General features: G+C 37.7%; 4 protein-coding genes and 1 non-coding gene across 7 annotated transcripts; 2 read left to right on the top strand and 3 right to left on the bottom strand.

Moving 5' to 3' along the window:
• Positions 1–14,579: 14,579 nt before the first annotated feature.
• Positions 14,580–47,750, bottom strand: Plaa (phospholipase A2 activating protein). The gene is made up of 14 exons (XM_027400416.2): positions 47,465–47,750; positions 36,336–36,529; positions 32,959–33,059; positions 32,752–32,872; positions 31,625–31,792; positions 31,160–31,295; positions 28,798–28,967; positions 28,226–28,383; positions 27,079–27,298; positions 24,149–24,217; positions 20,236–20,304; positions 19,282–19,383; positions 16,860–17,024; positions 14,580–15,324 (listed from the first exon to the last, which is right to left on the bottom strand). The coding sequence occupies exons 1-14, from the start codon at positions 47,611–47,613 to the stop codon at positions 14,759–14,761; spliced, it is 2,388 nt and encodes a 795-aa protein (XP_027256217.1). The 5' UTR covers positions 47,614–47,750; the 3' UTR covers positions 14,580–14,758.
• Positions 47,751–57,744: 9,994 nt separating this feature from the next.
• Ift74 (intraflagellar transport 74) lies at positions 57,745–123,513 on the top strand. Of its 3 annotated transcripts, none has more exons than XM_027400418.2 (20): positions 57,745–57,898; positions 61,051–61,185; positions 65,663–65,798; positions 69,748–69,796; positions 72,276–72,374; positions 72,551–72,611; positions 73,034–73,093; positions 74,876–74,937; positions 91,869–92,007; positions 94,594–94,656; positions 96,154–96,297; positions 96,923–96,963; positions 98,130–98,209; positions 110,060–110,113; positions 111,008–111,105; positions 111,771–111,897; positions 115,155–115,318; positions 116,129–116,254; positions 121,954–122,014; positions 123,234–123,513. In XM_027400418.2, exons 2-20 carry the CDS (start codon positions 61,066–61,068, stop codon positions 123,350–123,352), a joined length of 1,803 nt encoding a protein of 600 aa, XP_027256219.1. In that variant the 5' UTR covers positions 57,745–57,898; positions 61,051–61,065; the 3' UTR covers positions 123,353–123,513. The 3 variants fall into 3 exon arrangements, with proteins under 3 accessions (XP_027256219.1, XP_035295692.1, XP_035295693.1); XM_035439801.1 differs by lacking the exon at positions 123,234–123,513 and adding an exon at positions 122,506–123,102 and having other exon boundaries at positions 121,954–122,055; XM_035439802.1 differs by lacking the exons at positions 57,745–57,898; positions 61,051–61,185; positions 69,748–69,796.
• LOC100765721 (40S ribosomal protein S29-like) lies at positions 61,773–61,949 on the bottom strand. Its single transcript, XM_035439803.1, has one exon. It carries the CDS (start codon positions 61,947–61,949, stop codon positions 61,773–61,775), a length of 177 nt encoding a protein of 58 aa, XP_035295694.1.
• Positions 79,126–84,103, bottom strand: Lrrc19 (leucine rich repeat containing 19). Its single transcript, XM_035439804.1, has 4 exons — positions 84,023–84,103; positions 81,447–81,960; positions 80,121–80,309; positions 79,126–79,454 (listed from the first exon to the last, which is right to left on the bottom strand). The coding sequence occupies exons 1-4, from the start codon at positions 84,101–84,103 to the stop codon at positions 79,126–79,128; spliced, it is 1,113 nt and encodes a 370-aa protein (XP_035295695.1).
• Mir872 (microRNA mir-872) lies at positions 100,314–100,392 on the top strand. Its single transcript, NR_105268.1, has one exon. It is a non-coding gene; the product is annotated as a microRNA mir-872 (primary transcript).
• Positions 123,514–133,669: the final 10,156 nt, after the last annotated feature.

Below are 133,669 nucleotides of genomic sequence, written 5' to 3'. Positions count from 1 at the left end.
ACAGTCTCAGAGAGAGAGAGAGAGAGAGAGAGAGAGAGAGAGAGAGATAGAGAGAGAATATCTTTATTAGATTAACATTAATAACACATGATAGAGTCATACTAGGTTGTTTTGAGATTTCTAATGCTCACAGAATTAATCTAAAACTCTTCAATTTAGTCTCAGGTAAACTTTTCAGACAAGGGCAAAAGGCAGCCACATTCTTTGTCAAAATATCACAAGACTGGTTGTTAGGCCACTAACATTCTTCTCCTCTGAAACCTCTTGAGTCATGCCCTCCCACAGTTCACATGACCCTCAGTACCACTGTCTTCCCTGTTCCTATTTGCATGGCCCATTAAGCATTCCTCTGTTTTACTACCCCAAAGTGCCAAAGTTCAAATTCCTCCAAACAAAAACATGGTCAGGCCTATCATTGTCCCAACTATTACCAACTTCTGCCTTAGGGTTTCTATTGCTGTGAAGGGACACCATGATCACAGTAATTCTTATAAAGGAAAACACTTAATTGGAATGGTTTACAGTTTCAGAGGTTCAGTCCATTATCATCATGGTGGGTGGCCTGCAGACAGACAGGGTGCTGAAGAAGGAGCTGAGAGTTCTACATCTTGATCCACAGGTACAAGGAAGTGAACTGTGTACTACACAGAACATAGTTTGAGTGAGGGAGGCCTCAAAACCCACACTAACAGTGACACACTTTCTCCAAAAGGCCAAACCTATTCCAAAAAAGCCACACCTCCTAATAAGGCCACTCCCTTGGGGGGCCATTTTCTTTCAAGCCACTCCAGGTGTATATTACATAATGCATGTTCTTTGTAAATATTTTATGTAGCTAGAATGTGCACAAAAGTGGTATTCTCAGTCTAACCACTAACATTTGTAAAATGTTCCTAAATCCATAAAGAACTGACTGCCTCTTGATTCTAAATACATGAAAACAGTTAATGACAGAGGTTCAGGCAGAAAAACACAAGTTTTTAGACATGATATGTAGGAAAATCTGTCAGGCAGTATCTACAGGTGTCTCTTTATAAGTTACATAAAAGGAAGGAACAGAGGAAAAATTAGTGATGAGCATCACAAACCATTATCAGTTGTAGGTGGATGGTGACATCCAACATATCTCAGCTTATTTAGGCATGCAGATTCCTAGGATGGTGACACTTGACTAATCATAGTTTTGCCTTTCATAGTGGGGTTTTCAAAAAGACAAACAATGAGTCCTTAAGAAGACAAGCAGAAGGGCTCAACATTTAAGAGCATCCACTCACTGTCTGCTCTTCCAGAGGACCTGGGTTCAATTCCCAACACCCACAGGGAGGCTCACAACTGTCTGTACCTCCAGTCCCAGGGGATCAAGAAGAAAACTAGAATACAGGAGTGAAAAGCATAAAAGCCATTTTGTTTGGACTGGGTTTTAAATCAGAGGTAGAGTTCCTATTTAATAAGGCCCTGAGTTTGAACCCAGCATCAACAAAGCTAGAAGTAATTTTGCTCATAAGAAAAACAATAAAATGGGATGAAAGGTGTGTGCCACCACTGCTTGGCCTGTGTGGCTTACTAGTGTGTCTAGCTTTGCACTCTGATGTTCAGGCAAGCTTTACTTGTTAGATCATAAACAAAATATCACCACATGTAGATAAAAAAAGAAAAATTATAATTAGAGGCAAAATACTCTGGCATTGTAGAAAAAATGATTTTGAACATTTTTACCATAACAAAATGATAAATTTTTGAAGAAATAAATGTTTTACTGCACCTAAATATTGCACAATGTATGCATGTGTGAAAGTATCACATGCTGCCCTGTTAGTATATACAATATTTTGATGTCTAGGTATATAATTCAGTGGTAGAGCACTTGCTGAGCATCTCTAAAGCCCCAGGATTGAACCTCAGCACTGTAATAAATAAATAATTTTCTACATAGCAATATTTCTATGTAACAATATTTTTTTTTCTTTTTTAGTTGAGGAGCAAACGAGACAGCTCAACAGGAAAAGGTTGCACAACCTGTTAACAGTTCAGTCCAGAACCCACTTAAAGGTGAATGCAGAGAACTGATCCACCAAGTTGTCCTCGAACTTCCACACATGTCTTATGGCATGTAAACAATACCTCCCACACAAATTAGCATAAATAAATAAATAAATAAATAAATAAAACAAAAATGTTGTTAGCTGGAAAAACATGGAGTTAGCAATCAATTTGAATGAGACTTTCTGATGAGGATGCAGGTCAGCATTTTTCAAATAGTCAGTGTCTAGCAGCACAAGGATTGGTTAACAATACCTCAGAAGGTCCCTTCCAGGAAGGTGGAGGGAGTCCTTTACTTTATTTAGCTTCCAGTGAACACAACCCCTAGGTTGAAAGCTGTGATCTAGAATAACATCTTTGACCCCGGGACCTTACTCTTAAAACATGCTTTAAAACTTGGTGGGTTTTTTTTTTTTTGTAAAAAGTTTAACCTTAACAGAAATGGAAAATATCTCCTTTGAGGAAAGCTGGCTCATATGTTTCCTTCTACTAGGCAGATGGGCCTTCCTGCTATTATTTCAAAGGGGAAAACCTTGATGTTTTACAGATGGGATTGTAACAAAGGTTGAACACAATCAACAGAATAGCCTTTGGACAGGGAGAGTTAAAAATCTCTGTCAACAACTGGGATTTTATTATTCCATTGTGTCTTCCACCAATCCATAAAACTCAGGATAGTAAGTACAATGGAAGTCTAAGAAAAGAGCCTTAAGTAAAGATAAAAGGCCTACATCTGAGGCAAGCCTACTGACAGTAATGTTGATGGTTTGATAGTAGGAGTTACAGGATGAGGTTTATAAATAGAACAGGCATGATCCTTCAAGTGTCTAGAAGTTGCTCTCTGGCTGTTGGAGCTCTCATACAGGGAAGCAACTTTTGACTACTGGATCTTCTTGTTGACAGTAATATCTGTTCACTCTGCTTTTTAGTAAGATCTTCCAAAGTGTTTTATTTTCATGCAAAACAAGAAATACCGTTCCTGCTCTAATCTCCCCCCATAACACAAATTCTAATAGGTTTTAATAATAAAAACCTCGAGTCAGATATTCAGATATTGGGGGTGGGGCTGAAAGGTCAGAGAAGCAAAGTATCCAGCTATTAGCTCTTACCTCTACCTCAGACTGAAGTGACTGATCCTGTCTCCACCAATCCTCAGACCAAATGCTCTCTCCACAAAACCTCAAACTGTATCCTCAGACCACTGCCTCAGAGTGCCATGAGCTTCTGTCTCCTCCAGCCTTATATTTCTCTCTTCCACCCAGCCATATGCCTTCCTGTCTCCACCTGCTTAGTGTGGGATTAAAGGTGTGTGATCCCAAGTGCTGGGGTCTCTTTTATGTGAGCTCTGTTTTTCTTTTAGACAGATTCAATCTGGTGTAGCCCAGAGTGGCCTTGAATTTACAGAGATCCATCTGCCTCTGTCTCCAGAATACTGGGATTAAGGCCCTGTGCTACTGCCTGGTCTCTATGGCTAACTAGTGTGGCTAGCTTTGAACTCTGATCTTCAGGCAAGCTTTTTTTGTTAGATCATAAAAGAAGTATCATCACACCCCCTGTTGATATTTTGGATTTTTTTTTACTGTCCCCTTTTAGGTACCCTGGCCTTTTAAAATAGCAGCAAGCTCTTTTTTTTACTATGTTCAGATCATAAGGGTGTTTTTTCTTGTTAAAGGATCTTGTCTGGTCTGAAGGCTTGATCTTACTTAGGGTTTCTATTGCTGTGATAAAACACCATACCAAAAGCAACTTGAGGAAAGGGTTTATTTCAGTTTACAGTTTTATATCACAGTCCATCACTGAGAAAAATCATAGTAGGAATTCAAATAGCATAGGAACCTGGATGCTGATGCAGAGGCCACAGAGGAGTGCTATTTACTGGCTTTCTCCTTCTGGCTTGCTCTGACTACTTTCTTATGTCATACAGGACCTCCCACCCAAGAACTGCCCCTTCCCCATCAAGAACATGCCTCACATGGTGCCCACAGGCAATCTGGTGGGGACATTTTGTTATTCTACCCAAATGACTCTAGCCTGTGTCAACTTGACATTAAAAACTAGCTAACACAGATGTTAAAAATGAAAGTTTATTTTTTAAAAGGACTTGTCATGATTTTTTTCTGTAAAGTCCTTGAGAGTTAGGTAGAAATTGTTCAATGAGTAGGAGTAGTCACCCAATTAGATTGACATCTTTCAACTTCTTTTCCTAGTTCCTTCTCCTCTTCTGTGTGTGTGTGTGTGTGTGTGTGTGTGTGTGTGTGTGTGTGTGTGTGTGTGTGAGAGAGAGAGAGAGAGAGAGAGAGAGAGAGAGAGAGAGAGAGAGAGAGAGAGGTCTGTGTGATATGTGCATATATGTGTGTGATGTGTGTGTGGGTGTGTGTGTGTTATGTGTATGGGTGTGGAGATGTGTATGTGAGATGTGTGCACCTGTGATGTGTGTGTATGATGTGTGTGGTATATGTGTGTACAAGTGCAGTTGCCCAGACACGCATGTGTGGAGGCCAGAGGTTGATGTTGGGTGTCTTCCTCCACCATTCACCACATTATCTTAAGTGTCTTTTAATGAATCAGAACCTCACTGTTTCTAGCCAGTGATCTCTTAGGATATGCCTGTCTCCACCCCCAATGCCCAAGAAGGGGAGGTTAGCAAAGTCACTGCTTTGGTTTTGATGATATACAGATTTTTATGTATACAGATTTTTGTGTATATAGATTTTTCTTCTGGATCCTAATCTTCCCAGATAATGACATGGAGACTTATTACTAATTATGAAAGTTCAGCTGACAGCTTAGACTTGTTTGTAACTAGCTCTTTTTAAATTAGCCCATTTCTATTAATTTACTTTCTGCCTTGTGGCTTTATTACCTTTACTCTGTGCTGTTCATGCTGCTTTCTTGCTTCCTCGGTGTCTGGCTGGAGACTTTTCCTTCTTCATCTTCCCAGAGTCCTCTCTGCCCTGAAAATCCTGCCTAGCTGTTGGCCATTGAGCTTTTTTATCAAACCAGTCACAGTGGTGTATCTTCATATAGTGTAAAGGATTATTCCACAACATTTCCCCATTTTTTCTTTAAGTTAAAAGGAAAGGCTTTAAATCTAACATAATAATAATATAGTATAATATAATAATATAAACAATAAGAACAATTATCAGGTAAGAAATACAATTACAATGTCCAGTCCAGCCACCAGATCCAAACACAGCAGCAGGATCCAACACACCCAGACACTGCCAAGGCCCTGAGGGCAGTTCTGCCTTCATCCACTGGCCCAGGTAGTCCAGGAGCTGCTTTCAGTTCCGGTTAAGTGTCCCTGCTCCCATTAGCAGAATGGATAAGAAGACAGAATCCATCCTTCTGCTGCATACAAGAAACACACCTCAACTTCAAAGACAGAGGGTACCTAAGAATTAAAGGTTGAAAAAAGATTTTACAATCAAATGGACCCAAGAAACAAGCAGAAGTAGCAGCATCCTAATATCCAACAAATTGGACTTTAAACTAAAATCAATCAAAAGAGATGAAGGAGGTCACTTTCTACTCATCACAGGAGAAATCCATCAGGATGAAGTCTGAATTCTGAACATTTATGCCACAAATACAAAGGCATCCATGTTTGCAAAAGAAACATTACTAAAACTCAAATCACACATAAAACCGCACACACTTATAGTGGGAGACTTCAACACCCCACTCTCACCACTGGACAGGAACAAACTTAACAAAGAAACAAAGGAAATAGGGCTGGAGAGATAGCTCAGAGGTTAAGAGCACTGACTGCCGCTCTTCCAGAGGTCCTGAGTTCAATTCCCAGCAACCACATGGTGGCTCACAACCATCCGTTATGAGATCTGGTGCCCTCTTCTGGTGTGCAGATATATATGGAAGCAGAATGTTGTATACATAATAAATAAATAAAATCTTTAAAAAGAAAGAAAGAAAGAAAGAAACTAATAGAAGTTATGGCCCAATTGGACTTAACAGATATCTATAGAACATTCCATCAAAATAAAAAACAATTTATCTTCTTCTCAGCGCCACATGGAACCTTCTCTAAAATCGACCACATAGTTGGCAACATAGCAAACCTCAACAAAAAAAATTGAAATAACCCCCTGTATCTTATCAGACCACCATGCTTTAAAGTTAGAATTCAACAACAACACGAATTACAGAAACCTACAAACTCATGGAAATTAACTAACACGAAATTGCACAATTCCTGAGTCAAGGAAGAAATAAAAAAAGAAATTAAAGTTTTTCTAGAAATCAATGAGAATGTGGACACAACATACCCAAACTTATGGGACACTTTGAAAGCAGTGCTAAGAGGAAAGTTCTTAGCGCTAAGTGCCCCCATGAAGAAACAGGAGAATAATCACACTAGAGAATTAACAGCACAACTGAAAGCTTTAGAAAAAAAAGAAGCCAATACACCCCAGAGGAGCAGAAATAATCAAATTGAGGGCTAAAATCAATAAAATGGAAACTAGAAGAACAATACAAAGAATCAATATAATGAAGAGTTAGTTTCTTGAGAAAAATCAACAAGAGAGACAAACATTTATCCAAACTTACCAAACAGCAGAGAGTGAATATGCAAATTAATAAAATCAGAAATGAAAAGGGGGTCATAACAATAGACATAGAGGAAATCCAGAGAATCATCAGGTCATACTTTGAAAACCTATATTCCTCAAAATTCAAAAATCTAAAGGAAATGAACAATACTCTGATGTGTATCCTCTTCTCTTGGGTGGAGGTGTCACTGTTACCAGGGGCCGGGCAGTGCTTGGGTGTGTTGGATCCCGCTGGCTGGGCCATCGGATGGACGCAGAACTGCCACTGGGCCTCAGTGTGTCAGAGCCCGCCACCAAACTCAGATCCGGCGCACCGAGCACTGGTGTCAGTTCCCCAAGGTTCTTTCGTAACACTAGGGCATCCATCTTTGGCCTACAGGCCTAGAATATCTGATAGACTTTTCTATGAAGCAGGAATTTTGAAGGACTGTCCCATCTTGTCTTGGTAAAGTTTGTCAATCTTTTTCCTTTGTGTCCTGCTTGTCCAGTTTGCACAGCATACTGTCAGCAGTTAAGACAAGAACAGCTTCTTTACTCAGTGGCTGACCTTGCCACAATGAAAGCAAACTACATATGGAATTTCTTTTATGCCCATCAACTTCTCTGAAATAAATTGGTGGTGCCAGGAGCAGATGGGTCTCATGGTCATGAAAGGCCTCGTTATTAAATATCTTAAATGCTATATTCTGTAGATCTTTGAAGTGTTTAAAGACCATCTCTCTAAATATATCTGTTTAACCCTGAAGCCATACCTAACATAACCACAAGTTTGATTTTTATAGATAACACATGTGTCAGACACATATCTTATTGTGTTGGGAATCTTGACACAGGTGCCAACTGAATCCTCTCCTTGTTTCAACAGAATACAATCAAGGTATCAGCAAAGGCTAGAGTCTCTATTTAAGGACTATGGAGGTATCAGTTTTCAAGTTCATTTGTTTGGTATTGCATTCTTTAGGGGTCTTTGGATCGATCAACTCAAATCCTAATTAGTTGTTTGCCAGAGAAACAGGTTGGATAACTTAAGGCTGTGAGTACTAGGGGAAAATTATATATGGCCATACTGGAATCATCATATGACATCTTCATTTCCTATAAACTGATTGGTTACAGTGAGATTAAACTATTGGCTATGCTTTGTGCATGTGTATCTGCTATTTTAACTTGATTCTATGATATTTGAGACATTCTTTGGGAGTAAAATAGTCTTCAGAATTTTAACCCTGTTTTAAACTAAGTTTAAAGCTTAGTGCAAGCTTTAAAAGACATCCTAATAAATAGATAACTCATTTATTTATCCTGGGACCTAAATGAGGTGCTGAGGCTTTGTGTGTGTGTGTGTGTGTGTGTGTGTGTGTGTGTGTGTGTGTGTGTGTGTGTGTTGTTTGTTTTAAAATATTTTACTTTCTTTGTTTTTTAAAACTTTTATTTTATGAGCATTGGTGTTTTACCTGCATCTATGTCCTTGTGAGGGTGTCAGGTCTTCTGAAACTGAACTGAACTGTGCTTAACTACTGAGCCATCTCTCCAAACCTGGTGCTGAAGCTTTTAATTAGTCTGTGAACTACAGCAATTACTTCTGATGCCACAGCACTTCCTAACTGACTCTACCTGTTGTTGCAATTTAAGAAAAGCAGTGCTTGTAAGAGAAAGATGCCATGAGACAGGGTTCAAGCAGAGGGTTTTTTGTTTTGTTTTGTTTTTAACTAGGGAAAGGGATCATAAAAAGGGGAAAGAGGGAAGACTGGCCTCCTGAGACAGGAGCAGCAGGAGAGAGGAGAATGGAGAGGAGAGAGGAAAGAGGGTTAGAAAGAGGAGAGGGGGAGAGGAAGAGAAAAAAACCAAAGAAAGAGAAGGATGGGAGGTGGGCAGGGCCCTTTTAAAAGGGAACATAGTGAGTATGCACAGGTGGTGCTCTTAGTGCCTGCAGGCGAGGGCATATCCTGTCAGAACTCCAAGAACAGGCCAGTACAGATGCCTGAATACTAACACCTGTTAGCTGGGTAGTGGTGGCGCACGCTTTTAATCCCAGCACTTGGGAGGCAGAGGCAGGCGGATCTACAAGAGCTAGTTCCAGAACAGCCTCCAAAGCCACAGAGAAACCCTGTCTCGAAAAACAAAACAAAACAAAAAACACTTAAACAAAAAATACTAACACCTGTTCTATGGAAATTTAGTTTAGAAATAATGGCCAGGGGTGGAGAGATGGCTCAGGGTTTAAGATCACTGACTGCTCTTCCAGGGGTCCTAGGTTCAATTCCCAGCACACATGACAGTTAAATTGTAATTCCAGTTCCAAGGGGACCTGACATTCAAGACAAAATACCAATGCACATAAAATAAAAAATAAATAAAAAGTAAGGCTATGAAAGAAAGACGGAAAGATGGAAAGAAAGAAAGAATATCCTTCATAAAAGTAAAATATTTAAGGCCCTTGGCTCAGCTGGAAGTTACATAGATAGTCTGGTTACCTTGAACATCACATTTACAAGGTAACTGGGATCCTGAAACATAAACAAACACATTTTTACCTCCATTATTCTCCTTTATTTCCTTTCTTCTCCATTTTTTTTAATTTGAATTAGAAACAAGATTGTTTTACATGTCAATCCCAGTTCCTTCTGCCTTCACTGTCCCCCCACTCAACTAACACCCTACCTATCCCATACCCTTTCCATCGATCTCCTTATACTCTTTATTTTGAGCATTGTTTCTAAGTCAACTGTAGGCTTTTGACTGTGTTTATAATACCTGGAACGAATTCCTTCCTGGAAGTGTGGGCCTCAAATTCAATCAGAGTGGCCAGTTACCTCCATAACAGTCATACCACTATTGTACCAGTGGGCACATTTTGCCTAGCAAGTCTATATTGTAGCATACAAAGCACTGCTGATAAAATAGTTGATAATTGCACTGTTTTAAACCATTAAGTTGTATTTTTTTATTGTTGCCATTTATTAAATAATATATAATACAGAGGGCTACAGGAAATGTTTTTTGCATGTGGGGTATTTCACATTCTATTGTAGCCTCCAAAGACAGTATTTATTTTTTTTAAAGATTTTATTTATTATGTATAAAACATTCTGCTTCCATGTATATCTGCACACCAGAAGAGGGCACCAGATCTCATAACAGATGGTTGTGAGCCACCATGTGGTTGCTGGGAATTGAACTCAGGACCTCTGGAAGAGCAGACAGTGCTCTTAACCTCTGAGCCATCTCTCCAGCCACAAAGACAGTATTTTTAAAAGATGGATTATTTTAGAGTAAGAAATCAGATTTCATACACACACAAATATCTATTACAACTCATAAATTCTGATTAGATACATCTAAAGCAAAAACTATACTATGTATTTATAGGGCAAATAAGGTCATTTCAAATACAGACTAGATATCAAACATGAGGTTATTTACTAATTTTGACATTAGTTTTCTCAAATGTACAAATGTTTGTTCAGAGAAAATATATATTGAAATGCTTAGTTGATGTGAAATCTGCAATTTATTTTTATGCAGTCTCACAAGTATAGAGAAAGTAAATATGGTGAAATTGTAGAATCTACTTTTGACAGCTGTGGTTTGACCTATGATGGCTTTATGAGCGTAATACCATTCAGTAGAAAACTTTAGATTTTGATTTTTTCTCACCTAGCGATATATAGTAAGCAGTGGCAATTCTCTTATACAAAGCAGTGGCAATACGGGACAGCTAGGGCAGGCAACCTGACAGTAAACAACCTGTACTCCAAGTGTCTCAAGTTGCTATGATGTTTAGTAGATTCAGTTTATTAACATGTCTCCAAATTGAGGGTAGTTTCTACTAGTGGTAGATCTGGGGGGAAGACTTTAACTCCAAGGCATACATATATAGCTTGTAACTTCCTTGTAGGGTCACTGTAGTTTCCAATTTTTATAAACATCAAAGGTAACTCATAGGAAAATGTTTTATTATTTATTATATATATTAGTATATATATTTTAAGATTTATTATGTATACAGTGTTCTGCCTACATGTATGCCTGCAGGCCAGAAGAGGGTACCAGATCTCATTACAGATGGTTGTGAGCCACCTTGTGGTTAATGAGAACTGAACTCAGGACCTCTGGAAGAGCAGCCAGTGCCCTTAACCTCCATCACTCCAGCCCAGTTATATTTTATTTATCATCACGTTTATGATGAATACAATTTGTTACAGAAATTGCATTAGAAATTAAAATTAAATTTTTTATTAAATTATGTATAGGTATGTAGGTTTGCATGTGGGTATGCACCTGAGTGCTGAGCCTACAGAGGCCAGAAGTATCTAATTTCTCTGGATCTGGAGTTAGCAGGCAGTTGGGAATCACCTGTGTCCTGTGATCTGTGACTTTAACTCAGGTCCTCTAGAAAAGCAGAACCACACTTAACCATTAAGCCATTTCTTCAGTCTCTAGGAAGTATTTTCTTTTTTTTTTTTTTTAGATTTATTTATTTATTTATTATGTATACAGTATTTGCTTGCATATATCTCTGCAGGCCAGAGGAGGGCACCAGATTTCAGTATAGATGGCTGTGAGCCACCATGTGGTTGCTGGGAACTGAACTCAGAACCTCTGGAAGAGCAGGCAGTGCTCTTAACCTCTGAGCCATCTCTCCAGCCCTAGAAAGTATTTTCTAATACAACAAAGTAACATTTTAGAATTTACTTATTTTATGTAGATTTTGCCTGCATTTATGTATGTGCACCATGCTTGCCTGGTGCACATAGAGGTCAGAAGAGTTCAGATCCTCTGGAACTTGAGTTATGAATTGTTGTGAACCACCATGTAGGTAGAGGGAACTGAGCAAGTGCTCATAACTGTTAAGCCTTCTCTCCAACCCTTTGGGTAACATTCTTAAAAAAAAAAAAAAAAATTATTTAACTTTGTGTGCATTGGAGTGAATGAAGGTGCCAGATTCCCTTGAACTAGAGTTACAGATAGTTGTGAGTTGCCATGTGGGTGCTAGAAACTGAACCTAGGTCCTCTGGAAGAACAGTCCGTGCTCTCAACCACTGATCCATTTCTCCAGCCCCTTGAGTAACAATTTTAATCTTGAGGAGTTCAGTTCCTTCTCAAGACATGTAGGAGGGGACCCTTCTTAAGAGGACTTGTAGGAAAGAGGACACGCCACTAATGCATCTTTATTCATTTGATCACTTCTTCATAAAATGTACTGTGGTACCACTCAGGAACCTACTTCCCTCTTATCCCCACAATTATCTTTGAAAACAATCTATCTTTAGCTATGTCTCTCTTATCATTTGTGAAACTGAAATGGATAAAAAAAAATTGCTGCTTTTAATCCTAGCACTTGGGAGGCAGAGGCAGGTAGATTGAGGTCTGCCTGGTCTACAAAGTGAGTTCAAGGACAGCCAGCGGTGTTACACAGAGAAGCCCTGTCTTGAAAAACCAAAACCGGGAAAAAAACAAACAAACAAAAAAACCCCTGAAATAAATGAAAATTAGTTGCATTATGTAATGGACATAAAGTATGTCTTTTGTAGACAGTGGGCTTTAAAATGCAATATGAAATCCACTAATCTGGAATTGTCCCTATGGAGTTGATTTAGACACAGGTTATCAGTTTAAAATTGCCTATTAATTTGATCCATCAATTTCTTGCATAAAATATATTTCTAAGGAAATGAAAGACTGTTGTGTGATCTTTAATAGCATTGCTTGATAATCAAAAACAGGAATGTTTCAGATAATAAAAAATGGTATAATAATATAATGGAATATTAAATAGTTTCTGAACACTGCATATAATACATCCCTTTTTGAAAAATAAAATGCATGTTTACATACATGTCAATATAGTATAAGACACTAAGAATGGTTCTCTAGTAGGATTACAGTCAATGAGATGTGTGTATGTTTTACTAAATGAATGTTTATTTCTTTTATAATCAAGAAAACATTAAGAGATCTGTAAAAAAGTTTAAAGGAAAACAAAATTTCAAACCACTATTTAACAGGTTCTTCAAGTGAGATTATCTTTTTTGATGAACTATACAAATAATAGAAGCTGATATAAAAAAGGACAGTGCTATGAAATAAAGTATTTACAATATGCCACCTCTTACATTTGGAAGAGTGAACTCATGTTCTAAAATAAGAATACATCCAACCGTTTTTCAAAGGTACCCACCCAGCTTTTCAAAATATAAGATAAATTGTAACTAAAATTGCATGCTAGATTGGATGTATTAACAAGCAGTGTATTGCAATAGAACCAGGATGATGTTTTACCACTTAATTTTGATGTAACAATTTAAATCCCAATTCAACAAAAGTAAAGCACGAGTACATAAATGAACCAGCAACATAAAAGTTTAAAGTTCTCAGGTACACACAGGAAATCCCAATTTAATACTTAGTAAGGTATATATCCCTATTTACATTTCCTCACTCCCTTATGATATTTTACAAGTTCTTCCTGGATTAATCTAAACATTCAGAATCTTCTTCCACTTACTGGAAAAAAATTTGTCCTTCTTAGACTGCTGTATGACATTAAGTCAGGAAACCTCATGGTTATCCATACTGTCAGTGTTGAAAACATTGCTCGAAATTTTAAAGCAAAGTCCTTGTAAAAATAACATTTTTCCCATAATTAAAATGGAAGTACTGTTGCTGGGAATGTAATCCAGTGGGTAGAGTTTCCCCAGTATGCACCTGGGTTTGATAGCTAGCACCACAAAACAAAGAAAACCAAAAGGCACACACATGTACACCAACATAAATACACTTCTAAAGGAAAAAGATTGAGCTGAGCGTGTGGCTTTAATCCTAGCAGTCAGGAGGCAGCAGGCAGGTTTCTGGTTCAAGCCCAGCTTGGTCTACAGAGAGCTCCAGGACAGCCAGGACTACAGAGAAACTCTGTCTTAAGAAACCAAATAAGAAAAAGAAACATCACTGTCACAGACATAATGAATTGTGCAATTAATTGGTATTTCTTCCTTTATTTTAGTTGTTAAGATACTCAGAAACAAGTCTGTGACTTCCTGTCTAGGAAGCTGCATCACAGCAAGTGCTTTGTGCAGAGAGCATGGAGTACTCTTGCCTTTACCTTGTTTTGTCCCTCCCATTATAATTTATTCTATTATCTTTCCTTTTGAAAACAGAAGCATAATAACCACCTTTTAAAGAAAGCTGATTTGAGAATTAAATGACAATAGATATAATGTCTGGACCATTCTAGGGGCTAAAAACACTAATTTCACACGACAGATTCTTGACTTTAAAGTCTGATATATTTTGCTTGCAAAACTGCGTAGTAAAAATCAATAAATTCCAAATTCTCTTGAAGTAATGAAGACAATCAACAAGTATACAATCATATCAAAACAGAAATGAAAAATGAGAAAGGGCATTTTGGTAAAGGGTAAAAGGGATCTAACTTGTAAAGAAGAGTGACCAAATATTCAGATATCAAAACTAGAATGAAAAATGGAATTACCTCATATAGTGAAAGAAAATTAGTGATCCTAACCCACAATCATTGAAGGCCTCAGTTGTCTGAATTGATATGTAATAACAGCTTACCAATTTGTTTTCTTCATCTAAAAATGAACCATGAAAGGTGATATTTTCTATTTACAAATGGCTCAAGAAATTATTGTATCTTGTTTTCAATTTATAACTTATAACAAACTTAAAATTATTTTTCAAGTAAATCCTAAAAGACCTTGAAATGTGCTACTGAAAGAATTCAACAGTGAAAATAAGTAGAGAAACTGATGTACAAGAGAATAGTCACTGAACAAGATGTCATATACAAATAGCAGATTATATAAATAAAAGCTTCTGTGTTCTCCTGAGTAATTAAGGTAAGGAAGGAAATGACATTGTAATTGTGCTGCTATTGATTGTGGTTTTAATGTTTCTATACCCTTGAAAATCTACCCCATTACACAGGAAAACCTCACAACCATCAGTGCAAAAACTTTATTTATAATTTGTTTCTACTCAACACAACTTTACAAGATCTGAACTTAATCCACAGTTGTTTTCTTTTCTTTTCTTTTTAAAACATCTTCAATCAGTCATGTAAAATGTGAAAAAAAAATCCCCATTAATCAATTTAAAATCTCAGCTTCCCTTCCCCATTGTTACAGCAAATTTAAGATAAGTCTACAGCATTCACTTACTTTAGCTGGCTCTGATACGGAGGCATACTTTTTTATTTGAGAGTCAACACCTAAGGACTTGGCTAATTGTATAGCATTTGAATCATCACTGATAAGTGTCCCAAGAGCCACAAGGAGTCTAAAAGTGGCTTCTAGGTCTTGTACAACTTCCAAGATTGTGCTAATTACTGACAAGCATTGAGCTTTCCCTTCAATGTTATGGTCTTTATGGAAACAAACAGAATAGTTCAAGGTCAAAGTAGCCAGAGCAATATGAATGTTCTTATTGCTCCCTGATTTCAGTTCTATTGCCTGTGACATCAGTGATTCCCTCTGGGACATCATGAGCTTTTGTCCTGCCTGACTAACAAAGCAATTGCAAAAAGTCCTAAGAGCAAGCAGCTGGTTTGCTGGCTTTCCTTTAGGGTTCAGAAGGTGGATAAGATGGCTGCTGAACTGATCTCCTTCTTTTTCATTGCAGAAATTCTCATTCACACTGGGATGTTTTATTGACAGCCGAAGAATATCAAGTGCAGGAAAGACAATATCTATTAAAAAGAAATACTCGTTAATATGTATGAAAAAATCTAGAAAATCCTTAGGTTTATTATTCAAATTTACTTTATTTTTCCAACTACAAAACAACCATTTTTAGGAAATGTGTGAAAAATGTTTTTGTATATGCATAGACTAGAATTATTGCTACATGCTTCAAAATTGAGGTAACTCTTAGATTGTCTTAAAAAATCTGACACAGCTAAATATTCAATAATGAAATGAATGAATGTAGTAAGGAACCTAGCTGTAAATATTTGGAAACTAGGCTAAAGAGTTAAAGGGCAATTATTTAGAGAAGAATTTTGGTAGAAGCATTATAACTGGGGCTGTGTAGATGCTTTGCAAACATTTACTGAACAATCTTACTGTGAATGTAAGGAAACCTGACATTATATGCTTCATAGTATGAGGACAGTCATGTATAAAAGATCTTCATGGGGGCTGGAGAGATAGCTCAGAGTTAAGAGCACTGGCTGTTCTTCCAGAGGTCCTGAGTTCAATTCCCAACAACCACATGGTGGCTCACAACCAACTGTAATGAGATCTGGTGCCCTCTTCTGGCATGCAAGCATACATGCAGACAAAACACTGTACATAATAAATAACTAAATCTTAAACAAAACAAAAGAAAAACTTCACACACAACAGAACAAAACGACCCTAATAAACTAAAGTCTAATTATGGCACTCAAACAAAAATATAGTGGTAGAACACAGTAAGCAGTCACATCAGTCAGTTACTTCTTTAACATCTCCCCCCCCCCCCCCGCCCCAATAAATTATTGTTATGAAAAATCAGTCTTTGGCCTGAGAGATGACCCAGTGGTTTAGAGCACTTGTTGATCATGCAGAGGACCCAGGTTCAACTTCCAAGACCCACATGGTGACTCATATCCATCCCAACTCTTGTGTCTGGGGATCTGTTACCCTCTTCTGACCTCCACACTCACAAGGCATGCATGTGGTACACATACATACATGCAGACACAACATCCATACACAGAAAATTAAATAATTTGCAAAGTTTTTTTTAAAAAATCATGAGCCGACCTTTTGGTTTTCAAAAAATATGATGACATAAAAGGGAGAATAGTAGTAGATACTTTAAACCTGGAGTTTAACAGGTTTACTGAACAGGATAATAGACACTATGACACAGCTTACAAACTGCTGTTTGTATAGGATCACTGTAGTACAGGCTAAGAATTCCAAATACTAAAATCTCAAACATTTTAGCACTAAGTACCTAAAAGAATTTCTGATTTTGGATTTTCAGATAATGAATATTCAATTGGTAAAGTCAATGAAAATATTTCAAACTCTGGGAGACTTCAAATTCTAAAATATTCCTAATTCTAAGTTTCAGTTAAGAAATACCAAACATACACCATTAGATTCTCACAGGCTGTGAACAAAGCAAGGTCAGTTAGAAATACCCAGGTTAAATTTTAGTTAGTCTAGAAGTATCAGTAAAATTGGCAGAAAGCAAAGATTCCTAGTTAAAATTTGAAGACTACTTATTTACCTTCAGGCCAGTTGATAGCTTTCCACAAAATCTGAAGTTGCTGGGCTGTGGGCTTTTCTGAAGAATTATTACAAATTAGAGACAGTATCTTTTCAAGAAGTACCAAGTCATCTTCAGTGAGCTTCTTGTCTTCCGGTGCAGTTCCATTAAGTTCCTTCAGTTTTCCTAAAACCCAAAACCAATCTTTCAAAACTCTCTACCTGAACTTAGCCAAATAATATATAAAAGACATTTTCAGACTTTCCTGTACAGTAAGACTCTTCTCAGAAATTGTCAAAGCCCATAAAATGAGGATTGTGAGCATTTATGTTTAGGCAAAGGAAAGGCAATCACTAGTTTTGCTGTTTTCTGAGACTCTCAGAGATCCTGCTTCAGAGCTACTCAGTGTTTTTTAAAGCAACAGTAAGTTACATATATTCAAGTATAAGTCATCTCCCATTTTCCCCAAATTATTTTTGTGTATTGCATGATATGTGTGTGTGAGTGCAGACACACATGTGCCATGATTTACACGAGGCAGTCAAAAGACTGCCTAAGGCACCAATTCTCTCCTTTCACTATACAGATTCCAGGGATCAAACTTGCACATTTGCTTGCCTACCTGTTGAGCCATCTCAGCAGTTTCAAATTTACAAATCCTTTTTTTTTTTTAACTAAAAGTTTTTTTTTTTTTTTTTTTTTTTTTTTTTTTAATTCTGTGGTGTTTTGCCTGCACGTGTGCCTGTGAGGGTGTCAAGATCCTCTGGAACTGGAGTTACAGACCACTGTGAGCTGCTTTGTGGGTGCTGGGAACTGAACCTGGGTCCTCTAGAAGAGCAGTCAGTGCTCTTAACTGCTAAGCCAGCTCTCTAGCCCCCAAATTTACAAATCTTTAACAATCACAAATGGATTTTGAACCTATCTCACTTGTATTTGGTATTGGTTCTTAACGCTGCAAATTATTAACAACAAAACTTAAGGAATGTAGAAAAGAAGAAATCTCTTAGATTTGTATAATTAACAAATGTTTAAGCGTGTTTATAGTTTTTGTTCAAAATATTACCTACCAATGCTATTCGTAACAATAATATAAATAACAATAATGAAAACTAAATCTCTGCCTTATGTCTAGATATGTGTTATCATAATTCTCACTATCAGCTTTGTAGCAAAGGGATAAAGTAATTTAGACTCCAAAATTTTCCCCTTTCACTTCAAGTTGAGAAACAGTAATAGAAAAGTAATCAAAGTATAGCATTTTTTTCTCTCTCTCTCACCCTTTCTGCTCCCTCGCCACCCCACTCCTTTCCCAGATAGTCTCAATATATAATTCAGGCTAGCCTTAAAATTGTACTCCTGCTGCTTCATCCTCCTATGTTATAAATACCTGTAGTATCTAAATAGATAAATATTTATTCAACATTTTAAAAACTTTAGGATTTCCATATACTATAAACTCTTGACTTTGGAAAGGTATGCAGTCAGAGGGTATGTAGCCCATTCTCTTTCCTAAATATGGGTCCCAAGAATTGAACTCTGGTTCTCAAGAGTGACAACAAGCACCTTACACTGGCACTGTCTACAGAACACTAGTATTTTAAAATTGAAAATAGATTTTTTTCAATATATTCTGATTATAGTTTCCCCACTCCCAACTCCTCCCAGATCCCCAGATCCTTCCCACTTCTCCATCCATCCAAATCCACACCCTTTTTCTCTCATTAGGATACAAACAGATAGATAAAATAATAATAATACATCAAAACACAACAGGACAAAACAAGCAAAAAGAGAAAGAGCCAAAGAAAAAGCTCAGGAAACATACAGGAACAGAGATAACACACATGTACAAACACATAAAAAGACACCTTGAAACCATAAAGCACATGTAAAAACTTCTAAGGAAAACAAACAAACAAACAAACAAACAAAAAAGAACAAAGAACCTCCAAAAATACCACTGAGTTCATTTTGTGTAGGATACTTATTCATTTTGAAATAAGTGGGGTGTGGTAGTACAATGCCTAGCATTCTAACACCCAGAAGGCTGAGGCAGAAAGACCAGGAGTTGGGGATGAGTCTGGGCTACATAGTAAAAAATATTATCTTTGTTTTTCAAATGCTTTACTCATTTATTTTCACCTCCCACCCTAAAAAACCCAAGAGCCTGAGAGTAGTACTTATATTTTCCTGAAACAGGTGTTTTCTATTAAAGTCATGATAAACCATTATCCTATATTTGTACAAAACTTCTTACAAATCATTAAGGCTGAATTACCAGACTGTTGTCAACACAGCTGGATAACAACTATCTCACTAGAAGTCTCTATTCATTTAGGTAAGCCAAATCCTGGCACACGTCAGGTGGAGGAAGATTAAGTCTTCAGAGCATCTCCAACGGTCATTGGGTATACAAGAAAAAAAAACATTAATATAGACTTACCTAATATTTGTATAGGGTTTGCTTGGTCAAAGGTAAGAGCTTCTTTTTTGGGGAAATAAATATTCACTGTTTTAGATGCTGCTGATCGGTAGGCACTACTTCCTATTTACAGACGAGATTATGAAAATCATAAGACATATTCAAAAATGACTTTCCTAATTTTATGACTATATTCTCACAATTACTGAGTTATGTAACTATTCAAGGTATGCAATAAAACCAGCAAGCCACCTCCAAACCATTCACAAACTTTTGGATACCACTTGCATTTATCAATGTAATAATTTCTGGTTCAAGAAATGGAATTAAAGAACTAAAGTTCCTCCCTATCTCATATTTCCTACTGTTGCTCAACCGAAAATATTTTTAAAAGGTTGAAGAGCAAAACAAATATGAAACTTCATTCTCATCTTAACATTCTGCTAACTTTTCTCATGTCCTTCATTGCTTACTTCAAATGATAAAGTAGTTAGCGTCACCATTTTATACAACTCAGTTATCTGATGACTAATAAAAATGTTCCACCACAGCCAGTTGTGGTGGTACACATCTTTAATCCCAGCATTCTTTTATTCTAGGATGGCCTTGTCTGCATAGCAAGTTTCAGAACAGCCAGGGTTACACAGAGACCCTGGGACAAACAAACAAACACAAATTCAAATTTCAGTAATATTCAGTGGAATAAAATGACTTCATATTAAAATGTCTTCAATTAAAACTGTCTTTTGTTGTGACATATGCTCATAGATACCTTTAATCACTGCACTTGGGAGGCACAGGACTACACAGCGAGACCATGTCTCATATTACCAAAAACAAAACCAAAATGTTTGCAGCCCTAGGGAATCAAAGGCAAGACGGCATGTATTCTAGACAAGAATGACAACTCCACTAAGGCCCAAGAAATTTCAATGAAATTTTAAATATCTAAAAAAAGAGATTTAAAATATCTACCTGTAAATGGATCGACTCCAGCCATGGAGGTGCCCATACCTGCAGAACCTGGCATGTAACGACCAGCACCTACAAGGCAGTAATACTCCTAGTGAGCAAAGTACAGATAATGAAGCCTAAGTCATTGCTTCCTTATAGTAATGATTTGGGTTGTACTTTTGACAATGCTACTAAAGACAGAAAGACAAAAAAATAAATGTAGAACATCAAGAAGATTTTGAGGTGCTCAGCGCACTCTACCAGCCTGCAGGAAGAAGGAAGATGAGTTATCTTTTCTCCTAAGTTTACATATAATCTAGATGGTACAACAAAGGCATCACCCACAGAAAAGGCAAAGCAAAAAGCAAATAACAACAATAAATGTACATAAAGATAATGACAGAGTAAGTGGATCTGTTGATTTTAACTGAATGCCGACCAGCATCCTTAGCACATGAGCACAGACTCTGTGAGGTTTTAAATGTCATTATAAGGCCCAATATTTTAAAAGAGGGGATGCTGACTAGTTTGTGTAGGCGAATCCACCCGAGTTCATATAGGGGCAATTAGCTAGTCAGTAATATGCCTGAGCCACTGGCCAAACAATTTTCACTAATATTAAGCCTGAGTGTTATTCGGGAACTGATGGGTGGGATGAGAAACCTCCAACTACAAGTCTGCCCAAGGCCTATATTAGCTAAGTGAGCTCTGTGCCCACCTATTTAATATAACCCAGTCCTACTCCAAATTCACTCCATTTTACAAATAGGAAATCTTAGCAACAATAATGAAAACCACCTCAGCACACACCATTCCCCAACACTAGTAGGAAGCCTTTTGTGAGGAATCCTGGCATAGGCTCCCCACAACAGTGAGTCAGTACTGCTGGGGGTAGAAGACTGAAGTAAGTAATTTAAACAAGCTCCCCAGATCATTCTCATAAACATTAAAAGTTTTAATTAATAAGGAAAAGAAATTAAGACAAATTCTAAATTGTAAGCCACATGAGGAATTCTTTTGGCCTCAGTGCCACTGGTAAGGTTGCAAGAGCAACAAACAGCAATATTAGCTAATACTGATGGCCTAAATGCATTCCTGATATTTTACAAAGCACTTTATATGCAATGTCACTTCATTTTCTTATCTCCATATGGTAGATGCTAGCATTTTGTTTCTTAATACAGGGTCTTTTTACTATGATGTTCAGGTTATCCTCTACTATGGATGCCTGCTTCAATGTCTTGTGTACTGGGAAATGTATACCAGCATGCATAATTTTGTTATCTATTTCTTATATGTGTAGAGTTCATTGATCCCAATGATAGCCTAATTCTCTTAGATATTTAGTAGGCTACTTGATGTATCTTTTGAGTCAGACACCATGCCCCAGGAGACATCTCCTGGTTATGATGGCCCCAGAAATTCTCTTGATTTTCTTAGCATTTGTTTAAGCTTGGTATATTTATTCCATTTCAGAAAAAAAGACCATGAGAAGGATGATGGAACTCTGTTGGGTAAGCTTCAGGATATCATTATTTGTAAAACGACTGGTAAAGAGACGTTATCATGTATACATTCTTCAGGTCCTTATTACCTTTTAAAATCAAATCATTTAATCAAAGAATTTAACAGACAACATATTGGCAAAGCATATAGCTTGGGAGTTGGCTGTCAATGCATAAGGTGCAATCCCTTGCACCTGGGTGATCACTCTATTCATTAGAGAAAGGAATCTCATCAAGAGAAATTAAGCTTCATGATGCTGATCTACAGTTATAGTGAAACAATCTATGGCTGAAAAGAGGTTGTAGGTTTACATTTCTATAGCTCAGAGTACTGAATTTGGAAGGCCACTGGATTTCATTGAAGGGCATAAATCTCCTCCAAACTGGGCATATTGTCCATGAACTCTACCTCAAGATTCAACAACAATTTAAAATTACATTGATGCATTCTAAACTAATATTTTCTTCAGAAGCATTAACATTCAACTCTGACAATGTTTTTCCAGTAGTGCTGACTCAACTGAAGCTTGCCTATCTCAGGAAATAAATTTATCCTGAAAACCTCTAACGATACTTCAAGAAGGCCATTAATAACTTAGACCAGGAACACTAACTGGATAGCTGGGCAGAATGCCTACTTCCGGGCTTAGTCAAAACATGCATGAGGCATCTTGATTGCACTGCTCCATGCTGGAGGCCATGGGAATATACAGCAGGTAACAACTAGTATTTAACAGGCTGACCTACCAGATGAGTGACTCTCTGATGGGGAGCCCAACTTGGCTAGGCTGTGGGGCCACTGGCTGTAGATAACTGTCTCTGTAATTTTTCTCATGTGCCACTAAAAAACAGCTATGGGTATTTTTCCCATTGCCTGTGTGTATCTTGTACAAATATTCCATCTACTGGGCATATATATAGCTGTGGATGGTCAGGAAGATGATTTCTGCTCAACTGCATAATTCTGATGAGTAGAAATAATACTAGGATATTTTTCATTACTCAGACTGACATAAGTAATAGTATTCTCAGTCACAAAGAAAGCTAATTTTAGACTTCAGAACAAGTTCAAAGCAAACTGGTTGCTCCTGGAGACAAATGCAGGAGGTCAATTTCCCGGTGTTTATTGCTGACTCAAGGTCAGAGCATGAAGCAACTTTAGTAGACAGCAACTTTCTCAGCAATGGACTTTCTGCACATACTCCAAACTTCAAGGTCCAGCCAACTAACTGAAACTATTGTTTAGGTCCTGAATTTCAATGCCTCTTTCTGTCTGGGAACCCTGACGACCCATGTGCTTACTTTACTCACTGGCCAGTGAGCTTGACTTCCCTAGCCTGAGAAAAACTGTGATGAGTGTGGCTCAGTTTCTTCTCTTTCTTAGTCTCTGTTTCTCTCTCTCGGTTTTTTGAGACAAGGTTTCTTTGTGTAGCTTTGGAGATTGTCCTGGAACTCACCCTGTAGAACAGGTTGGCCTCAAATCCCAGCCTGCCTCTGATTCCTGAGTGCTGGGATTAAAGGTGTGAGACACCACTGAATGACTTGGTTCTGTTTCTTATTATCTTATTCAAGAAGAGCTGCATGATCCTGAAGATGTAATTCATATTTGTTCAGAGGTTTTGGCTGTGAGAAGAAGCAGGAGAGATGTAGGAGAAGTTAGGAGAGAGATGTGAAAAGAAGTGTGTATGTTTTGGCAGGAAGATGTAGCTGAATGTGTAGAGAGAGAGAAGTATGAGGGATGGATATGAGAGATGTGAGAGGTGTGTGTGTGCCCTAAGGGAGACATAGCTAAATGTGCTGAAAGAGAAGTGTGGAGAGATGTAGCCGTAGGCTCTCCAAAGGCCACGGTATAGAGAAGAAATATTTTCTAAGTTCCTTGCTGCTCTGAGAAAAGCATTCTGTTTGCTACCCTGGATGCAGTTCTGGGAGCTGGCTGCCGGTGCTGCAACAACTCCATCCAATACCAAGGACTCACATGGCTCCTTCTTTGACCACAACTTATAATAGCATCCTGCCAATGATAACACTGGTGCTGTACATTAGCTAGAGAATTCCACTATTATCTAACTTCATAGATTTAAAAAAAAAAAGTCCAGAGGAGTAAAGTAACTTGGCAATTTCTCACAGCAAGTGTATGATAGAGCTAAGGTTGGTACTATGGTCATCTTACATTAAACTCTCCAACTACTCTGCTGTCCTAGTAGAAAGAACCACTGGGGAAAACAATGTTCTGGTAACATGTTCTTTAAAATCATAAGAATATCTACACACTGTAGGAAAAGGCAAAAATTAGAAGTTAAATATCTATTAAAACTGAAGATACAGGTAAGGGAACTATTATTGGATTATATCTCCAGAACGTAAAGCCATATATACTACAAAATGTTATATATTGAGCCAAGATTATATTAATGAAAACTGTATCCCACCTGTGAAAGGATCTGCTGCCTGCACTGTGTTGGAAGGTCCTGAAGTTCCTGGAACATAGCGACCACCACCTATTCATGCAGAACAATGGAAAAGTTCAATTACATGGAAACTGTGATTCATAAACAGCATGGTATTTGTGTTAAAAGAACCCAATCTTTGGGGGAGGGAGGGGCAGCAACAAAACAGGAGCAAAGCTGCCACATGACAGAATGATAGAAATTAGTCATATATCTTACTGCTGCAGAGAAACTAAAATTTCAGTGGTTCTCCAAGTATAGTTCCTTTTCTTTTTAAAATTTCATATATATGCCACTTGTAAAGGGAAAATTAATTTTTTTCCAATGTAGTCTCACTGAGGATAGTAACCACACTTCAGGGCAGGCTTCTTGCCCAGTAGTAAATAGTCAACACAAAACAAACTCAATTGTATATTCTCTCTCTTTTTTTTTGTTTTTCAAGACAGGGTTTCTCTGTGTAGATCCTGGCACTTGCTCTGGAGACCAAGCTAGTCTCAAACTCAGAGATACGCCTGCCTCTGCCTCCTGAGTGCTGGGATTAAAGGCGTGCGCCACCAACACCCGGCCCAATTGTATATTCTTGTAGACATTTTTTTTTGTCTTATATTGCTTTGTTTATACTTTTTTTTGGCCTTACTGGTCTTTGATTTGTATATTATGGTTTCTGATTTTGTGTTTTTATGGGCTTTGGTGTGTGTGTGTGTGTGTGTGTGTGTGTGTGTGTGTGTGTGTGTGTGAGTGTGTGAGTATGTGTGCGTGTGTATGAATTCTTATGGGTTTTGTTTGCCTATTTGTATTCTAAAGACAGAAAGAAAAGGCATGGAGTTATGTTGAGTGAGGAGACAGGGGAGGATTTGGATAGAGTTGAGGGAAGGGAAAACCCTGATCAGACTATGTCATGAAAAAAAATTTTATGTGTATGGGTGTTTTTTGCCTGCGTGTATGTCTGTGCACCATGTGTTTGCCTAGAGTTCTCTGATGCAACAGAGTCCCTGGGACTGGAGTGACAGCTGTGAACTGTCATGTGGGTGCTGGTACTAGAACCTGTGTCTTCTACAAGAGCAGTAAGTGCTCGTAACCACTGAGTGTCTCTCCAGCTCCTAAGTGTAGTTTTTTAACTAATGCAACTTTGGATACTATTAAAGTTGATCAAGATCCGATAGGAAGGGCAGAGAAATGCTCCCACGGTTCTTTATATTTTCTGTGTAAGTGTTCCCCAATAAACACACATTTATCATTTATCTTGGGTCTAGTGATATCATTACATCCTCGCCTTCATAAAGCCTTTTGGAAATTTTAGCCCCAGCACATTAATGTGGAACTAAATGTAATCAACGTAATAGAATTGTAGGTGGTGTCTGACCCAACACCACCACAAAAAACAAACAAAAACCAAACTAACAAAATTAAAGCCTTGGTGAAGTGGCTCAGAGAGTAATGGCACTTGCTGGCAAGTCTGATAACCTGAGTTTGATTCTTGGTAACCACCTGATGGAAAAGAACCAATTACTGAAAGTTGTCTTCTGATCTCCACATGTGTTATGGCACATGCATGTCCACAAACATCTGCACACATACACACAAATAAATTTTTAAAAATCCAATGGAAAGTTTTTATTAGAAAAAAAATAAGCAAAAAGAAACTACAAAGTCTGGGAGTGTAGCCCAGTGATACAGGGCAAGCACAGTATAGATGAATCCTTGGATTTGAGGCTTATCACTATAAAAAATAAATAAAAACACATTTTTTTTAAACAAAAAATTCAAATTACTGGGGCTGGAGAGATGGCTTGGTGGTTAAGAGCAGTGGCTGCTCTTCCAGAGGACCTGGGTTCTATTCCCAGCACCCACATGGCAGCTCACACCTGTCTGTAACTCCAGTCCCAGGGGATCTGGTATCCTTACACCAATGCACATAAAATAAAGTTAAGTATTCAAAAAGAAAAAACTATAAAAAATTTTCAAAGTACTGAATCAAAGCACCTTAATTTTAATTTTATTTAGCTTATTGGAAGGTTGTATTTATGCATCTAAAAATTTAGATTTACTTTTATTCTATGTGTATGAATATTTTGAATGCATGTATGTATGTGTACCACATGTGGGCCCTATACCTGTGGACATCAGAAGAGAGCATTGGATTCCCTGGAGGTGGAGTTACAGACATCAGTAAGCCACTGTGTGGGTGCTGGGAACTAAACCTGGGTGCTCTGCAAAAGTTCTTAACCACTGAGCCATCTGTGCAGACACACACACACACACACACACACACACACACACACACACACACACACACACTCTCTCTCTCTCTCTCTCTCTCTTTCTCTGTCTCTCTCTCTCTCTCTTTCCCCCCACTCTCTCTCTAAATTTATTGTTAATTATGCAAAGACCTATGCATAATGAGGGTATAAGCATATGTACTGTGCCTGCAGAGTCCAGAAGAGGGTGTTAACTTTCTCTGGAGCTGGAGTTATAGATAGTTGTGAGCTTCCTCACATTGGTGCTGGGAACCAAACTTGAGTCCTCTGCAAGAGCAGTAAGCATTTCTAACAACTGGGCTATCTTTCTAGCCCCACAAAACTGTATTTTAAAAGTGAGTAGTTTTATAATTGTTTCTATAAAAAAGAAACCCGGTGTATAGTTTGAGGTTTATTAATTAGAATGTAAAAATCAATGTGAAGTAAAAACCTACCATAGTTTATAAACAGCCAAACATAATCATTACAAGGTAAGAAAAATTAACAAGGGCTGGGTTATATCTCGGTGGTAAGACTTGCACATGCATAAGACATTGTTTAATAGCTCCACTAAAACAAAACAAATACCCCAACACACACACACACACACACACACAAACACACACCCCTAATACTAATGTTAGTACATAAGAATTAATACAAGTCCAAACTCACCTGTAAATGGGTCTGAAAAACTGGTATTCCCAAGTCCCAACGTTTGACCTTTTGTGTTATCAATAATAAATTTAGCCACCTGATCCAAAAACATGGGATTCAAATCATTCTTCTGCAAGAAGTTGTATGCAGCTAGCCAGGGATCCTCACTGACATTATATGGTAATTTATATGATGGTCCACCTTCATTGACATCAATTGAAAAAACATAATCAAATTCCTATAATGAAAACAGAAAACAAGATAGATAATTTAACTGTTCAAATACATTAAAACATATAAAATAACACAGATGTTATGTGTTTTTATTCTAACCATTTAGACTTTAAAACTTTCTCCAAAATGCAATGGTAAAGGCTTTCTATTTGGCAGAGAAGGAGCCAAAGTGTGCATTTGTTACAAAATTAGTGTTTCATTAGTAGTTGGGAAGGCGATGGCTGAGATGAGGACCTGATTATAACTACTTATTAATTCTAGGTTCAAAAGAAGGTTCCCAAATGGTTGATCTCAAGGTCAAAATTTTTAGCTTTTAGGGTGTCCTACTAACCAAGACATACTGGCACATAAGCACAGCCCTACAGTGTCCCTCATGTCTTGCCAAGTTTAACAGAGACAGGCATGAAGCATGAGATAAAAGAAACTCCTAATCCAAACTGACTGGAAACATTTTTGTAAGAGAAAGTCTAAAGATAAATAATGGCTAATTTGTTATATACAGCTTTCTCTACACATAAAAATTTTATATAGATACATATTTAAAATATTCATATATATATTTATTTTATTTTATTTTATTTTTTTAAAGATTTATTTATTATGTATACAGTGTTCTACCTGTAGGACAGAAGAGGGCACCAGATCTCACTATAGATGGTTGTGAGCCACCATGTGGTTGCTAGGAATTGAACTCAGGACCTCTGTAAGAGCAGTCAGCGCTCTCAACCTCTGAGACATCTCTCCAGCCATATCTATCTATCTATCTATCTATCTATCTATCTATCTATCTATCTATCTATCTGTATATATTAAATCTACTTTAAGACAGAAGATAATTTTCTTACAATAATGTACTTCTAAATGTCAAAATACCAGAGAAAACTAAGTTTCTGTATAGTTTAAAATAATAATTAGAAAGCAGTAGACATACTTTCCCTTCATATAAAACTTTTCCAGATGTTTGCTGATTAGCACCAGATGAGCCAACAACATCTCCAATTTTTATCCACCTCCCGTCACTAACACTCCACTGATAGGCTTCAACTCTCTCTCCATCTCGGATTAGACGAGTCTGTCCTTCTCTAGTACCTTAAAACAAACATTTTAAGAATCAAAGACTGACTAGCAGAGTAAAATCCAAAAGCACTTACGACAAATTTTAACGTATTTTTTGTGGATGCTTCCAAGTTCAAATAGTAAAATGTGCAAAAAGAACATGGCTTCTCTTATCAGTTATGTGTGACAGTAAAAACCCTCAAGTCTCAGTATCTGGCATTGAGAACAAAAGAAACATTAACAAAACATTTTCCCTTATTACTCTTGGTATTCCAAATGGCAAGTGTGGTTCCCCTGAGACAGGGTTTCTCTGTGTCACCTTGGCTGTCCTGGAACTCACTCTGTAGGCCAGGCCAGCCTTAAACTCACAGAAATCTGCCTGCCTCTGCCTTCCAGATTAAAGGCGTGCACCACCACCACCTGAACTACAATTACTCTAATAGTTACCTGGTTCATTCAGATGTTCCCTCCCAGGAAGCTGCTCAGCATTAATGTCCCCTAAGTCACCAGTTTTGGAATCGATAGTTGCCTGAGAGAGCTCTCTCTCAAAAGCCTTGATTTCCTCGACACTTGCTGTCCGATCCTGCGACTCTGTAAACACTCTAATGATACCATCACTACAAGAAAAGCAAACTAGTTTAAGTCACTGATCCATTTATTAACATTCCCTCTTGTAAATAAAGCAAACATTATCTGTATGCACAAATATGAAAAACATCACTGCTTATTGTGAAGAAGTATGCTGACTATAACATACAGTATTATTTCCGCTATTTAAAGAAATTTCTGGCAAAGGAGACATACATTTAAATACAATTTTTAATTTTTTTAAAAAAATGCCAGTGACTGAACCCACCAGAACCTTGTTTCTATTAGGCTGGTGTTCTACCACTGAGGCAGGTATTTGTACATAGCCAAGGCCAACCTTGAATGTGTGATTTTCCCAACAAAAACAAAACTAAACAACAACAACACACACACACCAAAATAACAAAAAACAAACAGCCCCCCCCCAAAAGGGTTACTGGGACAGTTAACTTTAAAAATGCTCAAAGACCCAGCCTAGGCTTATCATATAGCAGGTGTTCAATATACTCAAATAATCTCAAAGAAAAATTCAGCTCCATGATTGGCTAAATAGTAGTACTCAACCTATATATTCTCAAGAACATATTCTAGTCTTATGACTGCATTTTTTCAATTTGAATAAAGTGGGAAAGTCACATTGTCTAGTTTAAACTGTATTAATTCAATTGAATTCTATAGAATACTTTATTTCTATAAATATAGAAATAGTAGAAAGTATAGAAAATAGTAGTATTTTCTACTGATGTCAATTTCACTTTCTTGGCAAATTTTCCTTTGACTGTTACCAAGCTTCATGAACTATTATTATATCTACATCAACAAATGAATCCCTGCCCCAACCCAAAATAAGAGGTCTACTAAATCCTCTGCACTCAGAGCTGCCATCTTTTTCTAGCTCTCACTGTCTAGTCACAGTCTTTTCCTTTATCAAGTATCCCTTCATTTCCTTTACTTTTTTGCCCTATAATTTTCTTCTAAAATGTAACAGCAACTACAGGTAGTACCATCTTTCAAAATGAATCCAAATGCTTTTCTACCTTTCTGTTCTTCAACCTCTTACGAACTTAGGACACTGATGCTAAGCTCCCTCCAAAACCTCTTCCTTTTCCCTGGATTCTGACATCTGGAATCCTGTGTGCTTTTTAACCTACTGACCTTCCCATATCCAGAGTACTTCACAGGATTCACTGTTAGTCTTCTGTCCCTCCTCTATATTTCCTCACTCAGGGACAGTTTTGTATATATATTTTAGGCCCAGTACTTACAATAGAATTCAATCTGGCTACTTAGGACCTACCTGCAGTGTGGCAAGGCATTACTCAGATTCAACAAGCCTTAAACCAAAGTATTACCTTTTTGTTTTGTTTTTTGAGACAGGGTTTCTCTGTGGCTTTGGAGGCTGTCCTGGAATTAGCTCTCGTAGACCAGGCTAGTCTCAAACTCACAGAAATCTGCCTGCCTCTGCCTCCCGAGGGCTGGGATTAAAGGCAAGTATTCTTTATGAACTAAATTAATTCTCACATTTTTCTATTTTTATTAATGGGGATTACCACACACTATACTTTTGAAGCTTTATGCTTTTCCTCTGAATTTTCTCATGAATGAATTCATTAGTACTGTCAGTGTTTTATAACCACATACTCCTAGTACAATTCATTTCTAGTTTGCTTTCCTTTCCGTAATTCATAAATTCCACTTAAATCTGATCATGTCTTGCTCTAGAGATACAATCTTTTAACCCTAAGCACTAAAAGGACCAAGTTTGAATTTTAGCCACAGGTAAGCCCCATCATACCTACCATTCGTGCTATACCTCCAACCTCAATCCTCCAATATTTCCCTCATCTCCTAAACACAGAATATTCATTCCATAAATGAAATTGTGTCGCTTCTTTCGTCAGACATTCTAATTTCTTTTCTTATTCCACTTACAAAATCCAATTTAACTTCTCTAGGAAGTTTTCCAATACAGATCTCTAGTTTGTCTAACTTCTTTGGCTTTTGGTGTTTTCACTATACAAAATTTATAATATAACACCATACCACAAAGTAAATACCAGTTTTTTAAAAGTTCTTATTACTATTCTTTACTTAGTAACAAAAATGTGCAAAGTCCTCCCAGTTCACCTAAAATTTCTATGGTTTATCTCTGCACACTTAAGAAACCACCAACCACCTAGACACAAAGAATGTATTGACTGACTAGAATATAAATAAATACCTCGCACCAACCACAATGTCACCATTATCCAGCACACAGCAGCACCATATAGACTGAGCTGGAAGTCGGATTGTTTGGGCACATTCACCATGTTTCCATATTCTCAGAGATCTGTCTTCTGCTGTTGTCACAAAATCTAAAATTAATGAAAACAGAAGAAAAAATGTGTTTGGATAGAATTGAGTATTTTTATAAACAATATTTTTCTATGTATATGTAATGACTAATTTAAAATTAATTTTAGATTTTGTAACTTGCTAAAACTTCAAAGTCTTATTTTTATGTTTCACATTTCACACTCTATTCTTTGGACCAATTAATCACACAAAGTTTCTCCTCAGACACTCAAAGACCTTTTTATAATACAGACATTTATTCTGAAATAACATGAAGGTAATCACAGAAATTTCTCAAAATTGTGATATAATAGCAAAAATTTAAATATACAGTATAAGGTAATCTTACCTCTACAATTTGGAAAGACAGATATGCTATAAATATAATTTGTATGTCCATAGTATACTTCAAGACACTCGCCAGTAATTTGCCACCTTCTAATACTGGCATCATTTGCACATGAAAGAAATTCTGTTTCACTCAAAATTGCCAAACCTCTGACACAGTCTTCATGCCCTAGATTTAAAAAAGAATACAAATCAATAAAATCAGCATTTGGTTGATAACACTGTGCAGTTTATAAACACCACAAAACTTATAAGTGAGTAGAAAAATGTAGTTTTTTAAATTACAGAATCCTATTTTCTCTGTAGAAAGAGGTCTGGTAATTAGGCCACTTAGCAATATTGTTTATCCCCAGTCTTAGGAAGTTATTTTATATTTTTTCTATCTTATCCAGATGATTTCTGAAACCCTCAAGACAGTGTAGATCAGGCTTGACCTCCAAATCAGAGAGATCTACCTGCCTCTGCCTCCTGAGTGCTGGGATTAAAGGCATACACCACTACAACTTTAACCTTTAAGGAATAAAGAAGAGATAAAACTTACACCCAAATATATAATGGTCTACAGCAAATAAATCATGTGACACTATTAGACAGCAAGAGGCGCTGAAGTAGTTCAGTGAAAGCATGTGGTTAAAAGTACAAGGGATTGGGTTTAAATCCCCAAAGCCGGGAGTCAATAATTAGCAAATAACTAGACAATGGATGCCTCACTCTATCAAAGAGCCAGAGTTCACTCCATACCAAAGCTATATGCATTACAACATACACAAAATCACGCTCACCCAAATGGCCCCAATTATACTGAGTTTTTTAAATTACCATTTTTCAGTTTCTAAACTTTTGAGGAAAAACAATAAACAATTTAGCAGGTAAGAAGTACATTATAGGGTCTGGAGAGATGGCCCAGAGGTTAAGGGCACTGACTGCTCTTCCAGAGGTCCCGAGTTCAATTCCCAGCAACCACATGGTGGTTCACAACCATCTGCTATGAGATCTGGTGCTGTCTTCTGGTGTGCAGATATACATGGAAGCAAAATGTTGTATACATAATAAATAAATAAAATCTTAAAACAAAAATAAAAAAAGAAGTACATTATGTACTATAAAAGATGCTAACACTGATATTACCTGAAAAAGTCCTCTCACACCTTCCAGCTTTCCACAGTTTAATAGTCTTGTCTGCTGATCCAGTTAACATCAAGCCCTGTTCCGGTAGAATCTTTACTGCCCATACTGCAGCTGTATGACCCTGTGAGTAACATAGATATCAACTTAAGATGCCACAGAATCTTCAATATTCACCTATTGTCTAAAATATTCACACAGAAACAATACCTGTAATGTCATCATGCATTTGTCATTCAGCCAGACTTTAGCAGTGGTGTCCCATGAGCCACTAAGTAATGTCCCAAATTTTCCAGACGAAAGACTACAAACTAAGGGGGGAAAGTGATCAGTTAGTATATTTTCAGTGAACAAATGCTCAACCTGGCAAGTTTCTATAGTATTATCATTTTTAAGTAAATTGTGACGTGACAGCTTCTTAGCCAATAAAAATCTATTCAGTGGAGCTGTGAGGGAACACAGTGATCAAGATTAAAAGCTTGGGTGCCAGAATGTCTAGGGACAAGGCCTCACTGAGCCATTTATAAGCTCTGTGGCCCTAAGGACAATACTTAAAGAGTCTTAGGGTTTTGTTTATTCTTATTCCATTCACGTGTATACGCCTATGAGTATATGTCATATGTGTGCAGGTGCCTGTAGAGACCAGAAGAAAGTACTGGATATATTGGGAACTGGAGTTACAGGCAGTTGTGAGCTACCCAACCTTCATGGGTGTTAGGTAGGAACTGGCAAATGGACCTTGTCAGGAGTCATAGCATGAAAAAGATGCAGAGTCAATTAGAAAACTGTAAATATTCATTAGCTAGAATTTTTGTTTAAGTATGATAATGATGATACAGTTCTTCCTTTTAGAGGAAAAAGTTGAGGCTAGGGAGAAGGCTTAGTTGGTAAAAACCTTGCCTTACTAACACAAAGACCTAAATTCAAGCTGCAAAGCCCATATAAAAATGCCAAGGACAGACAGTGGTTACATGCTTATAATCCTAGTGCTGGGGAGGTGAAAACTGTGCCAAGCTATCTGGTCAAGCAGTTTAGAGGACTTGGCAAGCCTCAGGCTACTGAGAGTCCTTTTCTCAAAACTAAAAAGGTGATGCTAGATAGATGACTCTATGAAAGGAGATTCCTGTGTATAGGCCTGACAATCTTAGATCCATCACTGGATGCCACAAGACAGCAATCAAGAACTGACTCCCAAGTGCTATCCTTTGATCTCCTTCTAAGTGTTGTGGCATGCATCTGCCAAACATACTTCTAAAATAATTTTATGTAGCCCTGGCTTGCCTCAAACTCGGAGATCCACCTGCCTCTACCTCCCAAGTGCTAGGATTAAAGGATATACAACACCACACCATGCCCAAAGTAAATTGGAAGAAAAAAAAAAGATAGACAGCACTTGAGGAACAACATTCAAGGTTGTTCCTTGTCGTCGACCCCACCCCCATCCCCAGACACACTCACACAGAGAATCACAGTAGTGGGGGGATCAGCAAATAAATGCACATTAACCACTTGTTTTTTACAACTCACAAAAGCCAATCAATTTTACCTGTTTAAGTGACAGGGGAATTAAAATTACCTTTGGTGGAATGTAAAAACTACCTGAAATACACATTTCAAGTGTCCATAAATAGAGATTTTTTTTTATTGGAATTGGTGGCATAAGCCTATAATTCCAGCTACCCAGGAAGCTAATAAAGGACGATGACAAGTTGAAGGTCTATGATACATGTACAATGACTTTAAGAGTACCTTGGGCAATTTATAAGACAGAACAGGGCTAAACACTTACTTATTGTCTGAGAAACCCCAAAGATTTATTGAAAAACAGATATTCTGATTCATGCTTTTGTGTGAGTTGAGGAGTTATTTAACAGTCATATAGCCTGAAAAGCTTAAAACATTTAATAACTAACCCTTACAGAAAAAAATATCAAGACTTTCAATTTAAAATAATATGATAGTAGAGGAAGAAACTTAAATAATATAAGCCACTGATAATACTTAAAGCTATGGAAACTCATGGCAAGGATTTTTATACTATTTATTCCTATGTATGTATATTTATCTCATAACTCACTATAAAATACCAAGTCTATAGCTTACATACATTTAAAACTTTCCTTAACAAAAACTTTAAAATCTGTATCATTCTACATTTAAAATATTACATATACACAAATATCTTGCCCTCCTTTACAGGAATTAAGTTTAAATGTTTACAGATCTTAACCCTAACTTCTACACATAATATGTAAAATAGGCTCAAGGGCTGGAGAAATGGCTCAATTATTTGTGTATAGGCTCTTGCATGGGTCCTGAGTTCAGCTCCCAGCACCTGTATCTAGTGACTCACAACCACCTATAGGCCCAGTTCCAGGACAGTTCTTGTCTCTAGCATACATGAACACTGCACCCAGGTGTCTGTGCACAGACACACATACATAATTACAAATAATAAAAATAATTTTTTTTTTCTTCAAGACAAGGTTTCTCTGTGTAGTCTTGACTGTCCTGGAACTCTGTAGACTAGGCTGGCCTCAAACTCAGAGAGATCTCCTGCCTCTGCCTTCTGAGTGCTGGAATTAAAGGTGTGTGCCACCACACCTGGCTATAGAAATAAATCTTGGGGCTGGAGAGATGGCTCATTAGTCTTCCAGAGGTCCTGAGTTCAATGCCCAGCAACCACATGGTGCCTAACAACCATCTGTAATGAGATCTGGTGCCCTCTTCTAGCTTGTAGAGGTACATGCAGACAGAACACTACATACATAATAAATAAATAAACATTAAAAAAAAATTAAGACCACAGGTGGTTTAGTTTTAATGGGCTGGAGAGATGGCTCAGATGTTAAGAGCACTGACTGCTCTTCCAGAGGTCCTGAGTTCAATTCCCAGCAACCACATGGTGGCTCGCTCACAACCATCTGTAATGAGACCTGGTGCCCTCTTCTGGTGTGCAAGCATGCATGCAGATAATTGTATACATAATAAATAAATAAAATCTTTAAAAAAAAAGAAAGAAATCTTAAAAAGTAAAATAAAAATAAGTAGACATAGTCATACTGATTTTGCACATCATTTTATAATAAAGAGCTGTGATATCCCTATGTATTTTCCATTGAAAAATTATACCAGATTCCTAAACACTCAGTTTATGGTTCTACTGTGTTAATAGAGAAATAGCCAAAAAGGAAGAAAAAAAACAAAAAAACAAAAAAAAAACTTTGTTTTATTAAGTAAATAGCTTCTTTACACAAAATAGTGGAAAACAAAAATTATGAGATATATTAATATCATAGCCTCTTCCTTTTGTAACTCAACACTTTACTTTTCATATTTATATAGGCTTGAGAAATAACTTCAGCAGTAGAGCCTTCCTAGCATGCAACAAATCTGTCTGATTCCCAGTATCAAAAGGAAAAACTATTTGAATATACCAGTCTTTAAATCTGCAAGTAAATTTATAACAGAAAATTACATTATTAAGATGGCCCAAAAAGTTTCCAGTAACAAACACAGCCAAAATCATGAGAAAAAAAGATAGGTAGAAGTCTTCAAATACAAAAATGCCATCATATTATACTTACCAGTATCTTTGTGACCCTTTAAAATATAAAGTGGCATCGGGCTGTCCAGTGAGAAAATGCATATATTGTGGTCATTTCCTCCAGTGGCAATTAGTCCATGAGGATATATCTCACTTGAGGGTATGATGCACACACAAGACACAAAATTAGAGTGGCCGCTCATACAATGCATTTCTGTAAAGCCCCTGTTAGGACTAGAAAGACAGGATCATTAATAGATATACATTTGCCTCCTCCTGGCTTACCCTAGGACATAAACATAAAAATATTCATTACTACTCAATGTGCAGGCTGAACTTTAAGAGTGTATACCATTCAAAGAACCTACTGTTTTTAATCAAACATTAAATGGCTTCATAGCACAAGTAGAGGATTATCTCAGATTGATAATAATTATGTGCTTTCTCAGTTGGAGCATATTAATTCAGAGGAGATGAATATTTCAAGTGGCTTTTTCTCATTTTCCAACACCATTCATTCTACTCATCAGTTATTGCTACTCTAAGAAATCTCTGGGGAACTGAAACACTTGAAATTAAGATAATGAAACCCACTCCCAGTAAACTAAATTTGCTCAATGAAGTAGAAACACACTACCCACTAGTGTAGTATATAGATGTAGCTAACAGCTAGAATGTCAATCATTTTCAGTGCACAATAAAAAAGGGGGGGGCACTAGTGTACTGTGAGGGAGTCCAGTACAGTAGTAAGTGCCTTGGATTACAAATGACTGCCCATTTGTCACATACATCAATGATTTAGCATCCTTCCTTAAGTAAGTGAAACACTGGTATGATATACTGTGTAGAAAACAATAAGCTAGTAACTAAGAGACATATATAGTTATATCTTTAGCACCAAGGAGAGTTCACAATCTAGTTGAAGCAGCTAAGGCAAGTGCACATAATGAGATCAAACTCCTGGAGAAAATTGAACACACTCCCACAAAAAAACTAACACTCCAACATACTAGTCTACTTTTATTTCTCTCCCAAAGCCCACTAACTAGTCATTTAACTATAAACAGTAGTTCATAGTCAATAAAGGCATTATAGGGAGGATAAAGGGCAAAAAAACAAACAAGAACACAATTTTCAATAGTGTAAAAATGGCTATAACGAAAGGTAGTAAAAGCTTAGGAGATGTGTGGAAAATGATTTCCACACTGGCAGCAGGTTAAGAATCGATCAGTACCCTTCCCAATAGGGTAAGAACTGCAGAGACCTCTGTGAAGATGGTAGCTGAGGTAGGAAGGACCAGGCACCTTTCTCCCAACTTAGACACTAACTGTACTGGCAGAACTTGCCTTATAGTACTACTTGAGAACTGTGGTATCAACTGAAGGCTTGCAACTTCCAGGGTTAGGCACAATTGGAAACCGAATTTTGATTTTGTTGGGATTAAACCCAGAGACCACACACACCAACACACCACACATGCAGCCTATTGAAGTCAATTTTAATCAATTTCAGCAATTGGAACAGTAGCAGCTACCCACCCGCCACCCTCTAATTCCATGATGGGTGATCCTCCACATGTTCCTATAGCAGAGTGTACACAAAAGCAGAAGCCAAAGGTTACATTTTATGCAGCATCCCATCCTGACCTCCATGTAGCAGAGATCAGTTCTCTGATTGTGGTTTGCTATGCAAAATTAAGTAGCCATTGTTGGAACTTCCTGTCTTCCCTGCTGATGTAAACAACGGCCTCTCCAATTGAAGTGACTTACGAAGAATTTAAAGGACCAACACCCATTTTGCCCCTTCAGCATTCTCTTTTCTCCTTTTGAGAACCAGACAATAAAATCCAGGATATTAGTGGTCAGTTGTGATGTTTGCAATCCCAGCACTCAGGAAGCTGAAGCCAGAGGATTTAGTTCAAAGCCAGCCTCTCCAATTGAAGTGACTTACGAAGAATTTAAAGGACCAACACCCATTTTGCCCCTTCAGCATTCTCTTTTCTCCTTTTGAGAACCAGACAATAAAATCCAGGATATTAGTGGTCAGGTGTGATGTTTGCAATCCCAACACTCAGGAAGCTGAAGCCAGAGGATTTAGTTCAAAGCCAGCCTTGGCTACTACACAGGTAGATCCTGTCTCAAAATACAAAAGAACAACCTTATAACAAGGGTATTCAAAAACAACTGCATTTACAGAGAACTTAGAAGTCACTGTGCATGCTCAGGGAACAGGTGAGAAAAGATCTAAGACTCAAGGACACACCTTGGCCCGGATTCGGCAGACAGCCAACAACAAACCATCAGCAAACTCTGCCCACTCAAAGAACAAAATAAATCCCTACAAGTGGTTCCTGAAAGAGACCAGAAGATCTACTAGTAAAAGAATCTAAAAACCACCATCTTAAGAAAAAAGATAACAAGCAAACAAACAAAAGACAAGGCCTCACTGGACCTGGACCTTGCAATCCTCCTGCTTCAGCATACCAAGTGCTAGAATTGCAAGGGTATGTGTGTCATACCTGGCTTAAAACAATTGTCTTACAGATGCTGGAAGACCTAAAGGAAGATGCAGAGAAACAAGGACATGATAGAGGAATAAAAGAGAAATGTCAATAAGGAGGTAAATCCAAAAGAAATTCTGAAGCTACAGATTATAAGAACAAATGAAAAGTACTAGACAATTTCAAATCATAATATACAGGCAGATAAGTTCAAAGACAGGAAGCAGAAGTGATCAGGTCTGAGTAAGAAAGGAAGAATACTAAAGTATATAGAACCTAAAAGACCCATGGGAATCAATGAAATGAACTATATGCATACTGTAGCAGTCCTAGAACAGAGAGTGAGGAAAGAGGGTAGAGAATACTTAATCAAATAGTAGCTAAAACCTAACTCAAATTGGATGAAGACATGAATGCATGCATCTATAAAAATTTCAAAAAAGGCAAACTGCACTGAGACACAGTGCAATGACAGAAGCAACTCATCACATATAATCCTCCCAGTAAGATACTATACTTGGGCCTGTAAGATAGCTTAGTAAGTAAAGGTGCTTGATGACCTGGGTCCAGTCCCTCAGACCCATGACTGCTGCAAGTTGTCCTCTGACCTCCACACAGTGCTGTGGAAAGTGTATCTTAGGAACAGAGAGGCGGCTCAGTTGATAAAAATGCCTGCTGTGCAATCAGGAAAAACTTAGTCTGGATCCTCAGGATTCATGAAAAGTCAGGAGATCCCTAGAGCCCATTGGCCAGCCAAGCTAAATAGATGAGCTCCAGCTTCAGTGGGAGACACTGTCTCAAAAATGTAGCTAGTGACTGAAGAAGTCACCAATATCAACATCATACACACACACACACACACACACACACACACACACACACACACACACACAGAGAGAGAGAGACAGAAAGAGAGAGAGAGGAGAGAGAGAGAAGCACACGCACACCTTATTTATAAAATGATACTAGGGAAATTTCCCATTTAAAAAAATCAAAGAAACAAAACCTTTGGAGAGAGAATCAATTCCTATAAGCTGTCTACATACGCATGTACGCACGCACGCACGCATGCACGCACGCAAGCAAGCACATACAATTTTAGAGGTTTCAGTAACTTCCCCAAATCAACCAAACAGAAGACAATGCTGTAGGATAGGAAAAAACAAAACAAAACCTCTAAGGAATACAGAACACAATAGTAAGCTATAAATATTAAATAGAAGCTATAAATATTAAACTGATTGTCTTTAGTTAAAAACAGGTACCAAGTCAAATATATTACATATTAATAAAACTGTATGCCAGGTATGATGTCACATGCCTGTGACTCCAGCAAACTGGAGGCTAGACCACCCTAGGTTACATGGCAAAATCTTGTCCAAGAAATTAAAACCAAAGAGGAATACAGCTATAATATTTAATAATTATAAAGTCATGTGCCTAATAAGATCATCAAAATGCAGAAAATGAAAACTGACAGAATTGAAAGCACAGTTCTACTATCACAGTTAGAACTTCAATATCCCCCAGTGGTCAGCACTCGGGAGGCAAAGGCAGGAAGATCTCTCTGAGTTTGAGGCCAGCCTGGTCTACATAGCTAGTTCCAGGACAGCCAAGGCTACACAGAAAATACCCTGTCTCAAAAACCAAAATGACTTCAATATCCCACTCTGTAATGGGAATGATAATAAGAAAATAAACCAGAGGTCTAGGACACAGGTCAGCAGCGGAGCCTTTGTCTGCCAGGGTAAGGCCCCATCCAGCAAGGCCAAATTAAAAACAGAAAGAAAACAGAGAATGTAAACAATACAGTAAGCCAACTATAAGTAAAAATATATTCTACCCAAGAAAAAGACATTATGAAAAACAGGGTAATTCTTCTATTCAGAAAATTAAAAACAGAATTACCATATGATCCAATAGAATAAAGACAGTCTCAAAGAACTCCTTAAGAAATCACATTCACATAGCACTTTATGATAGGTAAACATGGGAGTAACCCAATGCCCACCGTGTATGAATCAGTAAGGAAAATGCTACACAAAAACGGAATTTTATTTAGCCTTAAAAGTGAATTTTATGTCACTTTAAATGTTAATGGTCTAAATGCTCTAATCAAAAGACAGATTGGCAGAATTCCTTAAAACATGATCTAAGTATGTACTATCTACATACAAGAGTCTCACTTGTATGTAGAAATTCTGATACATGTCACAATATGGACAACCTTTGAAGACATTATGTTAAAGGAAATTGGCCAGTTATAAAATGATGAATACTGGAGAGTACATTTATATGAAGTACAAGCTACCTAAAAGTCAAAATTTTGAAGATATAAAGTAGAATGCTGCCAGGATGATGTGGTAGACTTTGGGGAGCCCCTTTTGAGGGCCTTACCCTGCCTGGGGAGTGGAGGGGGGATGGCTAGGGGCAGGTGAGATGTTGGGGGGAAGGGGAGGGAGAGGGAGAAGGGATTGACATCTGAAGCAAGCTTGTTCCTAATTTGAACTAATAAAATAAAATAAAAATTTAAAAAAAAAGTAGAATGCTGGTTGTCAGGAGCTAAGAGGAAGAAGGGGAACTACTACTTAATGGGTGTGTAGTTTCAGTTTTACAAGACAAGATTATGAAGGGGGAGAGTGCTGAAGGTGTCACAACATTATGAATGGAGTAAACACCACTAAACTATAGATCTGAAAATAGGAAAGAGGGTCAATTTTGTGGTATTTCAGTGTATTAAAATTGAACTGGGAGATTGATGGCTTGGTTTGTAAGAGCACATGCCACACAAGCACAAGGGCTTGAGTTTGGATCCTGGGTACTCATGTAAACAGCCAGGTGTATCTGTGAGCACTGTAACACCAGTGCTACCTCGAGGGAAGGGGGCACGGACAAGAGCATTCCTGGAGCTTGACTGCCAGACAGCCTAGTTGATTTAAATAATAATAATAATAAAGGTATGCTCCAAGTACAGATAGATAACTTATCTGAAAAAATAAGGCAGAGAGTGATAGAACAGGACATTCAATGTCCTCCTTGGGTTTCTGCAAAAGCACATGGACAAACATATTGTGATGTTTTGAATAAGAATGGTTTCCTTAAGCTCATTTAGTTTAACATTTGGTCTCCAGTTAGTAGAACTATTTAGGAAGGATTAAGAGGTGTGGCCTTATTGGAGTAGGTGTGGTCTTGTTGGAGGAGCTATGCCATTGAGGGAGGGCTTGGAGGTTTAAAGCCTGGCCCAGTCTTGTTCTCTCTACCTACAACTTGCAGATCAGATATCAGATGTGAGCTCTTGGGTGCTGCTTCAGTGCCATACCTACCTACCTGCAGCTATGCTCCCCACAATATGTTCATGGACTAACCCTCTGGAACTATAAGCAAGACCCCCAACTAAATGCTTTATTTTGTAAGTTGCTTTGGTTATAGCAATAAACAGTAACACACACACACACACACACACACACACACACACCTTTTTAGAAATTAGAGCAGAGGATGTGTGGAGGCTAAGACAGATAGTCTGGGCTAGAGTGAGAAAAAGAGAGAGCCAAGGGAGTTATCCGTTCAATGCATCTCTCAAAATAGTAACAAAGAAGCCAGGCCCTTGTAAGAAACATAAGTATTAAGCATTTAAAATCAGTCAGAAATTGTGCCATGGGGGGGAAAAATTCTTCAAAGGCTATTTGGTAGTAGCTAATTTATCTACTTTTATAGGTTTCTGAAAATATTTAAAATAATTTTATTAATAAGCTTGGAGAGGCCATTCAATGGTGGCACATGCCTTTATTCCTAGCGCTTAGAGAGGCAGAGGCAGAGGCAGACAAGAGATCTATGTGAATTCCAGGTCAGCCTGGTCTACAGAGCAAGTTCCAGGACAGGCTCCAAAGCTACACAGAAAAACCCTGTCTCAAAAACCAAACCAAAACAAAACAAAAAGCTCACAGAAAACTAAAAGATAAAACATGTTTTTGAATGTCTCTGAGGTGGGGGAGATGTCTCAAAAACAATTAAGATACTATTTATGTTTGTTTTTGAAGCAGTCTTGTAACACAGTCCAAGCTTAGCTCAAACTCATGATTCCCTGTGGCCATGCAACATGACACTCAGCATTAAATCTATATTATATAAAACTATATATATATACCTTATCAATTTCTAACATAGATGATTGTTTGGGTCATTTACAGTCATCTATTAGGATCTTAGTTCCAGAATTTGGTCTCATTTTCTTCTTTATATCTCTCCAAATTCCTACCACAATATTTTACATGGTTAAAGATCAAATCAGTGGTTCTCAACCTGTGTGTTGCAACCCCCACAGGGATCCTAAGTATTGTATATTTACATCACAGCTCATAATAGTAGCAAAATTAAAGTTATGAAGAAGCAATGAAATAATTTTATGATGAGGGGTTCACCACAACTAACTGTATTAAAGGGTTGCAGCATTAGGAAGGTTGAAAACCACTGCATTAAATACTTCTTAAATCAACGGGAAAAAAAAATACTTAAAAGCACTGGTGAAGGAGACAGAGGCAGAGCAGGGAAACAGTGGCCCTCTTGTATCCCTAGAAAATCTGAAACTTTTGCTTTAGAAAAAAGTCTTGGGGTGAGGGGAGGACAGAGAGCAGCACTGACACACAAGAGTCATTGACTCTTGAAGTATAAGGAACATGGACATTCATATCACAGTCCAAGATCACAAAACAACAAAACAGCAGAGGCCAGGCGGGTATCCTGTTGGCAGATGTGCAAAATAAAAGAGCTCCCCAGATAGTGCTACTTTGGTAAAGGTTTCAGCCAGTAAGCCCCACCCAGGAGCACAGCTTCCCAGAAGCTTTTCAGATGGGAGCCCATAAAGAATAACAGATATCCAGGGAAAACCTCCAGCATAAAACATAATGACCAAATCAAGCAGCGAGGCAGTAAAACAAAACAATCTGGAGGAAGAAGACCACCAAGGAGAACTTAACTTAAAAAGTAAAAACCAATCATCATCCCATCCACAGAGCATGGGAAGGTACTACAGAACGAGGGAAAAGAGAAAACAAGCTTAACATCTGACTAAGAAGTTCTCAAGATGGAAGACAGAAAAGAAATGGAGAAAGAAACCAACAGACTAATTTGAGAGGTTTTGGGCAGAGGTTATCATAGTTAAAGAGCCAACTAATTGTCCAGGGAAATGGATGAAAACAAGGTTCCTTGTAAGGGGGGGCAGGGATAATAGGTAAATTAGGATGGCTTCAGACTTCTCAGCAGCCTAACACGATCAATAAAAACACAACAGATCAATGCTGTAAGATCTGGAAGGAAAATTACTTCAAGATTAGAATAATACAATTACTCCAGGTATAACTGCAGTAGCAAGACAGAAAAAAATTGTTTTCAAATTTTCAAGTTTGAAACACCTTTGTTATCAACAAACTACATTCAGGAAGCGCCTGGAGTATGTGCTCCAGTAAGGCAAGATGAAGAAAACTAAGAAAAGGAAAGCTAAACTCTAAACAGAAATCCAACAAGTAAAGTTACCCAGGATTACCTGTGCACCAGTGACAGGTGAGAAAGCTTTTACTGTTCGAAGAGGAAATCCTAAATTAGCCAATGTTTTAAAAAATATCAATTTAAAGAACTTAAAGTGGAATTATGATAAATACAAAGAAAACTCCACAAATGAAAACACAAACCAGAAAAAAAAGTAACAAAGATCATAAAGCTGTTGAGGAAATCAGTTTATAACTTAGAAGTAGACTAAATTTATACAGTCACAAAACACCTATTTTAGTCAAACTAAGCAAAAGTCAGCACAGAAGTCAGAAGAAATGGAGGTGGGCAGAAAACAGAGAGCACTAAACCCAAATGTTCCCAGCAGAAACTAACAGATAATTCCTTAAAAAAATCAATACATACGATATTGCAACACACTGCATTTTTTCACATTGACACAGAAATAAAACACAAAATGAGCAGTTAGATAAAAATGTTGCTTCTGAGGAAAGAAATTTGGAATGGGATAGAAAGGGAATTGGTTTTCCTAACTAACCCCACAGAACTGTCTTGATTTAGGACCTAAGGTGCTCAATGTTAACCAGACAATGTTAACCACTTTTGTCCTAGCATGGTCAAGAAAAATAAAATACAAGGTCTTCAATTTTAAATTATATCTTTAAATATGGGTAGTCTTCAAAAGGCCAGTCAATAAGAAGACAAAGATGTTGAAATGTACCTCATCTCTCCCACCTCATAAGTTTATGACAGACTTGTGGAATTTGACTCAGTGTGATGCTTAAAGAAGAGGTCTGAAGCAGGTTGGACAGTGGTGGTGAATGCCTTTAGTCCCAGCACTTAGGAGGCAGAGGCAGGTCAATCTCTTTGAATTCGAGGCCAGACTGATCTACAGACGGCCAGGGCTGTTTCACAGAGAAATCCTGTTTTGAAAAGCAGTGTGAGACCAAGGCATGTTGGCTGGCCCAGTTCACACACAAATCTGGAGCTAGATCTTCCGGATTTTCGATGGACTTAGGCTAAAACCTCAGTGTATAGTCCACCCTAAAATCAGCTATTTCTACCTCCTAAATTCTCCCATCATTCTTTCTTAGTTCATCTCTTCACTTACTACTATGGTCCAGGATCATATTGACAATGGACATAGAAAAACAAATTTCATTTACTACTTGACTCCCAATAAGGTATAGCCCTTCATTAACTCAACTGCTACACCATAAAGTAAAAACTTTCAGTATGCCAGCTACAAACTTCTTTTAGATCATGAAAACTATTGCTGAGATACACAAATTAGTCACCGAATGACTGAGACAATAACTGGAACAGCTAGGAATGAAAATAGTCCTAGCTGCAAAATATAAGCTTTTGATCACTGTTAGTTGAATAGTGTATAAACAAAATTTGAAGAACAAAAACAAATGAGAAGAACCAGTTTTCAAACAGAAGATTATTTCAGTGCAGAGATCCTAGGTAAAAAACAATCCAGTTATTCCACTCCTGTAACCTACAACAATCCTACAGAATGTACACTTTAATGACAGGATTCAACTACTAAAACAGGTATCCTTTAGAATAGATACTCCTTACTGCATTGTCTTTCTCCTTCTAGATATAAGCTTCTACTGGATTTAATTTACTTATTTGTTGGACGTTGAATTCAGGGTCTCATATAGACTAAGTAGGAAGGTACACCATACCCCAATATTTTTGCTTGAGAACTCCATTTTAAAGGTACATATTTCATCGATAATTATACTCAAATACACAAAAACTTGCCCATTAGTTTTACCGAGTGGTTTGGGATGCCATTGGCTCTTAATAGTTGTAAGAGACTGACTGTCAGAGGTCGTCCTATCGAATTCAACACAGCAGTCTGCCCTATAATATTCCTACTCTGTTCTATCATCACAAATTGGCTGCATTGCAAAAGCCACCAAACAGATTTACTTGCACACTTTGCCTTCTGACTATTTTCTACCTGTGGCAAGCATAAACTTAACAATCACATTATTCCAAATCGCTCCTTGATTGAAACTGGTGTTTTTACATATAAACCCCACAAGGTTCCCGCCAGCCTTTAAGATTTGCCCTCATATCACAGTTTATCTCCTGCCACCCTAGAACCTTCCTATCTCAATCCAGGACCTCACTTTTTTGTTATGCTGCCTTGCCTATTCCACCACCTTCGAAGGATTAGCTCAATTGATCTCCTAATAGGTATGTGTACACACACACACACACACACACACACACCATCTCAAAAAAAGAGCTTTCCACCTAACTCTGAATATGTACATTTGCTTACTTCTTGATCCATATTCTCCAAGAGATTATAAGAAAGTTCTGTGAACATAGGGAACCTGTCAGTGATGTCACTTCTTCCCAAGATATAAATATATGGTACTCATCACCTAAGCTCCGTTTTTCTTTCTGAAAATTGAAATTCGTTTACTAAGCCTTAAATTTCTTGACTCATCAGTGCTTAAATGTAACCTCTGATATTGATTTGGCCTGGATCTTAACTTTTGGCTAACTTGGGAGGAGAGGGGCTTGCAGGCCGAACTTCTTACGGCAATAGTATTTTTTTTTTATCCTCGAGAAATAGCATATTCCTATACAACAATTAACATTCAAGGGGGCTCATCCTCTTCTCCCCTACAACCTAGGCAACCAGGACAGTAATCCACGCGTAACTCTCTGCAAGGCAATTACTGAGAACATCAGTCTGCAAAAATTAAAAGACCACAGATCAACTCCTGCAAGTGGAGCGAGCGAGGGGCAAACCAGATGTTTTCAAGATTACCGCAACCGGTAGAGTGCACAGGAGCAATAAACACCGAAGTCTAAGAGAAACCTGAGAGATTATCTGCTAAAGCTGAAGCCCCTAAAGGTGTTTTAAGATGCTCGCCCAAGGTCAAGCCACCCGTTAGTGGTGAAGTTAGGACAGTCAGCCAGGTCCTCCAATCCCACATCCATTCCCCGAAATTTTGTCGGTTTCGCAGAGTGCTAGCCTGGAGTGCGGAAGCTCGGGAATCCGAAGGGAGGCGGGAGCAGTGCAGACGCCAGGAAGAAGGAGAGGTGCACGGCAGGGAAGGAGGGTCAGCCCTCCCACGTGTCTGGAAGCCTGGGATTCACCGCGGGCGGCAGGACTTGCAAGCGCTCACCTGTCTGGGGCCCAGAGGCGGGTGGTGCGATCCCGGGACACAGACACAAAGGCCCCCGGCGGGTAGAGGCAGCACACCAGGCCCCTCACGTCCAGTTCGTGGCCCGGGAGCGAACAGCTCAGCCGGTATCTAGCGGCGCCGCTCGCCATGGCAAGCGTGGGTCCGGAGCCCGGCTCCCGGGCACAGCGCGAGACTAGTCCACAGGCCCGAGCCGGCGTGCGCCAGGCTGCGGCCCGAGACCCGCCTGCAGGTGAGGGGCGCGGGAGACCGGAAGAGTCCGTCAGCCGGTGCGGAAGGACTGCGGGGGAAGGGGCGCGCCGGTCGGACTGAGTGACACAGCAACCCTAACATGCACACCGGAATTCATCATCCGCCGCAGCCCACGGTGACGCAGAGTGTGTGCGTCGTGATGCCGAGGCCACTTGCGCGGAGGCTGTCTCTTCCCTTCTGTGCCCCGGATCGCGGGCCGAGGAAGGAAGAGTGAGACTCGAACATTCTGCCTAGACGCCGGAGGTCCAGGTCCTGCCAGAACCCGGTCCATTTCAGAGAACAACCGAAGATTTGTAGTAGTATAAGGGAGCAAGCTGGAACTACAAATCCCACAATGCCGCGCGTCCCGGGCGGCTCGCCGGCGCGCTGAATTGGGATGTTTTAAATCTAGATGCTCGGCCCAACTTCTCTGAAATGGTAGAATGAAAGTGCTTCTTTTCCTTGCCTCATGATTTGATTTCCCAGTTTCTGCATGCCCCTGTGGAGTCTCTCTGGATTTTTATAAATTAATTGTTTTTCATTTAAAATGACAGAATCTGGAGCCAAGTAGGAACTTGAATCACTTTTCATCAATTCAAGCTACCCCTATGTTCTTACCCATACTATCAGATTTTGCAAATAAATACGATAGTTCAAATCCATTCTTTCCAGTGTGACCACTGGCTCATTAGGTCTAAGATAGGGCAGAGAATACCTTTAATTTATAACCCGGGCTGAACTCAAACTCTTGGTTCTTCCTGCTCTAATCTCTGAATGCTGAAATCACAGGTAAAAACACATATTTTTGGCCAGACCTCCATGGTGCAGCTTGGTGTCTCTACATTTCATTGTCAGTCTACATTGTAATAAAGTTTGCCTTTTGTGTTATTGCCTGGCATCCACCATATCACAACTTCTGTTAAATTTCTCAGATTTGAGCCCTGAAATGTTGACATTTTAAAACTTCTGCTACTATACTCACTGGGTAAGATTTCCTCAAATTATATGTTCAAACTTTGAATATTTCCAGCTGTCTATTAGAAATGTCTGCCTAGTAACTTAAATTACTTTAACGTTCTCTAGTTTTCTACCTCTGCTCTCCAGCCAGTTCATTTTTTAAACTTTAGATCTAAGTATTATTCCCTTTCTTCAGTAACCCCAATAGCATTTCATTCTTAAGAGTACAATGTTATATACAAGGTCTTCCCTAATTTGTTTTACTAAAATTATTTCCCTTAGGTATGTGTCTGCCCAGGCCATGTTGAATTTCTCACCTTTCCCTGAACAAAACTCAATATTAAAGGTGATATTTCTGTGTTTCTAAAACAAACAAGCAAACTCTAATCCCAGGGGAAGATCACAACATTGGATTGTGGCCTACACAGTGAGTTCTAGGCCATTCTGACTACAGGAGAAGTTCTTAAGAAAACACACAAGCCAGGTGGTGGTGGCACACACCTTTCACTCAGAAGACAGAGGCAGGCAGATCTCTGTGAGTTGAAGGCCAGCCTGATCTACAAAGCAAGTCCAAGACAGCCAGAGCTGTAACACAGAAACCCTCTCTTGGAAACATGGGTGCGCGCACACACACACACACACACACACACACACACACACACACACACACACACGCACACACGCACACACGCACACACGCACACACACACACACAGACAACGAAACTGTAATCTTTTCTTTGTCACAGTTCAACACCAGTTTATCTTCTGAACCTTCCTAATTCCTTTTTGGGCCAATATAATTTTACTTATTGCCAATTTAGTGTTCATGATGTAACATTTGTATAGCCATCATTTCTATATGACTGTGTTTTCTTCAGGAAACTTCATTCATTTTCAATCTTTTTTGTAGTTGCTGTGTATTTGTGTATGTGCAAGCACCAGAACACACATATAGGGCTCAAAGAACAACTTGCAAGAAGTGGTTCTCTTTTCCCACCTGAGGATCTAATTCAGGTACTCAGGCTTGGTGGGGTGGGTGGCACCTTTACCCACTGAGACTTCTCAGTAACTTGGTTTGTTTTACTGAAAAGTCTCCCACTAGCCTTGGCTGCCCCAAAATTCACAGCAAGCTTCCTGTGTCAGCCTCCTGAGTGTTGTCATTGTAGCAGTGTGCCACCACTGAGACCCTGAGGTAGATGAGACTGAGTTTGAGCCTCAATCTTTTTTTTATTTTATTAGTTCAAATTAGCAACAAACTTGCTTCAGATGTCAATCCCTTCTCCCTCTCCCCCCCTCCCCCTCACCATCCCACCTGCCCCTAGCCATCCCCCCTCCACTCCCCAGGCAGGGTAAGGCCCTCAAAAAGGGCTCCCGAAAGTCTACACAGCATCCTGGGCCAGGCCTAGGCCCTTCCCCATGTGTCCAGGTCAAGAGAGCATCCCTTCACAAGGGGTGGGCTCTCAAAATCGCTTCTTCTTTTTTTTTTTTAGACCTTACATATTTAATACAGTGCGTTACCCCTGTACAAATGGAAAAAATTAAGTTCAACATTTTTAGACCAATATGGTTGAGCCTCAATCTTAACAATCAGATTTACTGCTTTCGATATAATAGAGGTTTTTCTGTCGGATTAGTGGCTGTCCTGAAGCTCCCAGGCCTTGGCCGCTCAGATGGCAACCCGTCAGGATTTCTGGTCCTGCTGGCTCAGCCTCAGTCAACAAATACAAGTTCTAACCAAGTCTCTATCATTCTATATACCAACAAAGACTCAAAAGTCAGGTGTTGGTGTGAAAACCTACTAGATCTGAGAAGCTGAGAAGCAACCAGCTGACCTTCTTTTTAGGCTGGAGACCCAGAAAACAGTCTTGGAGTTTCACAGTGTGATCCAATGTCCCACAACAAATAGTTTCTCAATGTAAATTTCCCCACGATAATATATCACCTAAAACCCAAATTTCATGTAGTTTCTTATTTCATCCTCAGAGTAATCCTACAAAATAGGGAATATAATCTCCATCTCACAGATAAAAATTTTGCATTGGTTCAAAACAAAACAAAAGGAAAAAAAAAAGAGAAAAAAACAAAGAACAAAACCCAAAAGTGGCTATTAGGCTAAGATGGCCCCAGCTCTGAAGCTCAAGTCAACAGTACCCAGAAATTTAAACTAAACTAATCAAAAAATCAGAAATCAGAGTCTGGAAAATGACTCAGTGATTAAAAGCACTGGCTTCCAGAGGACCTGGGTTCAGGCCTCAGCACCCATATCATGGGTCACAACCATCTATAACTCTGGGTCTAGAGATCCAATGCCCTCTTCTGCCCTCTCCAGCCACTATATGTACTTGATACATAAAAATAAATGAATCTTTTAAGTTTTAAATTGTTTTTATTATGTTTTTATATGAATATTTTGCCTGCATGTATGTGCATCACTTGCATGATTGGTACCTGTGGAGGTCAGAGGAGGATGTTAGATATCCTGGAACTGGAGTTATAAGTTGTTGTGATTCCATTGGTTCTTGGAATTCAATGTGAGTCATCTGGAAAAGCAGCCTGAGCAAGAGCTGAGCCATCTTTCCGGCCCCAAAAACTAAAACTTTAAAGAACATACAAAGTGGCCAAACCTTCCTCTGGAACTTTACACTTTACAGAATCAAGTACATGTTCTTAGTCTTGCTCCTAGAACATGTGATGCAAGTTTTCCTCTCATGGTTCTTAGGTGGAGCCCAAACTTTTGGAACTCTTGGGCTCAAAATAGCTCTACTAGTTAATGTTTAAGCAGCATGGGGGTATGCAGTAGTTTTCATTGATTTAATTGTTTAGTTAACAACAATTTTAAAGTCACATATCAAGAATATACCAGTAGACTGAACTTAAATCCTGTGAACAGTAAGAATGAATTCTTGGGGCTTTTTTTCTAATTATAACATTTTATATTAAGGATTCAAAGGTTTAAAAAACTAGGGATTTCTTCTAACTGTCCACTTTCATTAACTTTCTCTCATGCCTGAGGGCATGTAGGAGAAATCTCTACAATATCAATAGTTCATTTTAAAGATAATAGATGGGAGAGTTAGACATCCATTATAGCTATTTAGGTTTGTATAAACTGGGTTAGTGGTATAGCTCAGTAGTAGCGTTTTCATTGAATTTATGAGACCCTGAGTTTAATCTCCAGATAAGGCAATAAAGGAAGCAAGGGAATGAGCAGGACAGTGCAGGGCAGGGAGGAATGTCACACACCTTTATCCCTTCATTCAGGAGGCAGAAGCAGGTGGATCTCTGAGTTTGAGACCAATCTGGTCTGCATAGTGAAGCCCTGTCTCAAAAAATAACAATAGAGATCCAGGCTTGGTGACATACACTTTTTTCTTCTTCCTGAACCCGATTTGTAGACCAGGCTGGCCTCAGACTCTCAGAGGTCCGCCTGCCTCTGCCTCCTGAGTTCTGGGGTTAAAGGCAGGTGCCACTACACCTGACTTGATGGTATACAATTTTAGTCTCAGTATTGAGAGACAGAGACAGGTGGATCCCTTAAGTTTGAGTCCAGTGGTCTACAGAGCAAATTTCAGGACAGCCAGGACCACACAGAGAAACCTTGTTTCAAAACAAAACAAACAAAACAAAAAGAAAGCCCTAAATAAATAAAAATAGACATAAAATTACATATTATAGTTTTTGTTTTCAGTATGATGCTTTCAATACCACTTGTTTTTTGTTGTTGTTTGTTTTAAAAGTCTAAATTCAGCTGGACTTGATGGTGTACACCTTTAATCATTGGACTCAGGAGGCAGAGGCAGGTGAATTTCTGAGTTTAAGGCCAGATTGGCCTACATAGGGAGTTTTAGGACAGCCAGAACTTAGAGACCTAGTCTTAAAACCAACAAAACCCTAAATTCATTATAGAAAAACTGATATAAAAGATAAGGAAATAAAGTTGAGGTCAGTATGGCTCAAGGTGGGTAACTTTGGACAAATTTTTTACCAAGCTGAAAACAAGGAATCTTAACAATTACTAATGACATTAGGTGTGTCTGTATATGCGTATAAAATTGTGGTAATAGAATGTAGGGGACCATGACCTCTGCTCTTTTTGCTGTCATAAACTGACAAAAGCATTAAATAAGAGAAAAAGTTTATGGATTGCATACATGGAAGCAACCACATAGTGTAAATGCTCATAACCCCTAAATGATTCAGTAGTGTCTGATGCTTTGATATTGTTGTATGGCATTACTATCTTCAAATGTATTGGGACACATTCATAGTTATTCTGTGGTTCATGAGCACATGATAGATGCTGATATACTTCATGTCTATAAATGTGTTGAGTTTTTTGTTTATCATTCTAGGAATTGAACCCAGGGTTCATGTGAGCACATTAAGCACATACTAAACTATACTAAACTATATTCCCAACTCCTTTCATGTCTAACGGGAAAGGAAATTAGGAGTTACTGAAAATATTAAGTGGTTATAAGCAGCTTTTGTAAAAAGTCAGTAAGTTTGGAAAACATACAGAGTCTGGGACAAAGTATGTTCTAACTCAAAGAACAAATTTTAGTTTGTGAATGATTCTCTAAGGGACAGGGGTATGTGACACCAGTCTATCCAGCTGAGCTGGCAGACTTCGGGCTTTTTTCTGCAATGTGCATTTAGTTTTCTCTGGTTAATGATATTTTCAGTACAAACACTCCAGCTTTGTGTTCCTCTTGACTGCTCTGGTGATGTGGGAGGGAGGAAAAGCCAAGATCAGAAGGACAAATTGTCTTATAAAATGGAGTCACTTAGCACAGGACCCAGCCTGAAAACCACTGTTTTGTATGATGTGGAGTATGATGTGGAGTAACTTAAGCAGGGTACATCCTGAACTCTACAGCTTATAAATTGTGTTGTACTTACCATTGACTTAGAATACTAAAGAGCTTTCCAAGCAAATACAATTCAGGACATTCTTTTACGTGGTGTTACATCAGATAATAGCTGTTTTCAAGCTTGTGGTGCTGAGAAAGAACAAAGACACTTTCTTCCAGCTAACAGCTTTTTTCCCTTGCAAAACATTGAGGAACTCATATCTTTTCTTATGCTTTGGAAACATTGTCCAAATAATTGCTGAATTCATTTAACGAATGTGAAAATCAATCAGGGTCTTTATTTTCTTTGATATTAAAACATAATCATAATACATTGTGTGAACTAAAATTCAAAAACTCCAAAAACATAGTGTGCAAATTTTCAAGTCTTAGCCATGAAGTGTTCTTTGGAAGCAACAATTATCATTGCTTTCTGGTATGCTTCCCAAAGATTGTTTATATAGCTGTAAGAACATGTTAGCTGTGAATACTTCTTCACCTTCTTTAAACCATGTATCCTGAACAACTTTCCATATTGTCAAGGAACTTTTCCATGTACCCCATCGTGTATCTTGGGATCTTACTAATTAACATGACAAAAGCAAAGTTGGACATAGTTATAATACAGGTTTTTAATCCCAGCACTTGGAAGTTGAAGGCAGGAAATTATATAGCGGGTTCAAGGCCAGCTTGGGCTACAAGAGGCTCTGTTACAAAAATGAAATAACTAACAAAATACAAATTTAAAAAGAGGAAAAAAAGAAGTCAGTTTTTACACAGATTGAGAGAATAAAAGAAACAGCTGATTCATCAAATGGTTAAAAGCTTTTCGGCCCCACTTAGTAAAGAAAAGTGGGTGTGTGATGTGAAAAAAAGTGTCGATGAGTCACACACATTGATTCTTTAGAGAATACACAGTGGGTATTCCAGAGAATAGCAAGTGTGCTAGTGTTCCCCTGTAGAGATATGCCCTTGTGGTTTCTGCAAGGTAACAATTCAAGGCCATATGATGGTCTCATTTCCTCTATATTTCCACTGTCATGTTTTCAGATAGGAAAGCTCTAAGTAGTCCCTTCCTCTTCCATCTGGTGACTCTCAGATGTCTTCAGTCTAATTTCATCCATGCTAACTCCAGGCTTCTAAGTTTATCCCCACAACATCAATATGGTCAAATTGTGTATACTTTATCATGATTGCCTTGTTAGGGACAGAGATCACTAGGGACATCAGCAATGTTAATCATGCAGGATTGTCATCTCAAAGGGGAAAATACCTGCTTTCCACCTAGAAGTCTGGGAGCAGATGTTGTTAATGACCCGGTGACCTGTCTATCTATAGAGTCAGACCTTAAAGAAAGCCCCCAGAATGTTTATCCCGGACTCTCCCTCCTGAGACCTTTATCTTTAGCTCTCAGTTAATAGAACTCATCCTTAGGAGAGATGTCACATGTACTTCATGACCTGCTGACCTGCTGTACTTCATGACTGCTCTCTCAGTCAGAGACCACATCAGACACTAGGCCTTTAAACTGTAGAACCTATCTTCATGGTAACATGTACTATATAAAGGAGTTTCTGTGTAGTCACGAAGTAAGCTTTATTGTGTCCCTGGGATTGGAAATGATTGTTGCCTGGAAACTTTTTTTTCCAAATAATACTGTGTTTAAATATGCATTACATTAAATAAATATTACATTACAATGATCTGCCTGGCATCACTCTCTAGAAGTTTGATCCAGCTTGACTAAGTTTTCCTCTTCATGCAGATCATTTCCCTGCCTGCAGAAGAACATTCAGAGACCCCAGCATTACCATAATTAATTTTCCTGTAACAAATACTGTTCAAATGAATAGCTGTAAGATTTGTTTCTTTTAAATTAATTATGTATGTGTGTGTCTCCATGTGGTTATGTGCACATGTGTGCAGTACCAGTGGAATTCAGAAGAGGGAGTTGGATCCCCTGGAGTAGAGTTCCAGGTCGCTGTGAGCCACTGGATAAGGGTGCTAGGAACCAAACTCAGGATTTGTAGAGTCTTCAATTTCACTGTTTTTCAGAGTGGATCAGTATTTTGATCTTATAATCATCAATGCTGAGAATAACACTTTGCATAAACACATTATACAAAATGGTAGAACTATGTTCAGGGCTCTCCTAGCAATTCTGTCCTAATTCAAGCCAAAATTCATTTGGTATTTTTTAAAAAGCTCAACTCATCAACTCAAAACAATTTTTAAAAGCAATCATTATAGTGCAATAAAATTCAATAATATACCAATTTGGTACTTACATACAAAGGAATAAAGATACAAAAGTACTGAGCTTTTATTTTTTATAATTAAGATATTGTTTTTTCTCTTTGACTTAATTTTTAAAAACAGTCATACCATATTTATGGTAATCCAGTTTACATATTAAATAGCATGATATTAGAATGATCTGATATAGTTTTAAATAGAGGAAAATGGAAACAATTTTAGGTCCTAAAGTGCCCCTCACCAACAAGGAAACAAAACCCTTTTTATAGTCAATGTGCTAATGTATTCAGCGATTTGTCATGTCTAATTCATATTACACTAGTGGTGAATGGAATTAAATGAAAGACCAACTTTCAAAATCACTGCTCAAGGAAATGATATATGTTGGATTCTCTTGGAATGCAAAGGTATTCCTTACTACTTCAATACCCCAAAAGTTTAATTATGTTTTAATAAGAGTAGAAAACTACATTGTGAAAACACTGCAGTTCATAGCATACAATAGTGTTTAATCTGAGCCAAGGTGTTTCAGGTAGCACTGAAAGTATTGGAAGAGCAAAATGCACATGTGTGTCAGAACCAAAGCTTTAGTGAAGTCATGAGATGCAACATGGGTGAGTGTTGACACAAACACCCCAGATTCATTACCATTTGTTCTTTAATTTTTGTTGACTGTGTGTTCAGAAATTGTTTACTACTGTAAATTTTGGGGGGACACCACGTCAATTAAACCCCATGAGGGTTTATGATTTGCAGTTTAAGAAGCTGAGATCCTCAGGCAGAAACCTTGACACACACGCACACTTAAAGTATTCAGTTACTTGACGAAGCCTAAGTAAGTAAATCCCTATAAAGAAATGACAAATCTTGGTTCGCGGGTGTACCCCAGTGGTACAGAGCTTGCTTAGCATCCAGGAGGTCCATCTTCGATCCCCAGTAACCACACCACAGCAATCAAAGACAAAATGAAAATGACTAAAGTCAAATAAAGTAGATTCCCTTCCCTAGGATAGCTGAGGGGCCACTCAGTGAGATGCACTCCTGAATTGTTCTCATCGCATAAACGACACGGGGACAGGGAAAATTGATGATTACCCAAATGATTTAAAGTAAATTACTTAATCTCTTTAAAATTTCAACTGTTACATATGTCAAAGTTGTTAACTGGAAGGCACAGCAACTATGTTTGCACGAAAAAGAAAAAGTGAATTTATTAAAGTTTAGTGGGTGGTGCAAATCTTTAACACCAGAACTTGGGAGAGGATTTACATACAACCAGCCTGATCTACATAATGAATTCCTAAGACGGGTAGGGTTACAAAGAGAGGCCCTATCTAAAGATAAAAACAAACAAAAAGCATCAATCTTAAAACCTGGATATAGTTGCTGGGGTTAGCATCCTTGCTTAAATAGACCCCTGAAGTATTCCTAACGGTTTACATGCACATTTCGGGTGTGTGCCTCGGGTTAGATTGTAGCTAGCAAGCAAGAAACTCGGATCCCGCCATTAAGGAGGACTGGCACAGCCAGTGCAGTCACTATCATTTCCTATAGGGGGAGCTGGCCTGGGTAAGGCAAGATATCTGACAAACGTTTAATTACGCAAACAAACATAAAACAAATTCCTACTACCAACAGTTCTGTTCTATCGAAAAGTACTCGTCACCCTGGGGCTCCAATAGTGATTTAGAGGCCAGCAGCCCTAAAACAAGGCCTTGCAAAACAAATCTCTTAAGGACACTCTCAATTACATAGTCTTCCTCACAAACTTAGGTAAAAAGGGAGCTCTGGTAAAGGAAAGATTAAGGATAGCACTTCTTTCTGGGAAGTATGGAGCGAAAAGAATAAAGGGTGAGAAAGACAGGGAGGAAAGGGGAGCCTCAAATCTCGCGAGACCCCCCACCCCAGCCCGGGGTCCAGTTTTAGGTACCGGGATCCGGGCGCCGGCCAATCACGAGGGGAGTTTTCCGCGCGGTGGCCGTTGCTGGGATACGCGGCGTCGCGCAGGGCTTTGAGGCCTGGCGCCCAGGCTGTGCTTATGGGAGCGGAGCTGCTCGTCGGGTCTCCTCAGAGGTTCGTGTTGCGGGGTACCCCCCCCCCGCTTTCGCCCCGGCAAGGTGAGAAATCTCAGCTTCCGCGCCTTCTCCCTGCGCGGGTTATCGTTCCGTGGCGACTGACTCGCTCGGAACAAATTCGAATTCGTGGGCTCTTGGCTGTTGTCTCTCACTTGGGGACGGAGGCTTGGCCTGGGAAATCCCACTCATCGCCTGGACTACGAGTGAACGCTCCAAGCCAGGCCCAAGGGACACTGAGGCCTCAGAAAAGTCACCGCTCAGAAGGAGGAGGCTGTCTGCCGGTTCCAGGGGGAAGGGACCTAGCAACTTTTCTCTTAACCCAAGTCAGAATGGTTGGCCCAGGGAGGATAATGGCAGTCATAGCAAGGAAAAACTTGATGTTTTCCATGTAAGGACTGAACTTCACAACTCTGCAAATTTAGGGCAGGCGGCCGCACTTTTGTTTTAGAGAAAACACAACCCCAACCAAAGGGATTGTGTGCCAAAGTTACTCAGTGGTTACTGTCCGAGGTGGAATTTGTGTCCTTGATCCTTGTGGAATCTGAGATTTTGTGAATACTGCCCTCCCCCATGATGGTGTGAACAGGAGTAAAAGAGCCCCCGGGATATGGGTGTATTTGTGCCCTCCTCCCGTTTCTCTTAATACAAGTGGGACTAACATAAGTTTTCACTACAGTAAAGCCGTATTTGTTTAAAAAGCAGTAGATTGTTTATGTTGTTAACCTTTTGTTAACAGGAAAGATGAGTAACAGTGACTGATTGTGCTGGAATTACTTGGCGCCTTTACTTCTTTTGAGAAAGTGTTTTGACTACAGAACCTGTCTTTGAAAAAGGCACTTCATTTAACTTTTGATTTCATTTGAATTAATGCTGTTGATGTCTCTGCATAGTTCAAAATCATAGGCGAGTAGAGGCAGGGCGATGCTTGGAATAGAAAGATTTTAAAGTTGGTGTGCATTTTTATTTTTGACATGAGATAATTGTATAATGCCCAAATGGAAATTTTTCAGTAAACAAGTGAACATTTAGAATTGATGCCTGGTTTGAATGATAGACTTGCAGACAACTGATTTATGAATTCTTATTACAGTTGGAACTGGAAAGTGTAGACGACTGTAGGATTGTAGAAGTTAATAGTATAAAGACGGATCATGGGGTGATGCACAGAAAAAAGAGAAATGCTGAGAATTCTCCCATGTGGGGTGTAGGAAGAAATCACTTCAGTTCAACTGTGTTTTATGTGCAGTCATAGTAGTTCCTCCCTCCCTCTCTTCCTTCCTTCCTTCCATCACAGGCATGCACCACCAGACCTGGTGTACTTTTAAAAATTTGAGTCAAGGCAGACATGACTTCTCAAACATTTATTTATTATTGCTTGAAGACAACTTTTTTCCTTAGTGGTGATGGAGATTGGTTAATCTGACAGTATTTTTTATTTTCTCTACCACTGAACTACTTTCTGAGCCCAAATTTAGTAAATGTTTGTAATTGGGATGCCTCTGTATAGGAAGAGATTAAGAGATACAAAAACATAGTTTCTGCCTGCCACTGAGACATATGCTTGGATTTAAAGATATGAGCTGTCTCTTGTTCTCAAAGGAAAGGAGTACCTAAGCAGATTCTTTCACTTACTGTGATAGGTACTGGGCAGAGTTATGCAGGATGTATGGTAGTGTATGCATATATCTATATATACCCCAGGAACCCCTAAGAAGGTGGAGGTGGTCTAGAGTAGTCATGGAAGAATTCTTGAAAAGCCAACATGAACAATATATTAGACAAGGAGATTCGTTAAGAGGCTGATACGATAACCTACTTGAGTTAGTGAGGTCCTAAACTGGCTGCCAGGCCTGTAAAAAAATAGAGAGGGAAGTACGTGTTCAGCATTTGAAGGAATTAAACCACTAGGCTATTGGAAGTGAGAGAAAGAGGAGAAATCAAGTGCTAAGTTTCTGACTTGTATGAGTAGAAGGTAATACCAAGGAAAATGATAGATTTTCATTAACTGTGAGTGGAGAAATTAAGTTTTGTATATAAAAATATGATGTTAAGAGTATCAAGGAGATAAGGAGTCGTGCATCCTTAGCTCATTGTTTGCTAAAACCCTGAATGTGGGTATAAGAAAACAAGACTGGATGGCATTGTGTGCAATGCTGCTGTATACAGGCAAGTAGAGAGAGGATGAAGGAGCCTGTAAAGAGAACTGGTGTCATGCTGATGATTTCACAAATGTCAAAAATGACATTTATATCCCTGTAATATTGACAGAGGGCATTTAAATGGAGTAGCAGAAATCTAGGAGGTAGTGGAAATCAGCTACTCTACACAGCCTGATTCCATAAGGAAGACTTTGTGTACAGGTTAGAGGAGTTTGCAGGACAAATAAATTAGTTTCTGTGGTTGGGAAAAAAATTGGACTTGACAATAGAGTGAAAGAAGTAAATTGTAAAGATTGCTGCAGCAGTGCAGTGGAGATAATGTCTCAAGGGAGATGTGACTATAATACATGGTGAGTTGAAGAGGGCATATCAGAATAGAGTTTAGTTTTCAATGAGACGGGGTGGCTATTGATACTGGAGAGCAGGATGGGCTAGCTTGGTTTGTATGCTCTAAAGGTGATAGAATTTATATCTTAGTTTTCTCAGATTACTAGGAAATTGAGTTATTTGCTGAGAGTGATAGGAACAGATAGAAACATGATTAAGGATCATATACACCAACAAGAAAGAATTAGAGTGCCTTGCCTTTGCTGAGATGGGAAATTGAGGAAGGAATATTGTAATCTCATTTATTCCTTGTTTGCTTACATATTTTAATCATTTACCATTATTGTATGTGTAAGTGCATGATGCATTGTGGTGGTGGATGTTCATACTACAGTGTACATGGGGGAGTTTGTAGAGTCAGTCTCTTCTTCCAACTTTACGAGGTTTCCAGGGATGGAACTCATGTCTCCAGGCTTACATGACAAGTGCTTTTACCCAATGAGCCATTTCACTAGCCCCAATCCCATAGTTTAAGTAGAATATTAAAGTAAAATGTGAATAAAATTAAAGCCAATTTAGCCTTGTAGTATTTGGGAATGAAAACTCATTATGAACTAAGTATTTGAAGGAAGGGTGTAACAAGTTACTAGTATTTTGGTGTATGAGACCTCAAAGAAAAAAATGAATTATATTTTTGTTTCCAAACAGTGATTAAAGTGAACAATGGCCAGTAACCACAAATCTTCAGGCCCTCGCCCTATTTCTCGGGGTGGAATAGGGTTAGCAGGAAGGCCTCCTTCTGGAATAAGACCCCCATCTGGAAATGTTCGAGTGGCAACTGCAGTAAGTTGGGAATCTATGCAATGACAGATTTTATTTTGTTGTTCCTTTATTCTGTAAACAATATTAATTGTATGAAAAATGGTTTAAAATATGTAAAAATACAATGTGGAAGAGAATAAGACCATAATCAAGGAATTATGTTTAGTGGTTCCCATAAATATATTTTAAAGCTGCAGTAATTAGGTTTGGGGCAAGGTCTCAAGAGTATTCTATGTATTTTTCAACTAAACTGAAAAACCTCATTACTAAAAAAATTCTTAGAAAAAAATTGAAGAGCGCATGCGTGCGCTGGCTCGCTCGTTTTTCCTCTCTGGCCGGCTGAAGGCAAAATGGGTCACCATTTACTTTTTGTGGTGCCGGGATCAAACACAGGGCCTTGTATTTATTAGGCAAGGTAAAGCTATTATTATAGTTAAAATTGTAGTGTTTTAGAGTAAGAAACAAATGAGATAAAATAGATTAAAACCAGATCCAAGCATTTGTAAGAATTTTTTTTGAAGGTCTCCATTTTTTTATTCTTTGTGTACAAAGACTAGCATGATCTATTTCTCTGGGTAGACAGTCTTGAATAATCCATTCAAGGTTGCTTAGTCCAACTTGATGAAGCCGATGTCCTTCGAGTACTGACGGCACATGTTCAGCCCGTATTTTCGGATTAGACCGTGGCAGTTAGAGCAGATATGGCAAGAGCCAGGGCCCTGGCCGAACTTTCGAACTAACGAACTTCCGCGCGGGTGACTCCAGTAGAGCTGCTGGTGGCCCATTTTGCCTTTAGCCGGCCAGAGAGGAAAAAGGCGCGAGCCAGCGCACGCATGCGCTCTTCAATTTTTTTCTAAGAATTTTTTTAGTAATGAGGCTTTTCAGTTTAGTTGAAAAATACATAGAATACTCTTGAGACCTTGCCCCAAACCTAATAAATTACTTCTTAAAGCAAGTTTTTTGTCCCTCGTCATTTATGAGACTTGTAAAGAGTGTAGAGACTTGGTATTTTAGAGAGTTTATAACTGGTGGAGGAAAAAAAATATATAATTAATATAAACTTGATAAAGTCTGAGGACTTTCTAATAATGGTAGAAAAACCAAGTACTTGAAAATATTTTTAATTTTTATATTTGAACTTACAAAATTTAAAGTACCATAAAAAACGAAATGACAAGCGAGAATGGTTTTTTGTACATGTAAAAAATTGAGACAAATCTTCCTAATATAGCTTGGGCTAGTCTTGAACTCACAACTTTATTGCCTCAGTCGTCTTAGGGCTAGCTATGATTACAGATTGTGCCACCACACACATTATTATTCAGAATCTTTTCTTGTTTTTTTTTTTTTTTTGAGACAGGGTTCTCTGTGTAGCTCTGGCTGTCCTGGAACTCACTCTGTAGACCAGATCCATCTGCCTCTGCCTCCTGAAGGTGCTGAGATTAAAGGTGTGAGCCACCACTGCCCAGTCCAGTATTCAGAATTTTAAAATGAAAAAACAAATTTTACTAATTTGTGTGAGTTTCTTCTAGATTAAAGCTATAAACTCATGTTCAAGTACACTCCATGAGGTAGTTTTTTTTGGGGGGGGATACTGGGGAATAATAGCATAATAGCATTATAAAATTGGGCTCAAAATCTTTCTGAATGGTAAAAACAAAAAGGAGGAAAGGCATAATAATAGCCAAATATAAATATGTGAATGGTATAAGTGAAATTATTTTGATTATCACAGAAAATGAGAAAAAATATTTAGTAACTATTAAGATAATGGCATGTCAGCATAGTCAGTAAGAGAAATACCATATTTGAAAAAGTACAAAGTTTATAAAGTGATCATTCTAAGAAAAAATTGTAACTGCAGAGGTTATTATATTTTCATTATTATAATAATAAAAATTGGAACAGATTGAATGACATTTTAAACATTTTTATTTTATTTATTTTGGGGGGTGGTTTCAAGACAGGGGTTCTCTTTGTAGCTTTGTAAACCAGGCTGGCCTCAAACTCACAGAGATCCAACTGCCTCTGCCTCCCGAATGTTGGGATTAAAGGCGTGCGCCACCACCGCTCTCATTTTAAGCATTTTTAAAGCTTTATTTTTAATTCTGTGTCTATAGGCATTTGTGACTATGGGCCTGTGCATGTAAGTGTAGTGGCCTCCATACACCAATGGAGGCCAGAAGAAGGTGTCTGATTTCTTCCAGCTATAGTTGTGAGCCTCTCATATAGTCCTGGGGAAGGAATTGGCAGTCTTCTGGAAGAGCAACAATTGCTCTTAACCACTGAGCCATCTTTCTACCCCATAAACAAATCTTAAATAAATTATGTCTGTTATTACAAATGGTCTGCTATTAAGGCCGGACGTTTGTGGCGCATGCCTTTAATCACAGCACTCGGGAGGCAGAGGCAGGCGGATATCTGTGAGTTCGAGACCAGCCTGGTCTACAAGAGCTAGTTCCAGGACAGCCTCCAAAGCCACAGAGAAACCCTATCTCAAAAAACCAAAAAAAAAAAAAAAAAAAAAAAAAAAAGTCTGCTATTAAAAATGTGTCTGGCTATTATTAAAATTATTTTAAATTATATTTGAGAAAACTTTTTTGTAGTATATTATTTTAAAAAAGCAATATAATATCAATTTAACACAGTAATACACATTTACATGTTGATAGAAATGAAACTGTAGGCTAGGAATGGTGGCATCCCTGTAATCCTAGCCCTCTGGAGGCAGAAGCAGTAGAACCATGAATTCAAAGCCAGATTGGGCTACATATTTCCAAGTCAGCCTGGGGTAATAGCAAGATCCTACCCAGACCAGTCTGCAACAGTAGCAATAGGTGTCTCAAAAAACAAATAACAGCAAAACCCTTTTCTCTGATATAGTATTTTCTGTTATTCATACATATGGTTTTGAGTAACTGAGAAAGTACATAGTGCTGCTATTCAAGCTCCAACAATAGGCCAATTGTAGAAGAAGTGTACTACTGAGTCCTGTGTTTAAAGGACAGCACTTTTTTTTTTTTAAGGGAATAAATGATAGTCATACTTTCTTAAACTTGTATGATTTTCCTAGAGTTTCAGATAATAGTATTATATCTCTATAACCTAAGATGGAAATGATTTTTCTCTTGTTCTATTAATAATTGATTCTTTTGATGCTTGTTAATTAAATATTTGCAAAAGTAATCTGACATTATTGGCCAACTCCTATCTGCCATGCACTTTACCTGTGTGATGTCTATGGTTTTAAAGTGAATGATATTCACTGTAATACAAACAGTGGCTGATTTTGAGAGCTTCTGCCTATTCTGGGCATTGGTATGTATCTTATAAGACTTTTCTGTGCATTTACAGACACAAAAACACATATGTGTATGTATGTTGTGGTCAGATTTAAAATCAGGGTAATACTCTATTTTTTGTCTCTTTCAGTAATTCATTTTTGAATATTCTTCCAAATGAATACATGTACTCACACTTTATACTTCATCTGGTAAATGAGAAGTACAGGTGATTTAAGTAGTTTTCCTAAGTCTGCCTGCATAAAGCAGAAGAAAGAATTGTTTAGAAAGTTACCAAAGCAAAGACTTCTCAGTCTCTCCAAGAAACCACTGTGGGTAACCCTCAACTTTTATTTGAATTGCCACTGTTTCTCTGGAATGTGTACTGATGTTGGCAATGTAGCTAAATAGTTTGCAAGTAATTCTCTGAGTCACTTAAAAACTGGGTTGTTTGATAGTGTTAAAGGCTACCAGCTAACAGAAATAAAAACAAAAAAGTAAATGGCAAAAAATTTAATAGTCTATTATTTTTACCCCATATTTAATCTTCTACTGTACGTTAGTTCTTGGCAGAGAGAGAAATAAAAGAAAAAGGATAAAAAAGATACAAGATACAAAGGGATTTTGGAATGGTTTTACATTGCCTTTTAAAATTTCCCATGACTTATGTGCTGTATAGTTGACAAGAAGAAAGTTGTGGACTTTCCTCAGGATATGTAATAGTGCTTTTTTTTTTCAAAATGAAAATTTTTTTCCTAATTTTTAAGAAAATATATACTCACTATAATAATATTTAAAACACCAGATTCTATAAAGGAGAAAAGCAACTGTCACATCATTACGGAGAAATAATGATACTTTGAGATTTTTTCTTACATTTATTTATCTGGGTGGGAAAGTGGGGAGCACATGCTGTGGTACCCATGAGAAAGTCAGAAGAAAACCAGTGGGAGGCAGTTCTCTTCTGTGTGGGGCCCAGGAATCTAACTTAGATCATAAGGTTTGTCAGTAAGCAACCTCATCTAACTGGCCCTACTTTTTTATTTTTTAGGGTTTTTTTTCTTCTTTTGGTTTGTAGTTCAAATAGGCCTTGAACTTATAAATTGCATAGAGTTTTAATTTTTAGAAAAATTCTCTTTATAATCTTATGTTAGTAGATATATATGTACTTTTTTTTTTCCTAGTTTAATAAAAGTCAAATTTTGCTTGTCATTTAGATGCCACCAGCAACAGCAAGACCAGGTTCTCGAGGCGGTCCCTTAGGGACTGGTGGAGTTTTGTCATCTCAGATCAAAGTTGCTGATCGTCCTGTAACCCAACAAGGTTTGAGTGGAATGAAAACTGGGATGAAAGGTATTTTTTTTTATGAAGATGAATATATTTTGTTCCCAAACTATTACAGCACATCTTAATAAATGAAGAATGTAGCATGTAGTTCTTATTCTTTGACTTATAAAATTATTGTGAAATAATAGAATACATGTGAACTAGAAAGCTATATGCATATATATACATCTACATATACATACATTATATATATACATAAAAGTATTTTGAAAATCTTTTTGATAGCTTTTACTTTAGAATGGTACTTAGTCGGCCAGTGAGATGGCTCCTGATGCCAGGCTTGATTGAGTTTCATCTCCAGGACTGACATGATGGAAGGAGAGAACCAACTCTCGCACACTGTACTCTCACTTCCACACACATGTGCCAGGGCACACACAATTAAAATTTTTAATGTAATAAAAACTTTAAAATACTATTGAAAACATTTATTCGGAGTTAAAAAATTCCCCTTTTTTCCCATTATAATGATTAAGAAAAAAATGAGATTGACATGCTCCTCTCTAAGTCATAATGCATTTTTTTTAATTTATTTATTTTAGAGACAGTTTCAAAAACAGTGGCCTTACATTCACCATGCAACTGATGATAATCTTGAACTTCTATCATCCTATCTCATCTCTCTCAAGTGTTGGTATTACCACACGTGGCTTAAATTTGTTTTGTAAGTTCTTTTTGGTATGATACCAGAGATTGAACCTAGGACCTTGTGTGTGCTAGGCAAATGTCCTACCACTAAGTCATATCCCTAACACCTATTACACTGTACTTGTTTCAGAAATATGATCAGTGTTATGTATAAACCAAATCATGATTAAAATTTTTAGGTTTTTTTTTTTTTTCTTGTGACTAATGATTTCTGACAGCTAAAGATACTTCTGAAGTATAAAGTTAATGTTAAGATAAATTATAATATAAATATAGCAATAATGATATAACTATATAATGTTAAGACATTGTAAGTTGTAGGTAGAGTTTTTCATTGGACCACCAGTTAGCTCTGTCCCACCAGCCTGCTCCCAAATAACCACACAGAGACTTAATATTAATTATAAATGCTCCGCTGTGGCTCATGGCTTGTTACCTCATTTTGTAATCAGAGGTTTCTATGTCCCACCCTGTCCCAAGGCTGCTTCTAAATAATCTCTCAGAGGCTTATATTAATTATTAATGCTCAACCAATAGCTCAGGCTTATTACTAGCTAACTCTTACATTTAAATTAACATATTTCTATTTATGTTTTGCCACATGGCTCAAGGCTTGTTCCCTCATTTTCTTTTCTTTTTTTTTTTCATGAAAATGGAAGTAACTTTATTTGATTCATCAAGTGATTTAAGTAACATTTAGGAACAACCAACACTACATCTAAAATCTATTCAATTAAGAAAAAAGAAAAATGTTGCCCATTTTGCCTAAGTAAGTTCAAATGATTGCTACCCAACATAAAGGAAATATTTATTAGATGGGTGAGAAAAATAAATCTCAAATAGTTAAAAATACATGGCAATTGCTTCTCACCAAATAAATCTGTAACCTTGGATCTTGTGAATTTCCAGTTAACTGTGGTATGTTACATATTTTGACCCATTAAATAAAATATCAACTCTCATAATTTAAGAAAGAAAAGGACCAAATATCAAATCTCTCATTCAGTATAAGTAGAAAGACAAATAAATAAAGTGTAGGATTTTTTCCCCAAAACTACTGATGTCCTGATCATTTTATGAAGAACTTTCTAGTGAGTCTAAAATGCTGAGAGTTGGGTATGAGAAGGTCTATGGCCGATACTGGACATGTTCCTTGCTTTCCAATCTGCTTCTAAGCTACTTTATATGATTATTGCATCTAGTTCTCAGCTTATCTTAAAACTAAAGGACTTTGGAGAAAACATATGGACATATGTGCTATTGGTCCTGTTTAGTGGCACATGAGTTTAGTGCCAGCACTGAGAGTTCAAAGCCAGTCTAGTCTACACTGTGAGCTCTAGGACAGCTAGTGCTACAAAACAGAGAGACTCTCTCTCTCTCTCTCTCTCTCTCTCTCTCTCTCTCTCTCTCTCTCTCTCTCTCAAAAAAAAGGAAACCAAAATAAAAATAAATTAATTTGACATCTCTCAAATTTGTTTCAGAATGCATTTCCAGCGAAACCCTTTTCTGTATCTCAGGTCAATAGACTATGAAGCCTTCCAGGATACACTCAATAAGAATCATGTGGTACACATTTTGCACTTATATGTTTGGGTCAATACAGATGATTTGACCAGTTGTTCCCTCATTTTCTATGTCACCTGCTTGTTCGGCAGCTGGCTGGCATCTCTATTGACTTTCCCGCTCCTCATCTGAGTTCTCAGTTTGATTGTTCCACCTAACCTTATCCTGCCTGTCTATTGGTCAAGCAGCTTTTCTTATTAACCAATGAGAGGAGTACATATTCACAGCATACAGAAAGATCACCCCACAGCATCATTTTCTACACATACTGCTTCCTCTGCATCTGGCTTGTGACTCCTCAGACTCTGCTCTTCTTCTTCCCAGTGTCATCCTACTCTGGGTCTCCACCCACTCTCTTCCTGCCCAGCTATAGGCCAGTCAGCTCCCTACTAATAACCAGTGGTAGCAGTGCACATCCACAGTGTACAAAGATTGTTCCATAGCAGGAAGTCATCTGGATGGTTTTAAGTAGTGTGAGATAATGTACATACATTATGTGAAAGTACTGCAGAGCTTTGTTGGAGACTTGGATTTCAGTGTCAGTTGCAGTCCTGAAATCAATTCCCTTTAGATAATGAAGGAGAACTGTATGTTTATTATTTAATTTTATTATTATCGCGTGCGTGCGTGCGTGCGTGTATGGGGGGGTTGAAGAGACACATGTGTGCGCCAGTGCATGTTTGAAAGTCAGATGATAACTTTCTGGAGTTGGTTCTCTCTTACTTTGGGTTACCAGGATCAAACTTAGTTGTCAGGCTTGTGTGGCAAGCGCATTTACCCACTGAGCCATCTTGCCATTCCTAACCACTGTACTTTAATAGTATGTTATTCCTTTCAGGATACTTAATTTTTTTATACCATATTGCTTACTAAGTAGAAAAGCTGTTGATTATTTAGAAATGTTTGCTTAATTATTATTAATAATACAAAAAATAAGTCTAAATTACTATGTCCCTGACCTTCACATGTGTGCTATGGCATATGTACCCCCCACACATATATCATACAATCTAATGATAATGAAATAGGATTTTTTTTTTTGGGGGGGGGTTTGAGACAGGATTTCTCTGTGTAGCTTTGGAGCCTATCCTGGCACTGGCTCTGGAGACCAGGCTGGCCTCGAACTCACAGAGATCCGCCTGCCTCTGCCTCCCGAGTGCTGGGATTAACCAACGCCTGGCTTGAAATAGGATTTCTTAAAAAGTCCTTTTGTACTGCTCTGTTCTAGGCTTCCATAGGTCTAGTTTCTACCTAGTTAGTCTGTCCTGTAGTGTCTAGTTTCTCTTAAAAATACTGTATTACTATTTTTCAAATTATATATGCATGTGTGTGTATCTGTGTGCGGATCTGTGCACATAAGTGCAGTGAGCAAGCCAGCAGAAGCTTTCAGATTCCCTGGAGTTGGAGTTACTGGCGGTTGTGAGCTAGCTGCCCAGTGTGGGTGCTGATAATTGAACTTGGGTCCTCTGGAAAAACAGTATGTGCTGTTAACACTGAGCCAGTTCTTCAGACCAGAGTCTTGTTTCTTAACAGCCTCACATTTAGTACGATCCTTGTGGTCTAAACTCAGCTTCCTTTATGTCATGATTCTAGGATACTCATTTTCATTGGTTCTTCATGATGTATTGAGGCATTTATGAGGAATGGCTAAGAGCCGTGGCATGTAATGGTGTTTGTGCTTTGGATTTGTTACTTTGGTCATTTTATAACAGAGCATTAATATTCACATTAAAAACTTTTTTAGGTCCCCAGAGGCAAATTTTAGACAAATCTTACTATCTTGGACTTCTTAGGTATGTAAAGTAAATGTTTTTTATGCATGACTTTGGAGTTTTAGTTGTATTTATTTCAATAATTAGTTACTTTTTGAGTTCTAAGAATAATTTTATATTTGAACATAATTTCTGGCTAGTAGACTATACTGTATAATATAATACAATTAGACTGAAATTTGTTACAAGGAGGTGCATGTACTCATGTATTCCTGTGCCCACATGTGGGTAAATAGTCATACAGCTGTTGTGGGAGCATGTGGATGCTGAAGGACTACCTTGGGTGTCACTTTTCAGATGCTGTCCACCTGTTTTTGAGACATGATCTCTTTGCTGCCCTGGAGTTTCTTAAGTAGGCTGGGCTGCTGACTCTTGAACCTCAGTGAGCCTTCTGTTCATGCTTCCCCAGGGCTGGGATTACAAGCATGGACCACCAAACCCAGCTGCTTTATATAGGTTCTGGGGATTGGACTCAGGTCCTTGTGCTTGCAAGGCAAATACTTTATCAACTAAACTGTGTTCTCAGCACTAGGCTGAGAGTTTATGGTTTTATGTAGTTTTGTGTATGTAAGCTGTATATTTTGTCTCAGTCTGTATGTACTGCTGTAATAAAATACCCGAGACTGGTTAAGTTTATACATTACAAGACTTTATTTCTTATAATTACAGAAGTTGCGAAGTCTTGTGATCAAGGCACTAGGAGCTCTGGTGTCTGGTTAGGGCCTGTTCCTTACAGGTGGCACCTTCTTATCTTTATGTCATGGACGAGGAAAGCCGGACCCACATTGCTCTTCCCAGCCCTTTTGTAAGGCACCAGCATTCATGAAATGGCCTTTGGAGGGAGGCGGGTGGAGAGGGCGGGTTGAGACAAGGTCTCTCTACATATGGAACTGGAACTCATATGTAGACCAGGCTGGCTTCTAACTCACAGAGATCCATCCATCTGTCTCTGTCTTCTGAGTGCTGGGATTAAAGGTGTGCACCACTACTGCCTGGAAAGTTTCAATGTGAATTTTAGATGGAACACAGACATTCAAATCATATCATGAAGTTTGCTTTTTTCATGAAGTTAATAATCTTTTATGCTTTTTATATTATTCTAAATATATTATTCATATAATTGAATTATCACTGGTTGTACTGATAAGAAGGAAAGAAGTGTTAGTTTATTTACTTATTTATACTTTAATCATCCCAGAGCTTTATGTAAGTTTATATTTAGTCATTTGATATATGCTTGCCCTGATTTTAACTAATTTATAAGCTCCTCCTTTTTTTTGTAATTATTTTGAGTTGGGGTATCACTGTGTAGCCCTGGCTGTCCTGGAACTCATTATGTAGACCAGGCTGGACTCAACTCACAGAGATCAACCTGCCTCTGCCTTTTGAGTGCTGGGATTAAAGGTGTGCACCACCATGTCTGGCTTCAGGCCTTTTAATAAGGTCTCTTACATGAAGAACTTTAAAAGAAATATGTTATTTTAATTTTCTGTTTATGAATGTTATACATGTATGTATGTATTGCAGCACATCTGTGCTCTTTGCCTGTGGAAGTCAGAAAAGGGCCTTGGATCCACTGGAGTTCTGATAGTTACGAGTTGCCATGTGGATGCTAGGAACTGAACCCTGGTCTTGCCTACTAAGCTGTGTTAATTATTCTTTACCTAATAACTTTCTCTCCTCAGATGTCCTAGTGATGTATCTTCATTTTCCTTTGTTTGGTTTTGGTTTTGCTTCTGTTTTTTTTGCGACAGTACCCTACTCTGTATCACTAGCTGATTTGGAACTCACTGTATAAACTAGGCTGTCCTCAAACTTGTATTGATCTTCCTGCCTCTACCTACCCTGTCATTTGGGATCAAAAGTGTGTACTACAATGTCTGGCCTATTTCATTTAATTTTACTCATTTGTTCAGTGGAATAAGATGAGATAGTCACCATTTGTAGACGGAAGTTTCTGTTGCACTGGGTCCCTCAGCCCTTTTTAGTCCCAAATAAATACACAGAGGCTCATATTATTTATTAACTGTTTAGCCTATGGCTCAGGCTTCTTATTGGCTAGCTCTTTCTTAATTATTAACCCATTTCTATTAGTCTGTGTATTTCCATGTGGTCTTGGCTTACCGGAGAATGCCCAGGTTTCCTACTTTCCTGGTAACTACATGGTGTCTCTCTCACAACTCGCTCTCTGCATTCCTCTTCCCAGAATTCTCATAGTCTGGTAGTTCTGCCTATACTCCCTGCCTGGCTATGGCTTACCTGTCCATTGGCCAAAACAGCTTTATTCAACAACCAATAAAAGAAACATATATTTGCAGCATACAGAAGGACATCCCCCATCAACCATTCTTAGTCACACAAACCCCTGGAACTATTCTTTTTAAACCAATTTGATAAAACCATATATATTGTTACACATTTATGAAAAGTTTATTTTGTTTAACTAATAGTCTTCTCTGAGTTAGAAGCATTCCTAAATTTCTTCTTTCTTTTCACTTAGGAGCAAAATAAGTGAACTTACAACTGAAATTAATAAACTTCAGAAAGAAATAGAAATGTACAACCAAGAAAATTCAGTGTATTTGTCATATGAAAAGAGGTGAGTGATTTTGCAGTTAAAATATGCAAGATCTTTACTAGGAATTCATACCACTGAGTATCAATTCAATATTTATTCAGTATTGTGAACACAATTTATTAAATATGACACCACCCATAAGGGTTTTAATTTTGATCTGCTTATGTATTTATGAATGCATTTGCTTTTGTTTATAGAGCTGAGACATTAGCTGTTGAAATTAAAGACTTTCAAGGACAACTAGCAGACTACAACATGGTATTGCCTCTTTTTTCAGAGAATTTCTCTTGATGTTTTGTTTTTATGCTCTTGCCACTTAAAAATGTATTTTAAATATCAAATAATACACAACTGTATATATGTTTCTTGTGAAGAAATTGGAAGTATAAAAAAATACAGAAATTATACAGAAATTGTATTGCTTTTTTCATTTCCCCTTCATCACTTCTCACTTTTCCACATCAAAAATTTAGTTTACTTATTGGCCAAATGAAGAGTATGGTTAGTTTTTCAATGTTTTTTTCCACTGTAGCTCACTACTTTTTCTTGAAGTAAGACACTTGGTTGTATACTAACACTGAGATGACTAGCTGTTTATGAAATCAAGTATGTATTTTAAGACTTACCTAGAAAATTAAGGCTAACAAAATGGTGCTTTTTGTTATATTTTTTGCTTTTAGTTGGTAGATAAACTCAATACCAATACTGAAATGGAAGAAGTAATGAATGACTACAACATGGTAAGAAAATATATAAATATAGGTAATAATTGTGTATAAATCATATCCTCTAAAATAAAGCATTTATCTAGAAATGGTTTGATAAAACCTAATGGATATAAATATCATAATTAGCACAATTATGGTTCAGTACTTTTCATTGCTCTTTTATATCCCTGTTGCTGTTGGAGTAGATTTTTTTAAAAAGATTTTATTTATTTATTATATATACAACATTCTGCTTCCATGTATATCTGCACACCAGATCTCATAATGGATGGTTGTGAGCCACCATGTGGTTGCTGGGAATTGAACTCAGGACCTCTGGAAGAGCAGTCAGTGCTCTTAACCTCTGAGCTATCTCTCCATTTTGTTATTAACAAAAATATTGTTAACTTATATATATTAGTTAACAATATTTTTGTTTATAACTTCTTTTTTTTAAAAAAATGATTTTTAGGTTTTAATTTTTTTACAAATGGAATTAAAACTCAATGAAAATAATATCTTTAAAATCTTTGTATAGTTTTTTTAGTTAATTATTTAAAGTGCATGGGTGTTTTGTCTGCATAAATGTCTATGCCTTGTGCCCTCAGAGGCCAGAAGAAGGCATCAAATTGCCTAGGACTAGAGTAACAAACAGTTGTGAGCCTCCACATAGGTGCTGGAAAATGAACACAAGTCTTCTAGAAGAGCAGCAAGTGATCTTAACTGATGAGCCATCTCTCCAGCACCTCCTCATAGTTTTTATAATAAGGAGAAAAGGGAATGGATATGATATCAGGTATAGTTAATAATACTAACTTTGGTAAATGAGAATTTGTGTTCAGTATTCATGTTAATATCTAACTTATTTTCATTTTAAACATTTGGATAAAATACAACAAAATCTTATGGTTTATAATTTATTTACATGATCAAAGAATTTTGTGAAAATAGCATTTTTTTTTTTTTTCCTGAGACAGGGTTTCCCTGTGTAGCCCTGGCTGTCCTAGAACTGTGGAGTAGACCAGGCTGTCCTGAAACTCAGAGATCTGCCTACCTCTGCATCTTAAATGCTGGGATTAAAGGTGTGCCCCACATCAGCCTGCCTGCCTCTTTTTTTTTAAAAAAAAGAGTTCTAAATTGTTCTAAAACAATATAATAAATTATTTTTAGTTTCACAATCTTAGAAATGAATTTTATTGCTAGAAGTAAAAATCAAAAACTTTGAAAAGTATTTGGTCATTTATTTGGGGTAGGTCTAGATTCAGGTCTGTGCCCATAAAGTCAGGAGTATTTAGGAAGTCATGAAAGATTTAAGAACACAATTGTGTATGGAAGGCCTCACCATTCAGGGGGAGCAGAAAGGATATGTGATAGGTAGGGTTTTAGTTGGGGGGAGGAGGTAGGGGAGGAGGGACGAGGTTGTCATGTAAAACCATCTTGTTTCTAATTCAAATAAAAAAAAATCTGCAGAAAAAAGGAACACAATTGTGTTGATTCTAAATTCAGCATATGACTAATTAAATATTTATTGAACATACAGTATGTTTTTGAAATGGTTCTTACATAAATTAGGTTTAAATTTAATTATTGGACAAATCACTAAAGAAAAATGAATTATTTTGGTGTGTGCTATAATGTGAATATAAAGGACTAATCTATCTGATAATATTCTTTGTTAGATGAAAGTTGTATTTTTTCTAATTTTTACGTTTTTGCATTATTACAATAATCTCCTTTAGTTCATAACCAGAATAACCTTTGGTTTGATAGTTACCTTCTTTTAATGACTAACTTCTTTGTTAACTGTCTGCACAGCTTAAAGCTCAAAATGATCGAGAAACACAGAGTATGGATGTCATATTTACTGAAAGACAAGCGTAAGTTCAAATTCTTAAATGAGTTTTGGTAGGTTGTTTAACTTGTGAGTCATTTATTTCTTTATAAAATTTTAACTTTTTCCTCTTAATTTGTTTTTTTTAAATTAATTAGCTAATTGTTGGATTCTTATGAGGCAGTATCTTAACTTTGTAGTGTAGGCTACCTCAAATCCACAAGGATCTTCCTGCCTTAGCCTCCTGAGTGCCAGAACTGCAGATAGGAGCCACACCTGGGCTGGGTGTGTTAGTGCATGCTTTTAATCGAAGCACTTGGGAGGCATAAGCAAGCAGATCTCTGTGAGTTTAAGGCCAGCCTCATCTACAAAGCGAGTTCCAATACTCAAAACAAAAACAAGCCAAACCAAAAAGAACCATACCCAACATCTTACTGACATCTTACATTTAAAGTATATATTTGTAATAGAACATGTGTCAATTTTTTCTTAATTTACCATAACATCTCAATGCAAAATTTATCTTAATGTCAAATTATGCTATCTTAATTTACTCCCAAGGAGCTAAATTTTATAGAAAAGAAAGGACTACCCAATTCTATAAATATGATTTCTGCTTCTAAGAACTTAACTCTAAGATGAATTGTCTTTGTATCTATTCTTAGAACTTATCCTAGGCTTTTAACTCTTTTGAATTATAACATTTTAGGTTTACTTGAATTATGATGTTTTAGGTTTACTTTAATGAAAGAGTTATTGGTCAGTAGGCTTTATATATTAACTGACATTGATGATAATTATATTAATATTCTCTATACTGTATATAGACTATGTATATTTATACATAACTTATTTATAAAGACTAAATATGAACTAGCGTTGATTTCAATAATAAAAGTAACAGTGATCCCTACAAAGATAACAAATGCGAATTAAAATAATTTTTAAAATTAGTTTTGACCCATATTAAATACAGCAGCATATGGTAAGGTAAGTGTAAAAGTTGAACTATGGTATATAAACATACATATAGCATTCTGTTCCAGAGGTTTACTACTGTTAATAGGTTTGAGAGCAAGGATATAATTTTTAACCAAAATTACTGAAATTTATTAAACCAAATGCACTCCCATGTATGAAGAATAGATTGTTACATATAATGATGAAATATTTGGAAGAGAAACATAATTCATCTGTTGATTAGAATCAAAGGACTATCTTTCCCCCACCGATCATTAATACTGCTGTACATAGCTTTCTTAAATATGGGGAAGCTGGAAGCCTCTTCCTTCTACAAAGAATACCAAGCTCTTTCTTGAAAAGTTTTCTTGCTTCCATTCCCTCTTTCTTTGAAACCACTGAGCAAACATGTACCATTTACTTTTGTATGTAAGATACTTTTCCAAATACTAGAAAATTACGTATGCAAACATATAAGTTGTAACTCTGAATGCTTCAAAGAATTGAAAACATGTATCCCCATTCTATTATCTCTGAATTTATGCTAATACCCAAATTTCATATATAAATTTTACAGTAACATGTTTTAAAAGTATATATGTTAGAAATAAAAAGTCAAAGCTTTGAAAAGTATTTGGTTACTAGGCTTAATCTTGACTGTATTTTGAAGAACTAAGAAAGGTCATACATATAGACAACAGAAAGACAGCATATGGAAAAAGCTTCCATTTTTGCCATCATTTTGTATGGTTTGGTTCTCTGTTTATTTTGGAAAACCTATTTAGCATAAGCTGGTTGTAGATATAGCCTCAGCATATGATTGCAACAAAGTTTACATTTTAAATATATGATTTTATAACTGAGTTATCCTGCTAGCTTGGCATTGGTCAAGATCAGTTTCCTTTAAAAGCATATTAATTACAATTTTACATTCATTTATTTCTCCTCAGTCATATATTTACTAAATACCCAATAATAAACTGTTGAATATAAGAGATCAGGTGTAGTCTAATCTTAGCTTATTTATGACTTTATTTTACAGTATTTCTCAAAGATTAATTTTAATCTTCTATGTAGAAAATGATATTTTAGCAGAATGATAGATTATTTAGAAAAAGATACCTTAACAATGTTTTAAAATTGATACTTAATAAAATTTATAATTCATAAGATTTATATTCTTTATAAATATATATATATATTATAATATATATATATATATATATATATTTATAATATATATATAAATATATATATATATATATTCTTTATGTTACTGTAAACATGAGAAAGTATGTATTAACACAAATTGGTCTTTTGGTTCAAGGGATATATTTTATTTCCCATCTGTGGACATTCCAACTGAATGTACTTTTTACATGAGCTTTAAAATGTTTTAAATTTATTTATTGTGTGTGTATGCATGTATGGATGTGTTTTGGCATACACGTACCATAGTGTACATGTGGAGGTCAGAGGACAACTTGATTCTCTCCTCCCACCATGTCGGTCTGGGGATTAAACTGAGGTTGTTAGGCTTTGGTGTACAGGCTTTTAACTGCTGAGCTATCTTGTCAGCACTATTTATATAACTTTTAAAAAGGATTATTTTGGGGATTATGACAAAATCTGCATTATTGTCTTTTTGTAAGATGTTATCAGGTACATTCTTTTTTTTAAAAAAGATTTATTACGTATACGGTGTTCTGCCTGCACGTGTAGCTGTATACCAGAAGAGGGCACCAGATATCTTTATAGGTAGTTGTAAGCCACCATATGTTTGCTGGGAATTGAACTCAGGGCCACAGCTCTTAACCTCTGAGCCATCTTTCCAGCCCTAACATGTATATTCTTTTGAGTATCTTTATTTATTAGAAATTGGAACATCGGAATTAGAGCATTGTATACCCATGTATCCATTTCCAAGTAAGTTCTGTCAGCACATTTCAGCTGTGCTCTGTCTTCCATTCTAGTCACTGTCCCCTTTCATGTATATGGATGAAGAAAATCATAGAAAATATGTTACGTATTTTATCCATAAGTAAAGTTCAGTGTTTTACAGATAGCCTTATCTCTAAAATATTCAGATAAATACACTTAAGTTTTCCCACATATAGAATGGTAAAACACAGATTTTGCTGATTTTTAATTCCACTATTTAAAGTGGTAAGTGGTTCAGATTATATTTGCAGTCAAGCCATCATAAGATAATTGGTAAATATTTTGCTTTAGATAGACCCTTCCTATTTAGGGCTAGTGTTTCCAGGGTGTATCCTTTGGTCTGTTAATGTGCTGTGAGCTGTTAGCTATATTTCCAAGAAAGGGTTTGGTTGTCAAGTAAATTTTAAAGTTTCTGTGTGTGTATGGGGGAGGGGGCTGGTGGAGGGAGGGAGAGAGGAAGGGAGGGAGAGAGGTAATGAAAACACAGGGTATTGCACATGCTATATAAATGCTCTTCAGAACTCAATATTTTACTGTGAGTTATTAGAGAACACCTCAGCTTAGTATAATCTATATAAGCACTAAAGGGAAGAATCTTAGTTCACCTTGTTTAAATTCAGATTCTTTTGGTAATTTGACCAAGTACCTTTTTCTCTTTCTGTAAATGCTTGTTGGTGTCATTGTGGAATATCAGTGTTATAGAAAACGATTTGGGAAACATTGTAAAATTCAATATGGCAATTGTATGTATAACCCTTCCTAATAATCACTGTCAAAATCAGTAGTGATTATTAGGGCTTATTGTACCTGTGCTTTAAATTGCTACCAATTTTTAAGGAAATTTTGTTTTTAGGCTCAGGCAGCATTAAAAACTATTCTCCAATTCTGTGAATTCATTTATGAGCATAAGACCAATTTACCATAGTCAAAGCTCACTGTTCCTCACTTTGGTGATATAAATTTAAATTTTAAATTTCTTTATTGATTGATTAAAATTTTAGTATAATTTCAGACACTGCAGCATATGTATTTGTTAATACCAGAATCATTTCATTTTAGTTAGTAAATAATCATCCATGTACTTTCCTGAATATTCCTGATACTAGTAAATGCAGGTAGTGTAGATAAATTTCAACTTCTAGCTAATCAGAGTATGAGTTACTGCATTTAGACTTGATTGTGCAATACAGTAAAAAATAATTGTATGATATTTACATAAGGTACTGGTTAATACAAAAGTCTGCTGGTTATAGTTTTGTTTGTCAAATAAGAATCTTTTCCTCTAAGCTGTAAGTAGACTGATAATATTTTTCAAAATTTCAACGTGATAAAATTATTTTTCTTCATGTACCTCATTGATATCTATATATCTGTCTTCAATAAACCCATCATCATCTACCACAAATGAATGCAACTGTTCAAATATTACTGTGGTGTCTTCAGAGTTCGTATCTGTGATTTGTGAAAGAGAACTTGGGTTTCTAGTAAGATCAGTTTCATAGATTTCTGCTTCGTGCTCTTCTAGGCGATGATGATTGTAACTAAGCAGAATATTATACCATACTGGACACTTGATAGCGATAAAGATGAGGAGTGAAGTTATCAGTACAGTGATGACAACACCAACAAGGAGAGCCCAGCTTTTTCCAAGAGGTTCATGTTCTTAAATAGAAGAGAGAGAGATGTTGTTAAGCTGATATAAGTCAAGCAATGTTGGAAAGGAACATACTTTACAGTTTTCTTTGAATTAAAGTTGCTAATACACTAAAGAAAAATTTGGTCAAAGAACATTGTTTTCCAAAATGACTAAAGTTGAGCAATTCTAATTAAAAGACCCAAAATCTGTAACTAACTCTGATCACTAACATGGTTTCACAAGTGGAAATTCCATAGCTGTCCTCAAGGATCAGACCACAGTAAAAACACAGATGCCAAAAAGTATTGTGTAAAATTAATCTTCAGACTACATGCATGTGGTTTTTTGACACATGAATGAATATTGTGTGTAGACTTTTATCCCCTCTCATGCATATGCAGTAGTCCATATTAAAACAAAACCAGCTATTATTATCAGCTCACATAAAACCATTAACTTATACTTGTAAAGTGTAGTGTCTTGACTAGTAAAATAGTTAGCTAACTAATACACAATTTCATGTGCATGATATCTAATAGAGCCTCCGTTGGAATCACAATATTTTGTAAATCTTCATTGAGATGAATTGTTCTTTTACATTGTTCGTAAAACTCAAAGTAGTGAAAGACAAAGAGAACTTGTGGTTAGTCAAACACCTTCAGCAATAGTAATATACAAAATGAGTACATTACCTGACTTCTTTGTTAAGTTGTTTAAGGGGCTGTTAGAAGTTGAATTCCCAATAGACTGAAAATCAATATAAAGATCTTCGGTTATAGTGGAAATAAATTTAGAGTGGCATTCAGTTGAAAAGGGTGCTGACTTGATGCTGTAGTGCTTTAGGTCATCTGGGTAGCTACACATGGTGATGCTCTCATTTTCTGGTAAAGAAATAAATGGCGATGTATTATAAACAATAGAAGTGGCTCATAACACAATGTTGATTTAGAATTTTTGATAAGTTGGTTTCATTAGACAATAAGAAGGACTGGAAAGTTATCTCAGTGGTTCAAGCACTTGCTACTCTTGGAGAGAATCTATATTTAATTTCCAGTTTCCACATGATGGCTCATGACCATCCTTAACTCTAGCTCTAGGGGATCCAGTGACCTCTTCTGACCTTTGCAGGTACCTGGTACACACATGGTGCACATGCAGGTAAAACACTTAAACGTGTAATATAAAATAAATGAAACAAAAAATTTTATTGTAAGAAAAGAACTTCTGATGAATTTGCATGTCAACATGAGTGTTGATGTATATGTATTCCTGTTATACAGGGTAAGTGCAGTATGTGTTGTTTAGTTTGTATGCTAGAAAGTCTCTGATTATTAAGATTATTGTTATAATCTAGATCCTAAGCAGAGCATGATGATATGCAGTTAACAAAATAAGACAATACCCTGAGTTCAAGCCCCAGTGCTGGAAAACAAATAAAACTAAGGCTCCTTTTCTTGAGTATTTTGTGATACAATACCCTAAGTAATATATAGGAAGTATGAAGGAAAATTACTCTTTTTTTTTTTAAAGCTAGGATCTCACTGTATAATCTCATTGTGGCTGATCTGGGACTCACAGAACTCTGCCTCTGCTTTCCAACTTCTGGAATTAAAGGTTTGCACTACCATACCTGACATGTAGAATTAATAGTATATAATGACTCTGCATGTTTAATACTATCTTCTTGTACATACCAATGTTTAAATTACTACCTCTTACCAGGTAAGGTGAGAGCGTGTCTATTCTGCAGTTTCTTTCAGGTGGTCTTTTGCTTTTTGTTGTTCTTTTTTAAATTAAATTAGAACTTTTTGTTGTTCTTTTTTAGTTTGGTTTTGGTATTTATTTATTTATTTACTTATTTATTTATTTGGTTTTGGTTTATTTTTAACTGTGCTAGAAATTGAAGTTCAAGGCCTGAGTCTATCAATGAGCAATACTTCTAGCCAAGCTGTTTTCTTTTATCTATTCTAATTCTGACATAAGCCATCAAAGCTCAGTTACATTGTCTTTTTGCTTACCTAATGTCACATGAGACTTGTTCAGCCAGTTCTGCAACTCGAGTAGACTACAGGTGCAGTTCCATGGATTGCCATCCAAAGTTAGTAACTCCAGATGGAATAGTTGTGGTGCAGCGAAGTGGCTTATCAAGTTGCCTTGCAGATTCAGTACTTTCAGGTTGTTTAGAGGCACAAATGTATTGGGATTCAGTTGTAATATTTTGTTTTGGCAAAGATACAACTCTTTTACTTCATTTAAGCCAACAAATGAGCCTTGTTCAATTACACTGATGGCATTTCCACAGATATTTAAAATTTGCAGGTTGGAGAGATTACTGAAGCTATTATTATATATGACAGTAATGTTATTCTCCATTAAGTAGAGCTCTGTGAGTAAAGAATACATCTGTAGCACCCTGATGTCTGAAGCATTGAGGGTGATCTGGTTATAACTGAGATCAAGGATGGTAACATTGTTACTGATATCCTCTGGAATCAAGGAATAATTCCTTCCCGTGAAATTATATTTGACTTCCTAGAAAAGAAAAAATAGAAGTGCTTTAATCAGGAAAAAATTCTAACAGAAGTGATTAAAATTACATGTCCAAGATGAGATATTAGATAAAAATAATTCTGGAAAAATTATACTTTAATTGGAAAAAGAAAGAATAAACATTTCTTTGTGGAGGTGAAATGCTAAAGATTAAGGAAATTCCAGTATAACTACTCAAGGAGAGTACTTTGTTCCACAGGTTATCTTTCACCTGTTACTATATAAGCATTACAGAAGGAATATTGCTATATTTCTCCTAGAGAAATACAAGATAAATAACAATTTGTTGACTTACTTAGGAATGTTAGCACATGCCTGTGATCTCTGCACTTGGGGAGACTGAGGCAGTATACTAACAAGTTCAAGGCCAACCTTTCTATACAGTGAGATGCTTTCTCAACACAAAAAACAAAAAACAACTAAACAAAACAGACTAAAACTTTATTTGATGTTAGTTAGCTGTTAGCATGCACGATAGATATATATGGGAAAGTTGTTGAAAGTTGTTGAAACTTTAAAATTTAAAGTTTGTGGCAATACTATCACATACCTAGGCATATTAAATAATTCAAGTCAATGCCCACCAATCTGTTGCTTTAACAGCCTGAAACCTTGTTTTTTTAAGAAATTGCTTTCTATCAAATATAGAACCATGCTGGCTGTAGTGATAAACACTTTTGAACCCAGGCAGAGGCAAATGGATCTCTGTAAGTTTAAGAACAGTCTGATTTATATATTGTCTCAAAACAATATCAAATTAAATCATGATTGTTAATGAGCTATATATAATACAAGAAATGATTCCCATATGTGGCTATACATCAAATAAATAGTTCTTGACAGTCTCTACAATTGATACAGTAATGCAGTCAGATGGTGGTAAGTTATGTCAGTGAGTTTTCTTACATGTTATGATTTTTATTGATTGATGCTGGTAGGTTTTTGTTTGTGTTGGTGTTGGTTTTATTTGCAATAGGATCCCAGTGTTTGCATGAGCTGGCCAACTCCTGATCAACCTGCCTCATGCTAATACATTCTGGATTACAGGTGTATGCCAACCCAACACTTTTAAGTAGCTTAGTTACTTAAAATTTTTATTTTGGCAGAACTGGGGCTTGAACCCAGGGCACTAGACAAAAGCATGCCCACTGAGCTCTATCCCTGGGATATGTACTATTTATTTACAGAATTATTATTTTGTATATAGTGTAGTATGTGCATGAGGAGGAGGAGAGGTCAATGTTGGGTGGAATTCAGATCCTCTTGCTTGCACTAAACCATTTCCTCAGCTCTCTTGCCCCATCCTATGTTTTGAACTCATAGTTTTTTTTTTCTTGTCTTGAAACTAATCTCTGATTTTATAGTGAAAATTTTCAGAGTTTGACTTTATTCAGCTTTTTTATTTTTTATTTTTATGTTATTTGTGAGTTCCTACATGTAAGTATGTACATCATGTATCTGCTTGGTGTCTGTGGAGGCCAGAAAAGTGCTTCAGAACTCCTGGTTGTGAAGTTGCAGATGCCTATGGGTTCTGGGAACTGAATCTGAGTCCTCTGTAGGAGCAGAGAGTGCTCTTAACTGCTTAACCATCATTTTATTCCCATTTGAAACCAATTCATTCTACAAAACAAAGAATGCTTTTGCTCAGAGGTTACAGAATGTTAGTATATATAGATAAGCAAATATTTAATTTTTAAGTTTTATTTATATTTGCACATGTGTATGGTGTGTGTGTGTGTGCGTGTGCATGTGCGTGTGTATGAGTGTGTGTGTGTGTGTGTGTGTGTCTCTCCATGCACATGCATGTCATGGCACATGTGGAGGCAGAGGACAGTTTTCAGGAGTTCTCACTTTTCATAGTGGGTTTTGGAGATGGAACTCAGGTTGCTACGCTTGGTGACAAGCACCTTTAGCTGTGAAGATACCTGACTGGTTCTCAAGAGTTAATTTTTAATAGTTCATCAGTTGTCTTTATTTTTCTTTTGTTGGTCTTTTGTTTTTATATATTTTACTACCTTTTTTACTATTGGTTGTAAAAACTTACTGTTTCAGAGGCCTGGCTTTTGTCAAATAGTAGCAGCGTAGAGAATGGCCAAAACAAGGTCATGAGACATGTGACTCTCATATTGAAGGCCTAAGAGAGAAGAGAATAATTTCAAGAGATGAACTTCAGAGGTTGAGGACACACTGATTTCCCTTTTCACTTTTACATATATTTTTCTTTTAAGATACATGAACTGTGAAGCAATCACATTGCCTTTCATTATCCTGTATATTAACCATCACAGCCCCTGAAACTCAGTATTTTTCTGGAGTGTCTTATTAGCTTCAGATCTAATGAAAAAAGCCTTATAAACAATTTAAATACTTGTGTTAAAAATTTTCAGCAAATGGTTAGATAAAAAGCCCAGAGGAATGTATATTTACAATTACATACATACTTAAGTATATACTTAAATTGGTACTTGTTGATATTTCAATTTTGGGTGTTGAATTGATATTATAGAATGATTTGTAGTGGTAGAAGATAAAAATTACTACTTTTCTTTGAAGTATTCTCTACCATATCTCCAGTACATTGGCTGTTCACTTTCTAACATATACTTAATGGGTTTTACCAGATGAATATTCAGGGTTTATAATATCATAATCACATATAAACTATTGGTTACTGAACCATGTAACATGATTACTTTTTCCATTTTAGACTTTTTTCTGCTAAACTGAGCTTTTAAAAAAATGTGTGTAATGTTCCATGTTTTGTTTTGTGTGTGTGTGTGTGTGTGTGTGTGTGTGTGTGTTTGTCTTTATTTCTGTGCTCTCCCATAGCAAATTTCTCAGTTAGTAGTGCATAGTAAGTACTTCCTTATTGTCAACTACATGGAAAGCCTCTCCTGGAGCCTGTTGCTGTGCTAAGTCTAGACATGCTGACTAGTGGATGAAGTTTCATGTCTGACTTTGATCTTTTATGGGCACATTCTCTGCAGTCTTTGTTACAGATTTCTGTTTTTTAGGATTCATTGTCTTGTTTTATTGTTTTGGGTTTTTGGTGGGCATCGTAACTTCCAAGAAGGACCATGGAAGGACATTTTGTTTTGTTTTTCGAGACAGGGTTTCTCTGTGTAGCTTTGGAGCCTATCTTGGCATTCACTCTGTTGTTCAGTCTGGCCTTGAACTCACAGAGATCCGCTTGCCTCAGCCTCCCGAGTGATGGGATTAAAGGCATGCGCCACCAATGCCTGGCCCTTTTTGTTGTTTTTAATCTTTACAGATTTTGGCTAGAAATTGAATTCTAGGTAGGAAATAATTTTCCCTCAAAATGCTGATGGCCATTGTCTTTAAATTTCAGTACTTATATTTTTCTCACTCTTCGTCATCTTATCTAACTTGCCTCTCCCTAATCCTCAAAGCACCTGAAGTCACTATTTTCAATTTCATGATCTTGTGCCTTTTTAGTTTGCTTTCATCAGTCAAATTGGGTACCTGGTTGTCTCTTCCAATCTGGAAGTTACATTACTCATTTCTGAGAAAATTAATTTTTGAATTATTGCACTGATTGGTAATACTATTTGTAGAACTGCCTAAATTGTGTATTGTACCATCTGGAATAACCTTCTTTTTCCAAATCCTTATTTTCTTATTGGAGAATTGATAAACCCTGATTAGAGAATGACCAGAACAAGGTCCTGAAGCATGTGACTTTCATATCGAAGGCTAAGAGAAAAGAAAATAATTTCATTTCAAAAGATGAACTTCAGAAGTTGAGGACGTACTGATTTCCTTTTTTTCTTTTACATATATTTTTCTTAAAATATTTATCTTATATATCTTGTAGTTTTGCTCTACATTTTGGAGATAATCTCAAGTTTATCCCTAAGGGTTTTTTGTTGTTTTGTTTTTTTTCCTGCATCCTTTAGATTCTAGACCTCTTTTTGTTCTCTTAGTATTTTTTCCCAGTAGGCCCTGCTGCATGGATATATTTTCTTCCTCCTCCTTCTCTTCCTCCCTTCCTTCCTTTTTCCCCTCAACTGTGTGTTTGTGTATGCATTACTGACTTTAGATGTTCCTGTAGATGAATGTGCTGGACTTTTGAGGAAGCTCTCAAATGTCTCAACTAGCCTTCCTTTCAGACTAGTTGTATTCCACAAAATAACTTTTCTAAATTACTTCCTGTACACAGAAGGCTTTGTAGCCATCATTCCAAAAACAGAGTGGTAAAAAGGTGATTTAATACTAATATTTGGTGTGTCAGCTATAAGTTCATCTCAACAGTGTTCACTTGGGCCTAGTATCCAGATTCCTCCAAGAAAAAGAAAGCTCTTACCTTCCGTAAAGGAGGAACACCACGTGTCAGGGCAGAGGTACAGAGGACTTCTTGCCTTCTCCTCTACTTCCAAAATACCTGATAATGGTAATTCCTGAACATTCTAAGTTCCTGTAATAGAAATCAAGTGGCTTTCTGTTTTTTTTTTTTCCCACTGTTTAACATGGGAAAAATTTGCTTTTGCAGTTACCATTTAACTAACTTTTAGACTTCTAAATTTTACTACTGTTACTCCCTAGTCCATTCTCTCTGTTCTTGTGAGTTTATAATTCCCTTTACCTTTAACTTTTATTGTAGTCAAGTTTTGAATAGAAGCCAAACTTAATAGGTGTGTGTTCAACATCCTGCTCACAGTAGAAATTGCTCCTTTAAAAAGTTAATATTCTTAGCATTCATTTTCAACTCATCATTTTATTTATGATGGTATTTAATATTCCCTGTTTACCTGTTTTCTCAAAGTCATCACATATTTGAAAGGGTATAATTATTTCCTGTCATCTTTAGGGGATATTTTAAAATTTAGTCACTTTTACCTTTTTAAAGCATTTGTTATACTTATTTGAGTTTTTTGTTTAAAGAGTTTATTGCATCCAAGCAAGAAGTCGAAAAACAAAGTAGAGTAAGAAGATTGTTTTCAAGTTACTGAAGTCTGTTTGCTCATAGGTGATAAGAATTTATTATTTTTCAGTGCTGGTCTGTTCTTGTCCACTTGTTCATTGCTTTCAATTTGTTGATCTGTTTAGTTTTATTTCCTGTCTTCTTTTTCCTCCTAGATTTTATACAATGTAAGTTTCATACCATATACATTTTATCACTCTTTTAGAGCCAGAAATGGGACTAAGCTACAACTTATTTCACACCATTGGCCAAAAAAGGAGATGCCTAGGTCATTTATGAAAGCTAGCTTACTTATACTTAATGATATCTAGGAGTAGTTGTACAGCCTCTTTGATAGCTTGCACAGTGGTATGGTCAACTAGTACTGATGTCACAGTGGTATGCACACATGAGTGAGGGAGGGGAAGTAATGGTTTTTCAGGCATATGGGATAATGATGGTTAAAGAAAGCAAATAGGCTATAAAAACCCTAACTGACTTAAATGAAGAGTTTCTCTGGAGAAAAGAAGCAAGTGAGGGCCATGGATGGTGGTGCATGCTTTTAATCCCAACTCTAGGGAGGCAGAGGCAAAGGCAGAGGCAGAGGCAGAGGCAGAGGCAGAGGCAGAGGCAGAGGCAGAGGCAGAGGCAGAGGCAGGAGGATCTGTAGGAGATTGTGGCCACCCTGATCCTCATGTGTATTCCAGAACAGCCAAGAGTACAAAGACCCTGTCTCAATAAACAAAAAAACAGACGAGGAATAAAGTGGAGTGGAGGTAGGCTGTGAGCCAGTGGAGAGAAGGGGCTAGAGGATCATATTATATTTGTCATCTAGTAATTGTTTTCTATAGTGTACTAAAAGAAAAGTATATAGATTAGAAACATTTTTCTTAATGAATTTTAGACTTGAAAGCAACATATACTCAAGGTTCTACTTTGAACATATCTGCAGCATTATTGTGCTTAAAGTTGTAACCTACACTGTCTATAGGCTTTTTCATATTTGTTGCTAGGGGAGAGATTAACAGAGAGTGAGTGTTGTGATGCTACATAAATCCCCAGACAAAACCATTTCTTCAAAAGTTTATTTTTAAAAAGGCAGTTAAAAAAAGCCATTTCTTTCGAGGTTTTTCTCAAATTGAATTTAGGAATTTTGGCCTATTTTTACATGACATACAGGAGATAAAAAGATGCTGTATTTACTTTGATTTTATTAAATAAAGCCTGGAAGTAATTTTGTCCTTCAATATTTTAGATATTTATACCATAATACAGTACATTTGGAGTGAGATGCTAATGATTAAGTTAGCTTTATTCCTTTTCTTAACTACTATGTGATTTTTGAATTTTAAAACTTAAATAATAAATAACTGATATTGGAAATTATCTTTGAAAACTCTTTAATAATAGTAGTTATCATCCAATTTCAATAATTTCAACTAATGATTCTTTTAATCTTGTAAATTTGATTTAAGGTGAAAGTTACTTCAGACTTCTGTGATTAACATTTAAAAACTTCAAAAACGTTCTTAAAAATTTGATTAGCTAGATGAAAACTTTATTTGTAAAGAGCCATTGGCTATTTTGTGAAAATATGATCATGTTTTTTTGCTCGTTGTCACTAAAGGCAAGGGTTGTTCTACAGATGTAACAAACTTAATTTTTTTTTAAACTCAGTAACAACAACCAGACCTTAAGTATATAAGATCTTACCTTTGCTTTGTCCTTTTTGTATCTGAGACGGGTGTGCTCAAGACATGTATTCTGGTTCTTCTACACCATCAGGAAAACCTGTGTCAGATGATTGCATTTCACTGTTTTAACCTTTGGACCCAGTTAACTAGTGATTAGGAAGAAGCTGGCGTTCCTTAGCAAAAGATTGACTAGAAGCCTAGTTTCTTAAAGACAGCCTTGACTTTTTTAGTGAAATAAATAACAGTTTGCTTAGTTTTTGTGTTTTGTTTCAAAATTTTATCAAAATATTGACAATTTTATTTTGTGAGTTAAAATGTACAATATTTAGAGTATTTTTGAAAGATGTTTTTAGAGCAATGTGGGTTAATTATAAAGCTATTTTGTATTTTGTTAGATTCAAATTAAAAGTATACCACCAAGTTTTATATTCTGCTGTCTTTCAACATTGTTGTTTGCCCATTTTATGGTATCTGGCTTTTATTAGTCACTTTACTGCCAGGTTATAACCAGGGCAAAGTGCTCAAGCCGTCTAAAGACCGGACAGCCATTAAATGCCTTCCGAAAATAAGATACCTTCCTTGTGATGTAATCTTAGCCCTCTGTAAATGGAATACTATACAATATTAGCTCCCATTTAACTGCAATGGACATAGGAAGAAACAGTGTTTGTTGAATAATAGAATGTAGAATGATTTTTTCCCCCAAAAGATAGCTCCTTAATGTTTTAGTAAACTTGATAAAACAAAGAGTGAAATAAATAGCACTTTCTGCTTCAGCTTTCTGTGAGTTCATGCACTCACCTATATTTTGGTAGCAGAAAGCACATTGTTACATTATAATTATTGATGATCAGAGGGAAGATATCACTGTCTGTTCAAGAGTGAGGCAAAAGTGAGTGGGAATTCTGAGTTGTTTGTTGTTACATTACCTTGATTTGAGATGTTTGTAGGAAATGTTCTAAGTTTCGGTTCCTTTTGCTAGTTGTAGGATGTGAGTGTATAGAAGGTATGTGGATCTAATGGACTTAGCCGCTAATTGATTGAAGACAGTAGAGATTGTTATCTATGAGCCGAGGCCATAAATAATGATAGGTTAATCAGATTTTTGAAAACCAGTGAGAAATTCATGATCTGGGTACTAAAAATTTGTTAATCAAACTCACTCTTTCCATTTTTCTTTCTCCTTTTTGTGACAGGCTCTTACAATGCAGTTCTGGTTAGCCCAGAACTCCCTATGTAGACCAGACTGGTCCTGAATTCATAGGTATCTGTCTGCCTCTGCTGCTCAAGTTCCAAGATTAAAGGAGTGGGTGGTAATAATAAATTCTCTCAGCTTTCTTTAATGAAATGACCCCAGTAGGTCAACCACTTTTCTAGGACAGGCTCCACTCCCATGAGAATTGCATAACATAAACTGCACTGTACTGAGAGTACAAGCGAGAACTCAAAAGTTGGGGGGAGAGAGGGAGCTATGTGAGGATAGAGAGGGCAGATATGAGAGGAATAGGGGATCAGAATACATTATATGATTCCCAAAGAATTCATAAACATACTATTTTTAAATAGAAAGTTTCTGTACCCTATTAGTAATTGATTGTGTAGAAAATAAAATACAGGGTACACTAATGGTATTTCTTGTGATTATATTATGATTGCATGATTAGAATGATCATTGCTATTATTATGTAATAGTTATATTTTTCAGGAAATTAATGTATTGTGGTACTAAAATATGCTTGTTAAATACCCATTTGTCTTGGTTAGGGTTTTTATTGCTGTGAAGAGACACCATGACCTTGGCAACTCTTACACTGAAACATTTAATTGGGATGGCTCACCACACAGTTTCAGAAGTGTAATCCATTAACATCATGAAGGGGATCATGATGGTGTGCAGGCAGACATGGTGCTGAAGTATGCAGGCTACAGGAAGTCGACTGACTGTCACAGTGAGGGAAGCTTGAGCGAAAGAGATCTCAAAGGACACCCCCCACAGTGACACACTTCCTCTAACAGGGCCACACCTCCTTTAGGGGCCATTTTCTTTCAAACCACTGCAGCATTGTATTTAAAGCAATAGGTAAAAGCACATTTAAGCAAAGCATATTATTGCTCCTAAGGTATAATTTCTTTTTAAGTTTTTATTAGAACTTTATTATTGTTGTGTATACACATGTGCACATTGAGTGCCCAATTAACATGGCGAATGTATGGATTTGGTCTGTCCTGCTTTGGGTTCCACAGACTTACAGATTATCAGGCATGTGCAGCAAGCACTTTGACTCACTGAACCATCTCACCCAGTCTATGATTTTTCTTTTTAAAAAAAAGTCTAATTGTGGGGTTGGCACAATTGCTCAGTGGTTAAGAGCACTTGTTTTTGCAGAGTACTGGGGTTTGATTCCCAGCACCCACATGGTGGCTCACAAATCTCAGTAACTCTAGTTGCAGAGGACCTCTTCTGACTTCTGTGGGCATTCTGTGGGCACCAGGCACACATACGGAGCACATACATGCATGTATCAAAACACTCATTCACATAAGATAAATAAATCTGAAAAAAGTATTCATATTGCAGTGTAGCTCTCCATATTGGCCAGTTCAGTCTGAGCTGCCTTGATTTACGTAGTGACTTTCTATACAGAGTTTAACTTATTCAAAGATGTTTGAAAGTCATTATTTTAAATCTAAAACTTACTTTTGGAGTGTGATCACTGTAACACAAGTTCTAATAGGTCTTAATAATAAAAGCCTGGAGTCAGATATTAGGGGGTGAAACCTGAAAGATCAGAGAAGCAGAGCAGCAGGCCATTAGAGCTCTTACCGCTATAAAATCCTCAGACTGTGAAAAGAGATGGAGTTCCTGTTTCCTCCCACCTATATTCCTCTCTCTCACTTCCTGTCTGTTTGTACACACCTCCAGACCTCTATGGTCAGCTAATGGCTAGCCCTGCCTTCTGGTCTTAAGGCATATCACTACAGATTACCAAAAGATTAAATGAACCCTAATATATACACAAGGCCTGAGAGATTATATTTGATAATCTTTCTCTTTTATTCATACATTTAAATGGAGAATAAAGAAACTGGATTTGGGAATGCAGAAGAGAAAAGTGTGTGCTAAGGGGATGAAGTTTTATATACTTTTAAAATAGAAATATAAGGACTCTCTTTTATATACTATGGTTGATTTTCTTTTTAAGTACCTCTAAATAAAATTATTTGATTTTTTTTCTCAATAAACTAACAGGAACATTCCATGCTTTTGATTTCAGGAAGGAAAAACAAATCAGAAGTGTAGAAGAAGAAGTTGAACAAGAAAAGCAAGCAGCAGATGGCATTATCAAAAATATGTCTCCTGAAAAACAAGTCAAGTACATAGAAATGAAAACCACAAATGAGAAACTGTTGCAGGTAATATTACCCTGGAGTGTGTGCTAGGCATGTAGCACCATGTTCCATGTGGTCAAGGTACATTTTTTTTTAAATTTTAGAGGCACTCATATTTACATATGCATCCCCCCCATTCCCTCGCCCTCCATCCTCCCATGTTCCCCACCATGACCCCCCCTCAGCCCACTCCCACCTCCTCCCCAGGGATAGTGAGGCCTTCCACGGGGAACCATCAAAGTCTGCCACAACATTTGGGGGAGGGCCTAAGCCCTCCTTGCTGTATCTGGGCTACAATAGTATCCCTCCATAGGGAATGGGCTCCTAAAGTCCATTTGTGCTCTAGGGTTAAACACTGGCTCCTCTGTTAGAGGTCCCATAGACTGCCTTGGCCTCCTAGTTGGCACCCACATTCAGAGGGCTTGGTTCAGTCCAATGCTGGTTCCCCAGCTTTGGGACTAGAGTCTCCATGCTCTCAGTAGGTCAGGTCAACTGTCTCTGCAGGTTTCTGCAGCACCGTCTTGGCTCCTTTGCTCATCCCTCCTCTTTGCAACTAGATTCCAGGAGTATGGTTCAGTGCTTAGCTGTGGGTGCCTGTTTCTGCTTTGAACAGCTACTGGATGAAGGCTCTAGGAATGGTAGCCAAGATAGTCATTAGTCTCAGGGGAAGGGCATCAAAGGCAGCCTCTCCACTACTGCCTAGATTCTTAGTTGGGGTCATCCCTGTGGATCCCCTAACATTTCCCCTGTGCCAGACCTCTCTCCAAACCTGTACTGTCTCCCTCTATCAAGGCATCTCCTTTCTTGCCCTCTTGCATCCCTTCCCTGTCTCAGTCCTCTTGTTATCCTCCCCCATCTCCCCCCCCCCCTCGGTGCTCCCAATTTGCCCAGAGGTTTCAAGGTACAATTTGAAAATGAACATCAGTGTCTCTCTGAGCACTGAACTGTAACAAAGTCCTCAGCTAATTTCCGTGATCTTTGAAGGGTGAGAAGCACTGATACAGGATTCATTTTCTTACGTTGCATGATGTTGTAGCTTTTAAAAAAATACATAATAGTTTAGTTCTCTGCATCTTTCAGTCTAATATGTCATAAAGGTATATGAATACACTTGCATGAACCTATTTATTTGAGACAAGGTCTCACTATTTAGCTATGGCTGCCTTGAAACTTGTTCTTTAGACCAGGCTGGTATTGAACTCAAAGAGATCCTTCTACTTCTGCCTCCTGCCTCTGCCTCTGCCTCCCGAGTAATGGGATTAAAGGCACACACCACCACACATGGTCTAAAAACTTGGATTTTTATGGACTTTTAATGGAAACCTTAAAGGGGCTCATAGGCCAGAGGAACATGGATGTTAGTTTTCTTTCATTTTCCTCCATGTTTGATAAGCAACAAACCTTTTACCTGTTGTATCCCTGATTTTTTAAAAGAACAGTTTAGGTGCCTGCTGATAATCCTCTTAGAGGTAACCATCACCATATTTCTTCAAGCCCAGATGACACTCTTCCTGAAGGATTACCAAATAATTGGGCCAGTAATCACCAGTAATAAATATTGTTTATTTCCCAGATATTCCTTCATTTAATTTTAGTAGAATTTTTTTTTTGAGACAGGGTTTCTCTGTGTAGCTTTGGAGCTTGTCCTGGATCTCGCTCAGTAGACCAGGCTGGCCTCGAACTCACAGAGATCCACCTGCCTCTGCCTCCCGAGTGCTGGGATTAAAGGCATGTGCCATCACCGCCTGGAGAATTTTTTTTATCTTAGACAAAATTTATTCGATAAAAATGGTCATTGAAGAAAGAATATTGTATAAATGCCAAGCTATTATCAAAGTATATTAAATTTTATACAGGGGTTACGAATGACTAATCAATGGTTCTTTCTCTTTCATCTCTCTTTCTTCTTTCCTCCTTCACTCTCCTCTTCCCTTTTCCCTCTGCGGCCAATTGTCTTTACCTCCCTCCATCTTTCTCCCTTTGTCCTCCTCCTGTTCATCGTAAGTCTTGGCCTTAAAAACAGTCAAAACATGTGAGGATGTGGCTAAAGATTAGAATTTTAAATATTGATTTTGCGCAATGATATCATTAGTTTGAAGGTTTCTGATAATTATTCAGAACCCTGTGGATCCCCTAACATTTCCCCTGTGCCAGACCTCTCTCCAAACCTGTACTGTCTCCCTCTATCAAGGCATCTCCTTTCTTGCCCTCCTGCATTCCTCCCCTGTCTCAGTCCTCTTGTTATCCTCCCCAACCCCCCCCCCCTCGGTGCTCCCAATTTGCCCAGAGGTTTCAAGGTACAATTTGAAAATGAACATCAACAGAATATTGATTTTGCGCAGTGACATCATTAGTTTGAAGGTTTCTGATAATTATTCAGAACACTGGTAGGATAATTGTGACAAACTTATGAAGGTTTGAAGGTATGTGGGAAGGCTTTTAGAACTAGTGAAAGGAACTATCACAAATAGGATGAAACCTTAGTAAGTTGTAGTTAATGTGAAAAGATAGAAATTGAATATATTTAAAAAATCTACTTTAACACATTTATAGGTGAGATATTAAAAAATTAAAAAATTATTACTTTATATTTGTCTTTTTCCCCCTTAGGAATTAGACGCACTTCAGCAACAATTAGATTCATTGAACATAAAAAAGGAGAGCCTAGAAACCGTGAGTATAAGTCATGGGAGTGCTTTCCTGTCACTAAGTTCTGAGGTAACTCAGGGGAACATTAACTGAACTCATGCACTCATCAGTTTATTAACAGGAGTTCACTGTATTTTCCTCCCATTCTGGACTCCAAAGGTGTCAAATAGGCAAGAAATACATTGGTTTTTGTTGTTTTGTTTTTCTTTAGTGACTATTATGTACAAAGTAAATCATTGCCCTGCAGTGTTGTACAAAAATGTAACTGCAGTTTAGATACACTGTAAGAGACTAAAAACAGAAAAAGGGAGGAAGATAAATATTTGAGGCTATAACACTTGAATTTTTCTTTCTTCCTTTTTAAAAAACTTCTATTGATTCTTTATGGATTTCATGTCATGCATTCTGATCCCACTTATCACCCTGTTTTTGCATTTTTCTTTTTTAAAGAGTTTTAGTTCACAAAATAAAGCACATATATATGGTTTTAAAACTGAAAAAAAAATAGCATAAAATGTTTGTTTCTTACCTCTTTCAGACAGAACTACTTTGACGTTTATTTCTTCCTTACCCAATTTTATGAGCTCTTTATACATATTACCAGTATGTTCATTTAATCTTCACAGCAACGCTGTAATCCTGTCTTGCCTTTAAAATAGTGGAAAACTTCAAATGGGATTCATGCTTGAAATTGTGATATGGCACCTGTAGCGCATCATTTCCATCTCCCCCCACACACACATTAATGCCATCTTAACTGTCTTTGCATAATCTTAGAGCTATCCTTCATTATTTTAAAATAGTGCATTATATAGTGTTTATGATTAAAGCAGCCTTGCAAATTTGTTAGTTTTCTGGTGTTATTAATAATCTCCATTGAAAATGTACATTTAAAAAAAGATTTATTTTTATTTTATGTGTAGGAGTATTTTGTCTGCATGCATGTATGTGAACCATGTGCATGCGTGGTGCCTACAGAGGCCAGAAGAGGAGTATATAGTTCCACAGATCAATTGCTCTATAAACAATTGGTTCAAATGTCAATTTATTTATTGTTAGCACTGCAGTTACTTCTAGCTCTTTTTATCTAAAAGAATTTGATCACATCTGTTTCATTTTAGAGAGTATCTCTGTGAAAGTGGGACTATGGTAAATACACAGCAACTATTGTACCTGCATTTGTTTCCCAGTGTCTCTGTAACAAACGGTCACAACGTGGGTTAGTAAAGCAGTAAGCATTTATTTTCCTGTGGCTGTGGAGGTTAGAAATCACGTGTCAGCAGTTTGCTCCCTGTGAGACTGCAGCATGCTAGCGTCTTCCTCCTCACCAGTCACTGACAGCACTCCCTAAGGCAGCTTCTTTCCTGCAGCTGCTGCCTGTGCTGTCACTTTGCATTCTCAGTGTGGGCTCTGGTGTCAGTCTGAGGACACCAGTCACATTGGAATGAACAGCCTCGCTGCTTTATCTCAACTTTCTGTCTCTACAAAAGACCAACTCAGGTTGCCCTTCTTTGTTCTTAGGAAATAGCACACTCCCAGGTAAAGCAAGAGGCTGTATTGCTGCATGAAAAACTTTATGAGTTAGAGTCCCATCGAGATCAAATGATTGCAGAAGACAAAAGCATGGGATCGCCAATGGAGGAGAGGGAGAGATTGCTTAAGCAGGTAGGGAAGAAAGTTTGTTTATTTGTTGTTTGTTTTGTTTTGAGATAGGGTTTCTCTGTGTAACAGCCCTGGCTGTCCTGGAACTCTCTCTGCAGACCAGGCTTGCCTCAAACTCAGAGATCTGCCTGACTCTGCCTCCTGAGTGCTGGGATTAAAGGCATGTACCCAACTTCCAGCCATTTATTCGTTTTAAGATCTTTGAATTAAGCAGAAGACCAATGTGTTTACAACCTGATTTTTTAAATTAATTAATTAATTAATTTAGAGACAGGTCTCTCTGTAGCTCTGACTGTCCTGGAACTCACTATGTGGACCAGGTTGGTTTTGAACTCACAGAGATCCATCTCTCTCTGCCTCCTAATAGCTGGCATTCATGGTGTGTATAGTAACACCCGACTTTACTGCCTGATCTTGTGGAGGTATTTTCCCAATTTAGGTTCTCTCCTCTCAGATGACTCTAGCTTGTATCAAGCTGTCATAAAACTGGCCAAGACAATAGGTAATAGTATATTTGGGGAAGAAGGAAGAATCTGTGACTAATTTATTATGTTCTATGATGTTCTATTTTAGATAGTCTAATAATATGTTATTCTTTAAATACTGTTTTCTTTTTATGCCCATATAGGTTAAAGAAGATAATCAGGAAATAGCCAGCATGGAGAGACAGTAAGTACCTTTGAACCAGAACATTTTATATTCATTCATTTTTCAGATTGCATCCTAAAGTATAGTACATGACCTATAGGCATTTTTTCTGTAGCTCACATTCATGATTTAATATTTATTGAACTTTCAGTGTCACGTTTTTAATTCTGAGTCATTGCCTAGTGTAATTGCTTTGAAAAATAACTTTATTAAGAGAAGGCTTTTGTGCATTATATATTTAAAGCATACCATTCAGAGCTTTTGTTATATTTACAGTTGAACAACCAGCACCATTGAGTCTTCCCAATAAAATGCCATAGCTTTTAGCCATTGCTTTCCTTATCTTTCCTACTCTATGTCACCGTATCTTTGCCTATTCTGGATGTTTCATGTGTGTAGTCATACAGCTTTTGGTCCTCTGTGGCTACATGCTTTCATTTAGCCTAAGAGTTTCAAGGCTCATCTGTGGTTTAATTCCAATTAATATTCTATTGTATGCATCTGATATGTTTTATTTATTTATCAGTTGATAGGCTATGGCTTGTTTCTATTTTGTTGCTATTAGGAATCATATTGACATGAACATCTATAAGCTGGTTCTGCATGGGAATTTATTTTTATTTCTCTTGTATAAATGTTCCGGAATGGGATCGCTGGCTTATGTGGTTACTTTATGTTTTACTTTATAAATTTGGAGTCTAGTCTAGATCAAATGATTACATAAAAAGCGTTGTATATCCTATATAAATAGACGTTTTACATTTCTGCCTGTAGTGTATGTGAGTCCAGGTTTCTGTACATCTTTATTACTTAGTATTATTTCTTTTTTTATTATCTGTCATTTCATAACAGCCTTGCCAATGGATTTGGATTAATATGTTTCTATGGCTTTCACTTGCAATTCCTTGATGGTTTATGGTGTTGAGTTTCTTTTCATTGGACTGTTGGCCATGTGTATGTCATCTTTGAAGATGTGTTTATTAATAGTCTTTTGCCCATTCTCATGTGAACTTATTATTGGTGGTATTGAGTAAAATGAGTTCTTCATATATTCACAATACAATTCACTCACCAAATACATGACTTACAAAAATGCTCACATTCTCTCAGATGTATTTAATCTTTAATGATGCTCATTTATGTTTTTTTCTTTTGTTGCTTCTAAAGTTCATTAATATTTTTAACAGGTTAACAGATATAAAGGAAAAAATAAATCAGTTTAGTGAAGAAATTAGACAACTTGACATGGATTTAGAGGAGCACCAAGGTAATGTTTGTGGTGTATTTTTGAGTTTTTTAAAATGTAATTAACATATATCTGTTATATCTCAGTGACTTACTAAGATTTATTATTTCTCTGTGATTATGTCTAACTTTAGCCACCGAAATATTATCTATCAAGTTTTATGAGTAGTATTAAACAACTACTTGAATTAGCTAAAATTTTAAATAACCTCATGATTGTATAAGACAAGTATTTAGTTTTTCAAAGATTTCCTTTTCTTTTCTTTTTTTTCTAATGGAGGAGGTGGCAGTCAGGTAACAAATCCCACAGGCAGCCTGAGAGACTTGGTTTTCTGGTTGGACTCAGTTACAAGGGAGCAAGCACTGATTGTCCAGATTTTCCCCAGCTGAGGCCTTAATAGTAGAAATCCTGTAGTGGGGTGTGTGTGTGTGGGAGAAGAGGTGTGTGTGCCTTAATTCCTAACCAGCTTACTCTTGCTTTAAACAGTTACCTTAACTGCAAACTAGTAAATTTGCTCTTGGATTAACAAGTATTAATTATATATTCTTATCAGTTCATGAGGGAAAGTCAGAATAATTAATTTACCACTGAATGATATAGACATTCACAGTAGGGAAAAGGGTAGCCTTTTTTTAAACATTGTTTTCACTTTGATTTTAAAGATAGTATTTAGCCTTTTGTTATCATGTAAATGATATTTGTTTCTGTTGATTCATTTCTTACCTGTTTGATTTTAAAGATACTGTTTAGCCTTTTGTTATCATATAAATGATACTTGTTTCTATTGATTCATTCCTTATCTGTTTGATTTTAAAGATACTGTTTAGCCTTTTGTTATCATATAAATGATACTTATTTCTGTTGATTCATTTCTTATCTAGATAGAGCGTTCTACGAGAAACCTTTTAATCCTAGCTAATCCATTTTAAACCTTTGAAAGCTCTGAGAAATTAGTCATTTGCTAAATTGTCCAAGTTAGTAAGTAGTAGAGTAGACTTAAACCAGAGTTTTACTGACTCGAAAGTCTTAGTTCCATTACCTAAGCCTAAGTTTGATTTTTCTAATTCAAAGTACTTTGTGAAATTAAAATGTTCTTAGAAACACAGCGTTCCGTCTACATGTGGTTACTAATGGTCTTAATAAGGCTTCTAAAGGCAGTTTTTGAAAACATTAATTTAGGTAAGTAAACTTGCCTATGCTTTAGTTTTCTGATCTTGGAAAAGAGTATAATGGTAATGTCTCACTGAGGTTTATGTATTAAATGCCATTTGTGACAAAGATAGGCTTATAATAAATTAATACTAAGGTCATGTTAATTTAAAACCTTTGCTCATTTTCATTAACAAGATTATATACATTTATTGTTTATAGCATGTTCTGAAGTATGCATATATTTGAATGGCTCAGTCGAGCTAGCATATGTATTATTTCATACATTATTTATATAATGAGAGCAACTCAAAATCCACTCTTCATGATCCTTAAGAATACACTACATTGTTGTCTGTTGTGGAAGCACACACTTTAAATTCCAACAGTCGGAAGGCAGACACAGGTGTGTCTCTTTGAGTTTGAGATTAGCCTGGTCTATATATTAAGTTCTAGGACAGCCAAGGCTAAATAACAGAGAAATGCCTCTAAAGAGCCGAGGGATAAGGGAGAATATCTTTATACTAATGTTGTTGGTCTCTTCAGTTGATTCCTATCTTACAAAATTTTGTATCGTTCATATGTGCTATTTCTTACTGTTGCTTTTCATATATGTAGATCTATTCTTCCTAAACTATAATTTGTAGTTTTCTTTCTACTAAAATGATGCATTTGGGAGGTAAATTTTATTATTAATCAAACTTGTAAGATAAATAGAATATGCAGTGCTTTGTTTTTTGCTTGTTTTCCTTTTTGGTTTAAACATTTGTCTTTTTTATTAATGTAGAATAAAACAATCCATACTTGTGCAATAGTGATAAAAGCCCACAAAAGTATATGTAAATGTGTAATACATAAATATAGGTGTGTGTGTGTGTATTCACAGGTAAGTATTGATGCATCAAGGATTTTTGTTGCCACTGCTCTGCTGTGATCTTCCTTGGTTATTGTGTCAGCTTGGGGGTTTGTAGAAGGTGACTTGTCAGAAGGTTACTTGTTAGTTCAGGACCTCATTACTTTCTGCCTGAACTATTGCAGTAGCCTCCTAACTGGTTACCCCACCTCCATTCTTGCCCCAGTATAACTCTGCTAGAATGATTTATGTAGAATGTGGCTCAGTGTCCTTGACCTGCTTAAATGTGATTCACCTTGATGCACAAGATAACAGAATTTTTGTATGTCATACTGTTCTTCTGTAGTCTGATTCTATCAGCTTCCTGTTCATCCCATAGACATCTCTGTTCTGCCCCCTCCCCTTTAAACCAGGTCTAATAGTGTAGTTGAGGCTTGCCTAGAATTCACTATATACCCCAGGCAGGCCTCAGCCTCCCAAAGCATGGGTTACAGACATGAACCATCATGCCCAGCTCTGTAGCAACCTATTAATAACACTCTACATCTGCTATCTTATATTTCTGCTTATTACCATTCATTCAACTATGTTATGCTCTAACCTTTTGTTTTCATTGTTTTCTTTTTGTTTGTTCTTCCATTTACCTGACTAAATTCTTACCCTATAAGATTTAACTCAGGTGTCTTCTCTGAACATATAACTCTGAACTTCATTCCCTAACTAGTTTCTAGGCTTAGCTGAGTAACTTTCCTCCATGTTACTAGACCACCGTGTGTTACAGCTTCCTACTTATGTGTTTGTCTTCCTTCTTAGACTGTAAGCCCTCAAGGGCAGGGACTACTTCTTTATTCACTTCAGTAATGTTCATCAATACTATATCTGGGAAGTAAATGCTTGTGGGATAACCTAAGCAATCCTTAAATAAGAGAGAAGGAACTGTACAATGAACTAAAGGTGAAAATGGAGCTCTAATCTGTTCTTTGGGTCCTCTCATTTTAGGATATAGGTATGCACTCTCCAGAGAAAGCTTGACTACAAGGATTTTATTACTTTTCCAGAGGATCCCTATTGTGGATTCATGTTTTCCAATAAAGTGGTAGATTTTTGTCTATATCTGCATTTTCACCTGTGATGGTTAATTTTGATTGTCAACCTGATTTAATTATAAAGCGCTTAAAATAGTTATGCATATGTGAGGGTTTTTTCTGTGGTGACTACCTCAGGGGGTTAGAGCAACTGAAATGTGGACAGTGTCATTTCATAGGATGGGGCCCCAAATAGCATAGACATTTTCTCTCTCTACTTTCTAGCTTACATGATGTGTGCTGTTCTGCTCCACCTTACACTCCTGGCCACAATGGATGGAAACCTCTGAAAATGAGCCAAAACAATTCTTTCCTGTCCTAAATTGATGCTAAAAGTGAAAAGAAAATCATAGAAAATTGATACCAAGCTGGGTATGTTGGTACAAGATGATAATCCCAGTGTACCCAGGAGGCCGAGGAAGAATTGCTGCAAGTTCAAGGATAAATTGAACTAAGTTTAAGGACAGTCTGGGCTACAGTATCTCAAGTTCCTTTTTACTCGCCTCCCACCAGAAGAAAATTTCTAAAATAGGAGTGTATTGTGGCTATGAGTAAATTTGGTATGTTAAGCCTTTGGAGTTGATTCATAGGAGGGATTTTGAAAAGTTAGAAGAAATCATCTAAAGAATGCCAGGAATACTATAATTCTGGTAGGAATTAATGAGCAGGATACCAATAGTAAAGAGTATGTTCAAGATGTTTTAAATGGGAGAAGGAATTAGATCATACATATTTTATTCTGACAATGAACTTGTCTGTATCCTGAGATTATGAGTGATACTGAATTTTAAAGGACTGACTAGTTAATTGGGGAGAGGAAATTTCATGGGATCCCAGCATGCAGGCAATTGTGTAGCTTATGCTAGCTACTTTTTGCCAAATTGATAGTGAGAATTGTGAGCAGATCGGCAAGATTTAAAAACTTGCCTTGACTCCAGAATAGCATGTAAAGTTAGGGCCAAGGAAATATTTTATTTTCATTATAAATTAATACTTGAAAATTTACATATCATGCTTTAGTCTCTCACAGTAACGTTACTTGGTCCATTTAACCTTATAGAGACCTTTATTTTTCTTGCTCTTTTACAGTAAATTCTGATAATTACAGTGTTACCATTATAATGCATGTTCAACCCTTTTGTGGAATAGGTCCTGAAGACAAGTAATTACCTTTCTGTGTAGAATTACTAGGTCTTTTGAAATCATGTGGTTTTCAGGTTTGCCCATTGCTAGCTTAGGCTGAAGCTTTTTCGGGTCTGCTATGTTAGTTATCAATTGTCCATCTGTTTCTATTTTCCTAATTTTTATTTTTGTCTTCTTTCCTATCCCCATTCTTGGGAATTTATACTTTGAGAGGCAAACAAACAAAAAAAAGCAATTTTTTATTGTATCTTTAAGAGGGCTTGAAGAAGAGTAATTATTAGAAGTGGTTATTCAGCTGGCCACATGGTGCACTCCTTTAATTCCAGCACTCAGGAGGCAGGCAGATCTCTGTGAGTTGGAGACCAGCCTGGTCTACATAGTGAGTTTCAAGACAGAAGTGTGTGTTCAAGCTACCATCTTTTCTAGGAAGTCAGTAATTAGAAAATTGACTTAGAATCTTTAAAAGTTCAGTCACCTTGAGTGTGCTTCATTTTTTTTTGTTTTGTTTTTAAAGTGTTTTTGTAGGTGTGTGTTTGCGTGTTTAACTGCAAATGACCATTCTCATACACTTTTATTGACTTTTCAGTTAGTAAAATTATTGTTATTTCTTCTGTCATAATGTAGTAGTAGAAAACTGCTGTAATCCTAGCAGCTGTTAGAGGGAATCAAGATTTCAAGTTCAAAGGACAGGCTACAAAGTGAAAGCATGTCATAAACAAAACAGTGACCAACCTGGATGTGGGGACATGCTCCTGTGGTCTCAGCTTCTCAGACGGCTAGGTCAGAAGAAGCTAGGCTAGAGGATAGCTTGAGGCCAAGAGTCAGAGGGGAACCTGAGCAATGTAGTAAGACTTTGATATATCTATCTGATACATATTTGATGTAATGAATTCAAATGATAAAAAGCATATGTAGTAAAAAGTTGTCTTTTCAAACTCATCTAAGTCTTCAGAGGTAATCATTGTTTATGTTTAGTCTTTAATTAGATTTACTCTAAATTTATAAACATTTTGAATGAAGTAAAACTGTAGTTCTTTTAAGCTTGAGTATTTTGACTATTACATTAGTTTCCTTTCTGTTGCTGTGATAAAATACCCCGAGAAAAGCAACATAAAGAAGAAAGGGTTGATTTTGGCATACAGTTTGAGAGGGGATATGGTCCATCATGATAGTAGGAGCATGGGGCTAGCCCAGCAGTCAGGAAGCAGAGAAATCACATTTCATCCTCACAGGGATAGTTGAGAGCCAGTATGAACTAGGACCAAGCTTTAAACCTCAAAGCCTACTCCTGATGCACTTCCTTCCTCTAGCACAGCTTTACCTCCCAAAGGGTCCACAACTCTCCAAACAGTGCTGCTAGCTGGGACCAAATGTTCAACCATATGAGCTTATGAGTATGATATTTCATACTCAAACCACAAACACTATATAATATACATCATTCCATATGAAGATGTGTATTTCATTTAACATTAGGAGCTAAAGGCTCCCGAATGATGCCTGGTACATATTAAGCACTGTGACAACCATTAGTTGCCATCACAGTTGTAGTTGTATAGTATTCACTGTCTCAACATTGACATTAACGCTATTTCTAATTTTGCATTATCAAAAATGCGTGATGGCATATCTCAGCACTTGGGAAGCGGAGGCAGGTGAGTTCAAGTTCAAGGCCAGCCTGGTATACATAGTGAGTTTGGACAACAAGGGCTATATTAGTCAGACCCTAACTCAAAACATAACAAATAGTGATGCCATAGATATTCTTGCATATCCATGTTTATTAACATGTGTATTCTACAGAATAAATTTCTACAAGTGAAATTTTAACCAGAATATATCAGAGTTATTACTTTTAATTTTGTTAATTTCTCAAAAGATTGAGCCATTTACTACAGCTAGAAGTAGTATGTGGACATTGTTTCTCACCAATGCAAGCTTAAATGTTTTATAAAGTAATATACCCACTCCATGACAATTCCAAACTCCATTGACTATTGCAAAGGGCCGGAATGTGCAGTTTTACCAAGATCCATAAGGTGGGGCTCATTTTCTGAGAATCTGTTTATGTAGATTAGGGTTAACATACACAATTAACAAAGTAAAATCACATTCACACACTTTTGCAAGAAGAGTATGTGAGCATATTCCTAAAATTTATGCCTTCATTTGTAGAATCTAGTGTTACCCCAGATTTGGATCAGACAGCATGATAAATATCATGTGATTATTGATCTGTCACAGACATAAATATCTGATATGGCAGTGTGGTAGATATAATAAACATGCACATGAAGTATGTAGGACCTCCAAATCACTGTCCTAACATAAAATAATTACTTATAGCCTATTCCATGATTTATATGTAGCTTTGAATAATCAAAATATACTTACTTTGCCTGTAGGATAATATATTTGTTGTATTCAAAGTATCTTTGTGTAGCCCCATCTATTCTGCAAGCTTACATAATCTTTTTTTAAAACAATTAGATTACATTCTTTTTATTTTAGATTTATTTATTTATATTGTATACTGTGTTCTGTCTGCATGTATGCCTGCAGGCAAGGAGAGGGCACCAGATCTCATTACAGATGGTTGTGAGCCACCATGTGGTGGCTGGGAATTGAACTCAGGACCCCTAGAAGAGCAGTCAGTGCTCTTAATCTCTGAGCCATCTCTCCAGCCCCCATAAGATACTTCTTATACAGATAGTTCATAAGGCTTATTTTAGGAGTCTTCTGTTAGTAGTGGTATACAGGTAAAATAAAAAATTAAGACTGAATATTTGTATACTGCAACTAAATATGGCTTTGCTTGAGTCCATATAATGCCATTTTAACTGCTTGATCTTGTTCATGCTCTTTAGGCACACCAATCACACTTTTTTAAAAAAAATTTTAAAATTTACCGGTGTTGGGGAGATGAAAAAGAGAAGTGTCTGTGAGTGCTGGGGTGTATATATTCCATGCAGTGTATATGGAGACCAGAAGACAACTCACAGGAGTTGGTTTTGTTCCCTCAATCAGGAGTTTTAGGGATTTAACTCACACTACCTAGCTTTCAAGACAAATGCATTTATAAAACCTCAGTGCCATCTCACTAGCCCACTTTCCTCACCTTTAAAAGGGAAATAAGGGCTATTCATGGGGGAGCATGCCTATAATCTCAGCACTTAGAAGACTGAGGTAGAAGGATTGTAAGTTTAGGCCAACCATGGAACTGCCAAGGGATGGGTATACCACTTAAACTAACAAAAATTAAAAAATAAATATATATATCTTACGTTGATGAGGGACAATTTTTTTTCTGCAGACTTTTGTATTTGAATTAGAAACAAGATTGTTTTACATGACAATCCCCATTCCCTCTTCCTCCCCTGCTCCCCTACCACCACCCCCCAACTAAAACCCTACCTATCACATATCCTTTCTGCTCCCCCTGGAGATGAGGGATAATTTCTCCACAGTGCTTGAGGTCAGTTCCAAGTTAGCCTGAGTCACAAAAACAAACCTTACTTAAAAGTGGGGGTGGGGAGGCATAACATGAGTGCTTACCACTTAGGATTTTTGTGGTAAAAATGATATGAGTATATGTGTGAGATTAAGAGCAGCAATAGAAAAAGTTTTCACATGTTAGTTGTTAACATTGTTATCATGAATGCTATTACCTTGTAAGCTGAGACTTGAATAGTTTGGTTATTTTCACAAGCATATCTTAGAAAGCATTTGTTAAAATGGCACAGATGTACACACACACACACACACACACACACCCACACATCTTTTAAAAATCAGATTGATGGGCCTGGAGAGATGGCTCAGTGATTAAAGAGCCCTGGCTGCTTTTCCAGATCTGTTTGATTTCTAGCACCCACATGGCAGTTCACAACTATCTTGTGACTCCAGTTCCAGGGGAATCAAATGCCCTCTTCTGGCCTCTACAGGTACTGAATCTGCATGGTATACAGATACATATACAGGTAGAACACAGCCCAGACTGTCATTTAGTGGCACTGCCATTTGGGGGGATCTTGGGGGTTGAGACCTAACACAGTCTGAGCTTAGCTAAGGCTGGACATTGCCCAGGAACCTGTGTTTCTATCTGCCAGGAAGAACTGTTTCCCTCATTTCCCCTTACCTTTGGTGAATAGGGCATCTGGTTCCCTGTTGGCAAATACCTGTGGTATGTATCAAAGCCCATGCTATCCTCCAGGCTCCTTTGGCCCCTATTAACATGATCCTGTAATTCATATCAAAGTAACCCAGACTCTTCTGGTCCCCTAGCTCCCAGGCTTTTCTGGATTGCATACCTACATCCCTGCATCTTTTAGCCCTCTATAACATACAAAGCTTCCCCCACCTCTCACTTGTCTCTGCTCCCAAGAGGTAGCCAATGGCAGCTTTGGACTCACCCAAACACCTCTAGCTATTCTCTATACTCTCTGAGAGATAGCCAGGAAGCAGTTCCACATTTACAATAAACCTTTCTTTTTTTTATCCATAGTTCAGTGGTTTCACTGCTCTCTCTCTCACAATACTAGCACCCAAATCAGTTTCTTTCTGTACCTGGGTTCACTGAGGCAAACTATCACTTCTACTATAGAATGGTCACATCACTAATGCTCTGACTTGTCTGCATCTTAAGAGTGATTAGAAATTTTTGTTTTGAAACTTGGGAATCTCCTGAGATATACAGGAGATCTATTTTATATAATCCCACTGGCCAGGTGTGTAACTCAAGTTGTTGGCCAGATATGCCTTCCCATTGGCTATATTTGCAATAAGAATGGTGGGTTTGTGTGGAGTGGGAGAGAGGACTTCTAGGTTCCTGGCCTAAATGATGGTAGATGGTGAGGACAATCAAAAGAATAGAAAATAAAAAGGTATGGATTTTGAGGGAGACTTCTGATAAGTTTAATGTATATACTGTGTTTTAGGTTCCCAGAAGGACATCTAAATACTAATATAGTAAGGAATTAGCTGAAAGAATGTAAAAATTGGGAAACAATTAAGTTAAGCATTCTTAAAATCACAGGACTAAATGAAATTGCCATCGATATAGTACAGTTTTAGAAGTCAGTTAAAAGTACAGTTTTAGAAGTCAGTTAAAGGTTAGAGAGTTGGCTCAGGAGATAAAGGCACTTGTCCCCACACATGACAACCCAAGATTGAGCCCCAATTCCCACAGGAGAGAGCCAGTTCTCACAAGTCATTTTCTGACCTTCACATGTATGTTGTAGTATATATGAGTGCACATACACAAAATATACATGTAAAAATCAAATAAAGGAGGAAGGAGCTCAGGAGAAGACAAAGAATCATTTAAGTGAAAAAATGCTTTAATCAGATCTGTGATATTTTCTGTACTATATAAGAAGATATAGAACATAGATTATTGGAGTTTTAGTGTCTGTACTGGTATCCTCCTTTGCTCTTGTTCCTAAAGATCCTTTTTAATGCCAGTTTTTAATTAGGAATCCTCTTATGAATAATTTGCTATTCTTTCCATCCTTTTTGATGTCACTACTTAGTTTTTGTTTTTGTTTTCCCCAGGAGGTTAGGTACTGATTGACTGGCATGAAGAAACTGGTTTGAAGCAAGCTCAAATTTATCCTTTTTCTATTTGATTCCCTAGGTACATGGAGTGGCAACATTCTTATTCTGAGAATATATCTGTACTTCCATAGTTCAGTGTTTGTTACAAAATATCAAAACCATTATCAAAATAATCCACACCTACTAATGATTCCTCTGTCTGCTATGTCAGAGAGGTTCTTTTTATTTTTGTCCCTTTAGACATGACTTTCATATCCACTAAACTCAGTATGTTCAACACTCCTATATGCGACTTCTTCATCAACCTGTTCCCCTTTGCAGTCAATGCAGCTATCTTTTCAGGTTTCCTAAGTAGAATCTTGAGAATCATCCTTGATTCCAGTTTCTTTCTTAACATAATCCATTTACTCCTGATATCCGAGATAAAAATCCACTCACTAACTTCTATCCTGACTACCACCATACTTTTTTTTTCTCTGCTTTTTATTTAAATTAGAAACGATTATTTTACATGTCAATCCCAGTTCTCTCTGCCTCCCCTCCTCTCCTGCACCCTCCAACTAACACCCTACCTATCCCATACCCTTTCTGCTCTCCAGGGAGGGTGAGGCCTTCCATAGGGGGTCTTCAGAGTCTGTCATGTCCTTTGGGATAGGGCCTAGGCCCACCCCCTTGTGTCTAGGCTCAGGGAGTATCCCTCTATGTGGAATGGGCTCCCACAGTCTATTCCTATGCTAGGGAATAAGTACTGATCTACTATAAAAGACCCCATAGATTTCAGAGGTCTCCTCACTGACACCCACGCTCGTGGGATCTGGATCAGTCCCCTGCTGATTTCCTAGCTTTCGGTCTGGGAACTATACTTAAAGCAGCTTTGATCTTCTACCCAGATTTCCAAGATATAACTGGCCTTTCAACACCCAGTCTTTTGTTCTCTAGGCTAAAATACTTCTCAGGGATTTTCATTTTACTCTCCTGTTTAAAATTCTTCAGCAAGTGGCTGGAGAGATGGCTCAGTGATTAAGAGTGTATACTGCTTTGCAGAAGGCCTGAGCTCCAGTACTAATGCCCAGGTTGGCTGGCTAACAGTTATCTATAAATTCAGCTCCAGGCCTTTTGCTTTAGTGGGCGTCTGAACTCATGTACACACACATGAGTTCATCATCACCTCCAAATTTATGTACTGGTCAAATTTTTTGACACGCACGCACACACACACACACACACACACACACACACACACACACACACACACACACACACACACACACACATACACACACAATTAAAATTGTTTTTTCAACAATTGTCTTAGTTAAGCCCAAATTCTGAGACATAGAGCTTTTAGAAGTATCACAGTCTGCCTCTCATCTTTATGATACTTTTCTATTTTGTAGTCTCTGCTTTAGCCATGCCACTCTTTAATTCCTTGTGCTTTTGTTACCAAACTTAGGGTCACAATCTATATCCCAAGAACCCAAGTTTGGCCACTGATTCTCTGATTATACTACTATAGTCATCATCACCTCCAAATTTATGTATTGGTCAAATTTTTTGACATTGACTTTCTCATATCTGACCAAGTAACTCCTGTTCATTCTTTATAAGGTAGCATGAATATTATTTAGGGAATTTCCCACAGTGTGTGAAATTCTCTAGTATCTTTTTTTTCATATGACAGCATTTAACATGTTAAATTTCTAGATGCTAAGCTCTGTGAGGTTAAGAAATGTTGCTTTCATGGTTTCTGCAAACTATTCAAAAATGGCACAGACTTGCCTGGTGGGAACTTCTCTTTCCTGTCATACTAGTAGTGTTCATGCATAGACTGGACAGCTTCAAATTTGGAATGGAAAGCCTGTCAGTCTGTTCCAGTTAGGAGATTGTTTTTCCTAATTGTAAAGGTACAATTAACTACTTTAAAAGATGTTGTAGAAAAATATAAACAAATTTCTCCAAATTAAAACTCAATTAGACCCTAACTATCAAACTGTTATTCAGTGACTAATGGCATAAAGAGAACCCAAGAAATACTTCAAATATAATCATTGGAATTTTAAAAACTAATGTTTTATATTTTTATAGGTGAAATGAATCAAAAATACAAGGAGCTTAAAAAACGGGAGGAAAATATGGATGGTAAGTGATGAACTTATGTAATTCTTAGGTGCTATTCATTTATATTAGGCACTGAAGACATTTGCTACATTGCCCCACTTAGAAAAAGTGAGAATTTTAAAAAATTAGGTTCTGAGTGGATGGGCTCTTTAACCTGGAATTTTTCTGTTTTTTCTTCCATTTAAAATTTTGTCAAATTATTAAATATTATAGTGTCATTTAATATGGAAATTGGATTGCTATACATAAAATATGGTTCATGAAAATTAAAAACATATACTATACCACTGAGCTACAAAAAGAATTAGTAGAAAAATTATAATGGAAGTACATTAGAGAATGCATGCAATGTTTATGTAATTGTCTTACTAGTAGTAAAATTTTAATGACTTATTTTTAATTTTGGAAGTTCCATAGTAGTAACTGAAGAAACACAAATTAGAGCAAAAATATGTATGAATTCCAGATTTGATAATGGGCAATTTCTTAGAATATTTAATAATCTGGATAAATGATAAAATTTGTTTTGTGATAAGCCAGTATTTGATTAATTTAATGAAAAGTTATTTTCAGATGAAATAGGTATTTAGTAATATTAATTTCAGAAATAAAGTCAGTGGCAAACTGTAAATGTTAATTATTATAGCTGTGCCAAGGAAGTCATATATAAAGGTGAAGTTTTTCTGATTTTTGAGGTATTAGCTATTTCTTTTGAGCCTGTGTAACTTTCTGGTTTACTTATATCAAAGTCCTAACAGGCTTTAAATATTTGAAAGTGTATAGAGAAGGTTAATGGTTTAAAAATTTCAATATACTTGGAATTTCTGGAAAATAGTCTGAAATTCTGAAACTCTAAGTTTATTTAGTGCTATCTCTGTCAGCAGTAGTCTGTATTACCATGTTTCCAATCGGCAGCTTTTATAGAGACTTTTGAGGAAACAAAGAATCAGGAACTGGAACGGAAGGCACAGATAGAAGCCAACATTGTCGCCCTGTTAGAGCATTGCAGTCGGGTAAGTGCTGTCTGTGTGCCTGTCTCAGGCGCCTAACTTTTCAAATAACAACACAGAGAGTGGAAGATTCACTGTTACTGTTACCCACTTAAACTATTTCGTTTCTTGTTTCTGCAAGTTATTAATGTTTATCTCTGTAGTAAAATCTTAGCTAATTAGGGAAATGTGGGAAGGGATGGCATGTATGTGAAGCTGTGATTAGAATACATTTTAAGATTTCTTTCTATTGCTAATTTATCTGAATTTACTAAGAAAATTCCCAAACCTAGACATTATTTTAGAAAATGTTGATAGGTTTTACACTGTAATTGGTATTGTAAATAGTTTCTTATAGATATGCCCAATGAATACCAAAGTTCAGAAATTGTTTATTGAGATCTACTATGTATCATGCTAGAGAAAAATGTATGATCCTTCTTCTATATCCTTTGTGTATTAAATCTGTATTTTGTTCTTCAAACTGTGTAGCTAATTTTTCATTCAGTTTAATAGAGCAAGTGAAAAATTATGAACTTATGTGAAAACATGACTGAATCCTGCTGCATTCTATAAAGCATCAAAATTGAATGTATATTTAAAAATAATAGTCAAAGCATCTCATCCTTTGTGGTTTTGGTAGTTTTATAGGAAAGCTAAATCTTCTGTGTATTTCTCTGCATATACAGAATATAAATCGTATGAAACAGATATCCTCCATCACCAACCAAGAGCTAAAGATGATGCAGGATGACCTCAGCTTTAAATCAACTGAAATGCAGAAGTCACAGACAACAGCCAGGAATTTGACCTCAGGTAAGAACAGTAGCTAAGATTTCATAGTGTATTTTTTGTATAGCAAATTGGAACTTCAAAACTCATTTTCATTCTTTGTGAGTTCTTTTGAAAGTCCCATTTTCTTTATTTCTTCATCTGTTGATGGTATCAGGCTGGTCTATTTCTTAGTTGTTATAGGTGATACAGCAATAAACATGGATGTGTAAGTACTTCTGTGACTGTTGACTCAGTCCTTCAGTATAATTTAATTTTTTTTTGAGGAACCTCCATGCTTATTTCTGTTAATTTACATTCTCTCCAGCAGTGTATGTTGTTAATTTCCTTGATGACCCATCTTAACCAGTTTTACATATATAGTCTGGTAGTGTTTACTGTATGCACACGATTATACAGCAGAGCTCCAGAACTTTTTCATCTTGTAAGACTGAAATTTTATCATTGAACATCCTCTTCTTCCCTCTGTTACGACTCATGGCAATTACAATACTACTTCTGTTTCTATGAATTTGCCTCTTAAGAATGCCTCATATGAGTACATGCATAATTTGTGTTGTTGTGACTGGCTTGTTTTGCTTAGTATAGTAGGCTCAAGGTTCTTCCATGTTGTAGCATAGGACAGAATTTCCTTTTTGTATGGCTGCTGAGTAATATTTCATTGCACATATATTCTGTACTTTATCCAGTCATCAGTATTTAGGTTGCTTCTCTCTTATTTTTAGGTTCTTGGACTAATTTGAGTATTTTAAAACCTTTATTCTTTTCTATAAACTAAGAAGTTATGTTAATTCATCTATATAGTCAGTTATCTAAGGTTGATGTTAATTCAACAAGCTTTTTCCTCCTTTAAGTTATCTCGGTTCAACAGCCATTGAAAAACATTTCTTAAAGGCAAATATAAATACCAGGAAACAAAGTCAGTGATTAGGACTGTATTTTTTTACATAGCTTTATGCTTTGTGTTTACATTTCCTTTAAAAAACTAGTCACTATGCTTTCTTCAGTGGTACAGTTGAAAAAGAATGAGCACTGACTTTAATAGAATAAAAGAAAAATACAGTCTGTCACTACTGTAAAGTTTTTCTTCTTTCTGGAAATTTTCTTTAGTAAGATTTGAATTCTGACTTTGTAATTTATTTCATCTACCATTTCTTTTGTTTGTTTAGTTAAGCCTTCCTTATTTCATCCCTTTTTTTCTTTATATCACTTCCTACACTTAAGATATTTCTTTTATCTGAAAATCACCAGAAGTTTATGATAATCTTCTTAGCTGTTCTGAGATAATGTATGTTAATAGTGCCTGTCTGTGAATTGCTTCCCTTTCTATCTTTGAGATTATTACTGGAACCCATGTGACTTTTTTTCCCCCCATTCTGTCTCTTAATGGAGTACTCTTACTCTCGAGGGGCAACATTACTTCTTAGAGAAAGGGTGAAACAAACCATATCAGGCCAGTGAGATGATTATGATTGAGCAAAAGGAAAAACAAGCCCACAAAAGTTTCCTATGGGGATTAATAATACAAACAAGTTGAGAAACACTTATACTTCAGGATAGAGGCAAGGAATCTTGCCAGCAGTAGTTTTTATTTATATTTTTAGAAAGGAAACTCTGGGGAGTAAACAAATGTGCTGATGGCAGAATATTTCAGAAACATTTCCCCAGGTCAAAGTGGCTCCTCCTGAGATTTTGCTACTCTGTACACACTGGTTGGTAAACTCTGCAACTTCATAGCATATCAGAAGGAACTAGACTGCTTCCTCTTCCTGTCTCTTCCCTTGGAGAAGCTTTCAGCTTTTCATAGGGACCTGATGCAAAAGGGAGATAAACTTTACTCTATACCAACCAAACGTTTGCTCCTTTTCTCAATTTGTATAGTTCTTAAATGTATTTCCTGAGTATATATCCAAGTCACATTTGCACTTAAATTTATACAACTGCTTGCTTCAGTTAGCTAAGTAGGTTTCCTATCTATATTATTAAGGTCCTATAATAAGCCTTGGTAATTTGTTCAGCAATTTATTCTCATTATTACTGTTTGTAATCTTAGTGGGGATATGAATCCAAGTTAAGACTTTTATGGCTTTGGATTTCTGAGATAGTCTTATGTTGCCCAGGCAGGCCTTGAACTCAGAGCCCTCCTGCCTCAGCCTCTGGATGCCAGGATAACAAGTATGTGCCTAACTTGAAATTGAAACTAAGATAACATTTAAATCTTGTTGTACATATATGAATTTCAATATGGTTAAGTAAAAACTCTGAAAGGGATAAATGAAACATTCAAGGAATAGTAGCTTAATTATACCAACTTTAAAATATTTGGTTTTATAACAACCCTTTTTAAAAATTACTTTTGTATGTTTGTTTGTATGTGTTTTTGCATGTGTGTAGGTGCACATGTGTGCATACAGAGAGGCCCAAAGCTGATGGTAGGTGTCTTTCTCGATCACTTTTCACTTTACTGAGACAAGGTCTCTCAGTGAACCCCGAACTTGCCAATTGTGGCTCATCTAGGTAGCCAGTTTATTCTGAATTCCCTGTCTCTGCCTCCTGACGGGATTAGAGGCAGCTGCCATGCCTACCTACCATTTTTGTGGGTTCGGGAGATCCAAACACTGGTACTCCTTCTTATACTTAAAGTACTTTATCCACTGAGCCATCCCCATAACCAATAAATACCTTTTAAAACCAGTGACTTTTTAAAAGCACTGTTTTTCTTACTCCTTTTAAATGAATGCTAAGTATCCATTATACTGAATTTCTGTTCTTGTTCTGGGTTGCCGTGTGTTCTTGCTTCTAAGTTACACATTATTTTCTCTGGAGCACTGACATTCCATTTGTTGTATTGTAAAAAATAAGTTTTTGTTTGTTTGTTTTTGTTTTTGTTTTTCTGAGTATTTAGTACCATGCCCTCTCCCTATTCTTCCCTCCCTCTCCCATCTCCCTGATCATGCTTTTTAAAATGTTCTGCATTCAGAGTGCTAATGTGCCATCTAGTGTGATCCTAAGGACAAGAAGTTTATTACATACCTTCAGAAGAAAATATACATTAAATATGCTCCATTCACAAATAAGGTGTAGTGCTGTTTTTTTCAAGTTAATTATTAACATGCATGAATATATATTAAATAAAATGCCCTTAAAAAGAAACATATGTAGTAAAATTGTATATTGGTCAGGTGACTAAAATATTATGAGAAGAGGCTCTAAAAACCTAAGGCTAGTCATGTAAAAGGAATAGAATTTTCTAATTATTACTTTAAATTCTTATGCCTCAGACAGTCAGCGTCTGCAGCTGGATCTACAGAAAATGGAACTTTTGGAAAGTAAGATGACAGAGGAACAGCAGTCTCTGAAAAACAAAATTAAGCAAATGACTGCTGACCTGGAGACATACAGTGACCTGGCAGCTTTAAAATCGTCTGCCGAAGAAAAGAAGAAGGTAAATACTCAACAGAATCTATGAAAATCATTGCCTAAATAATTTTCCCTTCCTCCTTCTCTCTCTCCCCCTCCCCCCTTTCTTTTTTCCTTTTCTCTCTCTCTGTGTTTTTCGTCCCCCTCTTCTCTCATTTCTCAGGTTGGCCTTGCTCTGTAGCAAGGGTGGCCTTGAGCGTCTGTTCTTTCTGCCTCATCTCTGATCCCCCAATTATAAGGTTTACTTGGGGTAAAAAACTAGGGCCTCATATTCGAGGCAAGCACTCCTCCAAGTGAGCTTCATTCCCAGGCTCCAGTTGTTTTTCCTTGATTGACTTTATTTCATATGTACTTTATAGGACTTACTACTTTTAGTATACTATTTAAAATACAACCTAAGAAGAAGTAATAAAATTTGTTACAGGTATAGTTGTAATCTAAAGATACTTAGAAGTTTTAAAAGAAGGTAAACATTTGAAAACAAAGTATAAGTTGCTCCCAAACACAGAGCATTCCAACCTGTGGCCCTGGCCAAGTGCAGATTTAGATTCTAGGTCTCCACTTCAGTGTCTCTCCATTGCCATTTGTCTTATATTAACGTTAATCTTTGGGGGTCAGGATATGTATGGAAGTATTTATTGAGTTATTAATGCAGTTACTATTCACATAGCTTATTATTCAAAAGCTATTTTTGTAAATAAGTCTTAAAGTAATTGTAACTGGTAGAAGTTTACAGAATAAAACTATTAAAATTTCTAAGCCAAATGTGATTTCTATATTGGCTTTCTAGACATTTGCTATTAACTTCTGTGTATTACTATTTGGGTCTATCCAGAAATTGCATCAAGAAAGAACAGTGTTATCAACCTACAGAAATGCCTTTAAGAAAACAATGGAGAAGCTGACAACAGATTATGAGGCACTGAAAACACAACTGCAAGAGAATGAGACACATGCTCAGGTAAGAACCATTTCAGGCTGACTTTGAAATCCACTCCCTTTCATGTCGTCTGTCTTGCTCTTAGTCTGTGGTTTTTTACTCCAATCTGTTTTGCTCTTATTCTTGTTTCATTTTGGTTTTAGACCTGTCTTATAAGCCTTCCAGTTTTTGTTTTTGTTTTGGATTTGAAACAGTGAGATTCTATACTATTCTCTTTTTAGTACATTTAGAATTAATTTTTGCCTTATTCCTTCAGTAAGCCCATATGAAATGCCAGTTTTACAAAATGTGCTCTCCTGGGCATGGCTACTATGCCACTCTGAGGGATTGCTTTAAAATGTATCAAAAGTAAACAAAAACTTCTAACTTCTATTGAAACTCCACAAATATTACAAATACCGTAAATTCCAATGACAGATTTTCTTGTCATTTTGGAATGAGTAAAACACATGTACAAGGCATCCACACATGCACTTTTATGTGTACACACATATATGTATATATACACGGTTCCTGTGTGTTTAGCTTGGGACTTTTTGTTGTTGTTTCTCATTTCATTTTGTCCTTTGATACTTTCATACATGTCTATCTGAAGCTTTCACACACCCACTCTTCTTCCTCCTCCCCCACTGAAACCCTTCTTCCTAACAATCCCTGTCCTACTTTGGTATATTTTTATACACATTGACCTTAAGATTGCTTGTGTGATGGTGTTGGGGGTGTTATTTACTACAGCATGGGCAACTTTTGTTTTATTGAAAATAATGTTTTCATACAATAAATTCTGATTATGACTCCCCCCCATCTCCTCCCAGATCCTTCCTATTTCCCTACCCACCCAACTTTATTTCTTTCTCTCTTCCTCTTTAGAAAACAAACTGGCAAGTAAAACAAACAAACCTGAATAAAACAAAACAAACAGGAATAAACAAAGAAAAAGCATGCAAAACACATACTTACGGGTGCACACACACACATATACACAAACCCATAAAATTACAAAATTGGAAACCATTGTATATAAGCAAAAGACCAATAAGATAAAAAATATCCAAACATAGCATTATGCAACAAAAACTGTCTGAAAAATACTGCCTTTGTTTGGTTTGGGTCATCTACTTCAGGCCTGCCATTAAATGTGGTTTGTATACCCAGCAAGACTTCATTGGGAAAAAACTAATTTTTCCTTGCCAAGCAGTTGACTTTTGGAAATAGCTTCTGGGTCAGGAGTGTGTGTTGTGGGGGGCTCATGTCTGCTTTCCCTCTCAGTGCTGAGGCTCCATCTGTTTTGGACCTTTGCAGGCTCTGTGCAGGCCTTGTACATGCTGCCACAGTGTCTGTGAGTTCATACTAGCATCAGTCCTGTTGTAGCTGGTACTGTTGCCTCCGTGTCTTTCATCCCCACTGGATCTTAAAATCTTTATACCTCCTCTTTCTCATAACTCCCTAAGGGATGGGCATCTTAGTAGCTCCACCACTGAGGAAAATGACAATCCTCCATGCAGCACCCACTAACTGTACCCTTATTTCCTCAGTTGGGGTAGGGCCTGGTGAGGATGTTGATGGGACCAGTCTTGTGCACACAGCTGTATGAGTCCATGAGCCAATTGCTGTGTCATTTCCAGAAAACATTGTTTTTCAGTACTCATCCACGACCTCTGCATTTACATTCTTTTCACTCTTTCCACACTATTTCCTGAGCCTTGAGGAGATGGATTGAAGCTTGTGATACAGATGTCCTGTTAGGGCTGAGCATGCTCCAGTCACTTACTCTCTTCACTTTGTCCATTTGTAACTCCTTGCTTTCATTAACTGCAGCCCCACTGCAAAAAGAAGCCTTCTGATGAAAGCTGAAAACAGCATGAAACTTCAAGTGCAACTGGCATCTGTTTTTCTATTTGCCTATCTACTTTGTGTGTGTATGTGTGTATGCATATCACCGTGTATGTGTGTGTGTGTGTGTGTGTGTGTGTGTGTGTGTTATAATGTACTACTACATGATGAGGTATAATTTATAGAACCAAACTGTTATTGGATATTTAGGTAATTTCTAGTCTTAAACTATTCTAAAAATACTATGAAAAGAGTCCTATTCTTGAAGCTCTTGATTCATATTCCTATAGACACATAGCTACACTTTTCATATCATGGTACATATCTGGACAGTGTCTGAGGTCTTATAGCTTATGGACTCTTAGAGGGTACATTATCCATCCAGTTTACTTTGTCTCTGGTACCATCTTACTAGTTTGCATGTGGTAAGCAAATAGTATTTTCTATTTACCAAATGAAACATTATGTAATATATTCAAATTGAGTAGTTACAGTCAGGAAAGGATTGGTATGGTCATGTGTTGTGGAATATTTGTTTAACTATGCAAAGTTATGTTGTGGAATATTTGTTTAACTGTGTAAAGATGTGTTGCATTTGTTTATGTTGCAGAATAATTGTTCACCTATGTAAAGAAGTATTGCATTACTTTAGTTATGTAAAGATGCGTTGCTGTTTTACCTTGCCTGCCTAAGACATCTGATTGGTTTAATGAAAAACTGAATGACTCATAGCAAGGGAGGATGTATAAATGGAACTTTGGAGCAGGGAGGGTAAGGAGGAGGAGGAATTTAGGTTGGGGCAAGGGAGAAAGTGAAGAGATGCCAAGGGCCAGACACACAGACACAGATGATGCAGGAAAGTAGGACATACAGATGAAAGAAAGGTAAAATGCCCTGAGGCAAAATGTAGATGAATAGAAACAGGTTAAGAGAGCTAGTAGTAGAAGCCTAAGCTAAGGCCTAACATTCATAATTAATAATAAGTCTCCATGGTTTTATGGGGGAGCTCGTTGTCAGACCAAAGAAAATTCCAGTAACAGTCTAATCAGACTGTGACTTAAAATTCTAAATGCATAAAATTCTCTGATTTATGAAGTAGTATGATCAAGGTACAAAAAGCAAGATCAGGTCATATTATTCCCTCTTACCCCAGAAATGACCATTTCTAACACATCGGTATATGTAGGCTTGGAGACATTTTCCTTTTTGTATCAATTCATCACATCATATTCTTACAAAAACAGTCTTTAAACATTTTCATAAAAATTTTAACCTCATTTTCCTGAGGAACCACCATACTGATTTCCAAAGTGGATGCACTAGTTGGCACTCCCACCAGCAGTGGAGGAGTGTTCCCCTTTCACCACATCCTCTCCAGCATAAACTGTCATTGGTGTTTTTCATTTTCACTATTCTGACAGGTATAAGGTGATACCTCAGAGTTGTTTTGATTCGCATTTCCCTGATGGCTAAGGATGTTGAGCACTTTCTTATGTGTCTTTCAGCCATTTTAGATTCTTCTATTGAGAATTCTGTATTTAGTTCTGTACCCCACTTTTTAATTGGATTGTTTGGTGTTTTGGAGACTAGCTTCTTGAGTTCTTTGTATATTTTGGAAATCAGCCCTTTGTCAGATGTGGGGTTGGTGAAGATCTTTTCCCAGTCTGGGGGCTGCCATTTTGTCTTGTTGACTGTGTCCTTTGCCTTACAAAAGCTTCTGAGTTTCAGAAACAGCTGACCTGAACAAGGGGTTGCTCACAGACCCCAGGCTGATAGCTGGGAAACTAGCATAGGACTATTCCAAACCCCCTGTACGAGGAGGTCAATTTGGAGGTCTGAACAATCTATGGGGCCACTAGTAGTAGATCAGATTTTACCCCTAGTACACGAATGGACTTTGGGAGCCCTCTCCACATAGAGGGATACTCTCTCAGCCTAGACACACTGTGGAGGGTCTAGGCCCTGTTCCAAATGGTATGACAGACTTTTAAGATCCCCATGGAAGGCCTCATCCTTCCTGGGCAGCAGAAAGGGGTTGGGATAGGGGGACAGTGAGGGGGCAGGGGAAGAGGGGAGGGAGAGGGAACTGAGATTGACTTGTAAAAGAAACTGGTTTCTAATTTAAATTTAAAAAAAGGAAAAATATTGTAATCTCTTCTAAAATGTTTCTCTTAGCTACTGTAGTGTATGGATGTACTACTTAAGAAGATACTTTACATTTCTACTGAAAGAAATAGAATCTGATAAGAGTTTGCAGTAACTATTAAAGTTTAGAAAGCACTAATTTATGTATCTGGTTTCCTTGTCATTCTGTCTTTACTTCACAACATAAAAGCCTAAATACGGATTTGTAATTAACAATGTAAAAATTTGCTGAGTGGGGAGGAGTACTAGAGGCAAACATAAGAAAAGTTTTATAAATACATTATGTTGTCTGAAATGGTTTGTAGGGAAAGACTGCCTTTTTTTTTTTTTTTTTTTTTGTCATTCCTCTTCCACTACATAGATGATGTAAGGCACTGGGCAGACACCATTGGTTTAGTTGCTTATTTCCCCAAATCATAACGTAAGCCACAATTTTAGATATATCACTGTATTTTTGTGTTTTGTTAATCTTGACTAATTAAATGAAATCCTTGTCTCTAAATATAAATAATTTCATATTATATTATTTGAATAAACAATAAAGAGAAAACAAGATTTTCAAAATTGGCATTTAATGGTGTCAAGGTAAGTCAGTTATGTGGATATAAAAGGAATTTGATATGGTGTGGTTCTTATTTGTATAGCACTTAAAAGGTTTGTTGCCAAATGAGAACAAAAAAGAACATGTCTGGTACTTGACTTTGCAGAAGGTTATTAAAGATTTATTGCCAAAATGTGCTGACTGCTTCCCTAGGGGCCGTGCTAACTTCCAGGTCTCATTTATGACAGATACATCTGATTTAACAAGTCCTAGCTCAAGGACCATGTATTTTATTCTGTTAACCATGATTTCATCCTGATATCCAAATTTATCTCTCTAGAGGAAACAATTGGATAGATACGTGCACCTTGAAAAGAATTCTTACATGAGAATTAGAAGAAACATTTTTCTTGCTTCTTCAATTACTGTGTTCTTTTAAATGTCCATTACTTCTCTAAAATGTCCAGGGAGGATATTATTTTAATGTTTCATTTTTCAGACAGTCCTTTGCTTAGGGAAAACTATGTGTATCCTAAAAAAGAAAAACCATAACCCAGAGTTACAAGGTTAATTAAATCAGAAAAACAATTTAATTCTATAACAGTGAAATTGTCTTCTGAGGAAGCAACCATCAATATAATATCCACATTCGTTTCCTGTTGATGCAGAAATTATTGTAGCAGTGCCAGCTTTTCACAGACTCTCTTACAATCTTCACACTGCAGCTCTGCTCTTATCGTAGCCTGTGAAACGAGACAGGAAACTTAACTCTGGAAATAAGGAAGTTTTTCCTATAAGGCTGAACCTTTGACAGTATTAGAATATATATTACCTTTGTGGCATTAGACTTACAGAATTCAAGGAGAGATTCCCATCATGTCACATTTTTCTTTTTTAAATTATTTTACAAAAAGTCACAAATTGACTTGCTGTGTTTATTGGCATAATGAACATTTTACTATTTTTAATTAAAATAAATGAAGTAAAACTTTTTATATAATTTAGCATTCTCCTAAATATAGCTATTGTGTGATTAATCTAAAACCTAAGTTTCTTCTCTGGCAACTCTCACTTTATTTAATAGAATGCAAGGAATTGGTATGATTTAAAATTGAGTATTATTTTTCATACCCTCTAAAATGGATGTGTAATGATTTTGAATATGAGAATATCAGTTAATATTCACCTTTTGTGTTTCTAGCTTACAAATTTGGAGAGAAAGTGGCAGCACCTCGAGCAAAATAATTTTGTGATGAAAGAGTGTATCCTTTAAACTGGCTTAATATGTCCTTACAAATACTTGGTATGTATAAAACTCTGAACTAATTATCTGGGGGTCATGAAGACTAGCATCACTTTCTGCTCCACAGTAGTCAGAGGGTGTTTACTCAGATTATCTATGAAAAATCTGATTTTGGGGATTACCCAAGGAGGCATATGACATCATCATATAGAATAGTGGTTAAGGGCATACATTATAGAGTCAGATGATCAAATTTTGAATGTTGATTCTGTCATTGGTAAGCTACAGTCTTTAGACAGGTCCCTTGACCTATTTAAGCCTTAATTTTATCATCTCTAAAACAGTTTGTACTCATAGAGTTTAGATATAGGTATAGGTGTTAGTTGTTTATATTGCTAAAACTTGGCTGTCTGGACAGCAAAGGGTGGTGACAAGTCAGGATCATAGGAAATTTGACCTCTGAGTTTATTCGTGTTATTCTCAATTCAACTACATCTTCATTTCTTCCAGATGGTACTTATATCTTATCATTACTGTTGTTCCATCTAAGAGGCAGCATTTGCTGAGGCCATGCATTGTGAAGTCACAAAAAAAGTGTCTCTCCAGAATTTGTTTCCTGTTCCCTTTGACTTATTCTAGGGTATCTGTTCTCAGAACAAAATCAGAACAAAAAACAGAACCACTGACTCAGTGGTCCCATAGGTACTCTTTTAGGGTGTTACCAAACTTCACCTTAGGGGCAGCAAACACCTTAGCTTACTTCCAGTTAGGATGCCATAGAAACTCTATTCATACTATTTCAAGCAACTCAGCTTCAAAGGCAGACTTTGGTCTTCATGGGATTTTTAAAAGTCCAGCATTCCAGCTTTATGCAACATAAATCCATATGACTCTGAAACAGTGAAGTCTAAAGAGACTTGCCTGAAATTCTGTGTGACATTACAGAGAATAGAGTTTTTCCAAATGCTCGATTGTTCTGAGAGTAGAACTAGATTGGGCCACCTGACATTAAAAAATCAAAAGTGTTTATACTGTAAGCAAATTTTTTGAAAGAAATTTTATTTGGCCTTTTTGTTTCAACTTACGCTTTGTTAAAATAAGATTCTATCTTAAAATTATTGTACTTTCTCTGTACTGTCTACATTCACTGTGACAAATACTCAGGCTGCTTCAGTTCCTTTCTGAGTCACAGACTACTGTTTTTACTGACAATTGTTCCTCCTTAACTATGTAATTAGTCATAGCAACCAAGAGTCAAGAGAGTGATTACCAACCGGTTATTAAAAATGTGATGAAGCAGATTTCAGAATACAATAAAACCATCATGGATGCTCTACACAATGCCAACAGAAGCTGAGACAGATTGACTGCATCTAGAAGCATCCCCAAGCATGCTAAAAGTAAACTAGCTTCCTCTTGAAGAGTTAGACCCCAGGTTTTTGAATGCCATGGTTTGATCTTCTTGAAGGAGAGACATCTTTCATTGTCAATAGTTGAATAAAAGGTTTGCTGTTGCAAGTCTTTCTCTGTTCCACCAGCCAGCTCCCAGATCATGACATAGAGACTTAATAATTGTGAAAGCTTGGCGATAGCTTAGGCTTGTTTCTTACTGGCTCTTATAACTTAAATTAACCCTCTTCTTCTAATCTACATTCTCTTATGTGGCTCGGTTACTTTTACTTTGTAATGTCCATGCTGCTTGCTATATGTCCTCCCTTCTTCTTCCCAGTGTCCTCTGTGCCTGGAAATCCTGCCTAGCTATTGACTGTTCAGCTTTTTTTGTTGTTCAGCTTGTTACTCTTTTTTTTTCTATATGAAATGCTTTTATATTTGCATGGAACCTATGCACATCATTCTATATACATTTAATAATTTCTACATTGCCTATAATATCTAATACAATGACAGCAATGTTCATACTGTATTGACTAGGCAGTGACAAGAAGATTATGTATGTTTTTCAGCAAAGAAAGTTTTCCCCCAAATTTTTTAACTACTTTATTGAATCTTTAGGGGTCTCACATCATGTACCCCAATTCTGTTTATCTCCGGTCCCCCCCATATCTCCCCTCATCCCTGTTGAGACCCCCCATGAAAGGAAAAAAAAAACAAAGCAAGCAAACAAGTAAACAAAAGCAAGAACAACAACAACAAAAACCCCAATAAACCAAAAGAGAACAAAAAAACACACCAGGAAAAGAAAAATCTCTGCTTTTCCCTCTCTTCTGCATCTCTATCACCGCTTCATCTCTCCTGATAGCATTGGAGGCTTCAGTGAGTCATATAGTAAACCACTTTGTCCCATCAGCTTGACTGGCAATTTTCACTGCATTGAGTCACAGGCCTGGTTTAAAACCTCTGGTTTTTGGTACATCATCCTTACTGGGTCCTCATCAGAGCTCTTCTGGGGTATCCTGTGGCTGTCCAGAGTCTTGGAGATCTTGTGGGTATCATTCCACAGGACCAGTCCCTTGACAAACTCTAGGAGGACCTAGATGGGGTAGATGCTAGGGTGGGTCAACCCAAGGCCCAGTTGTGGGCCTGGGTGTTAGCCAGGCAGGTCAGATCAAGCCACTGGGGCCACCTGCCTTGGTTTTGATTGGAGGAGCAGAGTCAGCTCCCCTACATGCATATACCCTCAGGGTAGGTTCATCCTCTCCTGTGGTGAGGGGTGCGGGCCCTCTCTCCCCAGTGCAGAGGCCAGCTGTAGTGGCCAGCAAGAGACAAGGCCAACTTTTCCAGGACAGTGAAGGGTAGGACTGGCTCAGTATAACCCTCCGATTTCATCTCACATGATCGCTAAGGCCTCCTGAGGTGATGTTGGCCGCAGACATCAACACAGACACCAGCAGCAGCTAGACCATGGACCCAGACATGGCCTTTAGCTGCAGCTTAGGCCTGGACAGCATCCTGTCTCTGGGTGGAAGGAATGGCCACTCAGGTGGGATGTTCTGGCAGCAGTGTGACCACCAAACAACACTAAGACCTCAGATTGTGGCCCCAACCGTGGGCTTCTATGTGAACATTGGTGGCAATGCAGGACCCAGACATCAGCTCAGTCCCCAACATGGTCCTTGGCAGCAGCTGTGTCTGGATGTCACCACTGCCCCCAGCTGTGGTATGGCTCTGAGTCACTAACATGGCCCTTGATCTTGGGTGTCTATGTGGCCTTTGATGGTAACAGGAACATCAGACATCAGTATGGACTTTGGCTGCAGTGAGGTCATGGACCCTGATAGGACCCTCAGCTGTAGCTCAGGCCTAGATGTTGCTATGTCATTGAGTAGCAGTGTAGGCCAATTGAATATGGATGTATCCTGGTCCTCAGACAGTAACCTGGACTCAGGTGACTGGTTTGACCCTGGGCTTCTTGATGGCAATCACTGGCAACCTGAGTCATGTATGTCAATCTGGATCCTGGCTGCTACAGGGCCACGGACCCAGGCATGGCCCTTGGTGGCAGCCTGGGCCCAGATGATACCCTGGCCCCAGGTGATAGCAAAGGCTACCTAGTCTGCTGTGGCATGGCCTCCTGACTCCATCCAAGCTGCAGTCTCTGGCCCAGGTCCCAGGCCTCTATATGGGCCCTAGTGGCAACCTGTACCGAAGAGTTTAATGCAGACCCCAGCTGTAGCTGGGTCACAGGCCTAGGCATGGCCTCAGGTAGCAGGTCAACCTGGTCGACATCCTTTCTTCAAGTGGTAGCTTCAGGTTCTCAGATCAGGATGGCTCTGATGGCAGCATGGCCCGTAGACACCAACAAGGCTACAGGTGGCTTCATGTGGCCTTTGGTGGCACTGTGGACATGGGCATCAACATAAACCTCAGCTTCCAGAACCACAGGCACAGACATGGTCCTTGACAGCAGCCTAGGTCTGGCTATCACCCTGGTCCCAGGTGACAACAAAGGCCACCTAGATCAGTATGGTCCCAGTGGCAGCATGGCTCGTGGACCTGAACTACCCCAGGAGGTACTCCAGCCCACTAGAGTAAGCATGTCACTCAAAGGCAACAGGAGCTGTAGATAGCAACACAGAACCTGGCTACTGTAAGACCAGAGACCAACACATGACCCTTGGTACTAGTCTGATAGTACAGATGGTTCCAGGGGCAAGCTGGTCTCCAACATCTGCCTAATCCTCTCCATATACATTTCTGTATGTGTCTTTCCATGGTGTATGAACCATTCCACTTCCAAAACTCCCGTTTCTCTGCCCCATGTTTTCCTGTCAGCCTGGGCCTAAGGACCCTGGGTGACTTTCTTCTCACTTGCTGGGAAAAGGCTTCACAGCAGGCTGGACCCCATCTGAGTGAACCTGCATCAAGTGGGTGTGGCTGTTTTCCCCCTCAGCTTTTTATTAAATCAATCAGGATGACACATCTTCACAGAGTATAAAAGATTATTCCACAACATTTCCCCCTTTTTGTCTAAATAAAAAGGAAACATTTTAACTATAACACAGTAAAACTGTATACAATAAGAACAAATTATCAGGTAAGAATTACATTTACAATGTCTAGTCCATTTGTATTTGGCATATTCAGAGAAAATACTGTATTATTTAGAAAACCATTCTCCTTTTGTTTTGATAAATAACTTCTCAGTATTCCAAAACACATGAATATCGGTGGTTCCTCCTCCTGTTCCTCCTTCCTTATCTTTTTAAATGTATGTTTTGGGGCTAGAAGATGGCTCAGGGGTAAGAGCACTTGCTACTCTTGCAGAGGTTTAGTTTACTAGTGCCCACGCGGTGGCTTACAACCGTCTGTATCCCCAGTTCTTCTGATGTCTATGGAAACCAGTCATTTTTGCAGTACTCATGCACACATGCAAACAAAACAGTCATAGGCATAAGAATACATACATAAATTAAAAATAACTTATGTGAACTGTTCAGCAAAAAGAAAAATTTTGCTAACACTCTTGACACCAGGAGCTGACCTCATATTGTCTCTCTGATAGATTAACTTTCTTCTGCTAATTGTCCTTTGAAAATCTGCTTTTTGTTTTTACCTTTGCTTAAAATTCTAATTATAATGAAAAATGCAAATAAATGATTAAGATATTAACTGGTCATCTGGTTAAGAGAGTGCTCATAGCAATGGGAACAGTTATAGGACTTTGTCCAGTTCTGGGAACTGGCACACTGACACCTGTGTTTCTTTGGCTGTCTTCATGTGCACGAGAGTTGTGATTGTGCTGTCTGTATCCTAGTAGAGCCATATGGAATAATAGTACATGATATTCTTTGAGTTTAGGAAAGGAATGTCTTGAAAATGGGTCCTGGAGACAGCATTGGACGGAATTCAATTCACACTGTACAAAGTGGGCTGCATCTGGAATTCCTAGAAATAGCTTGGTGGGGAGTGCAGGAGAGGAGACATTCTAAAGAGATACTTAATGCCTCCCTTTGACAGTCAGACTATTAGTGATGGGTCAAACACTTTTTTTTTTTTTTTTCCCCGAGACAGGGTTTCTGGGAATTTCTGGGACTCATTTTCTTGATCTTTCCAATCGAATAGACCTCCTTTTTCTACTTCTCATTATTAATTTATTTATGTTTTTTATTATGATATATTGATTATACATAACAGGTTTCATTATGGCATTTTTGTACACGTACATAATGTATTTGAATCATATTCACCCCATCCAAGTTATCCTCTCTCGTCCTGCCACCAACGGATTCATGATCAGAGAAGGCTGGGAACACTGAGTCAGAGGTAAATCATTTTCTTCTTGACTACTAAGAGCCATGAATCTGATACAATAAATATGTATACTAAAAGCACTTCTCAAAGCTGTTTATCTCCGGCATTCTTGCTTTCACAGAGCCTCAGTCACATGAGATTTGTTATCCAAGAAATACACATTGGATTTTGTATACCAGTTTCTTCTGAAGTCCTTTGGGATGGGTTTTTGCTCTCTATTGCTGGCTTCCTAAGTGTTTGTTTCCTGTCACTACAGTATACACATTTCTTTTACCATGATAGTGTGGAGTTTTCCACTAGAAATTGGTAGCAGATTTAATTCCATAAGAAAACACTTCTTGGAGAGTTAAAGAAATGAACTCTGAAATTGAGATGTATCAAGTAGTGGGTTTTGATGGCATTTTGCCATGCGACTTGCTCATTGGTAAAGTGTTGGCTTAATTAGAAGTTTTTCTGTGCATGCTGAATGCTGGGCAATGTTTCTTTTCTACATAGCAACAATTACAGGTATATGGAGTCGGCCTTTTTCTTCGGGACTGCCAGTTCCCCATTATGACATGGAGACTTATTAATTATGAAAGCTTGGTGGTAGCTCAGGCTTGTTCCACCAGCTCTTATAACAAATTAACTCACATGTCTTAATCTGCATTCTTTTTTTTATATTTATTTTTTTATTAGTTCAAATTAGGAACAAGCTTGCTTCACATGCCAGTCCTTTCCCCCTTAATCTGCATTCTTTTACGTGGCTGTGTTACCTTTACTCTGTACTGCCCCTACTGCTTCCTCTGCATCTCCTGACTGGCGATTCTGCCTTTCTTCCCAGAGGTCTCTCTGCCCAGAAGTCCCTGGCATACCTTCCCTGAATAGCTGTTGGCCATTTAGCTTTTTATTAAACGAATCACAGTGTCACATCTTCACACAGTGTAAAGGAATATTCCACAGCAGGGATAAGTAACCATAAGGCTTAGGCAAGACGATTTTTTTTTAAAGATACCATGTGCCTTTATTTTTACTTTATGTGTGTGAGTGTTTTGACAATGTATGTGTCCTGGATACATGACTGGATAGGTTGAAGAGGGTATTGGTTTACCAGAACTGTAGTTATAGGTGCTCAGGATCCATAGTGTGGGTGTTGGGAACTGAATCCAGGCCCCCTGGAGAGCAGCAAGTGCTCTTAACAGCTGAGTTGTCTTCTCCAGTTCCAACTCTAATCTCTTAATCACCACTTCTTTCTAGATAATTACAAGCAGGACAGCCTCAAGGATCATCAAATTTTTTTCCATTCAAAGCAAACTCAGTTTTACTTTTTCCATTGTGTCTTATATTTCTACATAAATGTTTTTGACCCTTTAATCCAACCCTTTAAACATTAAGGTTTTATTTTTCCTGTTTGGTAAACTGGCAATTTTAATCCTGGGCTTTTTGTAGTTTTCAAAATTGCTTATAGTGTCTATGTAGTACTTAGAAATGCAGTAAAAATTGAAGTAAGCTCTACACCTTGGGTAGGAAGCATTTCACCAACAAACTGGGTGTTTCTAGACCTAGCAGACTCTGGAGGACAAGCACAGTAGCATTCGGGGTCTCTAGACCTGGGGCAGGAAGAATTTCACCCATGAGCCCATTATAGTGAGTGAATGCAGGGTGGCAAAATGGAAGAGAGGGAGAGACAGAATGATTCTTGAGCTGGAGGGAGAGGCAGATCTGCAGGGGCGAGGGTAGTGGAGAACGGGTTGCGGTAGATGCCTTGCTTGATGCCCAGGGCCATGACGATGTCTGGGTCTGGGCTGCTGCCAAGACCAAGACTTGGTTTGTGATCCTAATGCAGCTGTGGGGCTCTGTGTTGATGTAACCACTAGGGGCCTCGAGGTTGCCTGGAGTCTGGGCCACTACCTGTGATCAAGTTGATGTCCAAGGGATGTACCTCCACAGGGGCCATGCCGATTCAGGATTCCTGTGCTGCCACCCAGGACCATGGTGACATACAGCTCGGACTGCTGCCAGGGACCAAGTCTGGGTCTGTGGCCCTGCTACAGCTGGGCTCTGAGTTAATTTCTATGGCCCCTGTTGCCATGGAGAGCCATGCAGAGGCCTGCAGTCTGGGCCAACACCTGAGGCCATGTTGGTATTAGAGGATCAAACTGCCACAGGGGCCATAAAGACCCATGTTACCACTCAGGGCCATGGTGTCATTGGGTCCTGAGCTGCTGCCATAGCCATGTCTGTGTCCATGGTCCTACTGCGTCAGGATCTGTGTCAATGTCTGTGGCTCCTGTTATTATAGAAGGTTGAAAGGATACCTGGGGCCTGGGTTTAGGCTGCCATCTGGCACATGTTGGCATTTGGTGGCCATGCTGACACTTGGGCCATGCTGATCTTGGTGATCTACAATACCAACTAGGGCTGCAATGACATCTGGGCCCAGGCTGTTGTCATGGACCAAGTTTGAGTCCATGGTCCTACCACTGCCTGAGTCTGTTGCTGATGTTTATGGCCTGTGTTGCCGCCAAAGGCTACACTGATGCCCAGGATCTTGGCTACCACCTGAGCCATTCTTAGTGCCCAAGGGCTGTGCTGCTGTTGGGCCCATGTAAACCTGAGTAACATGTCCTGCCACCTGGGGCCACAGGCTTGAGCTGTGACTGGGACCATGTTTGGGTCCATGGCCCTGCCATAGACAGGACCTGTGCTGATATCTTAGGCTCCTATAGCCATCAGAGGCAGTGGGAATGCCCAGGATCTGGACCCACACCTGGGGTCATGTGGAGGTTTGAGGGCCATGGTGCTGTTGGGTCCATGCCAATGTAAATGACCTGTACTGCCAGCTGGGACTGTGGTGACATCCAAGCCACGCTGCTGCCAAGGTTCATGTCTGTGGCCATGGTCCAACCACAGCTAGGGTCTGTACTGATGTCCATGCCCCATAGTGCCACTAAGGGCCACACAGAAGTCAGGGACCTGGGCCACCACCTAGAGCCAGGTTAGTGTCCAAGGGTCGAGCCTCTTCTGGAGTCGTGCAGATCTGAGTAGTCTGCACTGCTAACTAGGGCCCTGGTGTTTTCTGAGCCTGAGCTGCTGCCAGGGCCATGTCTGGGTCTGTGGTCTTGCTGCAGCCACCATCTGTGTTAATGTCTGTAGCTCCTGAAAGTAGTGAGATAGGGCTATGCAAAGTTGACCCTGCCCCTCACTGGCTGCAGCACTGCAAGAGCAGGTTCTGTACCTCCCACAGAAGCATATTAGAACTGACCCCTGCTTGTGGAGGTTGTGTGTGAGCCAGCTAGTCCCACTCGTCTGTCACATTTGCATGAGTGAGGAAGGGACATCTCTTGTCCCTTGACCCTCGCCACCTACTGTAGGCAGGAAAAGCTGGTCTCAGGGTCACAAGAGTGGGAGAGCTGACACTACCCCTCACTGGCTGTAGCACTCAAGAGAGTAGGCCTCAATAAGTGGTGTGTGTGTGGGGTGTGATTGAGAGCAGGAGGACTGACTCCACCCCCTTTCTGCCACATGGTGGTGTGGGTGAGGAAAAGAATGTCCTCCTTCCCCTTGCCACCTGGTCCTGGGACCAGGAAAGTGGGAGAACTGGTAATCTCGTCACCACGCCTGGGCAGCACTAGAGCTGACCCTGTTGGTGAGGGCACAGGTGAGCCAGGCCTGTGGGCATGAGAACAGGAGAGCTGCCCCAGCCCCCTCCCTCATGAACCATGGACGGCAAGGGTAAAGAACATACCTCCTCCCCCCCCCAACCCCTGCAGGCAGGAGAGCTGACCTGTGGGGGGGGGCATGAGAATGGAAGAGTTGGCCCTGCCCCTCACCAAATGCAGCAATCTGGAGAGTAGGCCCTACACCTCACCTGGGCAAAACACAGCTGGCCCTGCTGGTGTGAGTGTGGGTGAGCTGGACTCAAGGATGTAAGGGCAGAAGGACTAGCCCTGCTCCTGTCTGCTATAGTGGATGAGCTAGCTGGGGCAGTGCTGGAGAGCTCACTTGGGTGGTGATGAGGGAAAGCTGGTGGGATGATCAACCCAGCTACAACCTAAGCCCAGAACCAGGACCACAAGGTAGCCCACTCCAACACCCACCTCATCTATGAGCTGCTGGAGAATGGGAAGGGGCCAGATCTGCAGATCCAAAGCTACAGGGTTTCTATTACACACGGCAACAATAGAATATCCAAGAGGAATTGCAGTGAGGGCCTAGTATTGAGGGTGTAGCAGAGGGCAGATACTTTGAACCAGACCAATGACTCATTGCAATGAACTCTTACAAGTGAAGATGTAGGGAGTATACTGTGACTCACTGGGCCACACTACAGCTTCCAAGCCAATGTTTTCAAATTTGTTTTGTTTGGTTTTTTGGTTTTATTTTTAAATTTTTTGGGGGTGGAGGTTGCAAGATCAGAGGGTGGAAGTGAGGGGACAGGTAGATGAGTGGGATCAGGATGTGAAATACACAGAGAATATTTTTTTTTAATTGAAGCAAAGTCTATATTCTTCATGTTGTGTAAGTATACAGCTATTGCTATGGTTTAGATGTGGTGTGAATGTTCTCCAAGGCTTTGGGTATTAAAATTTAGCCTCTGCAATGAGAAATTATAAGGTGGAAACTTAATCCAGCGATTATGCCTAGAGGAGGGTGCTCTGGAATATGATTAGGACGGAGCCCCTTTGCTCCAATCTTCTAAAGAGAGCGACTAGACAGACACATATACTCCCTGTATCCTGTCATGTGATACTGTGTGACTTGGGACTCCGCCAGCAAGGCTCACCAGATAAGGTCCCCAGACCTTGCACACACAGAACCATGAGCTAAAATAACCTTTTATTTATAATGTATCTTGTCTCAGGTATGTTTATGATCGTAACAAAAACTGATTTGGGTTAGTAAACACCAAGTTCTTGGTGCTATCTATAACCCAACCAGTATTTACCCAGGAAGAAAAATGAAGATTGGCATATCCCATAAGGTAGGGGTGTGTGTGTGTGTGTGTGTGTGTGTGTGTGTGTGTGTATTTATTCACACACATTATAACAATAGGGAGCTTGACAGGAAAAAATTCTTGGGAAAAAAAAGCAAAGTTTCCAGCTTCCATCCTAACTTACTCATATGTGATATTTGGGGAAACATAATTGAGCAGGTTTTCTTTAAAACTAAAATGTGTTATCTGAGGGAAATTCTCACTAATGTCTCTTCCTTCCTCTCGAAGCCTTTCAACAAATCCAACAGGAGTCTCCTTTTCGATGGGGTAGAGCTGGAGGTTATATCTGCATGCACCAGCTCTTCCTCGTACAGTTCCATCATTCTGAGTTCTATTCCTATTACAAATAACACCTTAAAATTCATGTGGAAAGAAGCAGCAGACTGAACAAACACTGAGCACTCTTAACTGATGAAGATCAAGAAAGATCAACATGGGAAAGCTAAATGGTCTCTTCTGTTTAACTTATCAGTAAACAAACACAGGTTCTGCACGGCTTTGAAACAGTCTTACCTATCACCCAGCCTCGCCTGGCCTCCAATGGTTCCTCTCCCTTAGCCTCCAGTTTCCAGGATTCTAAGTGATCACTATCATACTCTGGTCTAAACATGGGGAGCTTGGTACTCTACAGCTGTGGAGTTCCTCATGCTAGCAGGGTGAGGTGATATTCAGGGCAGGATGAATGACATTTACACTAGAGAGAAGCCTGTTAGTAATAAGTGCACAGATGCCAGAGTGGCACAGTGCCCCTGCATAGTGTCTCCAGAACACTCCCTTTGGCTTCATTAGTTTGGCATAAACAACCTCAAGAATGCCCTACCTGTTTTCCTCCTTTCTCTTTGTTTAGTTTCTCTCTCTCTCTCTCTCTCTCTCTCTCTCTCTCTCTCTCTCTCTCTCTCCTCTCTCTCTTCTTTCCTTTTGACGTAAGTTCTTCTATATCATCCATCCTGGCTTCCAACTTGCAATAATATTACTACCTTTGTTCCC

This window comes from Cricetulus griseus, chromosome 2, assembly GCF_003668045.3.
Source record: "Cricetulus griseus strain 17A/GY chromosome 2, alternate assembly CriGri-PICRH-1.0, whole genome shotgun sequence".
NCBI lineage: Eukaryota > Metazoa > Chordata > Mammalia > Rodentia > Cricetidae > Cricetulus > Cricetulus griseus.
This window is presented reverse-complemented; position numbering and strand designations above follow the sequence as displayed.

Coding starts and splice junctions, on each gene's coding strand:
- LOC100765721 (XM_035439803.1), bottom strand. CDS start 61,949: ATGGGCCACCAGCAGCTCTACTGGAGTCACCCGCGCGGAAGTTCGTTA.
- Plaa (XM_027400416.2), bottom strand. CDS start 47,613: ATGGCGAGCGGCGCCGCTAGATACCGGCTGAGCTGTTCGCTCCCGGGC. Junction 31,793..32,751: donor GTGTGAGAGGACTTTTTCAG/GTAATATCAGTG, acceptor TTTTAAATCTAG/GGCATGAAGACTGTGTCAGA. Junction 15,325..16,859: donor AGCTATCAACTGGCCTGAAG/GTAAATAAGTAG, acceptor TCTTTTTAATAG/ATATTGTCTTTCCTGCACTT.
- Lrrc19 (XM_035439804.1), bottom strand. CDS start 84,103: ATGAGAGTCACATGTCTCATGACCTTGTTTTGGCCATTCTCTACGCTG. Junction 80,310..81,446: donor CAAGTCTCATGTGACATTAG/GTAAGCAAAAAG, acceptor TTTCTTTACCAG/AAAATGAGAGCATCACCATG. Junction 79,455..80,120: donor CAACTTAACAAAGAAGTCAG/GTAATGTACTCA, acceptor CTTCTATTTAAG/AACATGAACCTCTTGGAAAA.
- Ift74 (XM_027400418.2), top strand. CDS start 61,066: ATGGCCAGTAACCACAAATCTTCAGGCCCTCGCCCTATTTCTCGGGGT. Junction 72,375..72,550: donor TATTTGTCATATGAAAAGAG/GTGAGTGATTTT, acceptor TTTTGTTTATAG/AGCTGAGACATTAGCTGTTG. Junction 74,938..91,868: donor ATATTTACTGAAAGACAAGC/GTAAGTTCAAAT, acceptor TTTTGATTTCAG/GAAGGAAAAACAAATCAGAA.